At 42.9% G+C, this 121,896-nt stretch overlaps 4 protein-coding genes and 1 non-coding gene across 5 annotated transcripts in view; 4 read left to right on the top strand and 1 right to left on the bottom strand.

The window, feature by feature from the left end:
- Positions 1-7,867: 7,867 nt before the first annotated feature.
- LOC110522357 (nuclear receptor subfamily 2 group E member 1) lies at positions 7,868-19,896 on the top strand. Its single transcript, XM_021600698.2, has 9 exons — positions 7,868-8,571; positions 11,231-11,376; positions 13,315-13,402; positions 13,670-13,905; positions 14,304-14,450; positions 14,682-14,778; positions 14,952-15,101; positions 15,512-15,620; positions 18,781-19,896. Exons 1-9 carry the CDS (start codon positions 8,514-8,516, stop codon positions 18,941-18,943), a joined length of 1,194 nt encoding a protein of 397 aa, XP_021456373.1. The 5' UTR covers positions 7,868-8,513; the 3' UTR covers positions 18,944-19,896.
- Positions 19,897-22,035: 2,139 nt separating this feature from the next.
- On the bottom strand, positions 22,036-48,049 carry snx3 (sorting nexin 3). The gene is made up of 4 exons (XM_021600700.2): positions 47,572-48,049; positions 25,498-25,593; positions 25,221-25,345; positions 22,036-23,108 (listed from the first exon to the last, which is right to left on the bottom strand). The coding sequence occupies exons 1-4, from the start codon at positions 47,731-47,733 to the stop codon at positions 23,003-23,005; spliced, it is 489 nt and encodes a 162-aa protein (XP_021456375.1). The 5' UTR covers positions 47,734-48,049; the 3' UTR covers positions 22,036-23,002.
- A 907-nt stretch (positions 48,050-48,956) lies between these two features.
- Positions 48,957-89,670, top strand: afg1lb (AFG1 like ATPase b). The gene is made up of 13 exons (XM_021600699.2): positions 48,957-49,090; positions 49,463-49,791; positions 52,713-52,770; positions 53,368-53,469; positions 53,737-53,864; positions 56,813-56,912; positions 62,492-62,550; positions 68,105-68,187; positions 71,353-71,423; positions 71,718-71,818; positions 87,213-87,353; positions 87,764-87,871; positions 89,042-89,670. The coding sequence occupies exons 1-13, from the start codon at positions 48,988-48,990 to the stop codon at positions 89,192-89,194; spliced, it is 1,536 nt and encodes a 511-aa protein (XP_021456374.1). The 5' UTR covers positions 48,957-48,987; the 3' UTR covers positions 89,195-89,670.
- An 11,361-nt stretch (positions 89,671-101,031) lies between these two features.
- Positions 101,032-121,896, top strand: part of foxo3b (forkhead box O3b) — a 67,169-nt gene continuing 46,304 nt past the window's right edge. The window contains exon 1 of the mRNA XM_021600701.2: positions 101,032-102,596. Within this exon, the coding sequence (XP_021456376.1) occupies positions 102,039-102,596 (558 nt within the window). The 5' untranslated portion in view covers positions 101,032-102,038. The remainder of the gene's footprint in view (positions 102,597-121,896) is intronic.
- Positions 119,797-119,853, top strand: LOC118964508. Its single transcript, XR_005051569.1, has one exon. It is a non-coding gene; the product is annotated as a U7 small nuclear RNA (small nuclear RNA).

Here is a 121,896-nt window from a genome sequence, read left to right as displayed (position 1 = left end):
TAGGAACACCAAGAGTAGAAACGCCAGGAGTAGGAACACCAGGAGTAGGAACACCAAGAGTAGAAACACCAGGAGTAGAAACACCAGGAGTAGGAACACCAGGAGTAGAAACACCAGGAGTAGAAACACCAGGAGTAGGAACACCAAGAGTAGAAACACCAGGAGTAGGAACACCAAGAGTAGAAACACCAAGAGTAGAAACAGCAGTCTGCTCTGTATTAAGACACACTAAGTGACTGTGAGGGTATTGATGACAGCTTCAATGTCGTAGGGTTACATGGAGTTAAAGACAGGCAGGACCGTAACGCCAAGGTATGACCATTTAACCTAGGCAGTGTCCGAATGGCACCCAATTCACTTTATAATGCACTACTTTTGTCCAGAACACTATGGGTAGTGCACTATATACGAGTCCTCATAACTCGTTTTCCAACCACTCCACAAATGTCTTGTTAACAAACTATAGGTTTGGCAAGTAATTTTTCCAACAATTGTTTACAGACAGATTATTTCACTTATTATTCACTGTATCACAATTCCAGTGGGTCAGAAGTTTACGTACACTAAGCTGACTGTGTCTTTAAACAGCTTGGAAAATTCCAGAAAATGATGTCATGGCTTTAGTAGCTTCTGATAGGCTAATTGACATCATTTGAGTCAATTGGAGGTGTACATGTGGATGTATTTCAAGGCCTAGCTTCAAACTCAGGGCCTGTTTGCTTGACATCATGGGAAAATTCAAAGAAATCAGCCAATACCTCAGAAAACAATTGTAGACCTCCACAAGTCTGGTTTATCCTTGGGAGCAATTTCCAAACTCCTGAAGGTACCACGTTCATCTGTACAAACAATAGTACGCAAGTATAAACACCATGGGACCACGCAGCCGTCATACCGCTCAGGAAGGAGTGAGTTCTGTCTCCTAGAGATTAACGTACTTTGGTGCGAAAAAGTGCAAATCAATCCCAGAACAACAGTAAAGGACCTTGTGAAGATGCTGGAGGAAACAGGTACAAAAGTATCTATATCCACAGTAAAACAAGTCATATATCGACATAACCTGAAAGTCCGCTCAGGAAGGAAGAAGCCACTGCTCCAAAACCGCCATAAAAAAAGACAGACTATGGTTTACAACTGCACATGGCGACAAAGATCGTACTTCTTGGAGAAATGTCCTCTGATCTGATGAAAAAAAAATTGAACTGTTTGGCCATAAGGACCATCGTTATGTTTGGAGGAAAAAGGGGGGCGCTTGCAAGCCGAAGAACACCATCCCAACCGTGGAGCACGGGGGTGGCAGCATCATGTTGTGGGGGTGCTTTGCTGCAGGAGGGACTGGTGCACTTCACAAAATAGATGGCATCATGAGGTAGGAAAATTATGTGGATATATTGAAATAACGTCTGAAGACATCAGTCAGGAAGTTAAAGCTTGGTCACAAATGGGTCTTCCAAGCGGACAATGACCCCAAGCATACTTCCAAAGTTGTGGCAAAATGGCTTAAGGACAACAAAGTCAAGGTATTGGAGTGACCATCACAAAGCCCTGTCCTCAATCCCATAGAAAATGTGTGGGCAGAACTAAAAAAGCATGTGCGAGCAAGGAGGCCTAGAAACATGACTCAGTTACACCAGCTCTGTCAGGAGGAATGGGCAAAAATTCACCTAGCTTATTGTGGGACGCTTGTGGAAGGCTACCCGAAACATTTGACCCAAGTAAAACTATTTAAAAGTAATGCTACCAAATGCTAATACATCACATGACCCACGGGAATGTGATGAAAGACATAAAAGCTGAAATAAATAATTCTCTCTAATATTTTTCTGACTTTTCACATTCTTAAAATAAAGTGGTGATCCTAACTGACCTATGACAGGGAATTTTTACCAGGATTAAATGTCAGGAATTGTGAAAAACCGAGTTTAAATGTGGCACGCAGGCCTGGTGAGCTTTGCTGCACCTGAAGATCGAACGTGACATGACCGCGTCCACTGCCGTTTGAACTGATTGACTGAGGACCGCAGCCACTAGAAATGTACGGTTTGAGTATAATGACTCTCATTCTGCCATGATGACTGCAGTTGAACCCAGAGATGACCATGACAATAGTTGTGGTCAAACCCAGTGGCAACCATTGTTTAGCTATTTGACAGTCTTTACTGTAACCACAGATGGCTTGACCAGTGTTGGTGTTCACAGACATGATAGAACGGAGAGTGTGTGTGTGTGTGTGTGTGTGTGTGTGTGTGTGTGTGTGTGTGTGTGTGTGTGTGTGTGTGTGTGTGTGTGTGTGTGTGTGTGTGTGTGTGTGTGTGTGTGTCATTTATTTTGCACTTATCTTTAATGCTATTTTGTCTGACATAAATGTTGAGATACTGTGAATCTACTCAATATAGTTATTGTACTTCTTTAGAATACACTCTTTCATTCTGGTTGTATAAAGGGTTTTGAACCATGAACATCACATAAATAATATGGAATAGAAAATGTACTGTATAAGCCTCTGTTTATTGTAAATTCTACTTATCATAATCATAAACAAATGCCTCATTGTATAGTTTTGGCAGTCTCTGTGATTATGTGTTTACAGTAAACATTTTATTGTGTATACAGTAGATGCGTGAAAGGATGCATAGATAGATCAATGAAGTCATGCAGCAGCTATTAGCAGCCAGCCCAACAGTGTTCCCTGCTCTTCTACATTGCAGCCTGCTCTCCTGCCTCCTGGGCTCTAACCTGTTTATCTTTGCAGCGTGAACGGCTTAAGCCTCTCTACTCAGCTGTCATAATTTGTTAACGAGCCTTTTGAGAGAAAAAAAGAAAAAGAGAAAACAGGAAAAAAGAAAGAAAAAAAGAAGCTCTTCGCCAGTGTCTGAAAGCAGAGGTCGGTCCAGAGGGATACCAGGGGCGACATCAGACCGATTTCAGAGCGGCCCGTGATGGCATCTCTGTATATTTTAATATTAATGGGCCGTGGGCCGCAAAGCTGCAGGCTGCAGGCCTAAGCCTCCAACAGGTGCCGTACAGCTCCACTCCAGTCTGAAAACACCAGCCGAGCTTCCTTCAGATCAGGCAGGGGGTATAGCACCTTCCCACTACCCACCATGGACCTCAGATAGACACCCCAGAAGGAAGAAGAGAGAGAGCAAAAAGGGGCGAATGAGAAAAGTATAGGAAGTTAGTTAGTTAGTGGAGTTATTCATCCCTGGCAAAAAGTTTTTGGTCACTTTCCCGAGCAGAGCAGAGAGAACAACATGGCCCAGGTAGATATTTTTCCCCCCTTGAGAAAGAGATTGACTTTTGTTTGGAGTTTGTGAGAAGTGGGAATCAGAGGGTGGACAATGGGACTCCCCACGGTGAGGGCCCGAGAGGAGCCATCTCAAATCAGTCAGCCAGGGGACGGACTAATCCGCCCATTGTCCCTCCCTAGCCACCGGCCGCACATCAACACATTCAACCCCATTGTCCCCACCCTCATGCAGTGGGATTTGCTCTCCCCAACAGCCAGTTTTGTCCGAGGCAGTTCGAGCGGAAGTTTCTCACTGACAATTTGCCCCAAATAGATTTGTCAGAGCATCCTACCGCACCGACCGCACCAGACGGCATCGACTTGTGGCGGGTTTGGGTTCTGGCATGATGAGCTTTTGGGGGGTTTCTTTTAGGTACATTTCAATAACTGTAGCCTCGTGTATTTTATAGGTAGTGGGGGTGTAGGTGTGTCTGGGGTAGAGGATATGTGCCTGTAGGTGTGTGCTGTGTGCATGTGTGTTGGACCAGGGAGCTGACTGTGTGTTATTTCCCTGTTTGTACCAATCCCAAAGACCCAGACTGAGAGAGGGATGCCCTGTGTTGACCCCCTGCAAGGCAGGGTTTGGTGGAGGGAGGTGGGTGGGTTGTGGTGTGCCAGGGATGGTAATCTGGCCACCCATCATTCAACAAGTCAAGGGGGTGTTCCATTCCACTGGCTGTCTGGGAGGTAGTAAGGGAACTGGGACAGTGGGATGGTAGTGATAGGGGAATAGAAATAGAGACCGTTGTATGTCCAGACCAATCCACTCAAGTGTAATGACAGCTACAGGTAGTCAGTATGATGGAACCATCGATTGAGGCATGTCAGTGTGGGCCACAAACATGTGTGGGGCCAAAATGTGGGACCACAGGATTGTACATTTATGATGATGTATTGAGGTTGCTGTTAATTATTTTATTTGATTTATCATTCCAAGTGTGTTTTCCGGAAAGGATCCTTCAAAACCATGAACACAGAGTCCCCCACACATCACTAAACTGAAATTCTGAACACAGAGTCCCCCACACATCACTAAACTGAAATTCTGAACACAGTGCAAGGTTTGGGTGATTCCCCCCCACCCCTAGCCCTCATCCCCACTCCCCAGTCCGTCCTACACGCCAGGTATCTGTTTCTCCACTTTAGTCGACCCTTCCCTAGAGCTGTCCACGGTGCTGAAATGTAACCTGTCACTACTGTAGCCTATGCTAGCAATCTGTTATTGACTCTGATTTGTAATGTTGATTGTACAATTTGAGACATGCATATTTTAAAACTAGCAAATAAGAGCTTCAACTGTTTCAAAGGCCCATACCTTTTTCACAGACGAATGTTTCCTGTTCATAATTGATTTAATAATTTAAACACTGTAAAGGGGTTACCATGAATTTGACAGTAATTTACAGGCAGCGCGTGGCAAGAACAAATAATAAGTAATATTACAGTACACACCTACTGTAATATAAATACGGTATCAAAGCAAGTAGTGTGTAATGACACATAGTACAATTCCGTAAAATGTACTGTATTATACTGTAAAAAATCTATGCTACCGTAATCTGAATGAATTAATGACTGGATGAATTGAGGGGAGGGGTTTGAATTTAACAGTATTTTACTGTAATTACAAGGAATTGGTGCAAGCAGGTTGGCAGCATATTAATAATGAATATTAGATTTTTTTATATCACTTGCGCTTCTAGAGGCCTAAACAAAGGCTTCAAAACTGGCAGAAACTACAGGGCAAAACAAACCATAAGGACAGGGAAAAATGTGCAACCATTTAAGGTTGAAGATTTGCTGCCTCTCCAATCTGTCCCCTATACTTTATGAATTGATGGGACCTTATAACCATATACTAGTTAAATTGGTATAGCAACAAATATAGCCTCTTACAAGGCATGCTTTAAAATATGTCAATGAGCCAGAAACAACAACGCCATGCACCCACTAGTGGTCAAAAGGTTTTTGGTGCTCCAAAGATACGGTATGGTATTGTATTTTGTGGGGTGGAGGCTCAGATAACCCCTCAGCGTCAACCCCCCATTGAATTTTACCTTTTGAGATACAGACATTTTCCCACAATGCACCATAATTTACAGTGTACTGCAGTAAAAAGTTTTTTACTGTTGATAATACCTAAAATTACCTTATAAATTTCATTTTTCTGTTACAGTGTATGCCTATTTAGATTGGTTGAGATACAGTGCCTTCATAAAATATTCACGCCCCTTGACTAGTGTTACAGGCAGAATTACATTTTGTGTTACAATCTGAATTTAAAATGGTTTCAATTGCGATTGTTTGTCGCTGGCCTACATGCAATAACCCATAATGTCAAAGTGGAATTGCTTAAATAAGTTCAAGAGTAAAAAAATATTTGAGGCCATACTGCTATTAGCCCATACAAATGCATTGAATAACAGATTCACTGCATGGAACAACAGATGGTCTCAAAACAATATCAAAAGTAGGTTTATTCTGAAGTGTCTCTCCTCTATCTGAGGGCTATAAGAAATATTTGTTTTTTTTAACCTATATTTAACCCTTCTTTTTTGCCACTAGACAGTTTATGCCCTGTCTAGCGTATGAAATGTAATATATCATACTATATGTAGTGTCTTGGATTTACATACAGAATAATACGAAATGCTCTGAGACCAGGTTGCAGCACTAGGTCTTTGGTGGACTTGGATCTATTATGTTCGCTGTCTTTTTTTTGTAAGATTGTATTTGATTTTTCTTACAATACAAAAACATACATAGACAAAGACAGTAGACAACTTAACATGTATGTGCATTCATTTCTACAAACATTAATGACATCACACTTGCTCAGACCCACATATTTGTTCTCTATGGCGCTTGCTGACTTCTCTCCATGGGTTTACGCACATCTTGTTAGTGCTACCTTTCGATTGATTCGATATAAAAGAATGCAGCCTAGTTGATAGCCTTCATATGGTTTTCATTGCTAATAACGGTGGAAAATGTCATGGTGGTAATATCGGCTTTCTATAGCCTATAGGGTTATTCCAATAAATAAGTGGTGTGACACTTAGGCCTATGCCTCTCGAATATTTAAAGACTATTAAGTAGTTGCATACTGATGCTGTCAAGCCAAAAAACAGATACACAATCCACTGGTCCTTTGTTAACGATTTTTCATTGACTGCTGGAGAAGAAGGGAGTCACTAATACAAAAAGTGAAAGCAAGCAACCCAGGCAACCATGATGTTGGTTATATTTGTGTAAAGGCTATCAGTGATTGACGAGGATTAGAAAGAGTTAAGGAGATTATCTCGCACATTCAACTGCCCCCCCCCCCCCCAGCCCCCCCACTCACACCCTCACATATGCATTTCAAAATCAAGCCCCACCAAAAGTAGCAAACATAGAAAGAAGTGTGTGCAATAAAGCTCATTATACTAAATGTGGAATATCAATATTGTGAAGCAATTATTTCCATTTTAAGACACGTTTACTAAATAGTCAAAGTTTTAGTTTTGATAGGCCTGATGATATCCACCTGCATAGTTTGCTCTTTAACATATTCATTATATTTATATATAATGAACTTAGAGAAGTTGATACTTGGACCAGCTCGAGCATGCTCAAAACTGACTAAACAAGCGAGCCATGCTGAAGGCAGGTTTTGACGGGTGAAAGACTTGACAACGACTAATTGCAATTAACTACGACATTGTACCCCGCCCTTGTCCGTTTAAATCGACACTTTCAACGTCCATGTGTCCTCTAGGGTACCGTGGGAATGTTCATAATTAAAAAACAGAATTATGAATTTCTGGAGTTACTGGGCGAAAGCGCAGCAAGCTGTCAAGGTCAGGGTGTCACTGTCAATGATGCGGTCTACGGGTGCGATCGTCCCTTCGCCCCGGCACACCCTGCTCCTCAGACAGAGAGGAGAGGCTGCATCTTTCCGCCCCGGCGAGCGGGCACAGGGGGGCCAAGGGAGGAGACCACCACACTGTTCTAGTCTACATTAGCGTGTGCATCCCCGACCCAGAACCCCTGCTTCGTTCCCAACTACTAAAGGGCGATGGGAACCGCTGTCTCTGTCTGTCACACAGCCCTGATAGATGAGGGGGATGCCCAAACCGTCTACCGTTGACTCTCTCTCAATGATAATCGATCGACATTCGTTTTAGGCAATACTAGTAACAACACACGTGCACATTCATAAACTCAACAGGTGCACATTCAATTGTGCTCAAACTCTACCCAAAGAACACGTGGATAAGGCTATGTGGAGTTGACAAAAGCAGCTCAATTTAACCAAACCTATCAAACAATTTATAAATATGTTAAGTAGCCTATAAAGGGAAAGTTGCACCTATTGATACATGTCTATTAAAACACCAGAGACGCAGAAATCAGATAGAATGTAAAGAGATGTAGAGAGAATCGTTCAATAGCCATGCACAACACTTCTTATTAATTCACATAAATCTACAGCGCGGTGTTTTCTTTCCACTCCCAGTTACAACCTCTGCGCGAGCCTTCGGAACTCTTACTTCACTTGCCTCAGAGTGAGCCGCCTGAGTCGGGTGACGTCATCCTGGCACACAAGAGTTGGGAGTAGAAAGCAGGGACAAGCTAAGTGGGTGAAGGAAGTGGAGTTCTCCACCCTCCGCCTTCTCTGACACTTCTCATAAATATTACTAAGCTTTCATCTAACGACTCACAGCAGAAAGTCACCTCTGCTTCGGGTTTGAACAAGCATTATTTTACCAGTCGTTGTTTATCAGTTAAGAAGAGCATTGTTTTTTGTTGGTTTAGACTATTTGTGTTCCGTGGCTTCTGGACTCGCTTGGTAGACAGTCCGTCTGTTTTGGTGCGCCGCTACGGCAGTTTTCTACCCAACTTTGTGCGCCTTGTTGCGCTCTGCGCACCCGAGGAGTCGTTGCCTCTCGCATGGTGTAGACGGCTCTCTATCCGGCTGTCGCGCTGCTGTCCACACAGCCAGGACTTTGTGAAACTCAACGTCCAATACTTGCAGATACTCCAAAATCCATCTTGATAGCTGGAATTTTATAATCCTTGGAAAATATACAGTTGGCCGACTCAGGAGTCAGGACTTTACATAAATCTATTGGTTTCAGAGAAAACTGTAGATTTAATGTTTTGATATCGTTCAGCTGATGCTTTTGCACAGACAGAGGATTTTGATTCTGAAAATAGAAAATAAACGACAGTGTCCACGATGAGCAAACCCGCCGGTTCAACAAGTGGGTGTTTGGATATTCTGAATGTTAAATCAAGTAAGCATACTAAAGTTTATCTTTCTTCTTAAACTATAATTGGTTAGTAAGGTATTTATCATTGTTATAATGCAAACATGTATGAATCGAAAAGTAATAGGATATTATGTGAAAGGCGTTGAAACATTGCGAAATGAAGTCATCGACAATTTACGTTTACCTTGGAGTTGCGGTACGATACATCTGGTAACCCATTTTATAACTTAAACTATGACGTCGGTTTTGTACAATAATTGTGCATGTTCTCAGGCCTACTTAAAAAAAATGTTATTTTAATGTTACAATGTATTTCATAGGAATGGTACAGGGCCTAGCCTATCCATTAATCAAACTAAATTGAGCGCTGTAGGCCTATGCTTCTTCGTTTCCAGTTTAATTCCAGTTATTTGTTGTTGATAAGTACGGCATTATTCTCTCATAAAAACAACACGGCATATTTCTGCTTGTTTTGCGATGTTTATTTCTAAAAAGATTAGTAAAGGTAAAACATGTAGGACTAAATGTTCCTGAAATTTTGTGCGAAACACCCAAACTATCAAAACGATGAAAAAAATGTACGTGAAAGAGACACCAACTATATGGAGGTAGGCCAACGAGCCAATGGGCTATTATTGGCATGATAGCCCAAATGCTCATTTCTTGATAAACAATTGTGTTGATTATGTCTATTTGCCAATATGTGTGTGTGTGTGTGTGTGTGTGTGTGTGTGTGTTTGTTTGACATGACAAATATTTTTTACCATACTGATTTTTAAATGGCATACACAAATAATTGCCCTTGCATTTTGTTATAATGAATTATGTTCTATGGTTGAAAAATTTGCAGGACTTTATGGGACTTTGTACATCATAAATTAAAGAAAACATTAAAGTTCTGGATTTCGGGAAATTATAAGGAATGTTTACATGTGTGTGCAAATAACTGGAATAATGAGGCAACAACAATTAGCCTATATTCTATATACTGTAGCTTAATGCATGTATTTTTGGTTTGTTATTGTGTTAAGTGTTGTTAAACTGCATTACGTCCAAACGAAATATGCCTATAACGCATATAGGTTATTATTTGTTTCACCAATGCCTTGTTGGTTGCTATTTTGGCCTAGTCTCATAGGCCTTGGCAAATCTCAGAAAGCAATCTACAAGTATTCACATTCATGCAGCTTTTAAATGAGAATAATTCACAATTGTTGTAGCCCAATATTGCATTCTTTCCTCCAAGTTCATTGCACACATTGTGGGTGGTCACAAAAACATTTCTCTCAGTTAGTAAAACTCAGTCTAACTTCTTTCAGCAGGTTTTGGGGTTGATGGTAATTACGGTAATGGAATATGCCATATATCTTTAAGCAATTAAGGCACACAATGGCGACGACTGGAACCCCTATTGAGAGAAGTTACTGACGTGTTCCCCCACACACCAAAATCAAACGTCATTTTTATTTCATAAAATTTTCCTTCACCAGCTTTATGGGAAATGTGCCCGTTATTAGTCCGTAATTATAATTGTCTAACGAGGACATTGCGATACTGGATTCATTCCTTGTGTGATGCCTATACTTCTTGGCATATAAACTTTTCAGAGGCGCAGTTAGGCTATCGCCCAACGTTTATTGATCGTTTCGACGGTTTATACAGTTATTTATTTTAAACGAATAGTTTTGATTAACTTAGGCCAATTTATTCGTTTTTGTTGTAAGCCTGGCCATGGCACCAAATATTTTCTCAAAATCTTTGAAATGCATCCTGGATTTTCAATCCTTTATAAAACCACGTGATATAGAAATGTAATTGCCAACGACTTCTTTGGTACTCTTTGCATAATTGGTGTGCTGAAGTCCCAACTCCTCACCGAAGTCGATTGTTTTTGATGCTCTGTCGTTATGGGGTCGTATCCGAATTCCCATGCTACCCTTTTTGACGGGTCACTGCATGGTGAATCAATGAGCAGGTGGCAAAACGTCAGTGTAATTACATAGCCTTCTATTCCCTATATAAAAAAGACTCCCTCATATACATACAAATATACTTCTTTTAAATAGATTTGAATAAAAAATCTTTACAGAAATCACGTTTTTTCATTTACTCCGGGGTCGATTTACATACACTTCATTTGAGTTGGTGAAACGAGTTGGTGCGCATTATTCTCTGTGCCGTGTCACTCCCTAATCCGCAGGCCTACAGACCTGCGGGATAAAGCAGCTGTCGAGTCCCATTATGAGGGGGAGTTGGCAGCTTGTAGAGATCGGGGCAGTCAGACGAGGTTCAATGGGGAAAATCATTAAGTTAACACTTTCCCTAATGTCTCCATTGTATGCCCCCTGGAATTGTCTTTAGAGACCTCAGATATGACGCTTCCCACAACCGAACTCACAAGAAACTTGCGGGTGCATTCCCATGGCGGGGCGGTATATGAAGACACTGTACACTGTCTGTTGTCACGTTACTGTGTGTTTTGTTTTGTCCTCCTTCGTTAAAAGGGAGGGAGGGGTGATGAGGAGGAGGGGTACAGGGCATGAGTTTGGATGCAGAATTTATTCAGATGGGTGCTCTTTCCAAGTGCAAAACACCTTTCTGAATCTTGATCTTAAGGAACAACGTACATTAGCTTTCAAAATAAACAAATATAAATTAATTAATTTGTATTTATTCTTTCCAGGTCGTATCTTGGATATCCCGTGTAAAGTGTGTGGGGACCGGAGCTCTGGGAAACACTATGGCGTGTACGCGTGTGACGGCTGCTCTGGCTTCTTCAAGAGGAGCATCCGCAGAAACAGGACATACGTCTGTAAATCAGGTTCTCAGGTAATAGGCCTAACTACAGTGTTTTTCCAATTTAATGTTAAACCTATTTCAAGTGCAGGTGGGGACTTTATCCTAAATGTATCCAAACATGACGCACACATTGGGCATTTTACGCACGGTCATGCTGCGTCTTTATCGGCCAGTCTTGAGTCTCCAGGGTTAAATCTCTCCTAAGACCTGTCTCTGTGAGCGGCCAGCCACCCAGGGCACGACAGGGCCTAATTGCATCGCCACCCAAGGCCATTGACTGGCGCTAAACACAGTCCTGCTTTAATGTATCAGGTGTAATCCAATCTAATGTAATGACACTAACCCGAGGATTTAGCCAACAGTGGGCGGAATAGCCCTACTTATCCTCGGAGATGAGACTGCTGCTGAGCCGCGGGGGATCGAGTCAATAGCTGTGATAATAACACATCCTTCACCTGTAGAATGGCGTCCCAGGAAAATAACTGTTTAAAGGTCCAATGCAGCCGTTTTTATCTCAAAATCAAATCATTTCTGGGTAACAATGAAGTACCTTACTGCGAAACAAAAACAGCTTGTGAGGAAATAGCAAATCATCAAGCAAGAATTTGCGAGGACTGTCTGGGAGTGGTCTGGGTGGGGAGGGGAAACTAGCTATTTGGAACTCTCGTTGTCTATTAACTAATTTACTGGCTGGTGATATCACCAGGCAGGCCAAAACTCCATCCCACCAAAACAATACGATTTTCAAGCTCTTAGAGTAAAAGGGCATTATCATAGTTTTCACAATTTCACAGTCCAACCGCATGCCGTGGAATCCAACCGCATCCAACCGCATGCCGTGGAAATATATATAAAACGCATGAAATCACGTTTTTGACTGCACTGGGCCTTTAACAGCCATTCGCTTCTCCCCCAAACACAGCGTGTCATTCACTCACTGTGCCAGAGCCTTCATAGTGTTAAGAACATCGTTGGGGGGCAGGTATCCTAGTTGTTAAAGCGCTGGACTCGAAACCGTAAAGTTGCAAGGTCGAATCCCCGACCTGACAAGGTAAAAATCTGTAGTTCTGCCCCTGAACAAGGCAGTTAACCCACTGTTCCGAGGCCCATTATTAAAAATAGGAATTTGTTCTTAACTGACTTGCCTAGTTAAATAAAGTTTAAAAAAAAATCTCACTATGTATCTTCAACAGCCGATCTGTAACGTTGCTCTTAAAAACATTCCCAAATCTACGAGTGATCCAGACCACTCATAGAGCAGCATTAGATGTTTTTTGCCCTTCCGCATCACTTTATCTACAGAGGATCTCCGCTAAACATAGAATCAAGTCTGTCTGACTGTGACCGCCGATAAATTCAGAACAAAGTTGACTATAAATACAAAGTTGCCAAAGTACTTTCAATTTTTGCAAACAAGTGAAAGATAAAACGATGCTTCAAATTAAATCAGAGATCACGGCATTAAAAGATAAATAGGCAACATGGGCCTATATATTTAAATAAAATGTAAATCATACTCCGTTTTTTTTTGCGACTAGGCTACTGTCTGTAATTTTTGTTTCATGATGTGTGACAAGATGCATTATTATTGGGTAAGCATAATAAGCCGCTTCAATATTTGCAGACATAGATGGTAATATTTCTCTAGTCTAGGAGCCGATCCGTCGTCGGTATTGTGGAATAATTCTAATGTTTAAGTAAGATTTGAGTAGAGAAGGCTGATCCGAGAGCAGCGTTGCTTTTCTTTATATCCTATCAGTTTCGACACATGGTTGAACGACGCAATTAGCGAAAGTTCTCTCTACTTGCTTGAAAAGTTGCCTCGTAAACAACGATACAACTGGTAGGCTACGATCATCGTAATGGTTAATCTACATCCCAACAGGGAAACGAGGCCCAGAGCAATTACATGTAACCTCTCTCTCTCTCTCTCTCACTCTCTCTCTCACTCTCTCGTTTCCATTATAGGGAGGATGCCCCGTGGACAAAACGCACAGAAACCAATGCCGAGCGTGCCGTTTGAAAAAGTGCCTTGACGTGAACATGAATAAAGACGGTAATAGGCTTAATTTAATTATTATTTTGGCTACACGCCGGCAGTGACATTTCGGTTTGAGGCGGTCAAATCGGATGGAAAAGTGTATTTAACGTAATCAGCTGAGAGCGGGGTAAACAGAGGACGTATTCATAACATTCTCATAAGAGGCAAAGCCTTTTACCTCACCGAGCTTTGAACAAAATAAGAACTTTGATAAATAAGGCATTCACAGACGAGTAGGTCTAGTTTACTAAAGAGTATTGTCCCTGCTCTCCAATTTGACAGCCGTTCAGCACGAGAGGGGTCCCAGGACTTCCACCATACGCAAGCAGGTCGCCCTATATTTCCGGGGGCACAAAGAGGTGAACGGTTCATCGACCCACTTCCCGGGCTCGAGCCTACCGGGGCCGCCGTTTTTCACTACGGTCACGCAATTGGAGCCACATAACTTGGAAATGAGCACCGTAGCCAGCACGCCGGAGAGGCAGGCCATCGTTGGACTGGCCCAGCCCACCCCGAAGGTAAGCCCCTGTCCTCGGCTCACCCTTCACTCACCGAGCTGCGCTATGTGCCCAATGAGTCAATGAGTACAAACAAGCACTTTGGAAAAACACAACGTGCTTCTTTCTCAACTTTTAAGAGGTTTAGAAGTTGACATTCCGGTCCCGATTCAGCAGCTTCGAGTCACACAATATGTAATTCATATTTTCACCTCCATCCAACGCAGGCAACATGAGCTTATAATTAGACCCACAGTTTAATCTAGTGTTGGTGCTTTGTTTTATGAGATACACACATATTAGTCACAAATGTGGCACCGATGTATTTGATCACGCTATTTATTAGTCCTATAGCACATTATTTTATTCAAATGGCACCCCGAGGCCCTATTTGTTTATATTGACCTCTTGCATTGCAGTACCCTCACGAGGTCAGCGGCACGCCCATGTACCTCTACGAGGTCGCTACGGAGTCCGTGTGTGAGTCAGCTGCGCGCCTGCTCTTCATGAGCATCAAGTGGGCCAAGAGCGTTCCCGCCTTCTCCACGCTCCCCTTACCTGACCAGGTAAGCCACTATATTCAGTATGGATATTATAGGATAGATATTAGCCAATAAGTTACATTATTAGGCTATCCCTTTCCAAAAATAAAAGTTGCAATTGCATAGGCCTAAGTACAGTAATCAAATAATATAACTAATGTGTTCAAACCTTAATTCTCTATCAATATTTTCTTGGAAGTATATTAGGCATGCTCATTGTGTGGCGCTGACTGAGGTTTGTAATCTGTTTTACAGTTGATCCTGTTGGAGGACGCCTGGAGGGAACTGTTTGTTCTGGGCATAGCGCAGTGGGCCATTCCGGTGGACTCCAACACCCTGCTCGCTGTTTCCGGTATGTAACCCATATGACCAATCAACAGGTTAACTCTACTTAACCGATTACATTTAGGCTACTTACTATCATGTTACGTTTAGATTATTTTCGTTTCGATTCCATGGGATTTAAATGTGGCGTTGGAAGGAAAGCGAAAATAGAGACAGATTCTCTATTCCATTTATTTAAAGGTATGAACACAGACAACACAGAGTCCCAGCGGTTGAATAACATAATCTCAGAAATACAAGCCCTGCAGGAGGTCGTAACTCGCTTCAGACAGCTGCGTCTGGATGCAACCGAGTTCGCCTGTTTGAAGTGCATCGTCACGTTCAAAGCTGGTGAGTTGAAGAGGGCCGTCATAAAAAATTATATTAAAATAAATTATCCTCACTAAAATCACAAGAAGGCAGGGTTGGGGTTAATTTAATTTGAATTGCAGTCAATTCAGCAATTAATTGAAATTCCAATTCCCAATTCCAACTATATTCCATGCTTTTTAATAAGAAAAATGTGGAATTGGAATTTTATTTACTTTCTGAATTGAAATGGAATTGTCCCTGCAAGGTCACCAATAGTTTAGAAGAAATAATAATAATAGCCAAGGATGTTAATGGCAAAAACAAAATAGATATGTTTTTTTGAAACATTTCAATGCAGATGTCTGAAGTACTTTGACCATGCATTTGTCAGGTACATGTGAATATAATGGCAGTCAGTAACCATATTGTCTGTGCCTTTTCCCTTCAAGCTGTGCCAACGCATGGCGGGTCAGAGTTGAGGAGTTTTCGCAACGCCAGTGCCATCGCTGCACTACAGGATGAGGCACAGCTCACCCTAAACAGTTACATACACACCAGGTGAGACATTTGATACAAACTAACAGTTTATAAATTATTTATTTCTTAACAGATATGCAGACACTTGTTTATTTAAGCTATTTGTTCACTATACCAAAATACTTGGCACACAAGTGGCCAGCCAATATGGGCATATTTCTGTACAGTAGGCTATTATGCACAGCAAGATAGGCTACCCTGCAAACAAAAATTAGTTGTTAGAACATCCCCAGAACGTTACGAAATGGTCGCCTAATGCCATGGTCCTGTGGAGGTTTTGTCTAGTGCATTAAGAGAGGTGCATTAACCAAAATGTTTCTTTTTTTAAGTAGGCAAGTCAGTTAAGAATACATTCTTATTTTTGATGACAGCCAAGGAACTTCCTTATTCAGTGGCAGAAAGACAGATTTTTACCTTGTCAGCTCAGGGATTCGAACTTGCAACCTTTTGGTTCCTAGTCAAACGCTCTAATCACTAGGCTACCTACCGCCCCAATGTCAGTCATTTTTTTGTTAAATGCAAGTTATTTTTTGTTTTTTAAACAACTAATTGACAGACATTGGTTAAATTATTTGAATACCATTTCGTCCATTTCTGTGAGCTCAATGCGCACATTTCTCTACAGTTTCTCAGGAGATAAATCAGATCAAATCCCCGAACTATGCGATGTAGTAGGGAGTTGTAGTTTCCAACACGCCAATGCTCTACATAGTTTAGCACAGAAAACGTTATAATTAACTACAATGACCATAATCCATTGAGCGGTTTAACTTGTCCCTTATGTGTTTCTTTTACGCCTGCTACAAGTAAGACACAGAATGTGCGTAAGAGGGGATACATAGAGAACAGTTTCTTTACTAGCTATCTCCACCTGAAAATACATGATCTAAATGATTGATAGTTGGTATTCAGTAGTCATAAAAGTATGCTTTATTTAATTTGAAGAACTACTAAAATAGTGACAGCATAGACAGTAGCTCTATAGAGACGAAAGGAGTTGGATTGAAAGAATAAATCAAATCAAATCAAATCTTTGAATTGATTTTGATTTGATTTGATTTGAAAGAATAAAGTCATCAAATATAACAAATGTAATATACACAACAACTTAAATATTTTATTTGAGTAAAGTAATGTGAATAACTGATGATAAGCAGTAATGGACAGTCACTACCGTCATGGGACTTTTATTCATTGTTTTATTCTGTGTTGATACAGCATTCAACCCACATAATGCATAGTGCATTTAATGTTGAAAAAATAATCGAAACCAGAATCGTTACTTTTTTAAACCCGAACCGACCTCAAAAAGCACTAATCGCTCAGTGCTAATTGTGACAAGCATCACTACATCACACCTGCCCAGACCCACTAGCCCCACCCCTATCTCCATGCCCTTATCACTTTCTGCCACATGGCCTCAAACTGCATTATTTTGTTTCTCTCCATCGCCATGCTCTTAAAATCTTTAGATAATAAAGCATTTGAACTTTCCATTACCTGAACAACGAAGGATTGATTTACTTTTTAAAAGATACTTAATGAGAAGAGTATTGTCCAACCCATCGAGTATCTCATTGCACCTTCATATGTCAGGTCTTGAAATATACAGACAGACAAATGAAAATAACATTTGCACTGCAATTCTTCTGACATCTATCTTTCCAACTCCGCTCACAACGTTTGAAATTTGTAACATTCCCAGAAGGCATAAATTCAGCTTTGTGTCAGTATAATATTTATTTGATCAATTCTCAATCTTGAGCAAATGGCACCACTTTACAACTGAGTATGTAGGTTAATAATGTTTAGGGATGATGCACCCGCGGAGCCCCCATTCACAATGAACACATCAAGTAGCCTAGGCCTATAGACGCAACGTTTTTGTAGGACATTACATTTACTGATAGATTCATCAACAATCAACGCTAACTTGCATCAAAATCACATTTACAGTTAGCAATCTAGCTAATATGTTTTGAGTTCCCACTTCCTCAGGTAGTGTAGCATAGGCCTATAGCTTAGGCCAATATGCACAAAAGAGATATCTGTTGAGCAAAAATATAATATTTAGAGTTAGCTAGTTAATGTGATTTCAGTTCCCACTTCCTCAGGTGGTTCATTTTGTAGCATATAGGCTAGCCTAGGTCAATATGAACAAAAAATATGTTAATCACTTTAGAGCCCTAAAGAAATCGGATCATTCTGAATCCCAATTTGACAGGTGGCATTCTTTGGAAATGTTAGATGAACTAGCTAACTTATTTCTTGAATCATACAATCTCAGTTGAATAACATTTAGTCTAGAAATCTGGCACTAATGGAAAGTAATTGTGATATAACTTTTTGTCCATATCGCCCAGCTCTATGAGAGCATCCTAAAAACATACTTGATTACATCTCAATCCCCACAACTAACGGGGTAGGAACTAGAAAGACCCTTATTGGGGACCATGACACAATGTCTTGCCTAAGCAAACTAACACCTGTATGAAACATCCCTGTGTGGTCATTGAATGTCATGAGGACCTCCTGTCAGAGCCAAACGGGGGCGTTTATCTAATGATCATTAAAATAATTTATTGTAACCTTCTGTTGGTAGCAGACCAGGATCTGTACTGGATGTCCCCTTGAGTTTACTGAATGTCCTGGATATAATGTCCCATTGGAGCAACCTGGGGACCTTTTTGTAATGTACCTTAACGATCATGCTGCGACCTTATTGTAACGTTTTGTCTGTAATAATCCAGGACCTGTCTGAAACATTCCCTTGTAGTTATTGAATGTCCAGAGGATGATGTTCTGTCAAAACCAAATAGGAACCTATTTCTAACGCTTCCTGGTCATCAAAATACTTCATTATAACGTTATAGCGCGACCAAAGCAGGACCTGTACTGAACGTCATCTTATGGTTCCGAGGTTAACGTAATGTTTTGATGTTCCTATAATGTTCAAAGAACATCAGTGCGAAAACATCTTGCCGAAACCCTAAAAGGGACCTAATGGGAACGTTGCCTAATGTCCTTAAGATGTTCCGTTTGCTGGGTACTTGGTCAATTCATATAAACAGTTACATACAAGCAAAAATTTTCAGGGAGTCACTGTGCAATTAGAAAACAGTCACAAATGAAATTTAAAGACAAGGAAATAATTGCATCTTTCTTGTTTTTGTTATTGCAGATATCCAACTCAGCCCTGCCGCTTTGGGAAGCTGCTTCTGCTTCTACCAGCTCTGCGGTCAGTCAGCCCGTCCACCATAGAGGAAGTATTTTTCAAGAAGACCATCGGGAATGTGCCCATCACAAGGCTCCTGTCTGATATGTACAAATCAAGCGATATATGAGTTTATTTCCCCTGCTTTTGAGTGTCTGCAAATGCTCAGACACAAATGTTCTAATGGGCGCATGGCAAGTTGAACTTTAAGAACGGAGTAATTTGTAAATTACATGCATATTGAAGACAGTAAAAAAAGCTTGATTTTACCAAGTAGAACAATCATCTTTGGGTTAGGCTTAAGTTTTGAGGATGTAATTTCCCTAATAGAAATGCCTAGACAATTTAAGTAGGTTACAATTTCACAAAATACTGCAATCTCTGTTTTTTACAAAATAAGGATAATCTTTAATTGTAAAGACTTTAACAGTGGAATGAGCTGTCCATAATTGATGAACCTATAAAAATGTAGAGATGTTTTTGAGTGTCTCTAAGACCAATGAGCTTCACAACAAATGCCCTTTCAATCTTTTATTGCATCGTTCAATCTGAGTGAATGGAAGAAACCAAAAAAGATTACTCGCAACTCGAGCCACGGTCAAATGTGATATGGGTTGCACTTGACCCAGTGCTGAAACCAAAGGCCGTGGAGCGTCACAACTGCCGAAGAGGAGGCACCACCTCCTCAAGATGGGACAACACCGACTGTTCTCTACAAGCTCGTGTGATTATCCCATACACTCAGAGGATTGAGAGGAAAGATCCGATCAGGGCCCATTTTAATTTAAAAAAAAAATCTATCTGGATTTCGCCTATCGGACAGGATTAAATGTATAGAAATATAATTAATAGAACGGGAGACCCCATTCAAGTATATGATTAGTCTGTTCTATTAATTATATTTATATGCATTTAATCCTCCCTGATAGGGGAAAACTATATACAGTACCAGTCAAAAGTTTGGACACACCTACTCATTCAAGGTTTTTTCTTTAATTTTTACTAGTTTCTACATTGTAGAATAATAGTGAAGACATCAAAACTATGGAATAACACCTATGAAATCATGTAGTAACCAAAAAAGTGTTAAAATCAAAATATATTTTATATTTGAGATTCTTCAAAGTAGCCACCCTTTGCCTTGACAGTTTTGCACACTCTTGGCATTCGCTCAACCAGCTTCATGAGGTAGTCCCCTGGAATGCGTTTCAATTAACAGGTGTGCCTTGTTAAAAGTTAATTTGTGGAATTGGTCTCCTTAATGAGTTTGAGCCAATCAGTTGTGTTGTGACAAGGTAGGGATGGTATATAGAAGATAGCCCTATTTGGTAAAAGACCAAGTCCATATTATGGCAAGAACAGCTCAAATAAGCAAAGAGAAATGACAGTCCATCATTACTTTAAGACATGGTCAGTCAATTTGGAAAATGTCAAGAAATTTTAAAATCACAAAAAACATCAAGTGCCATGATGAAACTGGCTGTCATGAGGACTGCCACAGGAAAGGAAGACTCAGAGTTACCTCTGGTGCAGAGGATAAGTTCATTCGAGTTACCAGCCTCATAAATCGCAGCCCAAATAAATGCTTTGCAGAGTTCAAGTAACAGACACATCAAAACATCAACTGTTCAGAGACCGTGAATCAGGCCTTTATGGTCGAATTGCTGCAAAGAAACCACTACTAATGGACACCAATAATAAGAATATACTTGCTTGAGCCAAGAAACACAAGCAATGGACCTTAGACTGGTGGAAATCTGTCCAAATTTGAGATTTTTGGTTCCAACCATGTTCTCCGCATGTGTGGTTCCCACCGTGGAGGAGGAGGTGTGATGGTGCTTTGCTGGTGACACTGTCAGTGATTTATTTAGAATGCAAGGCACACTTAACCAGCATGGCTACCACAGCATTCTGCAGCAATACACCACCCAAACTGGTTTGCACTTAGTGGGACTATAATTAGTTTTTCATCAGGACAATGACCCAACACACCTCCAGGCTGTATAAGGGCTATTTTACCAAAAAGGAGAGTGATGGAGTGCTGCATCAGATGACCTGGCCTCCACAAATACTCAACCCAATTGAGATGGTTTGGGATGAGTTGGACCGCAGAGTGAAGGAAAAGCAGCCAACAAGCGCTCAGCATATGTGGGAACTCCGTCAAGACCGTTGGAAAAGCATTCCTCATGAAGCTGGTTGAGAGAATGCCAAGTGTGCAAAGCTGTCACCAAGGTAAAGGGTGGCTACTTTGAAGGATATAAAATATATTTTGATTTAAAAAAAAATTGGTTACGACATGATTCCATGTCTTCACTATAATTATACAATGTAGAAAATAGTGAATATAAAGAAACTCTTGGATAAGGTATTGAAACTTGACTGGTACTGTGTGTATATAACTGGCCCTGAGGACTTGACAAAAGCTGTTTTAAGCTCTCAAATTTAGAAATAAAACAAGTAATTGTAATGAGCAGGGTTCTACGTTCAAGGCTGAGTGAAATGTCACCTGTTTGTGTTGGTGTGTCAGTGTGTGGGGAAGAATTAAAAATGATTACTTTGTGAAGTTAGACACTAACACTGGAAAAAAATATTCAGCACTTGGATTTTTTAATTTTGCTGTTGGCTGTAAATATTTTTTCTCTGTTGTACAAAGTGGGAGTAATAATTTTGTGAGAGTTGTCCTGAAATATATTAGAAGAATAAATGATATTGAATTATAGGTGTCCCAAATATTCATTGAGTTATCCCTATGCCACACTGATTGCTAAATGCATTTTATTTTCACTAAATATGCTATCCAGCTTCTTCAGGTATAAGGGAGTTTTGGAATCCAAACCACGTGAATGTGAACCAGAAAGAAGGGTACAATTCCCTGAAACCCCAATGAGAACAAATGCCATGAGTTTTAAAGTTAGACTGCAGTAGAGTGCATATTGAGTCATGGCAAATACAATGTCCCAGATGAGACCTTGGGAGAAGCTGTAATAATAAGACATTGGCTCAGGGGTTTCAAGTGCTGTACAATGAATGAAGGGCTTTATCGTTATATTGGCTTTCATAATGATTTTTTAAAAAGTACCATTGACAACATCATTAGTAGCGATCAATGTCATTCAATCCAATTAAAGTGGAGAAAAACAGGGTTCATAGGGAGTTCGGTGTACAGCAGGTTGCCATGGCAGGGCAACTGTATATCAGAAGCAGCATGGACCAAAATGTGTGTGAATTCACTGAAATCTTTATTCAGGAAAACCACCACCTCATGCGTATGAGTGCGTTTGACCTGTTTTATTGAAAAACGTTCAAAATAAACAAAATGGCACAGCAGTGTACAAACGTCATAAACACACATGCACGGTCAGTCGGTAGAAAAACTCTGTGGGGTTCCCCTCTGGTGCATTTCTCATTAGAAAATCATTTACAGGCTAACTAACAGGGGAAGTGCTGGCCGGTAGTACACACTGACAGTGCGTACAAGACAACTCGGAAAGCTCCGATTTAAGTGCATTCATGACAACTGGGAATGCAAGTGCCAAATGGGATTTTTTTATTTGATAGATTTTTTATTTTTTTTAATAGTCATCCAACACAGAAATACCGGTCGGAATCTCTGGCACTAACCTAGAGCTCCGACCAGAATATCACTGACGTCATTATATTTCCCCCAGTCTGAGCTCGTTTTTTCAGGGATTGTTTTTTTCAGGGACTGTTTCAGAGTCAGGGGACCATCCACAAAGTGTGTGAAATCAAAGTTATGGCGGTGAGGACAATCATTCCAATTGGACATTGAGTGGAAACAGTGCTTAATGTATGGGGTTTAAACATGAGGTTTGCATACATGGAAAGGTATTTTTTTTAAATATTTCTTTAAAATATCCAAGACATACCCAACTGATAAATACAGATTAATGTAAAATACCAAAGTTAGTGGTATTTTGAGACAAAAAAAAAATCGATATATAAATTATTTTCAACCACAATTACGTCGGGACCATTTCTTAGTTTCATCCAATCGAGAGTTGAAAACGAGCATTACATGAGATCACTAATCAAACGGAAATAAAAAGACAGAAAGAAAGTGATTACAAATGAAAGAGTGAAGATCATAGAAGTGTTTTTGGTCAGAGCAGAGTAGGACCGTCAGCAGTAGAGAGAGCTTTGGGTTGTGGGCCGGGCAGTGGTCCTGCTCTTAGGCTTGTCGTATTTTGGAGGGGGTATAGGTCTTGTCCACAGACTCGTCCTGTAGAAACATGTGCAGGCAGCGCTCGTTCTGAGCCAAAGGGTGACCAGCCACTCTGAAACAAGACAGGGAGAGACAGGTTATGAATAGATGTTGTTACAGTCTGTCTGACATGGTTACAAAGTACATGCTAACAAACACATTCTGTTCATACATTTTATTTCTCGAAAAATTGTCAATACAATCCTTGACCATAATGACTTCCTTACTTATTCCTCTTTGTTCTCATAAGGAACATAAATAAGGCTTCCATGAGAGCGCACCGCGAGAGACATTGACCATAATTGGACAGTCAAGTACTACTCCAGTCTCCTTTTCACCTAATTTATAAAACTGAAAAGTTTTCAGGAGGGTAACAAAATGTGCCCACATTTTCAGCAGGTTTGTTTTCAATTTCTTTCAATGTCCAAACGGTCAGGTCAGGTGCATTTTGGAAGACCACTGACCTGTCTGATGGTCATTGAGAGGGAATAGGTGCATTTTGGAAGACCACTGACCTGTCTGATGGTCATTGAGAGGGAATAGGTGCATTTTGGAAGACCACTGACCTATGTCTGATGGTCATTGAGAGGGAATAGGTGCATTTTGGAAGACCACTGACCTGTCTGATGGTCATTGAGAGGGAATAGGTGCATTTTGGAAGACCACTGACCTGTCTGATGGTCATTGAGAGGGAATAGGTGCATTTTGGAAGACCACTGACCTGTCTGATGTCATTGAGAGGGAATAGGTGCATTTTGGAAGACCACTGACCTGTCTGATGGTCATTGAGAGGGAATAGGGAGCACCTTTACTAACTGTTATTTTAAATTGGCAGTTGATGAAGTCTCCATGTTACATCTGGAGCCAGAGAATTTGATTAAGAGCAAGAATTACCATTGAGGTCAGGTAGAGGGTAAGGGATAGAAGCAAAGTAAAAGGGAGAGAAAAGAAAATAAGGGGGAAAGAAAGAAAACATTGAAAGAAAGATAGACCCATTTTCCATGACTGAAGTACTCATCATCCTACGCACTCTCAGCTACAGTCTAAAATGAGAAATATTTCTGAAGGCCAAGCATGACCAAGGGTTCACGTACTGGTCAAACAGAAAAATGACAGAGGATTTGAGGAGGCTTCCATTTGCCATTAAATGAGCCCCACCCCTCCCAACACTCCCCGACTAAAATAAATAAAAATAAATCGATTGGCAGGGTTCAATTAAACTATATCTCACCTGGCCTCTAAATCACACCCGACCCTGTCCCCACTCCTCCATCCCAAGTCTGATGACAAATCTCACCTTTCGTTTTTGAACAACATGGCCGACTAACTTCCCTCCAAACTTCACTGTGCTGCTCTCTCCTCCTCTGCTGGGTTGTTTACAAATGATAATGGTGTTTACCTCCAGGAAAAGGGTTTTCCTCTCACAATGCACTCAATCACAGATTATAAAACAGCAGAGCGAACCAGCTCCATTCCACTGTGCAGCTATTAAGTCTAAACAATGCTATGATCAACAGTAGCATTTAATTGAAAGAAAAATACAAATAAAAAAATCTTAATTACCAACATATTCTCAGCTCCCTTGAAAAACCAATGTATGGTTTTACATACTTAATATTCTAACAGGTAGCATTCGCCACATTTGCACATGAAACAAAGATAATAGCCAAGTCTGCAATCAAAGCAAATAATTACAGTCCCACTCTAACTTTTATTGTTCTCTACATGGGGGTGAGAACACCTTGGGGTAAAAAATAAGCAGGGGTGCACACACCATGCCTCAGGAAACCACTTGCTGTAATTTGAGACACAATTATCATAAATTACACATCTAAAATAAAACAAATGTACGAAGGTAGGAAGTACTAAGGGACACACTTCTTGTTCGTTTACCAGGTAATTATGAAGGAGAATTAAGGAGGGGGGAGACGACATATCTGGCTGTGTGTGTTCAGTCTGTTAACAACACCGAGAGAGGGAATCTAATTGATCAACTGATTTATGTTAAGTGTTTCATAGACTCCTAAGGTTAAGATTGAGCTGAAAGTGTCTACATTGATATGTTTAACAAACACACATGCCTACATGCACGCTCTCACACGCCTGACATCAATCAAAAAGTAGTAATATCACAAAACAGCAGAGAAAGAAAGCAGAGGATCTAGGGATGACTGTGTAAACTCACTTGTTGAGGAACTGCTCCAGTCCAGCTCTCCGCTCCTCGATGAAGGAATCGTCAAATATCCCATCGTCCCCTCGGAACGGAAGCTGTCTGAACAGAGCCTTCCCGGGGAGAGGGGGGACCACCACCTGAGAGCAACACACACACACACACACATTAGTGGCATAAACCAAGTGAAAAACTTTTAGCGGTTTTACTGTTGTGTTTCTCTGTTTTTAGATTTCCCTTTTCCTGTTTAAAGTGTACCGAGACTGCTTTAAACCCCCCATAGATGGCTCACCTTGCTATCTCTCTCCAGCTCCCCTCTGAGCCACTCAAAGTCGCTGTACCTTCTCCGCACACGAGACTCCTTCAGCTTGAAGATGGGCAGGTTGGTCTAAAGGAGAAAACGGGGATAAAAAAAATTAAATACATAAGCCCCGTGCAAACCAACTGCGTTAAACTGTATGCGTTCCGGCAGAAGTCCTTTCATTTTAAATGGGAGGCAATCCGCACCATTGCGACTCAACTGCCGGACAAGGCTGCAGTATGTGCTGTGTTTCTCATGCATTGGATTTTTCAAACTTGTTTGTTGCTTTGCCATGCGGTCTCAGAAACAGAAGATAAACTGAAGATTTGGGTGATTCTGATTGGGGGCGGCAGGTAGCCTAGCAGTTAAGAACATTGGACCAGCAACCAAAATGTTGTTGATTCGAATGCCTGAGATGATTAGGTGAAGAAGAAGAAAATAATAATCTGTCAATGTGCCCTTGAGCAAGTCACTTAACCCCTAATTGCTCCTGTAAGTCGCTCTGGATAAGAGTGTCTGCTAAATGACTAAAACGTAAAAATGTGATTGCATAAGAATTACTGTAACACAATGCGTCTGTTTGCAAGAGTCAAGAGTCTGTTTGCACGCAGGGTTAAGGGGAACCAGAGCACTGTAGGGTAAACAGACTAAGGTCAGAGAGTTAAAGAGTTTAAATAACACTAGGGACAACTCCAGGGGAGTATTCATTACACCGATGCTGTTGAAAAACAATATACAACAGAAACTGTTTATTGCAAATGTAAAACATGAGTTTTTATTGGACAAATTCAGGTAGGTCCGTCCCTGTTCCGTTTGGTTCTTAAACGGTTTCCGTAACGAATACACCCCAGGAGAGTTTGAACTAAAGCATTGTAGATCGCGTGAAGTATAAGTCCGTGCTAAATGATGTAGGGTTCTCCCCAGGATTTTTAATATGGTAGTGCTGGGGAGGCATGGAGATTTTTGCATTTATTTAACACCCGTAACTGTCATTTCCTGCGATCTTAAGATTTTTTTTTTGCCTTACTGTGCCTTCAGAAAGTATTCATACCCCTTAGACTGAATTCAATATAGATACATTTTTTTTTAAAAAACTCTACACACCATCATTAAAAAGTGAAAACATTTGTATACATTTTTGCAAAATCAATAGAAAATGAAGCACAGAAATGTAATTTACATAAGTCTTCACACCTCTGAGTCAATACATGTTAGAATCACCTTTGGCAATGATCACAGCTGTGAGTCTTTCTGGGTAAGCCTAAGAGCTTTGCACACGTGTATAGTACAATATTTACACACTTTTTAAAAAAAACTCTTCAAGCTCTGTGAAGTTGTTTGTTGATCATTGCTAGACAGTCATTTTTAAGTCTTGACAGATTTTCAAGCCGATTTAAGTCAAAACTGGAGCTAGGCCACTCAGGAACATTCAATGTAGTCTTGGTAAACAACTACAGTGTGTGTGTGTGTGTATATATATATATAAAAAAATAAAGGGAACACTTAAAAAACACAATGTAACTCCAAGTCAATCACACTTCTGTGAAATCAAACTGTCCACTTAGGAAGCAACACTGATTGACAATACATTTCACATGCTGTTGTGCAAATGGAATAGACAACAGGTGGAAATTATAGGCATTTAGCAAGAGACCCCCAATAAAGGAGTGGTTCTGCAGGTGGTGACCACAGACCACTTCTCAGTTCCTATGCTTCCTGGCTGATGTTTTGGTCACTTTTGAATGCTGGCAGTGCTTTCACTCTAGTGGTAGCATGAGACGGAGTCTACAACCCACACAAGTGGCTCAGGTAGTGCAGCTCATCTAGGATGGCACATCAATGCGAGCTGTGGCAAGAAGGTTTGCTGTGACTGTCAGCGTAGTGTCCAGAGCATAGAGGTGCTCCCAGGAGACAGGCCAGTACATCAGGAGACGTGGAGGAGTCCGTAGGAGGGCAACAACCCAGCAGCAGGACCGCTACCTCCGCCTTTGTGCAAGGAGGAGCAGGAGGAGCACTGCCAGAGCCCTGCAAAATGACCTTCAGCAGGCCACAAATGTGCATGTGTCTGCTCAAACGGTCAGAAACAGACTCCATGAGGGTGGTATGAGGGCCCGACGTCCACAGGTGGGGGTTGTGCTTACAGCCCAACACCGGGCAGGACGTTTGGCATTTGCCAGAGAACACCAAGATTAGCAAATTCGCCACTGGCGCCCTGTGCTCTTCACAGATGAAAGCAGTTACACACTGAGCATATGTGACAGACGTGACAGTCTGGAGATGCCGTGGAGAACGTTCTGCTGCCTGCAACATCCTCCAGCATGTCCGGTTTGGCGGTGGGTCAGTCATGGTGTGGGGTCGCATTTCTTTGGGGGGCCGCACAGCCCTCCATGTGCTCGCCAGAGGTAGCCTGACTGCCATTAGGTACCGAGATGAGATCCTCAGACCACTTGTGAGACCATATGCTGGTGCGGTTGGCCCTGGGTTCCTCCTAATGCAAGACAATGCATGTGGCCGGAGTGTGTCAGCAGTTCCTGCAAGAGGAAGGCATTGATGCTATGGACTGGCCCGCCCATTCCCCAGACCTGAATCCAACTGAGCACATCTGGGACATCATGTGTCGCCCCATCCACCAACGCCACGTTGCACCACAGACTGTCCAGGAGTTGGCGGATGCTTTAGTCCAGGTCTGGGAGGAGATCCCTTAGGAGACCATCCGCCACCTCATCAGGAGCATGCCCAGGCGTTGTAGGAAGGTCATACAGGCACGTGGAGGCCACACACACTACTGAGCCTCATTTTGACTTGTTTTAAGGACATTACATCAAAGTTGGATCAGCCTGTAGTGTGGTTTTCCACTTTAATTTTGAGTGTGACTCCAAATCCAGATACATTTGATTTCCATTTCCACAATGATTTCCATTGATATGTGTGATTTTGTTGTCAGCACATTCAACTATGTAAAGAAAAAAGTATTTAATAAGAATATTTAATTCATTCAGATCTAGGATGTGTTATTTTAGTGTTCCCTTTATTTTTTTGAGCAGTGTATATATAGCCTTGTTTTAGGTTATTGTACTGCTGAAAGGTGAATGTCTCTCCCATCATCTGTTGGAAAGCAGACTGAACCAGGGTTTCCTCTAGGATTTTGCCTTGCATAGCTCTATTAAATTAATACAAATAAAAAACTCCCTAGTACTTGCCGATGATAAGCATACCCATAACATGATGCAGCCACCACCATGCTTGATAATATGAAGAGTGGTACTCAGTGATGTGTTGGATTAGCCCTAAACATAACACTGTGGATTCAGGACAAAATTCATTATTTTACACATTTTGTGCAGTTTTACTTTAGTGCCTTATTGATAACACAATGCATGTTTTTTAACATGTTTATTCTGTACAGGCTTCATTTTAACTCTGTCAATTAGGTAAGTATTGTGGCGCAACTACAATGTTGATCCATTCTCAGAGTTTAATGACTTTGATAGGAGAAAAGTCACCATTAGATTCATGGTGAAATCCCTGAGCGGTTTCCTTCCTCTCCGGCAACAGATAGGAAGGACACCTGTATCGTTGTAGGGATGGAGTGTAATTAAAACTTCACCTTGCTCAAAGGGATAGTCAGTCTGCTTTAAAAAAAAAAGTCAAAAGTTGACACCTACTATTTTTACTATTCTCCATACACTGTAGAAGAGTGAATACATCATAACTAATGAAATAACACATGGAATCATGTAGTAACCAAAAAAGTGTTAAAATCAAAATATATTTTATATTTGAGATTCTTCAAAGTAGCCACCCTTTGCCTTGACAGCTTGGCACACTTGGCATTCTCTCAACCAGCTTCATGAGGTAGTCACCTGGAATGCATTTAAATTAATAGGTGTGCCTTGTGGAATTTATTTCCTTCTTAATGCATTTGAGCCAATCAGTTGTGTTGTCAAGTCCCTATTATGGCAAGCAAAGAGAAATGACAGCCCATCGTTACTTTAACCTTTTGCGTGTAGGGGGCAGTATTTTCGTTTTTGGCAACAAAAAAAAAACATGCCCATTTGAAACGGCCTATTTCTCAGCCCCAGAAACGAGAATATGCATATAATTGTCAGATTAGGATAGAAAACACAAAAGTTTTGAAAGCTGTAAAAATATTGTCTGTGAGTATAACAGAACTGATATTGCAGGCGAAAGCCTGAGGAAAATCCAATCAGGAAGTGACTCTTATTTTGAAACCTCTCTGTTCCTATGCAAGCCTATCCTCCATTTAAAGGGATATCAACCAGACTCCTTTTTCTATGGATTCCCTAAGGTGTAAACAGTCTTAGTTGAAACATAGTTTCAGGCTTTTATTTTGAAAAATGAGTGTGAAGGATCACATTGCATAAGTGGATAGGTGGGGGCTCTCAGAGTGAGTTTTTGCGCAACTGAGTAAAGCGGCCATCGTTTCTCCCGCTGTTATTGAAAAAGCTACACACTCGGTTGATATATTAACGAATATACAGTGGGGCAAAAAAGTATTTAGTCAGCCACCAATTGTGCAAGTTCTCCCACTTAAAAAGATGAGGCCTGTAATTTTCATCATAGGTATACTTCAACTATGACAGACAAAATGAGGAAAACAATCCAGAAAATCACATTGTAGGATTTTTTATGAATTTATTTGCAAATTAGGGTGGAAAATAAGTATTTGGTCAATAACAAAAGTTTCTCAATAATTTGTTATATACCCTTTGTTGGCAATGACAGAGGTCAAACATTTTCTGTAAGTCTTAACAAGGTTTTCACACACTGTTGCTGGTATTTTGGCCCATTCTACCATGCAGATCTCCTCTAGAGCAGTGATGTTTTGGGGCTGTTGCTGGGCAACAGACTTTCAACTCCCTCCAAAGATTTTCTATGGGGTTGAGATCTGGAGACTGGCTAGGCCACTCCAGGACCTTGAAATGCTTCTTACGAAGCCACTCCTTCGTTGCCCGGGCGGTGTGTTTGGGATCATTGTCATGCTGAAAGACCCAGCCACGTTTCATCTTCAATGCCCTTGTTGATGGAAGGATGTTTTCACTCAAAATCCCATGATACATGGCCCCATTCATTCTTTCTTTTACACGGATCAGTCGTCCTGGTCCCTTTGCAGAAAAACAGCCCCAAAGCATGATGTTTCCACCCCCATGCTTCACAGCAGGTATGGTTTTCTTTTGATGCAACTCTTTGTCCTCCAAACACGACATATTGAGTTTTTACCAAAAAGTTATATTTTGATTTCATCTGACCATATGACATTCTCCCAATCTTCTTCTGGATCATCCAAATGCTCTTTGCAAACTTCAGACGGGCCTGGACATGTACTGGCTTAAGCAGGGGGACACGTCTGGCACTGCAGGATTTGAGTCCCTGGCGGCGTAGTGTTACTGATGGTAGGCTTTGTTACTTTAGTCCCAGCTCTCTGCAGGTCATTCACTAGGTCCCCCCGTGTGGTTCTGGGATTTTTGCTCACCGTTCTTGTGACCATTTTGACCCCACGGGGTGAGATCTTGCGTGGAGCCCCAGATCGGGGGAGATTATCAGTGGTCTTGTATGTCTTCCATTTCCTAATAATTGCTCCCACAGTTGATTTCTTCAAACCAAGCTGCTTACCTATTGCAGATTCAGTCTTCCCAGCCTGGTGCAGGTCTACAATTTTTTTTCTGGTGTCCTTTGACAGCTCTTTGGTCTTGGCCATAATGGAGTTTGGAGTGTGACTGTTTGAGGTTGTGGACAGGTGTCTTTCATACTGATAAGTTCAAACAGGTGTCATTAATACAGGTAACAAGTGGAGGACAGAGGAGCCTCTTAAAGAAGAAGTTACAGTGTGAGAGCCAGAAATCTTGCTTGTTTGTAGGTGACCAAATACTTATTTTACACCATAATTTGCAAATAAATCCATTAAAAATCCTACAATGTGATTTTCTGGATTTTTTCCCTCATTTTGTCTGTCATAGTTGAAGTGTACCTATGATGAAAATTAGAGGCCTCTCATCTTTTTAAGTGGGAGAACTTGCACAATTGGTGGCTGACTAAATACTTTTTGTGCCCCACTTGAGGATTGATTATAAAAAAAATGTTTGACATGTTTCTGTGGACGTTATGGATATTATTTGGAATATACGTTTGTGTTGTCGTGACCTCTCTTTCCTGTGGATTTCTGAACATAACGTGACAAACAAACGTTGGTATTTTGGGTATAAAAATAATCTTCATGGAACAAAAGGAACATTTGTTGTGTAGCTGGGAGTCTCGTGAGTGAAAACATCAGAAGATTTTGATTGCTTTTCGTGACTTAAGATATGAAGGTCAGTCAATACGGAAAACTTCAAGAACTTTGAAATTTCCCTCAAGTGCAGTCGCAAAAACCATCAAGAGCTATGATGAAACTGGCTCTCATGAGGACCACGACAGGAAAGGAAGACCCAGAGTTACCTCTGCTGAACAGGATACGTTCATTAGAGTTACAAGACTCAGAAATGGCAGCCCAAAGAAATGCATCAACTGTTCAGAGGAGACTGCGTTTATCAGGCCTTCATGGTCGAATTGCTGCAAAGAAACCACTACTAAAGGACGCCAATAATAGGAAGAGACTTGCATAGACCAAGAAACATGAGCAATGGACATTCGACCATGGAAATCTGTCAATTTTTTACTTTTGGTTCCAACCGCCATGTCTTTGTGAGAGTTGGTGAACAGATGATTTCTGCATGTGTGGTTCCCACCATGAAGCATGGAGGTGGTGGTGTGATGGTGCTTTAAATGGTGACACCGTCTGTGATTTATTTAGAATTCAAGACACACTTAACCAGCATGGCTACCACAGCATTCTGCAGCGATACACCATCCCATCTGGTTTGCGCTTAGTGGGATTATCATTTGTTTTTTCAACAGGACAATGACCCAACACACCTCCAGGCTGTGTAAAGGCTATTTGACCAAGAAGAAGAGTGATGGAATGCTGCATCAGATGACCTGGCCTCCACAATCACCCGACCTCAACCCAATTGTGATGGTTTGGGATGAGTTGGACCGCAGAGTGAAGGAAAAGCAGCCAACAAATGCTCAGCATATGTGGGAACTCCTTCAAGACCGTTGGAAAAGCATTCCAGGTGAAGCTGGTTGAGAGAACATCAAGGGTGTGCAAAACTGTCAAGGCAAAGGGTGGCTACGTTGAAGAATATAAATAAATGCATTTGTTAAACACTTTTGGTTACTACATGATTACGGTGTTATTTCATAGTTTTGATGTCTTCACTATTATTCTACAATGTAGACAATAGTAAAAATAAAGAAAAACCCTTGAATGACTTGTGTCCAAACTTGTAGGCCTCCTTGCTCGCACATACCTTTTCAGTTCTGCCCACAAATGTTCTATGGGATTGAGGTCAGGGCTTTGTGATGGTCACGCCAATACCTTGACTGTTGTCCTTAAGCCATTTTGCCACAACTTTGTAAGTACGCTTGGGGTCATTGTCCATTTGGAAGACCCTTTAAAGACCAAGCTTTAACTTCCTGACTGATGTCTTGAGATGTTGCTTCAATATATCCACATAATTTTTCCTACCTTATGAAGCCATCTATTTTGTGAAATTCACCAGTCCCTTCTGCAGCAAAGCACCCCACAACATGATGCTGCCACCCCCGTGCTTCAGTTGGGATGGTGTTCTTCAGCTTGCAAGCCTCCCCCGTTTTCCTCGAAACATAACGACGGCCAAACAGTTCTATTTTTGTTTCATCAGACCAAAGGACAATTCTCCAAAAAGTACGATATTTGTCCCCATGTGCAAACCGTAGTCTGGCTTTTTTATGGTGGTTTTTGAGCAGTGGCTTCTTCCTTGCTGAGTGGCCTTTCAGGTTATGTCGATATAGGACTCGTTTTACTGTGGATATAGATACTTTTATACCCGTTTCCTCCAGCATCTTTACAAGGTCCTTTGCTGTTGTTCTGGGATTGATTTGCACTTTTTGCACCAAAGTACATTTATCTCTAGGAGACAGAACACGTCTCCATCCTGAGCGGTATGACGGCTGCGTGGTCCCATGGTGCTTATACTTGTTCATCTGTACAATTAATAGTACACGTGGTACCTTCATGCGTTTGGTTCATCATTGGGAGCAATTCCCAGACTTGTGGAGGTCTACAATTTTTTCTGAGACCTTGGCTGATTTCTTTTGATTTTCTCATGATGTCAAGCAAAGAAGTACTGAGTTTGAAGGTAGGCCTTGAAATACAGCCACAGGGACACCACCAATTGACTCAAATTATGTCAATTAGCCTATCAGAAGCTTCTAAAGCCATGACAATTTTCTGGAATTTTCCAAGCTGTTTAAAGGCACAGTCAACTTACTGTATGTAAACTTCTGACCCACTGGAATTGTGATACAAGTTATAAGTGAAATAATCTGTCTGTAAACAATTGTTGGAAAAATTACTTGTGTCATGCAAAGTAGACTTGCCAAAATTATAGTTTATGGAGTGGTTGAAAAACAACTTTTAATGACTCCAACCTAAGTGTATGCAAACCTCCGACTTCAACTGTATATACATAGAGTGCATTCAGAGTATTCAGACCCCTTCCCCTTTTCCACATTTTGTTACATTACAGCCTTATTCTAAACCTACACACAATACTGCTCAGTTTGGCTGGGTGGCCAGCTCTAGGAAGAGTCTTGGTGGCTCCCAACTTCTTCCATTGAAGAATGATTGAGACCAATGTGTTCTTGGGGACCTTCAATGCTGCAGATATTCTGGTACTCTTTCCCAGATCTGTGTCTCGACACAATCCTGTCTCGGGTGCGCTACGGACAATTCCTTCGACCTCATGGCTTGGTTTTTGCTCTGACATGCACTGTCAACTGTGGGACCTCATATAGACAGCTGTGTGCCTTTCCAAATCATGTTCAATCAACTGAATTTACCACAGGTATACTCCAATCAAGTTGTAGAAACATCTCAAGGATGATCATTGGAAACAGGATGCACCCAAGCTCAATTTCGAGTCTCATAGCAAAGGTTCTGAATGCCTATGTAAATAATGTATGTTTTTTATTATTTAGAAATTTGCAACAATTTCTAAAAACCTGTTTTTGCTTTGTCATTATGGAGTAGTGTGTGTAGATTGCTGAGGATTTTTATTTGTTTATTTAATCCATTTTAGAATAAGGCTGTAAAATAACAAAATGTGGAAAAAGTCAAGGCGTCAGACACAGCACCTTCTTACATTCTTTGGGGAAAACCCGGTGATGATATTGATACTAGACTGGGGTTTACAAAATCTAATTTTCAATAGGTCTCACAACACACTATGGTACCATCAACCCTTCCACCACTAATGTGTAGTAAACCAAGTGCTACACAGCAGCCATTTTGTCCCAGAGACACGCACCACACACTGGCTATGAAGAGTAGATGCAGCGTGAATGACACAGGCTTGCCATTGTGCCGTTTGGGCCTAGCCTTGTGTTAGGTACTCTGTGGCAAATGACTTTGTTAAAAGAGCCATACAAATAGAAAATTCAATTGGAAATTGAAATCCTGTATTGAGGACTGAAGAATAAAAGTTTGCTCTTACAGGGCTCACCAAGGTCTGATGCACTTTGGACGAGCTGAGAGAAAGACAGAGAGAGAGTGCGTAGTGCTAGTTAATGAGCACTGGAGATTACATTTCATGAAATGTTTCGGCATTGACATACACCACTGAAGCGTACAGCAGCACATTAGAACACAATGCCAAAGCTCTTCACCTGTCATGACAGCAGCATCCTGCGGCCATCCCAGCCACAATACACAACCTGGAGAGAAAAAGAACATTTCCCCATAGACAGACAGCAATCGCAGAAGGTCAGAATTCATGGAGAGCCACAAGAGCAGAAACCATTGAGCTGTTGGATGGATGAATGCAGGGCGATGTGTGTGAGCAGTGGCAGACTGATCGATGAGCAGGAGAACGAAGGAGTGTGTCAGAGTGTGATAAAGAGATGGATAGGTAGCTGGCACGCTGAGTAAATAGATGAATAAATGGTTGGGATGGGGGGGGGGCTATATGGACTATGGGGGACTAATTAAGAAAGAAGAGCAGAAGTGGCCTTTTCGTTCTCATGGTCTCCCTCGCTCTCACTCCCCCCGTCCCCTCCTCTTCATATTTTCCCTCTCCTATAATAAGTCACTGTTTTGCCCTTGAGACCCCTCTTGAGTCTTTTCACTGGGAAAAACACAAACCGTACTCTCCTCTTGTCTTCTGTCCTCTCTTCTCTGCCTGCTCCTCTCTTTTTGCCCTACCTCTAAAATTATGGATTTTTCTACTCTACATTGATGAGGTAGAAGAGATAATTATTTTGGAAGGATTTGAAAATAATAAATTCAAGTTATTAAATAACAATTGCTATTTTTTTTTATTACCACAAAAAACTACAATGAAGTCATATGGTAATATCAGAACAAGTATTAAAAGTGGCTGAAAAATAAGATTTTGCCTCATGTTGGGGTTCTTCTGACAGTTGATAATGGAGGACAAAGAACAAGGTGAGGGAAAAAGGTATAGACCACTACACAGAGAACTGAAGGAATGTTTCTCTCTAGTTACACCTTTCTTTCCCATCCTTCACCTCTCCTTACCCCCTTTTTCTTTCTGTAGTTGTATGTCCTCTCTCGTTTGTCTACCCAGCCATTCTCTCTCCTCTTATTTCCTTCCCTTCTGTCTCCAGGTGAGGTTGTCAGCCACCCCCTCCTTCCTCTCAGGTCACAGAAGGGGATTAGCCTAGCTTTAAGAGCCCCTCAGCTGTAGCCACGGCCTTCCCTCTCAGTGGGCTGTCCCCCAGTGTTCTGGTACCTCACAGCACGGAACGCTTCACGGAACACTGGGAAGTTAATCCCCACGACAACAGATCATGGTTACAGGTAATCTGCCACCGCCGAGATGCTAATCCCATCAGGCCCAGTCCCGACGCTCCCACACAAAACACACACGAGCAGAACTATGTGTGTGGAGAAACAGGTGATAGATTTAGAAAACTCTCAAACAAGCTGCACAACACACACACACTTAACTTTTGGAGAATTCGGGTTCACTCAAACTACACTTTCCAAATGTTCAATCTTGGGCTTGCTGGTCCACACCCCTGCCTGGACCTCAATGCTCAGGACAAAAGAGAGAGAAAATGAAAGTCACCTGCGCTTTCAATCACCACCCCATCGCAACCTATGATTAAGAGATTGGCGTTAACGGTGAGAGGAGAGGAAGAGAGGACAAGTCAGGTGAAAGGTGAGTAGTCAGCTCGCCCACACTTTTCGGTCTCAAACAAACACTTCTAATTTCACACATACAAACACGAAGAACACCACTCCCCATGTAAAGAGGCAGTGCGTGGGAGCTCTACAAGTCAAAGATCAGGTTTCTGTCCTCTCCACACCTGGCTGTAGGTTGGGGCTGGGGGGTGTGGTTCGGGTGGGGGCTGAGGGCGTGGTGTGTGTATGACTCAGGTTACGGAATAAGGTATTGATTGAGACACCCTGGACCACCCCCAAACCCATAATGTCTTTAGTTCAATCGAAGCCTACCTTTATTTCTTTAGTTATTCAAAAAGCACACTTTGTTTCTCTCACTATCACAGATCAGTGGTGGGATAGGGGTGAGTAATAGGAGGGGGGGGGGGTGTCATAAGCCTTCTATAGGGTGCAAGAAAACAGAATGCAGACATTAAAAAGGAATACAACAATGTTCGAAAATGTATTGAACTTAGTAGGAAATCAAGTAAATGTATTGAACTTATTCTAAAAATTTATTTTGAAGCGGAAGGTAGCCTAGTGGTTAGAGCGTAACCGAAAGGTTGCAAGATCAAATCCCCGAGCTGACAAGGTAAAAATCCTACGTTCTGCCCCTGAACAAGGCAGTTAACTGACTTGCCTAGTTAAATAAAGGTTCAATTTATAAAGGTTTACAATTAATGTGCCCAAGTTAATAACAAAAGATGGACAAAATGCATTCCTGCAACTTTCTGAAACGGCACAGGAACGGCACAGGAACGCCCCCCACAGGAACGTTTGTGTGTGGTGCGCTCATATTTCCGGTCTCGTCTTCACTTTGTGTCGCCGTCAGCGATAATGCTAATGATAACCGTCTGCTGGCTTTCCCAAAAATCTTGTCAATTAAAATGCTAACTACAAAGTAACCTGGCAGAAGGATATCATGTTTATTTGCAACAATCCAGTGGCCAATTGTTTTGCAAACTCTGAAATCACATAAGCACTACAGAAACACCACTAACCAAATAATGTCTTTGGCTGGTGTTGCGTGCTCACTTGAATTAAAAAGCAACATATCCCGTTGAAAACTGCTTATGTGGCAACGATGTGAGTCATGAATAACTGATGAGTCAAAATGTGTATAATTGCTAGCTAGCATTAAAGGTAAATTGCTAGCTAGCATTAAACTTATCTTATAAAAAACAATCAATAATGTGTATAATGTGTATCATTTTGGTAATAAGTCAGTGTCGTCTACGACGGAGCTTGGAACAGCCATAAATTAAGGTTTTGATTTGACGATGTCCATTTACCCACTAACATGAGGTGAACATTTTTTAAATGTATTTAACCTTTAGGGGTCAGTTAGGGGCAAGTCAGTTGAGAACAAATTCTTATTTACAATGACGGCCTACACCGGCCAAACCCAGATGACCCTGGGCCAATTGTGTGCCGCCCTATGGGTCTCCCAATGACGGCAGGCTGCGATACAGCCTGGATTCGAACCAGGGTGTCTGTAGTGAAGCCTCTGGCACTGAGATGTAGTGCCATAGACCACAGCACCACTCAGGAGCCCATCTGCGGTGATTGCTCTTAATCCAATAGCATAGCCAGTGAGACACACCTGTCCAGCAGCTCTGACTTTGTTAACATATGACAACACGTTGCACATTTTTCTTTACTTGTGAAATACTGCACCAAAGACCTTTGATGTAAAATTATGAAACTAACACATTCTAGGGCAAAATTCATTACATATTTTGAGGAATTGAAATGGGCTTCTGCATCTAGTGTTGAGGACAAACATCATTCACCAAATGCGGAATCGTTGAGGAAACAAGACCGAAATCTAATTTTTAGAAACACACTAGCCAATAAGCATGCTCACTGGCTCTTTAAATGGTAACTCCAACCAAAATGCTAAATGTCTTAGATTTTTACCTCAAAACGTGGTCTCCTGATGTGGTTTAAACTAGAGGTCGACCGATTAAATCGGAATGGCCTGTATTTTTGGGCGCCGATTTCCGATAAAAAAAATAAAATGTTATTTTTTATACCTTTTATTTAACAAGGCAAGTCAGTTAAGAACACATTCTTATTTTCAACGACTGCCTAGGAACTGTGGGTTCAGGGGCAGCCTTGTTCAGGGGCAGAATGACAGATTTTCACCTTGTCAGCTCAGGGGTTTCAATCTTGCAACCGCACAGTTAACTAGTCCAACGCTCTAACCATTGCACTCCACGAGTAGCCTGCCTGTTACGCGAATGCAGTAGAAGCCAAGGTAAATTGCTAGCTAGCATTAAACTTATCTTATAAAAACCAATCAATCATAAATCACTAGTTATAACTACTAATCCAGTTTAGCAGACAATATTAACCAGGTGAAATTGTGTAATTTATCTTGCGTTCATTGCACGCAGAGTCAGGGTATATGCAACAGTTTGGGCTGCCTGGCTCATTGCAAACTAATTTGCCAGAACTTTACGTAATTATGAAATACATTGAAGGTTGTGCAATGTATCAAGAATATTTAGACTTAGGGATGCCACCCGTTAGATAAAATACCAAACGGTTCCGTATTTCACTGAAATAATAAACGTTTTGTTTTCAAAATTATAGTTTCCGGATTCGATCGTATTAATGACCAAAGGCTCTTATTTCTGTGTGTTATTATGTTATTATCAAGTCTGATTTGATAGAGCAGTCTGACTGAGCAGCAGCAGGCCCGTAATCATTCATTCAAACAGCACTTTCGTGTGTTTTGCCAGCAGTTCTTCGCAAGCACAGCACTGTTTATGACTTCAAGCTTATCAGCCTAATGGCTGGTGTAACCAATGTGAAATGGCTAGCTAGTTAGCTGAGTGTGGGCTAATACTGTTTCAAACGTCACTCGCTTTTCGATTTGGAGTAGTTATTCCCCGCGGCTTTTGTGGAGCGATGGGTAACGATGCTTCGAGTGTGGCTGTTGTCGATGTGTTCCTGGTTCGAGCCCAGGTAGGGGCGAGGAGGGGGACAGAAGCTATACTGTTACACTGGCAATACTATAGTGCCTATAAGAACATCCAATAGTCAAAGGTATATGAAATACAAATGGTATAAAGAGAAATAGTCCTATAATTCCTATAATAACTACAACCTAAAACTTCTTACCTGGGAATATTGAAGTCTCATGTTAAAAGGAACCACCAACTTCCATATGTTCTCATGTTCTGAGCAAGGAACTTAAATGTTAGTTTATTTACTTTTGCACATATTTTTATATGGCACACATTACTTTCTTCTCCAACACTTTGTTTTTGCATTATTTAAACCAAATTGAACATGTTTCATTATTTATTTGAGGCTCAATTTATTTTATTGATGTTTTATATTAAGTTAAAATAAGTGTTCATTCAGTATTGTTGTAATTGTCATTATTACAAATAAAACTTTTTTTTAAAAATCGTCCGATTAAATTCTTGACGCTACCCATCCCTGTCGCGGATAATTTGTCAGCAACCGCTGAATAGCATAGCGCAACAGTCAAATAATATTACTAAAAAAAATAGATATTCATGAAATCACAAGTGCAATATTACAAAACACAGCTTAGCCTTTTGTTAATCGATCTGTCTCAGATTTTGAAATGATGCTTTACAGCGAAAGCAATCCAAGCGTTTGTGTAAGTTTATCGATAGCCTAACATAGCATTATGTACACTTAGCATCAGGAAGCGTGGTCACGAAAATCAATCAAATTAACCGTTTACATTTGATGATCTTCGGGTGTTTTCACTCACGAGACTCCCAGCTACACAACAAATGTTCCTTTTGTTCCATAAATATTATTTTTATACCCAAAATACCGACGTTTGTTTGTCGCGTTATGTTCAGAAATCCACAGGAAAGAGTGGTCATGACAACGCAGACGGAAATTCCAAATAGTCTCCATAATGTCCACAGAAACATGTCAAACGTTTTTTATAATCATTCCTCAGGTAGATTTTAAAATATATATTCGATAATATATCAACCGAGTGTGTAGGTTTTTCAATAACAGCGGGAGGAACAATGGCCGCTTTACTCTGTAGCGCAAAAACTCACTCTGAGAGCCCCCACCTATCCACTTACGCAATGTGATTTTTCACGCTAATTTTTCAAAATAAAAGCCTGAAACTATGTCTAAAGACTGTTGACACCTTAGGGAAGCCATAGAAAAAGGAATCTGGTTGATATCTCTTTAAAAATGGAGGATAGGCATGCATAGGAACAGAAGGGTTTCAAAATAAGAGGCACTTCCTGATTGGATTTTCCTCAGGGTTTCGCCTGCAATATCAGTTGTGTTATACTCACAGACAATATTTTGACAGTTTTGGAAACTTTAGAGTGTTTTCTATCCTAATCTGTCAATTATATACATATTCTAGCATATGGTCCTGAGAAATAGGCCGTTTACTTTGGGAACGTAATTTTCCAAACATAAAAATAGTGCCCCCTAGCTTCAAGAGGTTATCGGTATCGGCTTTTTGGTCCTCCAATAATCGGTATCGGCGTTGGAAAATCATAATCGGTCGACCTCTAGTTTTAACACAGTTGCGGACTGAGAACACCCAATTTGGTTATTTTTCTATTTAAAAAATAAAAAAAAAAAAAAAAAATGTTTCTCAGAGCGAAAACCTGGAAAAACAAAACCAGGAGTTGTATTAACGCAGAATTCTGTTTTTCAGAGAAAAGAAAAATGCATAACAAATATGTTCCTGCGTTTTGTAAGCTCAGATCTAAAATGCTTCTTATTTAAAATTTCTGCTCAGCAGACAAACAAACTTTGTGCTTCAGCTGCACTTCTCCACTCGGATGAGAGTTCACGCATGGCGCTCTGACTGATGTGGCGCTACATTTCTCCGGTATGTTTCTCAGTGTAGCCTACTTTTCTCCAGTTAAATGCAAGATTAACTTCAAGCAAAACATTAGGAAATGTACCTGACTACATTTATATGATAAACATTCGAAATATGATGACCATGCATAGTTTGCCAGAAATACGTTGCTTTTTTATTGTAAACAAATGTATTTGTGTGTATGCTAGCCAAATAGCGTTGCATTTGTGTTGTCATCTGATAAAAAAAATTAAAGCTATTTTCTGCCGAATGTGTTGCACTAATGTATTTTCTATGAAGGAAAACTATAGCTACCTGACGACTCTATTGAAGCAAAAAAAACTTGACTTTCAATGTAAAACACAGGTGAAATGGTATAAAATGCAGATTTTTTGACGGTCTGCGTTTTGAAAATGCAGATTTCTGAACTCTAACGAAGCCCCTGAAAACTGAGAAAACAGAATATGGGAAGTCAACGTAAACCACATGGCCGTCTCAGTCACCAGAAATCAACCCAATTGAACACTTGTGGGAGATTCTGGAGCGGAACCACCAACAACAAAACGCCAAATGATGGAATTTCACATGGAAGAACGGTGCTGCATCCCTCCAATAGAATTAGACACTTGTAGAATCTATGCCAAGGTGCATTGAAGCTGTTCTGACTCGTGGTGTCCCAACGCCATATTAAGTTGGTGTTTACTTTATTTTGGCAGTTTCCTGTACCATGCTCATTTTGAATAATCACAATGACAATGCATTTTGAAATACAATACCTAGCTGGACCTGAGCAGTTAGACAAGATAAGAATGAATTACAACAGAAAGGATAATGTAACAAAGTGATTAAAGTTTGAGTTACTGCTATAACATCGTATAAGTAGTCTTTCCATGAACAGCCTAGACTATGGTGATTAGGTTATGCTTCATACAGACAGAGAGCGAGAAAGCGAGAGAGGGAAAGCGCGACAGACAAAGCGCGACAGACAAAGCAAGGCAGAGCGAGAGAAACGTAAGCCTAAGCAAGTGAGTGCACAGGGTCCATTTCATAAACAACACAAAAATACCCAACTTCCAACTACACTTCACTGAGCCAGTGGCCTACTAAAAGCTTTCACATCGCAGGAATAGAAACCCTTGAGTAACCCACCGCTGCATTAGAAATGCATGTGAAACATCATGTGTAGGAAGAGACAATACCATAGCTCATTAAAGACTTGGGGGAGAAAAGAGCCCAAACCCCTCAAGAGAAAGGTCACCCCTCTCCTGTGAAAATGGTTCAAGGCCGCCTATGCATTAGCTTTTAGCAGGATGGATTAAGTCAAGTTCGAGAGTGCCGCATCCCTAACCCCCCCTGCCCCCTTCTTACCCTCCCCTAGCTCTCCCTTTCAAAAATAAAAAGTATGAAAAATGGCAGCACAATACCATCTCATCGCATCATATTCTAAAAGGGAACGAGGAGAGAACAATGGCGTTGGGGCCGTGGGTCTCCCCCTCTCTGTCGTTTCCCCTGTGCACTTTCCCTCTCTCGCCCCTACAGCCTTCCCTCGACTCTCTCCAACTCGCCTAGCTGGCAGAAAGCTGCTTTGTTGCCATAGTATCAACTCCCACTTTTGATACTGTCATTTCAAGTAGGATATGGTAGCCTTGATACAATATGTTCCCCATTTCCATTAAAATAGTTGTCAGAGAGGATGGTGTAGAGTTTGGATTATACTTGACTGTGCCTGACAAGGCCCCTCCACCCCCACCCCTCCCTATTTTATTAATGACCAAATGTTTTTCCCCCCCAAATGGAAGAGAGAAAGAAAGTGGGGGAGGCTATGGGAGTGGAGAGGTGGAGGAATGGAAGAGAGAGAGAGCTGTAGTAAGAGGCCTTTTTATATGCTCCTGTCTGCCCATAAACAAAGTGAGATCCCAAAGTCCACGCTCTTCTGTGTGCTCTCTGAAGGGGGAGATGGAGGCTACCAAAGGCAAGGTCTAATGTTGGTGGTAAAGCTTTCCCCCCATTTTCCCGAGTTCAAAAACATACACTACTCTGTTGAGAGCGCGAGAGAAAAGTCCTCTCACCCTCACATCAAACTGAATCATTGAGAGACATTAGGACTGTGAAGAGAGCATCTCCTCAACATTCAAGACACGTAAAAAAATACCCTGAACTAAAGCCCATGAAAGTGAACTACCAATTAGGCTATCCAATATGTTAGCAATAGCCTTCTATTATCAGGGGGCTTATTTGAACAGTATATTATTAGCAGAAGACACAGTTTAAATATAACAAATGACAAACGGAAAGACCAAAGACAACATTCTATTATTTTACACAAGACCACATTTTCAGGTTTACAAGTCTGCACACGTGAATTCTAGGTTACCTTGAGGACATGATGCTGGTTTTAGCAGAGAAACTCACCATCTGCAACACACAACGCAGTTTCTGATATTCAATCAATTAGGCCTAAACAATTGACTGGTCACACTTTCTCTCACAGGGACCCTAACGTCACCTTTCACCATGAAATGTCACACGAGTGACCATAAAATGACCTCTGCACTGACCATGAAAATGTTTAATAGGACCATATCAGCTAACACCGTAATATCACAGAAATTAACATACTACCAAACCATTGCATGATTAAGGTATAATACTACTTGTCTGAAAGAGTTGTGCAACAGTTACTATAGATACTGAAGTGGGGACAGAAGGAGTAGTAGGAACCAAAGAAACAGGAACTCAAAGGGTGCGTTCCAAAATACACTCAGGCCATCTACTCTGATTTCAGAGCACTCTCATCTGAGTGTGCCAGAGCGCAGAATAACTGATGAATTTACGAACGCTCAACACCTGTTCAATATGGCAGGTGTCAGTAACCGTCGGTAAAAAAGCGTAATTAATTTGCTGCCAGCAGCACAGTTACAGTCACCAACGCTCTGGATAACATAAAACTGCCTAACTAGCTCTGCAGGGGCGAGTAAAATGAAGTGTATTCTCATTTGTGTCTGGAAGTAGCTAGCAAGCTAGCCAACGTTAGCCAGTTAGTTTGGGTGCTTGACTGCCGTTGTGAGGTCAGAACGCTCGGCTCAACCCTACTCGTTGGTCAGAGCGTCCAGTGTGCATTCTGAACCTCTCAGAGAGCGAAACGTTCTGAATTTACGAACGGACAATCTGACAATGCTCTGAATTTACAAATGCCCAGAGCACACTCTGGCACTCCAGATTGAATTTACAAACACACCCAAAGTATAGAAGGTAGCCTATAGGAGGCATAGCAGTGAAGAGGTGACAAAAGCAAAGCACACATTTCACCTGTTAAAGGTCAGGTGTCATATGAGTAGATTTGAGAGTCCTCGTGGACTAAGGTGACTACTCTCTGGACTAGGCTGGGCGAGGGACGTTGGAGATGCAGGGCTATGGTGGATGGAGAGCGAGGGGGTGCTTTTGTGGCCTCCCCAGGGGGGTGGGAGTAGGTGGGGGAGCCCATACGAGGACAGGGATGAAGCCTTCCCCTCTCCACAAACCAGCCTGATTCATTCTTCTCCCCTATCAATGAGGGGATTAAGAAGACTCTCAGTACGGCCGTACGGGCTCTCACTGCCATGGGATGGGGGAGGGGGGGATTTGGGATGACGAGAGGGACTGGGGGGGTTGATCTACTAACATTTCATTGCATAAATACAGGGGGGAAAATATTATAGCTAAGCGGTGAGAGAACCCGAAACACAAGCAACACTGCAAAGCATTCCAAGCTGGCCAAGGTACCAGGCAGACCTTTTGGTATAGTCTAAATGCCTTTAGAAACAGGAGTAAAACACTTCCAAAGAAAGGGAGAAGAAAGGAAAGAGGAGAGAAGCGAAGCAAAGTTGACACCACGTTTGTTGAGAAGTGAGGGATGCTCCTCTTATCCCTGGCTCTTATGCAAAGCAGGGTCACAGAGGGCCATGAGGCGCACAATAAATGCTGATTACACGCATATGCTAATTATTACACGCTAATCAAGTACAGTAGCCTTATATTCAGCTCTAATGCCCGCAGACGGGCTTCTCTAGGTAGGGGGAAGCTATAAATACTATAGGGCCATGCTGCGCTAAACCACCACGCTACTGAAAACAACGAGAGACAGCCCAGACAATCACAGGGTTGACAGTGGTACGGTGATAACATGCTTAGCTCTTGATGTACTGCTTCAAATGCAATAATTCTGGTAATTTGTTTTGTATAATGCACTCTGTGTTGGAAATAGTGGTGTGGAACAAATAGCACAAAAGTAGAGGATGAAAACTAGAGCCTTTTAAGCAGCCTTAAAAAGTGTTGTGTTGGTAACTGGTATTGAGTTGGTACCTTTTAGCTTTCATATAACATTTGAACAAGCTCCAGACAGGTTTTAAAATTGTGTTATACCCCATGCATTAAGTCTGTCAATCTTTATTGTCATGATGACACGTTGAGTAACTTTTTCCTTACAAGCAATCAATAGCAACTGATTTGAGGGTTAAACAGTTGTTGATAACTGACTTTCACTCTCCATAGTAGTTTATAAATATGGATGAGACCAGAGGTGAATCTCAAAGGTACTTCCTCGATTCCTCCCGTCCAATCCTCTCCCCACCAGAGGGAAGCAAGGAGGTCTAGCTTTGTGAGGACATGCATCTGTACTGTTTAACCCCCCAGCCCCCACCTCTCCACCCCAGCAGAGCAGAAAGGAAATGCATGGGTAAGTAGACTGTGGGGCTCGCTGATGCTGAGCCTGGCTCAACATCCTGTCTTCAATCCAGAGAAGCTGGCCAGTAGTTTCAGTACACCAAAAATGTCATAGAACTGCATTTTACACAGAGAGTCCCTTTACTGGAAAAGTATTGCTATGACTAATAAGAGAGGGGGAGAGAAAAACACTGGACTCATCTGTATTGCTCAATATCTGAGTAGAGGCATAGAGAGGCAACATTTCTTGAGTGAGGGAGCTGGTCTCCAAGCTCTGCTTTTGGGTAGAGACTTAGCATGAAATACCATTTTATTGTGTTAAAATACACCCTTGTTGAGCTCTCTGCTTCTGTTGGTGTGTGACAAATCGAGAGCTTGGGACTATAATGTTCTATCTGCAAAAAGATGATTCTAGGACAATTGGCTTTAAAGTTCAGGACCCTTATTGGTTTGAATGGTGTCAGCAATTTCTATATTATATTATTTTGAACTTAACATGAATTGGGGTAGTTCGAGTACTATTATATAGGTAAAGAACATTGAACAGAACAAAGCTATGCCAATTACTCAATTTAGACAAAAAAATGCAGATTGAACCTGGTAGTCCCAAACTCATTAATTTATCTACCATTTACACTCTATGACAGGGGTGTGGCTGGAACACAACAAGGATCTGTTAACGGTTTGTAAAACAATTAATTCGTTAAAGACAATACAAACTAGCTAGTTAGTTATATGGCTCCATGGCCATGAGGCTCTTGCAAACAGGACACCAAACAAGACCCACTGGCAACAACATATTTGTAACTTTCCATTGACTTCACATTCCTGAAGTCAGAGAAGCTAACAGTTAGCTAGCTACCTGGCTAGGCTATCGACCAAAACTGGAGGCCCATTTAAATAATATTGTATCAACAATGCTTTGATAACCTCGCCAGAAATAGTTTAATATTTTTAATACACAGCTGAATTGGTTAAATGCCAAGTATGTTAGTTAAAAAAAAACAACGAAATCCGCCGTCTAACTGTTATAGCTACTAACAAGCTAACTACCTACCTACTCCGTGGCTAAAAGCTAGTTAACCGATTTGACTGTTCGAATATTATCTACATCTGACTGGTCTCTTTCTTAGTGTAACCCTAATTAAACTCAATCCCCTTTATCAAGTTGACCAGGTCCACTGCCCTAAAGAGCAAGCTAATGGTTTGCCTATTTATTTTATTAGCTATCTTGTATGCTCACCTTCAGTCTTATTTCATACGTGGTAAACCTGGTCCTCCCGACACCGATCGTTTCAGGGTTGCTCACATCAATCTCTAGAAAGTTACTTGGGGGTCCATACGCGTCGTTCAAGTTCTGAGGCTTGGAGAATAGCCTCCTTGTATCAGCTATGGTATCAGCCATTTCTCCCCCACTAGCTTGGTTAGCCGCAATCGCCCTGCCGTTTGGGTCCGTGTTATTCTGGATCCTTGGGACGTCCCCTATAATAATAATAATTATTATATTAATAAATGGGTGGGTGCTTATATTTTTCCTATTTCAAACATGTACAAGTGTGTATTAATACGCATGTATGAATAGTATATTTAAAAAAAATGTTTTGCATATATCCTAACTCTTCCTGAGACACCCTCCGAGAGTGGGGTCACGGCAAGTGTCTACACATAGACATTAATACCAGGGTCTAGCACGTCCCTACCCCCATTGAAGTTGACATCATTTAAAGTGGTAATGGTAGTAGGGCTTAGTGTAGGAACGTCCCAAGGATTCCGGATAGCACTAACCCTTTCGTTTGGGGTTGCTCGCTCCACTTCCGATCAGCTGAGGATCAGCTGACACTTGGCAGCTTCCGTGTGTCTTTGGCGCTTAAAAAAACGGGGAACTCGGAAATCTCCGATTTCAAACTTCAGCGTACTCAGGACAACTGGGAGCTCGGGAAAAAAACTAGCTCCAGGGATAAAATTGTTTTGAATGGTCATCCAACTCGGAATTCCATGTTGAGAACTCGGGCATCTTTCTAGAGCTCCGACCTGATCACATTATGATTTGACCTCGATTTTTTCTTAGTTCCCAGTTGTCGTGAAAGCGCCATACATTTACAATAGAGGTGCGTCCAGTTCTCTTGAACTTTTGCTACGTTGCGGAACAGATTATACTGAACGACATGTTGCCACAAAACGTTATTGAATAAACGTTTGGTGGGTGCGCGAGGTGTGGCTTGAAGCAATAAGTTACGTATTTAAAGGGAAATGGCCATGCTGAGAGCGTTCCTCAACCCACAACCCAACCACTCTCCGTTTTTCAACTGGTTCTTTCCGCTCAATTGAACGCTCCAGAACGTAAAAACGTACTGAACGTAGTCCTGATGTCTCAGCGCATTCACATTTAATTGGCTGATAATTGTACTATACTATCAGAAATATTATCAAGTCAGAGTTAAATTAGCCGTGTAAAGTGTTGCATTTCCTTCCTCACAAATTCAACAAAATAGCTACGTATACAAAAATATACTTTACAAGACATAAAATGTTAAACATCTTGATTGGCTTTATAACGCGCCCATAACGTAGTTTATTACAAAGAAGAAAATGACTTGTGTCATAACTGTTCTGGTGATTATAGATGATTATAAATAAAGTTTCTCTCCATTGAATCAAGATGGCGGCCTACACGTCGTCTTTGGCGACAAGATGTTTAGGTAGATATTTAATAAAACACACTCAAAACAACATTTGGTTTTCCACGAGCAGCATTGCAAAAGGTGAGAGATTCTACATGTTGTCCAAATGTTTCAGTTGGGGATCATTCAGAGGATTGATACTGTTGTCCAAGCTTACAGTTAGATAACTTGCATAACATTAGCTAACGTAAATTGCTAGCTGTAGCCTGTTAGCACGTTGATTTGGTGTGCATTACAGTACATTAAGGGCTAACTAGCTAGCCTCTTAGTCTTTGATACACTCCCATTTACAAAAATCAATGTGATGAGACTTATTGGCATGATGATCAACTATTAATTCCTAACATGAACATACGGTATTATAGTTGTGTGTTGATAATAATCTGCTGTTGAATGTCGACTGTATGTGTTGATGGTACACTGTATCGTTGTCTTCATCCTCGTCTTTGCCAGGCTACACAACAAGCACATGTAATCCATCCACACCACCTTTGACCCCCTTGAACCAAGCCAGGTCAGACACCTCTGCGTCCACCAGAACTATTGAGCAGCACTATGACAGTCTCATCCGCTGTGGCTCGTTAGTGGAGGACACTCAACAAATAGATGCTCTACATCAGCTGGGGCAACTGCAGAAAACCCTGCGAGGGTATTCCAACAGCATCTACCTGACTCCACCCAAGTCTAAGGTGAAGGAGGCAAAAGACAGCAACGCAAAGCAACAGAAAGTAAACGATTACAAACTGAGCAAAACTGAAGGGGATGATGCTCCCACAGAAGAGGTATAGATCACATGACTGATGCACTAGCTAATGCAACAAATTGATGCAATACATCATTTCATGCTGAATGGTTGTCCTTTTTGTATTGCATGGTTAGTTGATATTATTTATTCCTGTATTGGATATGAATATTGCATCATGGTTATTACAACTTTCATAGAAGCTTTCTCCTTCCTATACTTTTAAGGTTGATGGAGAATGCTGGATTGTCATTGGATGACTCATCTGTCACTCACAGCATGCCTCTAACTAACTGGATCAGTATTCTCCAGTGTTTTCCCCCTACTGTGTCCCAGTTAGCAAACAGAAGTAATTAGTCACTTGATTATAATGTTCCTGACATTTGGCTTGCCCTCACCTAACATTATGGCCCTGTGTGCTTTCGAGAGAATGTTGATGAAACACTATCAAGACCCGATTCAGTGAGAAGGGATAGACTGCAGTACAATAAAACAACTACCAGTATGTACAGAGTTTTGCAAACCAAGCAATGCTCCGAAGCAAAATTCACTTTACCAGTTGTAGAGCGTTTGTGGAAAGCCACATTGTTCCTCAGTTCAATAGTAGTCTAGCTGATCCATAAGGTCTACATGTGACACAACACCATTATTAGGCCTAGTCATACACAGTTAGATTGCCATTGCCCAATCATTAAATAGCTTAATTCTGCTAGGTGAGCTTTATAAATTGAATGGTATCTGGACTGTTAGCCTTGCATGAAGCTCCATTGACATCAAACATTTTGGAGCAGGGCACCATGGGACATTACAGAGGATCTGCCTGCCACACTGACTTTCTCTGTACCCCTAATGTTTTTGGAGCCCTGGTCAGTGGGAGGGTAAGGGGTGTGCGTGTATTTGTGGGTGTGGCGGTTTTAGGTCTGTATGGGTGGCTGTTGTTTTTTTTTTAGGTCAGGGAACGGTGGAGATGTCTATGCTATGGGGTGGGGGTGTAAGGGTCTGGCAGGCACACTGACAGAGCGGGGTAGGATGAGATGTTTTGGATCGCAGGAAAGAGAGACCTCCTGCTGTGGTGGCCCTGGTTCTCCTCTCTCATCATCCCGGTGCAGTAATGAGGGCATCCCCATTGTCTAGTACATTCCGGACTGAAAATACTGATGTGTACCCCCTCTCCTCTTCATCCTTGTTTGTCCAGTCTGCCACACACATACACACACACACACCACATGAATAGAGTTCTTATGCAATTACACTGTTTTGAATCAGGTCATGTTGCTGCTGTCTGCTCTCTCTGTTGGCATTCATTCACCATTGTACTCTGACTGACTATGAGCAGACTACACTTGACTTAATATTGACCCAATGTGGCATGTTTTTGTAGTGGCTTACAATGGTACAGTGTTTATGAAGGATCCACCCCAATTCAAGTCAGATTGGTCATCCTGTCTACTAGGCCTTGGTCAGTTTGACCAGTTGTTAAGATACCCAAACATCATAAAAGTCCTCATTGACATTTCACCTTTCTTAGAAGTGGACTGATTGTTATGCTTACAGGATATAAAAATGGGGTCTATAACAAAGATCTCAACCTCTGACACTAACCTGTTGACACGTGAACTTTTTGCCCGTGAGCTATTCTACACTCGAGAGCCGGTGCAGGATGAGCGTGAGAGTGAAAATTGGCGACTGAGCTGTGTGGAGGGCCGACTGACTGAGGAGAGGCATTCCTTGTCCTTCTCCACTCTGCCGTAACATTAAAACATGGCTGCCGGCCACCACCGACAATTACTGCCCGCGTTTCCAGAGAGCAGCTTGGAAAGTCAGTGAGAAGTCACACACTGTCTTCCAGCATTTCACCTCAGTGGAGGACAGGACAGGGAAGGAGAGAGGCGGAGAAGACAGGACAGGGAGAGGACCTGACAGGGAGACGGGAGGGTGGGAAGAAGGGGAGGAATGTTTTTTTCCCGCCAATGAATCAGCCATTGTCGTGAGATATGAGAGTCTGGTGCTTCATGAAGGGCAGTGGACACTGACTAATGTTGCTGCTGAATTGTAGGCTAAATTAAATCCGCTCCAAAAACACATTATCTGTGAGGTAGTTTACGGAGGACAACAACTTATCTTTTTCCACAACAACCTGGTCAAGAAGTTGCAAACAGTGGGCCTATGATTATGTGATTGTAGGATAAAATCAGGACAATTCAGGAATGACTTAACACTGCCACCACCACACCACTTCAACACAGTATCTCAATCAGCCAGTCCAACCCGGTGGGTTTGTAGACGTCCACTAGACCAGTGTTTCCTATCTCCAGTCCTCCCAACGTAACATATTTTTGTTTTAGCCCTGGACAAACTCCCCTGATTCAATTGAGGGCCTGTTGATTAGTTGACAGGTTGAATCAGGTGTGCTTGTACGGAACTACAATAAAAATGGGTACTGTTTGGGGTACTGAAGGACTGGAGTTGGGAAACACTGCACTAGACCTCGGATGAACCTCTACAGTCCTCCCTATTTTGTCTGACAAATCCCCCCCATTGTTCTGCTGATTATGCTTTCTTCGTGGGAACCCTGTCTTGTTGATTAGATGTCCTTTGTCTTGCTCCACTGCAGTAGGCTAGTTTTCTAGAGAACTGGAATCATACTGTAGTACTCCAAGGCTTGATGCCCTGACTGTAATTCGGGATTTAAACAATGATATGGAAATGAATAGTCTGTTCCATAGGCCTATACTTTCTAGTGTAATTTGATTCAATGATAATTCATTAATATAGCTAGCTACTCAGTGATCCCCTTTCTCAATATGACCCTTCTCATTCCAATTCTCATAATAGCTGGATTGACATGCTTATTGTCAATGATGACAAGCGTCTGTGAAAGATGTGAAAAACAAGCATTGTTACATTTGACATTTTGGTGACAGTCATGACTGTTTATTTATGTTTATGTTTAATCCACAGGAGGAGTGCCTGCTTCCCCTACCACCACCCAGAGGGTTCTATATCCATGGTGATGTTGGTAAGACACATTATCTGCAGGTTGTAACACATTATCTTTCACCTCTGGACTTCTCCATCCAAGGACTACCACCTCTCGACTCCTTTAGTGTGTGTCACTTCCTAAAATACCATGCATCTTCACACTTCTATCACATTTATCACAATCACTCCTTTTCTCCTGTAATGCTAGTGTGTGTTGCAGCTGGCAATAAACCCGTCTCCTACTAAGCTGTCTCCCTCTAACCGGGGGCAGTTCCATCCACCTTTTACAAGCAACTCTATAGGTCCACCTCATACCGGGTGGCGCTCACTTTCAACACAAGTTATAACACAAGTTATAACACATAATCTGCTAGTTAAAACATTATCTACAAAGTATAACCCATTATCTGCTAAATATAATGCATTATCTGCCAGTTAAAACATTATCTATAGGTTATAACACATATGGTAGTTCTAACACTTACTTAGATTCAGTTTGTGGCTTACCCTGTTACTACTGAATAGGCATGGTATTGTCATGTTTAATGCTTTTCTGGGGGGATATTGTTAGCTATATTTTATGATGAATATATGTTTCGTTCTCTTGTCTGTCTTTTTTTTGGGGAAACTCCAGGCACAGGGAAGACCATGCTTATGGATATGTTTTACTCTCATGTGGATAACGGACGTAAGAAAAGGGTCCATTTTAACAGCTTCATGTTGGACATCCACAAAAGTTAGTACTCTCCTCCTAGTATGTCTCTTAATATACAGCTGCCAGAGGTTTGTTTGCTTGACTTTGAGTAAGTCTGACACCTCCATACATTCTGTATCGTATATTTACCTCACTCTCTGTTGATCCTGATGCCATAATTGTGTACCATTATGCATATAAGTGAAATTACTGCTGTTACTACTACTATGCATTGTTAGGGGGTTTGAATTTCAGATGCAGGTGTGCTTTAAGATGTTTGTGTCTGACGATTGTGTAACCTTGTTTAAGGGATCCACCGGAGGAAACAAAGCACTCCTCAACGGAGGCTGGGGAAAATGTTCACCTATGACCCCATCTCGCCGGTTGCCATGGAGATCAGCAATGAAACCTGTGTCTTGTGTTTTGACGAGTTTCAGGTGAGTGAGTGTGTGTGTGCGTGCGTGTGTGTGGAACAAGGAGGACATGAGGTGACTCAAGCAGGTGTTTTTGAACACAGAACAAACTATAGTTAAAAAACAGCATAACAAAAGGCACAAAACAACAAGCACTGTAATTCCCATTAACTCTCGACTGCACAAACTAATAAGACAGAACGCTGATTTTAGTCAGTGGAGTTTTATGTGCCAGCTAATGGGGATGATGACATGGACAGAATTAGCAGATCCTTCAAAACTTGAACATCTCATTTATACTGATGAACAGTAGGCTAGATCATAGGCAGGCTAATGACTAAAGTATTTCCCCATGTCCTACTCTTGCTTTTAGCCATCTGAGGGCAAGGTGCTAAGTCTCCTCACACTCACTTAAACAGGGCTGAAGCCACCTAGTGGTTGGTGTGAGTGTAGTAGCACTCTGAGACCCTACTAGAGGCACTGAAACAGATGTTTTACATGAAGGAAGCTGCATCCCCACACATTTGCTCTGAATCATAGGTACCTCTTATAAGCAGTCCAACAGCATTTAAAATAACTGTTGCCTTTCCGACAATCCTAACAGTAGTGATGTATCCACTGGGACAAATAAGACCAGTACTCTGCTTTTTAGCTGTTTTGTCATGTTGGCTAGTTGATATCTGCATTGAGAGGCATATAGCCTTGCTTCTCTGTGAGCGACAATAAGACGCATAGGTATTATCATTCATCCTTATGGGGGGGAGGGGTCAAAGATCACCCAAGACAATGTCTCTCTCTCTCTCGCTCTCTAATCACTCCCAGGGTGCGGAACAAGAGCCTCTCTTTTCATTCTCTATTTTCACATTTTAAACTGCTGCACACTCTCCTCTCACATCCTCATTGATTTGTTTTGTTTATGGTTGCCTTGCTGCTTTGCTTTCTTTGCTTCTCGACTGTTGCTACCGGCGAATATGGACAACACACGTGTGTTGTATGTGATGCATAAACAAGAGGACGAAGGGGAGGGAGGGAAGGAAGGAGTGGGGAACAGAGTGTGTGGGGGGGGGGGGAGAGTTGAGGGTCCATACCAATCAGCATCCTCCTCTACTCAGCCATGCAAATTAGGCTATGTGGGTATCAGTCGCACTCGCCTGCTTCCTTAAGTGAGTGGCGCTGGAAAGCGACTGGCGGCAGCAGCGGGTCAGATGGATCTTATCCTCTTAAATGCTAATGACATTTCTCCTTTCTCTTCATTAGCACTGTGCCATTATCAGTAATTTGTAGCCCCCCCCCTTTGTCCCCCTCCAAGTCTCTCTAATGAATACTGGGCATTGAGAAGGACGCCTGAGACAGAGAGAGGGATGGAGAGACTGAGGAAGAGAGACTGAGGACAGAGACAGAGTGGGAAGAAAGCGCTTCAGGCTTTCATTGTCTCAGAACCCCAGTCAGTGGGGCCTATCTGTGAAATTACTCAGGTTGTGTTGTTGTGTACGTAAAGGGGTGTAAGATCAAAAGAGGCCTAATTTGGCACCCAAGTGCGACGCCGCGGTAAACTGACTCCCCGCTAGAGTAATTGGATGCTCATTTGAATATCGACAGTGGTGGTGGCGGCAGTCGCACCGTTGTTTTTGTGTTACACAAGTGCAGTATATTAGCCCCCCTTCTCTGGGAAACCTTTCGTATCTATCTCTCCCCCCTCTCTTCGTATTCAGCAATCAATATCGGCCCTTGGAGTGTGTGGTGTGTTTAGGGCCCATGAATAAACAAATACGGGTTGGATAAAGGTCATAATTAAATGATTCTTTTGAAATTAAAATGAAAAATAACGGCTGGAGGAAATAGGGCCTATTCAGTGAGTATATAGGGCCCAGGCACCTTGGCTTGGCTTTATGTGGATGTGACACACACACACACACACACACACACACACACACACCTTCATTTGCTGAAGGAGAGTGCCTCTTGTTGCCTTGTTGCAAAATCAAGTCTTTAGCTCCGATGCTAATGTAGTATTGGCAGAGGGCATAGGGGTTAGCATGTGAAAGTAGAAGACACTCCAGGCTAAGAAAGGCAGCATATGCTGTGGGGATGGCAGTCATAAGTGTCTGTAAGGCAAGGAAAAGAGAGGGACGTTAAGGAGGGGGAGGGACCATTAGATAACAGGAACACCGTTCCTCTTATCCACAAGATGGACAACCCTACATGGACTACAGTCTGCTTGATTCCTAATGAAATACATTAGAGTGGATTTGACCAAGGAGATAGATTAGTGATCATAGAGATATTGGGGGCGGGGGAGAGAAGTACAGTACAGTTTTACTATTTGGCAAGATGGTCAGTCAATCAGTTGCTCATTATGTTTGCCAATGTCCTCTTCACATGTGTGGATTGATTCAACATAGTGCCGTGTAGTTGTCTGTTGGTGGAAAAGCCAGCGTTTCCATAGTGCTACTAGATAATGATTGTAGAGGCCAGCAGCAGCTCAGGGACAGTAACGCCGCCAGGGCCCTCTTCACAAAATGTCCTCCATCTCACACGCACACACAATCACACACACTTCACACCTTTTGTGCGGCCATCTGGGAGTCGCTTTGTGTGCCACTGTGGCCCCTGTTTGAATTCATATTGCTTTCATTTTTTTGTTATTCTTTTCTTTCTCTCGCTTTGTCTGTTTAGTTGATTAGCTCAGCCTCGCCGCATTGGCTTGGCTACTTGTCCATGACAGAAAGCTGCTTCGTGACCATTTGCAATGGGATGGCGGGTGTGACCATGACCAGGGTGAAAGAATAGAAATGACGTACACCTAAATGACTTTAATCAGCTCAGGAGATTGCGTGGTCATTCTCAGCTGCCATGTGTTGACATATATGCACTCACAACCATATGCTTGTCTGCCACAAGAGAAGGCACATTGTAGTCTGGCTGCCTTTAAATTCTCTCTCTCTCTCTCTCTCTCGCCCCCCTCCCTCCAGGTGACTGACATTGCTGATGCGATGATTCTGAAACAGCTGTTTCAGACGTTGTTCAGGACCGGGGTAGTGGTGGTGGCCACCTCCAACAGGCCCCCTGACGGTGAGGTCAAAGTAAATTCGCTCTCTGTACTGAGTCTCTTAAGGAGAGATACTACAGTCAGATACCTTTCTGATTCACATGACTCGTATGATTCACACGACTCGTATGATTCATAGGACTCGTATGATTCACACGACTCATGCGTCATTCATGCATAACTGTGGTATCGTTGAACTGTTATCTGATTTTGTAGCACAAACGCACAGTCACAGTCCTACACCATTGTCAGCTTGTATAACAATGCAGCTCTCACCTTTATCCTATTGTGCTGTTGAACATGCTTCTTTAACTCTACAGTACCTCTCCAAGTCACATCCAGTCCAACCTGTTCACTTCACATCGTGTCAAGCTCACCTTTCTCTTCCATATAGCTCACTCCATTGTTTTTCAATTATACTCACAATTTGGGCAAAAAAAAATGGGAAAGGGGGATACCTAGTCAGTTGTCCAACTGTCTTCCGCATTTAACCCAACCCATCTGAATCAGAGAGGTGCGGGGGGCTACCTTAATCGACATCCACGTCTTTGGCACCCGGGGAACAGGGCGGGGGCAGAACGACAGATTTTTACCTCGTCAGCTCGAGGATTCGATCCAGCTTCTGGTTACTGGCCCAACGCTCTAACCACAAGGCTACTTGCCGCCCTAAATGCTGTGTTCTTATGGGAGAAGTTCCTTCCTGTTTCACACCGTTCCAAAACATTTCTCCCTACTGAACACAGCCCTGATGATGATGCTGAAGGAACGAGCGAGGGGTAAATCGCAGACACACGTTTAAATATATGGCTCTGGGGTGAACTAGGCTTCTTTCTGTTTGTTGAACTGATGTTGAACATCTCCCTCCTTGTCTTTTTCTCCATAACACTGTATTATCTGAATCACCTGAAGTCCAGTGGTGTGTGTTGCCTGTCTGGATCAAAGACTGTTCAAAGCGTTATTTTTAATCATGAAAGAAGGAGAACATTATTTGATACACGTTCCATGAATCAAGCCATTTAAACTCTTTAATCTCTCCCTCTCTCTCTCTCTCTCTCTCTCGCTTCCTCCCTCCCTCTCTTTCTCTCTCATTCTCTCTTTGTTGATTCCACCGCTGTCGTTTTTGTCAAGGCTGTGATGTTACATTTAATGCTAAGTGAGCAAGGTGGTGAGGGAGAGTGAGAGAGGGAGTAAGAATGGAAGGAGAGCGAGAGATAAAGACGTGACGTTGGCTCTCTTCTCAGGGTTAACGTCATCAATGTCTCGTCGCTCAATGGGTTTCCAGTTGATGGCAACCGAGATCGCTCTCTCTTTCATATACAAAGACAAGCTTGTCTGACATTTACCAGCCATTAAGAACAAAGCGGCAGACCACGCAAACTTGATGGAGATGCTTGTTTGTTTTTTAATTAGAAGGCAAATGGAACACTAAGCCCTCAGAGACAGCCTGACATGAAAGTAAAGGAGGATTCCTTTATTGATCGCCACATGAGATTGTGCTAGCTAGGCTATCAAAAGCAGCTAAAGTGGGTTATGTGTTGAATAGATGGCGCTAGGCTATCAACAGCAGCTAAAGTGGGATATGTGGCATATAGATGGCGCTAGGCTATCAAAAGCAGCTAAAGTGGGTTATGTGATTGAAGGGGAACTTACTTAGAGACGATGTGTCACGCTCCCCAGCACACTCTTGTTTTTGTCTGTTGTTGTGTAGCTAGAGCAGAGCAGTTGTCGCCTTGTCGTCCTTTAGATGCACTTGTGTTAATGGATGTTTAGTAGAGACGACAGGCTGAATGCTTAATTTCAAGGTTTACACACTAGAGATTGTGGTGTATCTATCTGCTTGCCTCTCAGGCCCATTGTAGGTCAGGCCACCTTACATTTCAATTAGATCTAATGTTGCATCTCACACAACCTGAAAGGATGGATGTGGGCTGTATGATTAGGCTTGCCTTCTCCACCCACAGTAAAAAATGGACTTTTTCAATGTTATATTTGCTTCCTCCTTACTTTTTCTATTAAAGTTGCTGTAAACATGCTTATTTCCAACCATTACTACATTGATAGGAGCCTTCTCACAACACACATTGTTATGCGTAGTATACAGTGCATTCGGAAAGTATTCAGACCCCTTCCCTTTTCCACATTTTGTTACTTTACAGCCTTATTCTGAAATCGACTATATAAAAACAATTTCTAATCAATCTACACAACGTACCCTTATAATGACAAAGTTGAAATCCGGTTTTTAGAATTTTTTGCAAATGTATAAAAAATAAAGTATTCAGACCCTTTATGAGACTCGAAATTGAGTTCAGGTGCATCCTGTTTCCATTGATCATCCATGAGATGTTTCTACAACTTGATTGGAGTCCAACTGTGGTAAATTCATTTGATTGGACATGATTTGGAAAGGAAAACACCTGTCTATATTAGGTTCCACAGTTGACAGTGCATGTAAGAGCAAAAACCAAGCCATGAGGTAGAAGGAATTGTCCGTAGACCTCAAGAGACAGGATTTTCGAGGCACAGATTTTGGGAAGGGTACCAAAACATTTCTGCAGCATTGTAGGTCTCCAAGAACACAGTGGCCTCTATCATTCTTAAATGGAAAAAGTTTGGAACCACCAAGACTCTTCCTAGAGCAGGCCTCCTGGCCAAACTGAAATCTGGGGAGAAGGGCCTTGGTCAGGGAGGTGACCAAGATGGTTCTTCTGTGGAGATGGTTGTCCTTCTGGAAGGTTCTCCCATCTCTGCATCACGCCACCAATCAGGCCTTTATGGTAGAATGGCAGGACGGAAGCCACTCCTCAGTAAAAGGCACATGACAGCCCATTTGGAATTTGCCAAAATGCACTTAAAGGACTCTCAGACCATGAGAAACAAGATTCCCTGGTCTAATGAAACCAAAATGTAACTATTTGGCCTGAATGCCAAACGTCACGTCTGGAGGAAACCTGGCACCATCCCTACGGTGAAGCATGGTGGTGGCAGCATCATGCTGTGGGGATGTTTTTCAGCGGCAGGGACTGGGAGACTAGTTGGGATCGAGGGGGAAAGATGAACGTAGCAAAGTACAGAGAGATCCTTAATGAAAACCTGCTGCAGAGCGTTCAGGACCTCAGATTGAGGCGAAGGTTCACCTTCCAACATGACAACCCTAAGCACACAGCCAAGATAACGCAGGAGTGGCTTCGGGACAAGTCTCAATGTCCTTGAGTGGCTCTGGACTTGCACCCCTGAACGAACATCTCTGGAGAGACCTGAAAATAGCTGTGCAGCGACACTCCCCATCCAACCTGACAGAGTTTGAAAGGATCTGCAGAGAAGAATATGAAAAACTCCCCAAATACAGGTATGCCAAGCATGTAGCGTCATACCCAAGAAGTCTTGAGGCTGTAATCGCTGCCAAAGGTGCTTCAAAAAAGCACTGAGTAAAGGGTTTCGAATACTTATGTAAATGTGATATTAATATTTTCGATTTTTTTGCTTTGTCATTATGGGGTATGTGTGTGTAGATTGAGGTAAAAAAAAAAAAAAAACAGCAACAATTTAATCAATTTTAGAATAAGGCTGTAACGTAACAAAATGTTTTTAAAAGTCAAGGGGTCTGAATACTTTCCAAATGCACTATAGCTCCAACTGTTGTTCTCTCCACTAAAAAGGTACACTCTATATACAAAGTATGTGGACAAATGAGTGGATTCTGCTATTTCAGCCACACCCATTGCTGACAGGTGGATAAAATCGAGCACACAGCCATGCAATCGACATAGGGGCGGCAGGGTAGCCTAGTGGTTAGAGCGTTGGGCTAGTAACCGGAAGGTTGTGAGTTCAAACCCCCGAGCTGGCAAGGTACAAATCTGTCGTTCTGCCCCTGAACAGGCAGTTAACCCACTGTTCCCAGGCCGTCATTGAAAATAAGAATTTGTTCTTAACTGACTTGCCTGGTTAAATAAAGGTAAAATAAAAAATAAAATAAAAAAAAATAGACTAACATTGGCAGTAGAATGGCCTTACTGAAGAGCTCAGTTACTTTCAACGTGGCACCGTCATAGGATGCCACCTTCCCAGCAAGTCAGTTCGTCAAATTTCTGCCCTGCTAGAGCTGCCCCGGTCAACTGTAAGTGCTGTTATTGTGAAGTGGAAACGTCTAGGAGCAACATAGGCTCAGCCGTGAAGTGGTAAGCCACATAAGCTCACAGAACGGGACCGCCGAGTGCTGTAGCACGTAAAAATCGACACTCACTAATACTAAGTTCTAAACTGCCTCTGGATAGCAACATCAGCACAATAACTGTTCGTCGGGAGTTTCATGAAATGGGTTTCCATGGCCGAGCAGCCGCATACAAGCCTAAGAACCATGCACAATGCCAAGCATCGGCTGGAGAGTGTAAAGCTGGCCGCATTGGACTCTCTCTTCTCTCACTCTTCTCTGGAGTGATGAATCACACGTCACCATCTGGCAGTCCAACAGACAAATCTGAATTTGGATGATACCAGGAGAACGCTACCTGACGGAATGCATAGTGCCAACTGTAAAGTTTGGTGGATGAGGAATAATGGTCTGGGGCTGTTTCTCATGGTTTGGGCGAGGCCCTTTTGTTCCAGTGAAGGGAAATCTTAATGCTACAGCATACAATGACATTCTAGACGATTCTGTGCTTCCAAGTTTGTGGCAACAGTTTGGGGAAGGCAATTCCTGTTTCAGCATGACGATGCCCCCGTGCACAAAGTGAGGTCCATACCAAAATGGTTTGTTGAGATCGGTGTGGAAGAACTTGAGTGGCCTGCACAGAGCCCTGACCTCAACCCTATCGAACACCTTTGAGATGAATTGGAACTCCGACTGCGAGCCAGGCCTAACCGTCCAACATCAGTTCCAGACCTCACTAATGCTCTTGTGGCTGAATGGAAGCAAGTCCCTGCAGCAATGTTCTGACATCTAGTGGAAAGCCTTCCCAGAAGAGTGGAGGCTGTTGTGGCAGCAAAGGGGGACCAACTCAATATTAATGCCCATGATTTTGGAGTGAGATGGTGGATGAGCAGGTGTCCACATACTTTTGGTCATTTAGTGTACCTTAACAACGTTTAAACAGGTCTAACTTAATTGTCAGCTGCTACTCCTGTAAACTTAAACCCAAACATCAACAACACCTACTCATTTCCATCTTTCCAAGTAGTTTAAGGCTGTGTGTGTGTGTGTGTGTGTGTGTGTGTGTGTGTGTGTGTGTGTGTGTGTGTGTGTGTGTGTGTGTGTGTTTTATCTGTCTATCAGGGATGCTACTTCAGATGTAATTTGTTCCAGCAGAGCTAATTGGAAAGTCTATTCACGGGACTCTGTGGACAATGTCCGAGCTGAAAAAGCGAAAGTCCTTTCTCCCACCACCATTGTTTGGGAATGTATGAATTGTATGTTGCTGCTGCTAGCTGCTGCTACAGGTAGAGAAATCCATTTTTCTCCCTCTGCCCCCATCCCCTTTGTGCTGCCTCCCCACCCATCCTTTAGTTCATCAATAGCCACTTTATGTGCCAATCTGTGGTGGGAGAATTACATTATTAGGAGGCTAAACAGCAGCGCTAACATGGCGCCTCCCTCTCCTTTCAGATCTGTACAAAAATGGACTTCAGAGAGACGCCTTCCTGCCTTTCATCAACGTGTTGAAGGTAAAGACAGTCATCCCCTCTTCTCTCCTCTTTTTAATTTATTCATTCATTTCTCTCATCCACCTGACACCACACACACATGCACACCTCTGTTACTGTGTCTGTCTCTTTCCAATTTGCTATTGTGTGTTTTTGTGTGTGTGTTTTCTACCTGAGAAGCACGGTGTCACACACAATGTCACAAAACTGACTTTGATCATACCTGGAGATGGTGAAAGACTCAAAACGGACACAGAGAGCGAGGGGGATAGAAAGAGAGTGAACGCTCGCTGTGTGAATGGGAAATGGACAAGCGAGCGGAGGGAATGAACCAGCCTGCTTGCATTTCAAAGTGAGGAGAGAAAGGGGCGAGGGAGGGGGGGGGGGGGTCGGATGAGGAGGGGGGTGGGCTGTGAGGTAGCACCATGGATAGAAACTAGCAATGATCTGAGACTACTTTGCAATTTAATAGCATTATTATAAGCAGGTAGAACCATTATCCATTAACCATTATCCTGGCAGCACCAGAGATGATTACAAGGTGTTTATACTGACTATGATCATAAATAATTGCAGAATAATTTAACATGCATTTTGCAGGAGAGGAGGAAAACATTCTTCCACTTTTCACAACTAAATACTAAACACACACACACACACACACACAATGAGAGTTCTTCCACACACACACACGGACACACACACACACACACACATACAACAGGGGTACTGCTGAGTAATCATCAGAAGACGTACCAGAACATGCAAAACAGACATCCCAGGCATTTCCCAAAAGAGAGCGTCTGCTAATCCAAGAAGGACCTTTCTCATTGGCTAGATGATACCTTTTACCACTGGTGTATGTAGTTAACACTAACCTTTTTTTAAAGAGACTTAACTTACCGATTTTGCATGTTACTCATTAAAAAAAACGAGATTTCAGTCTTAGGGGTGTGGTTCGATGTGGAAGCTACTAATGTTTGTCACCCATGAGACACCATAGGAACAAAGTCAGTATCTCAATAAATCTGAACTCAATAAATCTGTAGTTAATTCTGATGTTTTAGTCACTCAATTTTATATTTTGCGAAGGTATTTGGTGCAGTCTTTCTCAAGTTATAATTTTTTTGCCACATGTTGTCTTATGTAAACATAGTCCGATCAGCTACAGTGCTGGGCAGGTTTGACTCACTGTCTGTGTCTTCTGCGGTAGAATTGGATAGAGCGCAATCACCACAGATGTGTATCCCTTGTTAGTGGGCAAATGAGCCTTTTGTGGAAAATCAAAACCCTAACCATCAAATAAGTCATGACAAACTCACTTACAAAAGTCTGTTTTGGACAAGACTGACTTTGGCCAAAATTATCCTATTTTCACTTAGTAATCCATTTTGACACTAGAATAAATGTTTCAGACTATTTTTGATGCCACAGGCCGTTTTTTTCTATCAGAGAAATTGTTTATTGGCTTCAGTTGCGCTTTTAAAGTCATAAAGCACTTGCACCCAAACTTCTATCTATCCATTGGTTGTGGAATGCACAGGTTCTCAGGGGATTAAGGTTTGGTTTGGGGGAGGGTTTAATGAAGAGCTTCAGGGTCACTGGAGCTTAACTGTGTGTCCCCCTCCATTTTGGTCTTTCACCAGGGCCTTAAAGTCACCCTACCCAAAAACCGCTCCCCTCTCCACCTCTTGCCCTCGTCCTAATCCCAGCCTCATAAGGAACTGTGAATGCCCCTGGTCCAATTCGGCCTCCTCTCTGTCCCCTGTCTTTCAGACTCCCATGTTCCCCTTTGTGAGGCCATCTGGTTTTGGGGTGGAGTGGAGAGTTTGGGGATGCTCCCCTCCCAACAGTGGACGTCCTGCCAAGTTAGCAAGGGGTGGTGGGGTTGTGATGGGGGTGGTTCCTCGCCCCCACTGGGTGACCCTTAATAGTTAGAATTAAAGCTGGGAGGGACCAATGATTCCATCCCTCTGACTCTTTGGATGTAGAGTCAGTGTGTTTTGGGGTGAAGCCCTGGTGTGAACTGGGAGGATGGGGGAGTAGTGAATGAGTGAGGGTGTGTAAATGGCCTCTTACCTCTCCTCCCTGTCACCTGAGCTGGAGTGTTTGGGGTTAATTCCTTCCTCTCCAGATTGGATGTCTTATATCTCTATTGACTTCTGATTAGATGAGACCCCAGGGACCTTCGAACCACCCTGCCCCACAAACCATCCTGCCTCTGCCCCCCACTAGCTACCTTGCCGAGTCTTCTGCTACCCTCCTGCCTAACCCCCTCCTACTGCTCCCAGCGCTCACAGGGGTAGTTACATATGAGATGAAAGCAAGAGAGGGAGATCACACTCGCTTCGATCTGTCCTCTCTCCCTCTATCACCCCCTTTCATTCTCTTCAGCATTTCTTTCTGCATTCTTTCGCTGTCCCTCCTCCAACTTTCTCTTCTTCACTCTTCTTTCTTTCTCGGTCTTTCCTTCTCTTTCCCTCGACCCCTCTTCTCCTTCTTCTCTCCCTCTGTTCTCCTTCTCTGCAGGCCCAAGGACAGGACTCTGTGTGTACTGAATATTTTTCCCTGCCCTCTTTTGATGCCGGAGAAACATGATAACTTGATTGTTGTTTTTTCTCCTCATCTATCCTTCCATTGTGGTGGCTAATTGCTTTGTATGGCAGCCATTTTCTTTTTTGAAAATATATTTTTTTATAAATAAGTCGACCAGTGCAGATTGCTCTGCTGCAAGGAAAAAATTGACTGAAATGGTTGTTCCTCTCTAGTAAAGGCCTTTCTGTCTGTTGAGGACCTACGTAGAGGGGTTTGAAGAGTTCCCAGTAAATGAAAATTGATGGCTGCTATTGTCCCCCTGGCATTTAGTTACATAACAATAATGCTCACTGTGCCTTGGGTTTTACTTTTTTCACAGCAGAGGGTTCAAGTCATGTATTTTCCAATGGAATATAAATAGCCTTGCATTTGTTGCTTCCATGGACATTCTATCGGTGAAATGTAATGGTGTTCTTATTTTTAATGCCTTTTCCTTTCAGGACTGGCATTCTGTCTTGCCCCTAGAATATTTGTTCTAAGTTTTTCTGTGAGTGAGTGCGTGTGGGTGTGACAGGCCTCGTCGGAGGTCCTTTGACAGGAGCTTTAATCTAATAATGTCTCAATTAGATCATGAAAGAGAGCAGGAGAGACTGGTGTTTTACACACTCCACATCTCTCTCCATCACTCACTCCCTATCTCTTTTTCCTTTTTCTCACATGTGCACCTACATTTATTTGTATTTCTCTCCTTCCATTCCCAGTGTTTCTTCATTCCAGTCTCCTGCTCTTGCTCGCTCTCTGACTGCCTCCCTCCTATAGGAGTACTGTTGTGATGGTCTGCTTCTCTCTGGAGCGCTAGTGGCCAGGTGCAGATGGGACACCCTCCTACCCATGCCGCTGCATGTCGTGGGGGGGGGGGGGGTGGGGGGGTACGGGAGGGAGGCTCCAGCTGGGGGTGGGGTGGGTGGGTCTGGAGGAGTGGAGCTGGGTGGTTCAGTGGGGTCCTGGATCACCTAAAGGCGGGCCCTGTGCTCAAAAGATGTTTCCTCAAGAGGAGCAGCCGAGGCAGGGGGAGGTTGTGAGAACGACCCCGTGGAACAAACCATCCAGGACCCAAGGCAGTCACACTTTAAGGGAATAGCTCATTAGGTGTAATTAGGGTGGTCACATTGTTATGTCCCCCCTGTAGCGTCACTTGGAGTGAATAAATTCACCACACACCCGCTTCCCTCCCCAGTTAGTGAAAACACTTTGATGTCAGAAGAGTCGTCCAGGACGGGCCAGCATAAAGGCACTGTTTTAGGCTTTCTCTTTCTCCCAACCCCTCTATCCCTCCCTCCCCTTTCTTCTCCCCCTTCACACAGGCTGTAAGACACACACGGATGAATGGATGACAACCTTTCCCCTCCAACTCCCGTCCCCACACACACACACAGACACACTCTCTCCCTGCCCTCCCCCCAACTCTTTTTCAGCCTTCCCACCCCATGTTCTTTGAGGCCTGGTCAATTCTTTGGGCCAAAAAAAAAAAAGAAGCATCAAATGTTTTCTGCAGTTGGTAATGAGGGAGTGGACCTCATCAGGCCGCAGTAGTCAGCTATCCTTGGCTTTTGTTGCCGCTCAATGGCACCGCGCTCTTTGAAAAACTCAAAAGCAACTTTTTGAGGAGTGAGGGACAGAGAAAAGCGAGGGGGGAGCCACTGTTTTTATGCTAAACGGCTGTCAAAGAGAGAGTGGTGGACAGCTTGGACAATGACATGACTGGAGCTACATGTTTTAGGATGACTTTTTCTAAAGAGACTGTCATGGCTGTGTGAGAGAACAAGATAAAGCAAGCAAGGGTGCTCTTTGACTGGTGGCGAGATGGAGAGAAGAGTAGAGTCATAGGTGAGTGAAATCTGCGAGGAAAGAGTGAGAACTTTCCAAACCCCTCAAGATAGTAATCATGTAATAACCCACAAGGCCTCCTGCTCATCTGATTAGAAATAACCAATGATGCCATCATCACTGATTGTGTTGCCTTCACGTCTCTGTCTATCTCGCTATCTCTTTCTTTCTCTCTCTCTCTCTCTCTCTCTCTCTCTCTCTCTCTCTCTCTCTCTCTTATTTTCCTTCAAGAGATGCTGTGAGTGACCCATCAGGCTTCTATAGGTAGACAAATCGAAGAGGGGAAAAAAAGACGGGAGAAGACAAGATTAGCGTTAGTTTTGTAATGCGACGTGGCGGTTGATGGCGTCGCCGAGGTGTTATTGCGGAGGGACTATTTACCTGTCGGCCGCGGCGCTGCTTAGCGAGGTCGCGGCTGGGTTGATGAAATGACATGTCCCTTTTGTGCGTAGGGGATGGAGAGTTTGTCAGGCTGTTATTAAGCCTGATTCAACCAATTGGCTCGGAGTGGGAACCCCGTTCGTGTGAGCGGGCGCAGAGATAAGAAGTTGACAGCGGAGGTAGAAGAATGGAGTATTTCCGTCTCCTTGCTTTGTGGTGATTGCTAATTATCCCACTGCTCAAGGAGGCCGGTGGCACAAATTCACTGATTTCATAATTTGCTCCGAGCTGTCACTGAATACTGATTCGCCTGGCACGGCGATCGTTTGATGATATACGTTTTTTTTCACTCTTCTTTTCTTTTTTTCTGAGAATAGAGGAGATAATGATTATAGTGTGCCCCGCTCGCTGACATGTATCGCGTTGCCGTTTTATACTTACTGGGAAAGTTTGAACTCTGCAGCAGAAGTTTGAACTTTGCTGTTCCACTTGACTTAAGAAAGGACTGCAGATCAGCTAGATAAATACAACAATGAAAACATGACAAAAACATGAAGTTAGTCAAGCTTTAAAATATTACAGGACACTTACTGCTATACTTCTGTCCATTGTCACCCTCCTGTGGAAATGCTATTATGCACCTTTCACTAATTCTCTCTTACACACAAACCTTAACCCTCTTACACACAAACCCACATTGGTTTTGGTGCTGAGGTTGTTTTGGCCACATTGCACATTGTTTTTCTTTGTGTGTGTGTGTTTGTGTGTGTAGGAATACTGCCAGCCCATGGGCGTAGACTCTGGAGTTGACTACAGAAGACTGGACCTGCCTTCAGCAGGGAAACTCTACTACCTGTAAGTGTGTGTGTGTTTGGGTCTGCGTGCATGAATGCCTGTACTGTACGTGTGTGTACCCATGCATACATGCATGTGTGTATTCTCTCACAATGTGAAGTAGGATTTATAGCCACAGTCCTAAATAAGAGTCAGTCTCTTGAGTTTAGCTCATCTTTGTGTTTGTTCCGTCTGTCTTTGCCCCTGTGTCCCCCCCCCCCCCCCTCACTCTGCACATCCATCTCTCTGTGTGGGGCAGTATGGAGGACAACACACACACACACCTCCTGTTTACACAATCCCTGAGTTATAACACAGTGATGGCAACTATAACAACTATAAGGTTATAGAAAACAGCAGAAGGTTTTTTAGTATTTCTCCAGTAGGTTTCCTCAAGGAGAAAGCCCCCATTTCTATGTCAAAGATAATACAACAAAAACACTTTAGTAAATACTACAGTAATATCCCAAAAAACACTGCAGTCCACAAAAACACTGCGGTAAATACTACAGTATTCACCAGTTTCCAAAAACACTACAGTAATTACTATAGTATATATACTACCATTTTTTGTTACTACAGTATTTATACTATAGTTGACTGTAAATACTACAGTAAATACAGTTTTTGCTAACTTTGGTCCGCAAAAACACTACAGTGAATACTACAGTGAAGTCTGCAAAAACACTACAGTGAATACTGTAGTACTTATACCATAGTATACTATAGTAATTATTTTCATGTGGGAACCTAACAAAACACACAAACTAACTGTTCTGTCAGTTTGCGTTACTGTCACTGTAGGTCAGTGTCCTTAAAACGTCTTACGACTGAAATCCCGTTAACGGGATCGATATGACAACAGCCAGTGAAAGTGCAGGGCGCCAAATTCAAACAACAGAAATCTCATAATTAAAATTTGTCCAACATACAAGTATTATACACCATTTTAAAGATAAACTTGTTGTTAATCCCACCACAGTGTCTGATTTCATAAAGGCTTTACGACGAATGCATACCATGCGATTATGTTAGGTCAGCACCTAGTCACAGAAAAACACAGCCATTTTTCCAGACAAAGAGGGGAGTCACAAAAAGCAGAAATAGAGATCAAATTAATCACTAACCTTTGATGATCTTCATCAGATGACACTCATAGGACTTAATGTTACACAATACATGTATGTTTTGTTCGATAAAGTTCATATTTATATCCAAAAATCTCAGTTTACATTGGCGTTTTATGTTCAGTAATGTTTTGCTTCCAAAACATCCAGTGATTTTGCAGAGAGCCACATCAATTTACAGAAATACTCATAATAAACATTGATAAAAGATACAAGTGTTATGGAATTATAGATATACTTCTCCGTAATGCAACCGCTGTGTCAGATTTCAAAAAAGCTTTACGGAAAAGGCACACCATGCAATAATCTGAGTACAGCGCTCAGACACAAAAACAAGCCATACAGATACCCGCCATGTTGTAGAGTCAACAGAAGTCCAAAATAGTATTATAAATATTTACTTACCTTTGATGATCTTCATCAGAATCCCAGTTCCACAATAAATGTTTGTTTTGTTCGATAAAGTTCATAATTTATGTCCAAATACCTCCTTTTTGTTTTGAGCGTTTAGTTCACAAATCCAAATTCATGAGGCGCGAGCACTAGGTCCAGACAAAATGTAAAACAGTTCCGTTACAGTTTGTAGAAACATGTCGCAAACGATGTATAGAATCAATCTTTAGGATGTTTTTAACAAAAATCTTCAATACTGTTCCAACTGGACAATTCCTGTGTCTTTAGAAATGCAATGGAATGCAGGTCACTCTCACGGCCGTGCGCGAGACCAGCTCATGGCCTTCTGCCAGACACCTGATTGAAACAGCCATCATTCGTTCCCCCTTCACAGTAGAAGCCTGAAACAAGGTTCTAAAGACTGTTGACATCTAGTGGAAGCCTTAGGAAGTGCAATCGGACCAAATTTACACTGTATCTTGGATAGGCAAAGAGTTAAAAAACTTCAAACCTCAGATTTCCCACTTCCTGGTTGGTTTTTGCCTGCCATATGAGTTCTGTTATACTCACAGACATTATTCCGTTTTAGAAACTTCAGAGTGTTTTCTATCCAAATCTACTAATAATATGCATATTTTAGCTTCTGGGCCTGAGTAGCAGGCAGTTTACTCTGGGCAACTTGTTCACCCAAGCTACTCAAAACCGCCCCCCCAGCCATAAGAAGTTAATGTCACTGCAGGTTAGTATCAGAGAGAGCGCAAGAGATGGACAGACCGAAAAAGGCAGAGGGAGTTAGGAGTAGGTAAGGACACTAACCTATATTGACAGTAAGGACACTAACCTACAGTGAGATCCCTAACCTACAGTGAGATGCCTAACCTACAGTGAGATGCCTAACCTACAGTGAGATGCCTAACCTACAGTGAGATGCCTAACCTACAGTGAGATCCCTAACCTACAGTGAGATCCCTAACCTAAAGTGAGATGCCTAACCTACAGTGAGATGCCTAACCTACAGTGAGATCCGTAACCTACAGTGAGATCCGTAACCTACAGTGAGATCCGTAACCTACAGTGAGGTCCCTAACCTACAGTGAGGTCCCTAACCTACAGTGAGATCTCTAACCTACAGTGAGATGCCTAACCTACAGTGACAGTAAGATCCCTAACCTACAGTGAGAGATAAAGGGACAGATGGAGGAGTAGAGAAATACAAAATGATTGAGTTTGAAAAGGCAGAGTACTTTTCTTCCAATTACCTGTACACACACACACACACACACACACACACACACACACACACACACACACACACACACAGAGTATGAATAACGTTGTCGTTGCTCATTGCGTAGCCAGAGATTTCAAGTGCTTTTCTCTTTCAGTGTATGCAAATAAAACACATTGCGCTCCTCTTTACCTGAGCGAGAGTTAAAACACATGCACAGACAGACCGATTCAATCTGCCACGCATTCACAGGGTAATGTTTGTGTTTACAGTCTAACATCTCGTTTTTTGGAGATGGAGTGAAAAGCTAAGTACCCCCCTTCCTTCCCCCTCCCCGCACCCGCTGTTTGATGTGGCCTCTTCAGCCTTATTAATTTCATATTCTATTATCCCCCTCTTTCTCTCTTCCCCGTTGTGTGTGTGTGTGTTTGTGTGCAGCACCAGAGAGCCTGATGCGGAGGCCTTCATGGATACGCTGTTTCACGAGCTGGCTGTGAGACAAAACAATGGTAGGAAGTTAATGTACCTCTTGTAGTAAGAGAAAGGGGGGAGAGAGAAAGTAAAAGGGTGAGAGAGTGGACTGGGGAGATTGAGAGACAAGGATGGGAGAAAAAGAGAGATGGGGAAAAATGGAGGCAAACAGAATATGTTCACTTACATTATTGGAACTTACATTACTATAGTAAACTGGTAGGGCCAGTGATATTGAGGCTAAAGTAGTGGCCATAGTTTTAGTATTGAGTTGTTTTCTGTGTATGATCAGCTCTATGTTGGGTCAATTAATCGTGTGTGCATTTCCATAGTAACGGGTCCCAGGGTCCTGACGGTGCAGGGCAGAGAGTTGAGACTGGAGAAGACCTGTGGAAACATCGCTGACTGTACCTTTAAAGAACTGTGTGATAGAGTGAGTTACTTCCACAACTATCTTCTCTATCACTCTCTTTATTTTTTTTGTATTTATCTCCCTCTCTCTTTCTCCCAACTCCGTCTCTCTCCTGCTTGTTATTGTATCTCTCTCTTCTCTGTGTTGACTATGCTCTGCTACTTTTTCTCTTCCAACCAGATCCCTCTATTCTTCCTTATTCTTTCGCTCTCTTTTTATCCTCACTCCCGCCTTCGCTCCATCGTTCCTGTTTTCTTAATTTATCCACTCGTACTTTTTCCTGATGTTTTTTTCTACCTCCTTCATTGTGTCCTTCCCCTTTGTTTCTGCCTCTTCTTCTTTTACAGTTTTTTGCTCATTCTCATTCTTTCTGCTCTCGTCCTTGCTCCCTCCTGTCCCCTCCAATTCTATATTCATTCATCTGTGCGCTGTTCAAGGTCAAAGACTACAGGCTATTTTTAACAGTTTTTGTTCAGCAGGGAATAGCATTGGCCTTTTTAGTGTTTCTAAACTGAACAAAAATATAAACGCAATATGTAATGTATTCAGACCCTTTCCGCAGTACTTTGTTGAAGCACCTTTGGCAGCGATTACAGGGTATGGTGCTACAAGCTTAGCAAACCTGTATTTGGGGAGTTTCTTCCATTCTTCTTTGCAAATCCTCTCAAGATCTGTCAGGTTGGAATGGGCGCGTCGCTGCACAGCTATTTTCAGGTCTTTCCAGAGATGTTCGATCGGGTTCAAGTCCGGGCTCTGGCTGGGCCACTCAAGGACTTTCAGAGACTTGTCCCGAAGCCGTCAAGAAGCCACTCCTGTGTTGTCTTGGCTGTGTGCTTAGGATCGTTGTCTTGTTGGAAGGTGAACCTTGCCCCAGTCTGAGGTCCTGAGTGCTCTGGAGCAGGTTTTCATCACTTTACCATAAAGGCCTGATTGGTGCAGTGCTGCAGAGATGGTTGTCCTTCTGGAAGGTTCTCCCATCTCTACAGAGGAACCATCAGGTTCTTGATCACCTCCCTGACCAAGGCCCTTCTCCCCTGATTGCTCAGTTTGGCTGGGTGGCTAGCTCTAGGAAGAGTCTTGGTGGTTCCAAACTTCTTCCATTTAAGAACGATGGAGGTGGGGGGGGGGGGGGGGGGTGACGCCGTAGAGAGAACACTGTGTTTCAGCGAGCTCCCGTGGCATTCGTAAATTTATATTTTTACATTAATCTCCTAGCTTGAAAAAGTGGTAGAATTGGCTAAATAAGTTATCCTGCAATGAGTCTTGGTGGCTATTTCTCAAAAATCTCTGACAACACGCCCAACAGAACTACTAAGAACTCGACCAAAACCACCATCCCTGTAGATGTGCAGGAGGAGCTAGCTAACGTTAGCGAAGCTAACACCATTGCGGATCCAGGCACAATGGACCAAAAGATGACTGATAACATTACTAAAGTGATCGATGTTAAGATAAGAACGGTCTTGGAAGCAATAGCAGGCCATTCAGCTGAACTACAGAGGGTTGTGAAACGTGTTTTAAAAAAAAAAAAATTTGTACCTTTATTTAACCAGGCAAGTCAGTTAAGAACAAATTCTTATTTTCAATGACGGCCTGGGAACAGTGGGTTAACTGCCTGTTCAGGGGCAGAACGACAGATTTGTACCATGTCAGCTCGGGGGTTTGAACTCGCAACCTTCCGGTTACTAGTCCAACACTCTAACCACTAGGCTACCCTGCCGCCCCTGCATGTGTTGATGAGGTGGAAGGAAGAATTGCTACAGTGGAAACATCAACTACATCTATGGACACTAATATAAAAGCACTTGAGAAACAGGTGTGCGAAATGGCGGAGCACATTGACGACTTGGATAATCGAGGACGCAGATGCAATATTCGTGTTGTGGGACTCCCGGAAAATTCTCGGAAAATTCTGATGGGACACGTTCAGTAAAATTCTTTGAGGAATGGATCCCTGGCTACCTACAAATGGACACTAAGGCTGGTCGTGTGAAGCTGGACAGAGCCCATCGCTCTCAAGCACCGATACCAGGTCCCAACCAGCGCCCACGGCCAGTGGTTATAAAGTTCCACAACTTCACCGACAAGCAGCGCGTCATGGATGCGGCTAGAAACATTGGCTCTGATGGTAGTCAACGTAAAGGTCCAAAGGTCTCATTCTTCAATGATTATTCCACAGCGGTTGTACGAAGACGCAAAGCGTTTGATGAGGCGAAGGCTCGACTCAAGAGAATGAAGATGGACTACGCACTGCTGTACCCGGCCACATTGAAGGTTATGGTCGACGGATCGCCTAAAAAATCTCTACACACCTGAAGAGGCTGCTGCGTTTATTGACTCTCTCGGGTAAAGAACTTTAAGCTGCACCTCCGCAGCATTGGATAACTTTTTTTTATTGTTAGTTGAATCTGATCATGAAACAGTGGTGTGAGTTCTCACGTAATCCGGTTCAGTAATATTCGTATCTTTATTATTTTTCTTGCTAAAGTAACTGCCACTATAGCCCAGGCTGAGATATGTGTGAATCCATATTGGTGCCCAGGCTTGGTTTTAGGTGGAAGAGCCTCAATCTTCTTCTATTGATTTTCATTTCCATATATATAAAGGATGAGGCTTTTGAGTGGCAATGCGGACTTAAGAGTCTACATTGGACAGTTGAAATCCCCTGCATGTTAGCTAGTGGGAAAACCCCCTTTTGGATCTTTACATGTTTCATTTTTGGGTTGAGTTTAGTTCGAGTTCAGGGTTCATGTCGTTTGTTTATGCTCGTGAGATAGAGGAGAGTTCAACACATGGAAAAAGGTACCACCCCACCTTTACAGTAGGATCCAGTCTGGATATTGAATGGTCAAGGCGCAATGGCAGGTAACAGACTGCGTGTATGTACATGGAACATTAGAGGGAGCCATAACCCCATTAAAAGGAAGAAGGTACTGTCTTTTTTGAAAGAATAAAATATTGATATTGCCCTGTTGCAAAAAACTAATTTGGATGATAAGGAGCATCTGAAATTACAACAAGGGGGTTTGGTCAAGTGTTTTTCTCATCATTTACATCCAGAAGTACAGGTGTAGCAATTCTTGTGAAAAATAACTTACCACTTAATAAGGTCTTGAATTGTGTGAAAGATAAATTTGGTCGCTTTGTTATAATTAATGGTACTTTACAAGGGCAGAACATTTCCATAATGAATATTTACTTCCCCCCTGCTCACCCCCCTGATTTCCTCACTAAGGTATTTCTAGACTTTTCAGAATTAAACTCGGACACTGCAGTGGTTGGAGGAGATTTTCATTGTTTGTTGAACCCCCTTATTGATAAGTTTTCCAGCGGTATAGCTTCACTCTCTCCTCAAGCTAAGTCACTTAAAGCTATTTGTGATGATCTGGGGTATGCGGATGTCTGGAGAACTTTTCATCCCTCCAACAGAGAGTTCACTTTTTTCTCTGCACCTCATGGATGTCAAACTAGAATAGATTCCTTTTTTTATGCCCAGGACGTCTTTGCAGTCTGTTTTATCCGCTAGGATAGGAAGCATAGTCATATCTGATCATGCTGAGGTGATCCTGGACATAAAACTCAACGGGGCATTCAATCGGTCAAGACATTGGAGGTTGAATACAACCATTCACATTATATTTTTATTACAGCGTTTAAAGCATTTTTCTCTATTAACTCTCAATCAACAGACAACCCCTCGCTCCTTTGGGAAACCTGTAAAGCGTACGCCAGGGGTCTGATATGTCATACACAGCCACTAAGAGACGGAAAAAGCGTGAAAAGCAAAAAACGCTAGAGGGTGAATTAGGAACTAAAGAGAAGGACTACATTAAAACTCCCACTCCTGCCCTATTCAAGGAAATATCAGTCCTTAGATCAACGTTGGACTCTCTCCTAACACAGGACGCAGAAAAGAAAATGAGATTTGGCAAAAGCTATATGAACATGGCGATAAGCCAGGGAAGTACTTGGCATACCTAGCTAAAAAGAGAGCTGACTCTCAGTCAATTGCTACTATTACTGATTCTGATGGCAAGCATTTATATGAAAATAAATTGATAAATGACTCATTTAAGACATTTTATACAAACCTTTATGCCACAGAACTGCCAAAGGATGCACCCAAATAATGGACAACTTATTTTCTAAGATTGAGCTCCCTACTATCTCAGAAGAACAGAGGTCTCTCCTTAATGCCCCTATTACCGAGGAAGAGATAATGTTCGCAATTAAGAATCTGCAAAATGGTAAGGCCCCAGGACCAGACGGGTTTGGTAGTGAGTTCTAAAAGAGTTCCATGGCCTGATCCTTGAGCCATTGCGTGATATGTTTAACCACTCATTTTCAAATGACCAGCTCCCTCAAACGCTGAGAGAAGCCAACATATCACTTATTCTCAAAAAGGGAAAATGTCCTGTTTTGTTCCTCGTACAGACCAATTTCCCTTCTGAATGTGGATAGAAAATTGCTTTCTAAAATTCTAGCCACAAGATTAGAGGACTCACTGCCACTAATTGTGAAAGGAGACCAAACTGGCTTCATTAAGGGCTGTAAAGTCATGCAACAATGTCATGCGGCTTCTTAATGTAATTCAAGCCTACCAACAAAGTGCTATGGATGGTCTTGTGCTCTCTCCCTAGATGCTGAGAAAGCATTTGATCGTGTGGAGTAGTCTTACCTATTCTTTGCTCTAAATAAATTTGGTCTAGGGGACAACTTTATAAAATGGGTGAAAGTTTTATATGATGATCCTCGGGCTGCTGTCCTTACTAATGGGCTAAGGTCAAATAGCTTCTCTATAAACAGAGGTACCAGACAGGGCTGTCCTTTGTCCCCTCTCCTATTTGCACTCGTTATGGAACCACTGGCCGAGGCCATCAGGGTAACGCCTGCTATACAGGGGCTGCTCATTGGTGATGTTAACCATAAAATAAGCTTGTATGCTGATGATGTCCTGATATTCATATCTAGTTCCGAGACTTCAATTACATCTCTTATTAATATTATTGAATTATTCAGCGAATTCTCAGGCTACAAGATTAACTTAACTAAATCAGAGGCTATGCCACTTGGTAACCTAGACTCTGTACCTAATACTTCTCCCCCCTTCCCTTTTAAATGGTCTCCCTCAGGTTTCATGTATCTGGGTATATTTGTAACTCCTAAATTCCAGCAAATGTTCAAAGCCAATTTTGTTCCCTTGTTTGATACAATAAGACAGGATCTGGAGCGCTGGAACTCTCTCCCGATTTCTTGGTTGGGTAGAATATCCCTTTTGAAAATGAACATTTTACCTAGACTACTTTACGCAATCCAAATGATCCCAGTATTACTCTCCAATAAGGTAATAAAGGATGTAAATGGATGGCTAAGTTCCTTTATGTGGAGTAAACGCAAGCCAAGACTTAAGACTTAATATTGCAGCTGCTAAGTTCTATGGGCAGCTTTGACCTGCCCAATATCAGGTTCTATCAGTGGTGTGCCCACCTATGTTATATTTCTGACTGGATCACAAATGATGACTCCTCTATTTGGTTAGACATTGAGGCTTCTCTTTCAAAATACCCCTTACAGGATCTTTTATTTTTCTGAAGTTTCAAGTCTGTAGAAGATCACTGCAATAATCCCATTACACTTAAAACACAAAGTATGGAGGTCAGTTCAACGCTTCCTGGGAAGGTCCAAACTAACCTCTGCTCGTACCCCAATTCTTAACAACCCAGATTTTAGTCCAGGATTGCTGGATGCTGGCTTTAACTTTTGGCTTAATAAGGGCATACGCAGACTAAATGACTTATTTGCTGATAAGATTTTATTGTCATTTGAGCAGATGGTCGAGAAATATCGACTCCAAAAGCAGGACTTTTCCCACTTCCTACAAGTAAAACATTATATTCTGAAGAGCACCACCTTAATTGGTAACCCTGATACAGTGGGGCAAAAAAGTATTTAGTCAGCCACCAATTGTGCAAGTTCTCCCACTTAAAAAGATTAGAGAGGCCTGTAATTTTCATCATAGGTACACTTCAACTATGACAGACAAAATGAGGGGAAAAAAATCCAGAAAATCACATTGTAGGATTTTTAATGCATTTATTTGCAAATTATGGTGGAAAATAAGTATTTGGTCAACAACAAAAGTTTATCTCAATACTTTGTTATATACCCTTTGTTGGCAATGACAGAGGTCAAACGTTTTCTGTAAGTCTTCACGAGGTTTTCACACACTGTTGCTGGTATTTTGGCCCATTCCTCCATGCAGATCTCCTCTAGAGCAGTGATGTTTTGTAGCTGTTGCTGGGCAACACGGACTTTCAACTCCCTCCAAAGATTTTCTATGGGGTTGAGATCTGGAGACTGGCTAGGCCACTCCAGGACCTTGAAATGCTTCTTACGAAGCCACTCCTTCGTTGCCCGGGCAGTGTGTTTGGGATCATTGTCATGCTGAAAGACCCAGCCACGTTTCATCTTCAATGCCCTTGTTGATGGAAGGATGTTTTCACTCAAAATCTCACGATACATGGCCCCATTCATTCTTTCTTTTACACGGATCAGTCGTCCTGGTCCCTTTGCAGAAAAACAGCCCCAAAGCATGATGTTTCCATCCCCATGCTTCACAGTAGGTATGGTGTTCTTTGGATGCAACTCTGCATTCTTTGTCCTCCAAACACGACGAGTTGAGTTTTTACCAAAAAGTTATATTTTGGTTTCATCTGACCATATGACATTCTCCCAATCTTCTTCTTGATCATCCAAATGCTCTCTAGCAAACTTCAGACGGGCCTGGACATGTACTGGCTTAAGAAGGGGGACACGTCTGGCACTGCATGATTTGAGTCCCTGGCGGCGTAGTGTGTTACTGATGGTAGGCTTTGTTACTTTGTTCCCAGCTCTCTGCAGGTCATTCACTAGGTCCCCCCGTGTGGTTCTGGGATTTTTGCTCACCGTTCTTGTGATTTTGACCCCACGGGGTGAGATCTTGCGTGGAGCCCCAGATCGAGGGAGATTATCAGTGGTCTTGTATATCTTCCATTTCCTAATAATTGCTCCCACAGTTGATTTCTTCAAACCAAGCTGCTTACCTATTGCAGATTCTGTCTTCCCAGCCTGGTGCAGGTCTACAATTTTGTTTCTGGTGTCCTTTGACAGCTCTTTGGTCTTGGCCATAGTGGAGTTTGGAGTGTGACTGTTTGAGGTTGTGGACAGTTGTAGGTGAACAAATACTTATTTTCCACCATATTTTGCAAATAAATTCATTAAAACTCCTACAATGTGATTTTCTGGATGTTTTTTCTCATTTTGTCTGTCATAGTTGAAGTGTACAGTGCCTTGCGAAAGTATTCGGCCCCCTTGAACTTTGCGACCTTTTGCCACATTTCAGGCTTCAAACATAAAGATATAAAACTGTATTTTTTTGTGAAGAATCAACAACAAGTGGGACACAATCATGAAGTGGAACGACATTTATTGGATATTTCAAACTTTTTTAACAAATCAAAAACTGAAATATTGGGCGTGCAAAATTATTCAGCCCCTTTACTTTCAGTGCAGCAAACTCTCTCCAGAAGTTCAGTGAGGATCTCTGAATGATCCAATGTTGACCTAAATGACTAATGATGATAAATACAATCCACCTGTGTGTAATCAAGTCTCCGTATAAATGCACCTGCACTGTGATAGTCTCAGAGGTCCGTTAAAAGCGCAGAGAGCATCATGAAGAACAAGGAACACACCAGGCAGGTCCGAGATACTGTTGTGAAGAAGTTTAAAGCCGGATTTGGATACAAAAAGATTTCCCAAGCTTTAAACATCCCAAGGAGCACTGTGCAAGCGCTAATATTGAAATGGAAGGAGTATCAGACCACTGCAAATCTACCAAGACCTGGCCGTCCCTCTAAACTTTCAGCTCATACAAGGAGAAGACTGATCAGAGATGCAGCCAAGAGGCCCATGATCACTCTGGATGAACTGCAGAGATCTACAGCTGAGGTGGGAGACTGTCCATAGGACAACAATCATTTCGTATATTGCACAAATCTGGCCTTTATGGAAGAGTGGCAAGAAGAAAGCCATTTCTTAAAGATATCCATAAAAAGTGTTGTTTAAAGTTTGCCACAAGCCACCTGGGAGACACACCAAACATGTGGAAGAAGGTGCTCTGGTCAGATGAAACCAAAATTGAACTTTTTGGCAACAATGCAAAACGTTATGTTTGGCGTAAAAGCAACACAGCTGAACACACCATCCCCACTGTCAAACATGGTGGTGGCAGCATCATGGTTTGGGCCTGCTTTTCTTCAGCAGGGACAGGGAAGATGGTTAAAATTGATGGGAAGATGGATGGAGCCAAATACAGGACCATTCTGGAAGAAAACCTGATGGAGTCTGCAAAAGACCTGAGACTGGGACGGAGATTTGTCTTCCAACAAGACAATGATCCAAAACATAAAGCAAAATCTACAATGGAATGGTTCAAAAATAAACATATCCAGGTGTTAGAATGGCCAAGTCAAAGTCCAGACCTGAATCCAATCGAGAATCTGTGGAAAGAACTGAAAACTGCTGTTCACAAATGCTCTCCATCCAACCTCACTGAGCTCGAGCTGTTTTGCAAGGAGGAATGGGAAAACATTTCAGTCTCTCGATGTGCAAAACTGATAGAGACATACCCCAAGCGACTTACAGCTGTAATCGCAGCAAAAGGTGGCGCTACAAAGTATTAACTGAAGGGGGCTGAATAATTTTGCACGCCCAATTTTTCAGTTTTTGATTTGTTAAAAAAGTTTGAAATATCCAATAAATGTCGTTCCACTTCATGATTGTGTCCCACTTGTTGTTGATTTTTCACAAAAAAATACAGTTTTATATCTTTATGTTTGAAGCCTGAAATGTGGCAAAAGGTCGCAAAGTTCAAGGGGGCCGAATACTTTCGCAAGGCACTGTACCTATGATGAAAATTTACAGGCCTCTCTCATCTTTTTAAGTGGGAGAACTTGCACAATTGGTGGCTGACTAAATACTTTTTTTGCCCCACTGTTTGTCTGTCATTGAAAGAATGCTTTTTTTCCTACAAAAAAACATTTCTGTAAGTCTGTTTTATGATGCTTTAAGGTCCTTTTCTGCTGTCAACACACAGAGAGTGAAACAAGTGTGGGAGAAAGAATTGTCTGTTACTATTGACGAAGAGATGTGGGAGGACATTTGGAGATATGCAAAAACAATATCTATATGTAACCGTACTAGAGCAATCCAATTAAGAATAATATACAGATTGCATATATCCCCAAATCGCAGACATGCTTTTAGCCCCACTTCCTCTTCTCCTCAGTGTCTTAAATGCAAAACGGATACAGGCACCCTAACACATTGTTTATGGTCATGTACCAAAATACAAAGATACTGGTCTGGTGTTCTGCAAGAAATTGAAAAGATCCTAGGGGTTGATCTAGAATTGGACCCAGTTTCTTTACTGTTAGGTCTCCCTAGTAGGCAGGTTACTTCTGTGGGTAAAAGGAGGCTTTACAACATCCATACCTTCGCAGCGAGGAAAAACATCCTTTTACAGTGGATTAGTGATAAGATTCCTTCTATTAAAGATTGGCATAAGATACTATTTGAATGGGTGCCTCTGGAATATCTGACATGTACATTGCATTCTAAAACAGACCAGTTCTACAAAGTACGGGAACCTTATCTAAGTTACCTAGAACCTGAGGTATCAGCTATTATGCTGCAAGGATTCTCTTAGAATGGTGGGGATCTATGTATTTCAGAACTACACTGTATGTTCCATGTGTGGAACCTAACTTCTTGGTTTAAACTGAGCTTTTTTGTTTAATTTCTGTTTGTAAGTTTGTTTAAAATGTATGTATTGAGAGACGCAATGATGGGGATGGGGTGAGAGAAGCACCGAGCGGGAAGAGGAAAATGGTGTACGTATGTATGTATGGGTGTGTGTGTGTGTATGTACATATGTATATGCATGTGTATATATATATATATATATATATATATATATATATATATATATATATATATATATATATATATATATATATATATATATATATATATATATATATATATATATATATATATATATATATATATAGAAAAACAGAAAAAAAACAGCACTCACTTACACATACCTGCGTATGTATGTATGTATGTATGTATATATATATATATATATATATACGCAGGTATGTGTAAGTGAGTGCTGTTTTTTTTCTGTTTTTTTGTTGCTTTGTCTCTGTTGTTGTATCTCTTAATATGGGTGAAAATGGTGAAATTCCAATAAAAAATACTGTTACAAAAAAAAGAATGATGGAGACCACTGTGTTCTCGGGGACCTTCAATGCTGCAGAAATGTTTTGGTACCCTTCCCCAGATCTATGCCGCAACACAATCCTGTCTCGAAGCTCTACGGACAATTCCTTCTACCTCATGGCTTTGTTTTTGCTCAGATATACACTCTCAACTGTGGGACTTTATATAGAGAGGTTTGTGCCTTTCCAAATCATATTCAATCAATTGAAATTACTACGGGTGGACTCCAATCAAGTTGTAGAAACATCTCGAGGATGATCAATGAAAACAGGATGTACAGTTGAAGTCGGAAGTTTACATACACTTAGGTTGGAGTCATTAAAACTTGTTTTTCAACCACTCAACAAGAAATTTGTGAACAAACTATAGTTTTGGCAAGTCGGTTAGGACATCTACTTTGTGCATGACACAAGTAATTTCTCCAACAATTGTTTACAGACAGATTATTTCACTTCTAGTTCACTATCACAATTCCAGTGGGTCAGAAGTTTACATACACTATGTTGACTGTGCCTTGAAATAGCTTGGAAAATTCCAGAAAATGATGTCATGGCTTTAGAAGCTTCTGATAGGCTAATTTACATAATTTGAGTCATTTGGAGGTGTACCTTTGGATGTATTTCAAGGCCTACCTTCAAACTCAGTGCCTCTTTGCTTGACATCATGGGAAAATCACAAGAAATCAGCCAAGACCTCAGAAAAGTCTGGTTCATCCTTGGGCGCAATTTCCAAACGCCTGAAGGTACCACATTCATCTGTACAAACAATAGTACGCAAGTATAAACACCATGGAACCTTGCAGCCATCATACCGCTCAGGAAGAAGATGCGTTCTGTCTCCTAGAGATACATGTACTTTGGTGTGAAAAGTGCAAATCAATCCCAGAACAACAGCAAAGGACCTTGTGAAGATACTGGAGGAAACCGGTACAAAAGTATCTATATCCACAGTAAAACGAGTTGTATATCGACATAACCGGAAAGGCCGCTCAGCAAGGAAGAAGCCACTGCTCCAAAACCGCCATAAAAAAAGCCAGACTACGGTTTGCAACTGCATATGGGGACAAAGATTGTACTTTTTGGAGAAATGTCCTCTGGTCTGATGAAACAAAAATAGATCTGTTTGGCCATAATGACCATCGTTATGTTTGGAGGAAGCCGAAGAACACCGTCCCAACCGTGAAGCATGGGGGTGGCAGCATCATGTTGTGGGGGTGCTTTGCTGGAGCAGGGACTGGTGCATTTCACAAAATAGATGGCATCATGATGGAGGAAAATTATGTGGCTATATTGAAGCAACATCTCAAAACATCAGTCAGGAAGTTAAAGCTTGGTCGCAAATGTCTTCACTTTCTAATAGTGAAGACATCAAAGCTATGAAATAAAACATATGGAATCATGTAGTAACCAAAAAAGTGTTAAACAAGTTGCCACCCTTTGCCTTGATGACAGCTTTGCACACGTTTTGGCATTCCCTCAACCAGCTTCATGATGTAGTCACCTGGAATGCATTTCAATTAACAGGTGTGCCTTGTTAAAATTACATTTGTGGAATTCCTTTCCTTCTTAATATGTTTGAGCCAATCAGTTGTGTTGTGACAAGGTAGCATGGTGCACAGAAGATAGTCCTATTTGTTAAAAGACCAAGTCCATATTCTGGCAAGAACAGCTCAAATAAGCAAAGAGAAACGACAGTTCATCATTACTGTAAGACATGAAGGTCAGTCAATGCGGAAAACTTCAAGAACCTTGAACGTTTCTTCAAGTGCAGTTGCAAAAACCATCAAGCACTATGATGAAACTGACTCTCATGAGGATCTCCACAGTAAAGTGAGACCCATAGTTACATTTGCTGTAGAGGATAAGGTAATTAGATTTGCCAGCCTCAGAAATTGCAACCCCAATAAATGCTTCACAGTTCAAGTAACAGACACATCTCAACAGCAACTGTTCAAAGAAGATGTGAATCAGGCCTTCATGGTCAAATTTCTGCAAAGAAACCACTACTAAAGGACACCAATAATAAAAAGAGACAGGCTTGGTCCAAGAAAATACGAGCAATGGACATTAGGCCGGTGGAAATCTGTCCTTTGGTCTCTTAGATTTTTGGTTCCAACCGCCGTGCCTTTGTGGGACGCAGAGCAGGTGGATGGAGGATGTCTGCATGTGTAGTTCCAACCGTGAAGCATGTAGGAGATGGTGTAATGGTGTGGGGGTGCTTTGCTGGTGACACTCAGTGATTTATTTAGAATTCAAGTCACACTTAACCAGCATGGCTACCACAGCATTCTGCAGCGATACGCCATCCCATCTGGTTTGCTCTTAGTGGGATTATCATTTGTTTTTCAACAGGACAATGACCCAACCCACCTTCAGTCTGGGTAATGGCTATTTTACCAAGAAGGAGAGTGATGGAGTGCTGCATCAGATGACCTGGCCTCCACAATCACCCGACATCAACCCAATTGAGATGGTTTGTGATGAGTTGGACCGCGGAGTGAAGGAAAAACACCCAACAAGTGCTGAGCATATGTGAGAACTCCTTCAAGAATGTTGTTAAAGCATTACAGGTGAAGCTGGTTGAGAGAATGCCAAGGGTGTGCAAAGCTGTCATCAAGGCAAAGGGTGGCTACTTTGAAGGATCTCAAATAAAATGGTTACTACATGATTCCATATGTGTTATATCATTGTTTTGATTTCTTCACTGTTATTATACAATGTAGAAAATAGTAAAAATAAAGAAAAACCCTTGTCTGGTCTGAAAACCCGTGTGTCCTAACTTTTGACTGGTACTGTATGCGTTATTATTTCATTGTGGAAAGGAATTTATATCCATCCATCTCCACGATTTTGTCTGTTGGGAAATGTTAATATTGGTGATCAATATTAGAGAAAGTGTTCTAATCTAGGTCTAATTCCTGCAAAAAATTGTATAGCCATCAATTGGAAACGCCTCATATTCACACTCAATAACAAACTGGAGGACTGAACTATCTAGTTACGTTCCACTAGGTTTCTATATACTATGAAGTCGAACAAAAACCAGACTTATATGACAGAGTTTGGAGGCCATATGTGGACCATTTCGGGGAGTGTGGTGCTTAAGTGGAAGTGACGGCTACTTGTGCCGCGCATGCTTGCCGGTCGGGGCTCGGGGGTTTCCAACTTTCTGACTGGTTGTGGTTGTGCACATGTCGCGTTTGTGTTTTTGTGTGTGATTGTGGGCAAGTGCGGGCATGTTTTTGTATGTTTTGTTTTTGCCTGTATTCTTTCTGTTTGTGAATGTCAGTTTATTTTGGATCCATTTTTTTACTTTAATATTACGGTTTAAGACTACGGTTTGCAACTGCACATGGGGACAAAGATTGTACTTTTTGGAGAAATGTCCTCTGGTCTGATGAAACAAAAATAGAACTGTTTGGCCATAATGACCATCATTATGTTTGGAGGAAAAAAGATGTGGATATATTGAAGCAACATCTCAAGACATCAGTCAGGAAGTTAAAGCTTGGTCGCAAATGGGTCTTCCAAATGGACAATGTACCCCAAGCATACTTCCAAAGTTGTGGAAAAATGGCTTAAGGACAACAAAGTCAAGGTATTGGAGTGGCCATCACAAGGCCCTGACCTCAATCCCACAGAAGGCCTCCAAAACCTGACTCAGTTACACCAGCTCTGTCACCCAACTTATTGTGGGAAGCTTGTGGAAGGCTACCCGAAACGTTTGACCCAAGTTAAACAATTTAAAGGCAATGCTACCAAATACTAATTGAGTGTATGTAAACTTCTGACCCACTGGGAATGTGATGAAAGAAATAAAAGCTGAAATAAATAATTCTCTCTACTATTGTTCTGACATTTCACATTCCCAAAATAAAGTGGTGATCCTAACTGACCCAAAACAGGGAATTTTTACTAGAATTAAATGTCAGGAATTGTGAAAAACTGAGTTTAAATTAATTTGGCTAAGGTGTATGTAAACTTCCGACTTCAACTGTACCTGAGCTCAATTTCGAGTCCTTGAGCGAAGGGTTTGAATACTGTATTTTTTTATAAATTTGCAAAAAAATCTAAAAACCTGTTTTCGCTTTGTCATTATGGGATATTGTGTGTGTGTGTGTGTAGATTGATGAGCAACATTTTTTATTTAATCTATTTTTAAATAAGATTGTAATATAACAATGTGGAAAAAGGGAAGGGGTCTGAATACTTGCTCTAGGACAGGATAATATTTTTCCTCATGCATCTCTGAATTGTTAACAGATTTCATCTCTGTGACAGAGATGCCTATGTAGTGAATTGTGCATAGGCCTAATACATTTGTGACTGTCTGAAGAGTCTCAAGGACTGCTCAAAGAGGTTATTTTATAGGCTATACTGTAGCGTTCAGTTCGCATGTGCAGTCTGTCGGTTTCAATTATACGTGTGTTTTGAATTTATGGTGACTTTTTGTGAAGTAAATACACTAGGCTAAAGGCTTACATGTGACAACCTGTTTGGATAATGTGCTATTGAATGTTTAGCTATCTTTGGCTGTGCGTGTTGTGTATTTTGTGGAATAGCTTTAGTGTGACTTTGGGGGAAAATGTTGTAATTTCCTGGGTTTTGTCATTAAAAAAAATCTGAAAATGTGAAGTGTTCCAGGGACAGTCCCAGGATTCTGGTTTGCCATATTAATCCCTACATTGTACTATGCAGATATAGGATCTCAATTTTATCAATCTTTTGTTGCTGAGAATTTTCCTGCACCGCAGGAAAGGGGATACCTAGTCAGTTGTACAACTGAAATGTGTCTTCCGCATTTAACCCAACCCCTCTGAATCAGAGGTGCGGGGGGATGCCATAATCGACATCCACGTCTTCGGCAGCTGAGCGTTGTGATTTACATAAATTAACTGAAAGCCCACTGTTAAATTAACAGTATTAACAGGACTAAACATTCAAGTCCTTTTGCTGCAGGATTATTTTGCCTGGACAATATAGGTCAAATTAAGATCCTACATCTGTACTTGTGTGATTGCGTTTAAACTCCTCCGTGTGTGTGCGTGTGTGTTTTTGCTTATTATCCCTGTCTCTGTATGTTCCAGCCAGTTGGTGCTAGTGACTACCTGGAGATGGCCCAGGCGTTTGACACAGTGTTTATCCGTCATGTCCCCATGCTTACCCTCACTCTGAAGGATCAGGCACGGCGCTTCATCACACTGATAGACAATTTCTATGACAACAAGGTCAGTGTCAGTCACACTGCATGGGGAAAACTTTATGTTTTACATTAACATTTTTAGTCATTTAGCAGACTCTTATGAGGAGCAACTTACAGGAGCAATTAGGTTTAAGTGCCTTACTCTGGGATTCAAACCAGCGACCTTTTGGTTACTGGCCCAACGCTCTTAACTACTAGGCTACCTGTGTTAGGTACTACTGCCTAGGTGCTTCCCAATCTGTACCTGTAACTCAAGTATTTTACATACTGCCATGGTCCGTAGCTGCAGGGTCTATACTGTAGTTTGTTGTAGGCGTTATTATGTGCAATAGCATCACCTGTAACCATCTATTCACACTCTATCTTACAGCAGGTGTCACTGTTTCACTTTAGTTGTTACAGAGTTGTTACCATTCCATTGTCCATCTGTCACAGGTGAGGGTGGTGCTGTTAGCTGATGCCCCTCTGGACAGGCTGTTTGTCCACTCTGGAGGGGAGGACGACCGCGACCGCATGCTACTGGACGACCTGGGCCTGAGCGGGGTGAGACCACACGGTCCAACCACAACAAGACCAGAACATAACCAAAAACACATTCTTAATGTCGGGTTGGAACCAAAAATTATTTTCCAATTATTCCTTTTTGAACAGAACCATCATTTTCTGACCAGCAAAATAATGTTCGGAAACCGGTTCGAACCCCAAAAAAGTAATGGTTTATATTGTTCCTTTTTTATTTTTCCACTTTTTTCTCTCCCCAATTTCGTGATATCCATTTGTCCCATCGCTGCAACTCCTGTACGGAGGCCCACCTGTTCCTTTTTAAAGCTCTGAAATCTTAATTTTTATTTTTGTTGTGTAGCTTAATATTAAATGACTTCATCAATCAGTGGGGATAGAGCAGTTTACTATGGAACGGGCAAGATATAGGCCTAGTTGTTTCCATGCAGTGGACAGACAAGAGTAGGGCGTGAGATGCTAATGAAATTTTGCAGGTGAGGAGAGCATGAGGAAGGGTGGAGGAGGAGGCTTGAAGCGCTGGGCATCTTGTTATGACATGCATTATCTGAATTAGTTCCACAGAATTATACCTAGGAGGAGCGGCTTCTATGAAGGAATAAATCCAATGTGAAACGTACTATAGTATCCTTAACTAGCATTGAAAAAGTTAATCCATTATTCTCTAATTAGAAATCTCTCTCCCTAATCTCTGAATCACGCTTGTAACATCACTAGGCTACAATAGCCTATGCTTCAGTGGGGGAGGTACCCTACACACACACACACTGGCAAAGAATTTCAGCAGTCAGGCCAGGCAGACACTGGAATATACGTTTTTGAGTGATAGTGAGAGCTTTGCATAGGCATTTTGTTGCTTTTTTTTGTGGGACTGGAAAAAAAATTCCCGGAACGTAAAATAATGTTATTAACCTGTTTCCATGCTTTTAAAAGAATGGTTCAGTTTCGGTTGAGTATAGATCACTTTCATTCCTTATTCTGATTCTGTTCTTCGCAAAACATTTTTTTTTACGGTTTTCGGTTCTATCTCCTGAACCGGTTCCAACCCCTGCTTGATATAAACATTTGTGTTTGTGATTTGTTAACGACTGTGTTCGTGTTAAATTATCTTTGTGGTCATGTTTGTGTCAACCCCATTGTTTTTGGTCATGGTTGTAGTTGAGTTAAACCCACTGTCTGCGGTCCTATTTGTAGGATGTGGGGGACCATCTGTCTCTGTTCACAGCGGAGGAGGAGATCTTTGCGTTCCAGAGGACCATCTCCAGACTGACCGAGATGCAGACAGAGATGTACTGGACTCAAGGGGACCGCAGTAACACTACACACACAAAGAGAGGATCACAGTAAAGTACCCCCAAAGACCTCACAACAAATGAAGGGGATGGGTAACCAACAGCAACTTCTCTTTTAGACTGAAGTATAATATAACCAGCAAAAACACCTCATAAAACACAAACAATTGGTACAGTAGGGCTCAATCAATTATATCCCTTTAGACTGGAGTATAACGTGACAAGCTAAAACACCTCGCAACAGACAGTCAGTCAGAGAGATAGAGGACTTTTGTGCCCAAAAGTCCATTTTAGCAAGTAGTCAACTGGGTGGGACTTCTTATGGGTTAGGGAAGGATCACATGATTCCATCCAGGTCACCAGGAGGGATCAGCCAATGAATTAGACTTGTGAGGAAACATTTCATAACTGCAGGTGGCAGTAAATCACCAACCTTGTATTTATACCTGTTCAAACAACCCACTCTAGGTGGCAGTAAATCACCAACCTTGTATTTATACCTGTTCAAACAACCCACTCTAGGTGGCAGTAAATCACCAACCTTGTATTTATACCTGTTCAAACAACCCACTCTAGGTGGCAGTAAATCACCAACCTTGTATTTATACCTGTTCAAACAACCCACTCTAGGTGGCAGTAAATCACCAACCTTGGATTTATACCTGTTCAAACAACCCACTCTAGGTGGCAGTAAATCACCAACCTTGTATTTATACCTGTTCAAACAACCCACTCTAGGTGGCAGTGTGCACCCTTTCAGTTTTTTTTGCCAACTCATAAAAGTAATAGAAGAAGATTGACTACTTAAAAATGGAGATGCCCTCAATGGCACTCCCCCTGCTGTCACAGATGCCATAATGGGACATACAACGATGCAAAGTCTATGGAACTAACCAATAAACACTCCAAATTTACTGACCTATCTCCCTCACATACTTTAAAGGGAACTGACGGGAACAAGAGAAACTCATTCATGTCCCATATTAGTCTTCCTAAAACATACATGGAGAACAGAGGGAGGCATAGCTACTTATAAACTGGGTGGTTCGAGCACTGAATGCTGATTTGGCTGACATATATCAGACCATATACCACGGGTATGACAAAACATGTATTTTTACTGCTCTAATTACGCTGGTAACCAGTTTATAATAGCAATGAGGCACCTCGGGGGTTTTGCCAATATATATTGCCAATATACCACAGCTGAGGCCGGTGTTCAGGCACTCCGTGTTGCATCGTACGTAAGAACAGTCCTTAGCCGTGGTATATTGGCCATATACCACACCCCCTCTGGCCTTATTGCTTAATTAGCTAATTAAGCAATAAGGGACGACACATCATCAGTATGCGCTGAAGGGATGGAAATATGAACTGAACAAATGTCCTTCTTGGTGGATAACTACCGCCCCCCTATGGTTGGGTTTGAACTGTGCCACTAAAAAATATAAAATGAAGTGCTGTACATGTAATTACAAAATACATAGATCAAGGAAGAAATAGCAGTGAGTATACATGAGGTATGTAGCCAGCCATCTGCCCTGTAAAAATGCTAAATGTAATGTATTTGTGCCTACTGTGTAATAAATCATGCAGTAGAATCTAAAGGTGAAGAGAAAGGTGTCTTGAGCCTTTTCAAGGATGAAACTGCAAAGAAAAACATACATTATTACTTAACTATTTGTCTTAGGAAATGTTAGATGTGTTGGATGATTTCAGAAAGCAAAAGCTGCACACTAGTAGCTCTAACAGTGTTGTGTTCGAGACCACCTAAAGCCCGATTCAAGACCGGGAGGGGGACAAGACCGGGAGGGGGACAAGGGGTCTGAGGCAAAAAGCCAGAGACCAGAAAAGTCAAATTCAAGACCATGATTGTAATTTTGTTAAATCACCACCATAATAAGAGTTCAAAATGTCCAGTATTTCTGGGTTCATATTTCAGAACAAGAAATTAATTCTTTAGACATTCAGAATAGTGAAAAAATGCATGCTAAAGGAGAAAATAAAGCCACTCTACAAATGTGTTACTAACCCAAACAGTGGGGAACAATGGGCTTTATATGCCTTCAGAGAAGGGCTAAGGATTTATAAAATAATGATTATAATAGTATAACAATAATAATTAAATTATTATTTTCAATTATGTTCTGATTTAATCTCTTAAATTTTTGTTGGAAAGGGTTGGAGTGACAGTGGAATCAACCAATTGCATTTTGACTTAATGAGTGGAACTGTATTTACAAAAAACATATGGAAACTTCTGCCTTCATGAAAGGCCAAAATATTACTGTGCAATAGCGAGCAGTAGTTTTCCCATGGTCTAACTAGCTAACTTTTGTTGTTGGCTAGTTTGCAGCAGGTGTTGTCGAAGAGGATGTTGTTGCTAATTTGTTAACTTCTTGTTGGAAGTTATTCTTGAAAAGGGAGAAGCTAAGTTTCAAATGATCATCTGGTGAGCGGAACTGTGTTTTTTTTATTGCAGTGGTGTTAGCCATCTCTTTGATGTGTGTGAAACATTGTTGCATTTAAAGTGGAACTGACAGCATTTTAGCAACATAAAATCTTTTCATATACACCCCCAGGAAGAATGTCACTTTTTAAAAACATTTTCTGACAAGCAACCACTTAGATGTGGTCATTTTCACGTTTTCATAAATTCTTTGAATGTTTGGGAATTACATATACTAATTTTATAGCAATCTAGATTGGGAAAGTGGTGGCGCGTTTGGACATTTAATAGACAGTGAATAAAACATCTGTCTCGTCCAGGACCACCTACACCGACCAGTGCGCTATAGCAAATCAGAGATAAAGTAGACCTTTATACAAACAAGTCATTTGCCACACGGGCCTGCCATCATTCACTTTGAACCTTACTGTGTGTTTAGAGGCAGTAGCAACAGCACGACTTTACACCATTGGAAACCATTCACCAAAAGACACTAAATTCATTTACATGATTTCTGCAAATATCTAAAGACCACGGGAGTCCTCTTACATTTGGGAACCTTACAGTTCTATTGATCAAACAACCATGGTAAGGTAGGCTATCTTTCCATCAGTTATGCACATCAACAACAACAATAACTAATGCTAGCCAGAGCAATATTCACTAAAATCTAAAAGACATTAGATAAATCCCCTCAAACTTTTTCAGCTAGTTGGCCATCAAAATTGCACTGATAAACGATAGAGATGTGTAGCCTCCTCATCCTTCTGCAGCTTGCCTGCCAATGCATGCTTATCCCAACCAAGCACCCAAGCTAACTAGCTAAAGTTGACTAGCTTCCTAGCTAGCTACTTCCAGACACAAATGAGAGAACACCTCACTCTAACCATTTTACTAGCCGTAACAGAGCTGGTTAGGTTGTTTACATGTTATCTAGAGCATTTTTGACAAACTATTACTTTTTTTGTCTACGTTTACTGACACCGGTTGTAATTCCGCAGGTGTTGCGTGTTCGTAAATTAATCAGTTGTTCTGGCACACTCAGATGAGAGTGCTCTGAAATTGGAGTAGAGAGCCAGAGTGAATTTGCGAACACAAGAGATATGCTAACTGGATAACAGTAGTTCAGGTCCTTGCTAACTAACCAAATGACACCTGAATCTCCAGATGTGTATAGCCACCGAATAACAATATGAGGGGAAAAAGTCAGTAATTCACCCACTCCTCCAATGGCATGACTTCTATCTAGCTAACGTTAGGTTCCTGTGTTTTTAGCTTGCTACATAAATAGATAAGCTAGCCTATTAGCCACGTTTTGACTGACTTGCGTTCATTTCCCTTGCTAGTTTGATTGTATTGACATTTCCAGCTTTAGTTACATTTGTTAGTTTTTGGAACAGTGCAACCCGAATGGAGGCAGCAAACAATGTAGCAGGCCAGCTGTGGTTTACAACCTGATAGTAATATTTTTTGGACTCCAAAGAAATGTATTGGTGAATTATATTAATCATGCATTGAACTGCATCCATCTATTTAGACAAAAATGTCTTTGTGTACATCATGGAACGTTGAGTCACATAGCACCTATGTTTAAAACCTCTCATAAAGTTGGTTTTGTAGCATAAACTGGGAATTTGATATTTTTGGCAGATATTATGATTGTTTGTTTTCAGTTATCACTGTCAGTTCCACCTTAAACTTTAGGTCGCTGGTTACTTTGCGTGCTAAATGTGAAATGTTTTTTGCACTGAGAAGTAATAGTTGTAAATTTCAATTGGGAAATACTGTTTTTGTATTCTTATGAATGGGACCTACTGGCTCATTATGTCAGAGTTTATAGACTGCTGATCCTTTAACATCATGCTGTGTGTCACTGCTGTCTTTCCATCGGCCCTATGCAGTGGTGTAGTGGTTGGTGCCTAGAGAAGTGGGTATACTGTAATTTTGCCAAAAAGTTCCCACCCAGCGAAGGCAAGGCACCCTGTGTGAAAAATCCAATGTTTTCCTATGGTTTGTATGAGTTTTCCTATAGATTTTTCAAATGTTCACTCTCAAAATCCCACTACAGAAATGTGATGGTCTAAGTCCACAACAATGCTTAAACCACATCTGTTGGGTGGATCTGTTAGGGCCTGGCTCCCCAGTGGGTGGGCCTCTGTCCACCCAGGCCCATCCATGTCTACGCCCCTGATGCAAACAGCACATGATGACAAATGCGCATCACAAATAGCCTACTAACCAACACTTCGGACTAAAGGGAAGGGATTAAGAAGCGGATATAGGCAATGCCCACTGAATAATGCCTACTGACAACAAAGTGGGTATATGGCGTATACCTGCGTATAGCCTCCACTACACCACTGGCCCTTTGTGTTTTACAAAAAGTGCACTGTCCTACATGAGTGCGCTGGTATTATGGTTGCTGTCCTTTCAGAATCACCAACCTGTCACACACTGAAGGCCTATTAGGTTCGCCACTGAAGGCCTAGGTCCAATAGGTTCACCACTGTACTAACCTGTCACACACTGAAGGCCTAGGTCCAATAGGTTTACCACTGAAGGCCTAGGTCCAATAGGTTCACCACTGTACTAACCTGTCACACACTGAAGGCCTAGGTCCAATAGGTTCACCACTGTACTAACCTGTCACACACTGAAGGCCTAGGTCCAATAGGTTCACCACTGAAGGCATAGGTCCAATAAGTTCACCACTGTACTAACCTGTCACACACTGAAGGCCTAGGTCTAATAGGTTCACCACTGAAGGCCTAGGTCCAATAGGTTCACCACTGTACTAACCTGTCACACACTGAGGGCCTAGGTCCAATAGGTTCACCACTGAAGACCTAGGTCCAATAGGTTCACCACTGAGGGCCTAGGTCCAATAGCTTCACCACTGAAGACCTAGGTCCAATAGGTTCACACACTGAGTGCCTAGGTCCAATATGTTCACCACTGAAGGCCTAGGTCCAATAGGTTCACCACTGAAGGCCTAGGTCCAATAGGTTCACCACTGAAGGCCTAGGTCCAATAGCTTCACCACTGAAGACCTAGGTCCAATAGGTTCACACACTGAGCGCCTAGGTCCAATATGTTCACCACTGAAGGCCTAGGTCCAATAGGTTCACCACTGAAGGCCTAGGTACAATAGGTTCACCACTGAAGGCCTGGGTCCAATAGGTTCACCACTGTACTAACCTGTCACACACTGAGGGCCTAGGCCCAATAGGTTCACCACTGAAGGCCTAGGTCCAATAAGTTCACCACTGAATGCCTAGGTCCAATGGGTTCACCACTGAAGTCCTAGGTCCAATAGGTTCACCACTGTACTAACCTGTCACACACTGAGGGCCTAGGTCCAATAGGTTCACCACTGAAGACCTAGGTCCAATAGGTTCACCACTGAGGGCCTAGGTCCAATAGCTTCACCACTGAAGACCTAGGTCCAATAGGTTCACACACTGAGGGCCTAGGTCCAATATGTTCACCACTGAAGGCCTAGGTCCAATAGGTTCACCACTGAAGGCCTAGGTCCAATAGCTTCACCACTGAAGGCCTAGGTCCAATAGCTTCACCACTGAAGACCTAGGTCCAATAGGTTCACACACTGAGCGCCTAGGTCCAATATGTTCACCACTGAAGGCCTAGGTCCAATAGGTTCACCACTGAAGGCCTAGGTACAATAGGTTCACCACTGAAGGCCTGGGTCCAATAGGTTCACCACTGTACTAACCTGTCACACACTGAGGGCCTAGGCCCAATAGGTTCACCACTGAAGGCCTAGGTCCAATAGGTTCACCACTGAATGCCTAGGTCCAATGGGTTCACCACTGAAGTCCTAGGTCCAATAGGTTCACCACTGAATGCCTAGGTTCAATAGGTTCCCCACTGAAGGCCTAGGTCCAATAGGTTCACCACTGAAGGCTTAGGTCCAATAGGTTCACCACTGAAGGCCTAGGTCCAATAGGTTCACCACTGAAGGCCTAGGTCCAATAGGTGCACCACTGTACTAACCTGTCACACTGAATGCCTATAGGTTGAATGCCCAGTCATACTCATATCTCAGACATAAATTACTGCCGTTTAAAACCATCCATAGAATGTACTACATGCCAGTTAAACTGAATATCATGCACTCAGAAATGTAATTATTCTGATGGCGGTGTAAAACACAAAAGGGAACATATTAGCATACGGTATGGTCTTGTGAAGGCTGGTTGAATTCTGGATAAGAGTATGTTATTTTATCTCAGCATGTCTACAGATTCTCCCTTCTCCCTGTTTTTGTCTGCTTGGAAATGTTGATACTGGAGACTGAAAACACTGACCAAGCATTTATAGCAGCTAAGAAATGCATTGCCATTAATTGGAAGGTTGGTTATCCTCCCACAATGTCAAGTTATGTATCACTAGATTTGATTTATTACAAGGTTAAGGGTATACTCTGCAACTTTCATAAGGTGTGTTATATGGAATACAGTACGACAAAAGGAGTCTGTATTGAAAACATGCTCACATCAGGGGAGATAACTATTTAGGCAATCCCTAGCTGCTGGGCTGCTCAGTCCTGGCCCCGGGGGTCTGCATCCTGTTGGTTGTCACTCTGGCCTTGGCTGAACACACCTGAAAACGATAATTAATGTTTCACTAGGATCCTAAAGCTGAGTGGGGTGTGATTTTTAATTGAACCCTTATTTTACGAAGTAAGTTGACTGAGAACACATTTTCATTTACAACCTGGGGAAAAGTTACAGGGGAGAGGAGGGGGATAATGAGTCAATTGTAAACTGGGGATGATTAGGTAACTGTGATGGCATTAGGGACAGATTGGGAATTTAGCCAGAACACCAGGGTTAACACCCCTACTCTTACAATAAGTGCCATGAGATATTTTAGTGACCACAGAGAGTCAGGACACCCATTTAATGTCCCATCCGAAAGACAGCACCCCACACAGGGCAATCTTCCCAATCACTGCCCTGGGGCATTGGGATATTTTTTTTGACTAGAGGAAAGGGTGCCTCCTACTGGCCCTCCAACACCACTTCCAGCAGCATCTGGTCTCCCATCTAGGGATTGACCAGGACCAACCCTGCTTAGCTTCAGAAACAAGCCAGCAGTGGGATATGCTGCTGGCCTAAGTGGCACCACTGACTACAACACTGAGCTCAGATGCAATATTTTATTCACCATTATGTGTTGGATATATATTGATTGTGTTAGATGCCACAGTCTATTCAAATGATCAAACAGGTTACTGCCGGTATGGCTTGAACACAGAGCTGAAGCAAAAAACCCGCTGAAACACTGAGCTGATGTTTAACGTTTTACCACAAGATGGCAACAGAGGGTAAGTGATGACCAAGAGGTTTGTTATTATTGCTTCTAATGACGTCATCCAGTTTTTTTTTTACATTTTATTTAACTAGGCAAGTCAGGTAAGAACAAATTCTTATTTACAATGACGGATTAACCCAGCCAAACCCTAACCCAGACGACACTGGGCCAATTCTGCACAGCCCTATGGGACTCCCAATCATGGCCAGTTGTAATACAGCCTGGAATCAAACCAGGGTCTGTAGTGACACCTCTAGCACTGAGATGCAGTGCCTTAGACTGCTGTGACATTCGAGAGCCCAAAATAATGTGACCGATACAATGACGTTATCTCTATCATTCTCCATGGTAGGCCTCTGCAGTAGACCTGTGACCCCTATAACACACTGCAACGAGAGCAAGCGAACGAACGGCTCCCTACTGTGCAGACAACTATCCTGTTGATGTGTTCGCTCTTTTAGGGACACTGAATGGAAGTCTTTGCTGAGCTGAAGTAACAGGACACATCACATAGATTAGATATACTATCTCTTATCAGCTCTCTGGTAAGTATCAAAATGCCACTGGACGTGTGTGTGTGTGTCAGTTTGTTAGCTGTAAGTTCCAGTCTATTCCACCCATAGAGATAGATATAGAGCTATAGTGTCCAAAAGCCTGTTTTAGCATGGACAGTGCCATTGAACACTTTCACCATTTTGAAATAGTCACCTGTGTGGGACTTCCTATGGGTTAGGGAAGGATCACATAATTCCATCCAGGTCACCAGGAGGGATCAGCCAATGAATTAGACTTGTGAGGAAACATTTCATAACTGCAGGTGGCAGTAAATCGCCAACCTTGTATTTATACCTGTTCAAACAACCCACTCTAGGTGGCAGTGTGCACCCTTTCAGTTTGTTTACGACTCAGAAGAAGTAGAAGAAGAGCATTTGACTACTTCAAAATGGAGATGGCGTCAATGGCACTGTCCATGCTGTCACAGACGACATAATGGGGCAGACACAATGATGTGATGTCTATCGAGGTCTATGATTCCACCATAACTCTCCATTAAGGGAAAATCAATCACGGTCTATTCCGAGGGCTCTAATCCAATCAGAGCATTACTCTGTTTGGGAAAACATCAGACACAAACAGAGATGGCCACCCTCTCTTGTGTACATCTTAATTGGATGATTCACGCTGGCACAGAGGGGTGGCTACAGTCCTCTGGTCCTGTGAGCAGGGATCCTGGCCAGTACACAACATTACACTAGCCACTGACTGGTTGTGGTAGTGGACATGATAAAGAGGTGGATGGCACATAGGGGTGGAGGTAGGGTTTGAGAGAGGGGGTTGGAGAGTGAAGTGATCAATATGTGAGGAAGGGGACAGTTTGGAAGCTTTGAGGGTCAGATTATGGGTAGTTACAACTGGATGGTTTTGTGGCCCGGCCCCTCTAATGGGAGCCTATTGGTTCAATAATAGAATTAGTGTCACAAGGAAGGTAATGATACAAACAATATTTCAGGTCATCATCGGCCTTTGAGGGGTAATGAAGTGTTAGGAACAGTGTGTTCTGGGTGGGGGTGGAGGAGAGAGAGTCACTAATATATCTGATTGAAGTACGTAGGACCCATAGAGTTAGAGGGTTCTAGATGGATAAAACCTGTTTTGGCATGGACATTGCCATTGAGGGTTCCCACCATTTTAAAGTAGTCAACTGGGTGGGACATACTATGGGTTAAGGAAGGATCACATGATTCCATCCAGGTCACCAGGAAGGATCAGCCAATGAATTATACCCGTGAGAAAACACTAGGTGGCAGTATGCACCCTTTCAGTTTGTTTGCCAACTCATAAAAGTAGTAAAATGAAATTGACTACTTCAGAATGGAGATTACACACACAGATGCCATTTTATTTTTACCTTTATTTAACTAGGCAAGTCAGTTAAGAACAAATTCTTACAATGACGGCCTACACCGGCCAAACCCGGACGACACTGGCCCAATTGTGCGCCGCCCTATGGGACTCCCAATCACGACTGGTTGTGATACAGCCTGAATTTGAACCAGTGTCTGTAGTGACGCCTCAAGCACTGAAATGCAGTGCCTTAGACCGCTGTACCACTCGGGAGCCCAAATAATGTGACGATACAATGATGTTATCTCTATCATTCTCCATGGTAGGCCTCTGCAGTAGACCTGTGACCCCTATAACACACTGCAACGAGAGCAAGCGAATGAACGGCTCCCTACTGTGCAGACAACTATCCTGTTGATGTGTTCGCTCTTTTAGGGACACTGAATGGAAGTCTTTGTTGAGCTGGTTCCTGTGATGTGGTGAGTGACATCAGAGTTCACAGCAGGTGGGTATAGATTAAAGTGACAGGAGCACTTCAAACAGCTATACATGTTCTTGGCCTGAAATGACACATCTGACAATGCTGTGATGTGATCATTATAAATATACCCCTGAAGGATGACACTGTTTTCAATTCAAGCAGCAAGACTACCTGTCACACCTTTTCTCTCGCTCACTGCTCTCTCTCTTTTACACTGTCCTCTTACAGAAGCATTCATTCATCCACCTCCTGTGTCCCTTTCCTCTCTCTGATGCCTAAACACATTGTGCCAAGTTAGGTCGGGCCGTTTCAGACTGTTAGGAGCTCCAGGTGATTGGTACAGCCTTAGGACCTAGGTGACATCACCCCGCAGTTAACCCTCCACTGCAGCAGCTATTCACAGGCACCTAACTGCTGGATCAGCCATTCCTCTTTATATAGTTGGGACAGGAGGAACAAAGAGGGACTGTGTGTGTGTGTCAGTGTGTTCTTGTGTTCGTTTTGTATGCATGTGTATCTATTTCCTTTGTGATCATAATAAATGAAATAGTGTGGATGTTTTCCATGTGAAATTCAAAGCCATAACTACACAAGTAATGCCTTGCAGGATGTGTGCGTGTTTTTTCTGAACTATTATATCGGATCGTTATTATCCAGTCATAATCAATACCAACCGTTCCAAGAATTCATTGATGAATACAGCGCAGTTCGCACAGGTGGAGCACGATAATTTCTGTACAGATTACAGAAATCGAGACCGCGTGTCCCTGCAAGGTGGACCGGCAATTTACACAACATCTTCTCTGGAACAAAGACGTATGTAGGCTGGCTACTGCTGATATTTTCGTACAGACAAGGAGGGAGGTGGTGGGGGAGGGAGATCACTCCGAAGTATCACTTTACAGAACGGAGAACTGTATAGGATTTTTCCCTTATCTCTTGATTATAACTGGAATGACGTCATATGTTTGAAGCGGTCGATCTGTTTTGAAAGGGGCGTGTTCTGCGAGCGCTGTCGAGATTGATTGGCACCCATGCTCACGGATTAAAGGGACAAGTGATAGACATTTTTAAAATTACTCAATTTGACTGAGAGACTTTCATTGACATATTTGATAGAATGCATGACATGTGCATGTCATGAACGAAGTGTAATACCCAATACAAGGAATATAAACACACCTGCTGGTATTTGCCTATGTTGTTACACATGTGTATGTCAGTTGTTACATTGTAATAGTGTGCTACAGAGGAAGTGGCAACAATAATATATGTCAACAATATGTATAAATGATTGTCCTAATGTAGCCTGTGTCATTAACTTATGAATTGTAAACATTTCCAGAAGGAGCAATACAATTATTTGGAATTAAATATGAATGTCCTCTGTCCAACTTTGAATATTCTTTGTGTTCTTATCAGTGTAAAAAAATATTTTGACGATCTGTCTGTCTATTTCTGTATCCTTCCACACACTGCTTGCCTTGACATGCCTGCGCGCCCCAACTGGAGGTTAGTGACGTCTTGATTGGGGAGAATGGGCTCGTGGTAATGGCTGGAGCGGAATTAGAATTGGTGGAATGGTATCAAATATCATACATGGTTTCCATGTGTTTGATGCCATTCCATTTGCTCCGTTCCAGCCGTTTTTATGAACCGTCCTCCCCTCAGCAGCATCCACTGCTTTAGTGCACACATGCTTAGGAGCAGTGTCTCTTTAAAGGGCGATCTCGTATACTGAATCCAGGGGGCTTGCCTTTTCAGTGGGGGTGGCAACGCTACTAGCCTATTGCTGCTGTTGCTGTATAACTTCGAGCTTGTTGAGGGCTGTCTTAAGACGGAATATGCTAAGCAGATAGGTTAGTGTTTATGTGTGCTGCTGGAGAGGTAGGCTACTGTAACTGAGAGTGAGGTGGCGTTTCGTTTTCCATACCAACTGTGCTGCGTGGTCAGTAGAGGCGACGTTGAACAGACAGATATAATTTTTGGTTATTCATTTCCTTTTCGTTTTTCTGTCGACACTGACAACAAACGCAGGTTTCCTGTCTGCAGTCTGGTAGTAGAAAGGACTTGGAAGCGAAAGGGAGTTTGTTCAAATGGCAGCAATGACAATTGGAATAGAACTATGCGGTAATTAATCGCTGGTGTTGCAGCCATCTAATTCACCATAGCGCGGTTATCCGTGGCAGCCCTGAAAGGGGGCTGCACTGTGTCCTGGCCACAGCTTCACTTTCACGGTGGCAATAGGTGTATTCAGTCATTTTGGATCAGTGCGGGATTTGATCTTGAACGTGCAAGGAAGGAACGCGTAACCGCTTATTGATGAACGAACCCGTGGTACACCGTTTATAATTTACTCGTGAACCGAACTGTACACACTATACTGTTATTATTACCATTGCTCCAGTCGAGGAGAAATACCATGAATATGCAGCAACCCGTTTTGAACTGTTGCGATTGTCAAACGTGAAGTAGCTGTGGCTTGTTTTTTGAGCCAAGGAGAATAGCCATAGTTTACCAGTTATGGTGTTAATACATTTATAATAGTCCACGACATTCTACGTTTTAAATCCACCCTGAACAGCATATTGATGCTCTTTTTTTAATACGGAGGATTTAATTTATAATTTCGCGCTGAGTTTGCAGTGACCCTTGGGGACTGCTGGTCTGGAATAGCAACAAAGGACGGGGGCGTGCTTTCATGGAATGCAACTTTGACAGCTCTCCACTACTTATCTACTGACTTTATCAGCGGGCAACGGGGACGAACTAGTAATTGAAGGAGAGATGGCCGAGATCCCAACTCCCAGTCCTTTCCATGAGTTGGACGTGGCCATAGACCCAGACTTCGAGCCACAAAAACGGCCAAGATCGTGCACCTGGCCGTTGCCCCGACCCGAGTCCAATGCGGGGAAACCAGAAAGCAACGACACTGACATTATACCCGAAGAAGAGGATGATGAAGAGGAACAACATGCCACTTCCATGGCCATCAACGTCAATGGCACCAGCTCCAGCGTGGGAGCAGACCACCAGAACAGCAACAGCCCTACGGCCGAAGGACTGCTGTCTGGACAGGAGAACGGAGGCTCCCCGCTCTCCTCCCACTCCCCCACGACCACTTCGGGCGCACTCGGCACCAGCGGCCCGGGTTCGCAGACTCCACGGAAGTCTTCGTCGCGCAGGAACGCGTGGGGGAATCTATCATATGCTGACCTGATAACCAAAGCCATAGAGAGCACGCCGGACAAGAGATTGACTCTGTCTCAGATTTATGACTGGATGGTGAGATGTGTGCCGTACTTCAAAGACAAAGGCGACAGCAACAGTTCGGCTGGGTGGAAGGTAAGCTACAAACGCTCTCCTCCTCTCTTCTACCCCACCCTCATTAAATCCCCCCACCTCCCACCCACTATAATCAAAACTACAACAATAACAAGAAACACATGGGTCTTGAGAATTTGTACTTCTGAATGTTCTCTTTGTTTATAAACACACACACACACACACACACACATACACACATTCTCTCCCTCTTTTGGAATTAGGCGTGACTCAACTTCGAGTGTAGCCTATCTATACTGTCACGTGGAGTGGGACACACACACACACAAATTGTCAACTTTGTAGCAGTCACTCTGTAGGCCTACTCTGTAACCTATTTAGAATGACTATGCCAAAATATTGATACAATTACATAAATCATAGAATGTACAGTCCTACAATTAATCCCAACTTCAGAGTAAAGAACAAACATTGCTGGTTGCCAGAAGTGATTCAACTGTCAGATCAGAATTAACTATTTATGCGCTCTATTGCCTCAACAAGTGAATGTAGGCCTATCAGGGCAGTCCCTGTGTAAAGTCCTATATTTGTTATGTAGGCCTAAACCTCAGGAATTAGCATATCTCTTGGGTCAGGTAGGATACTGTACTGCCAATGTTGTTCATAATGCAGTTGGGGAATTACATAACGACTTGGGATGCCGCCAGGTCGGGTGAACAGCCGGGAGTAAGACTACCTTCAAAGGGAATGTAACCCCTAACCCTTGCCAGGAACGAGGCATAGGACATATGGGCCCCAGGCCTGGGGAGAGAGTGATGGGGTGTGTGGGGCTAAAGAGCATAGGTCACAGATCGGATCTCACTGCGTCAGGGCCCCGGCCCCGCGGACTTGTCTCGTTATCAGGCGGGGATGAGTTATCTGTGCTCCTGTGGCGGTTGGGTGGGCTGCTGAAACATGCGCTGTAGGGGAGGGACCAGACAGGCTGTGTTCATTTGCCACCCTGCGGGGCTGATGCCCAAGGAATTTGGGGCATGGACGGTCAGGCGGGTGGGGTGCTCATGTTTCAGTGCCTGATAAAAAAATATGGAACAAGCAGGACGCCGGAACATAGATGTTGTTACCACATTCCCATGGCTATGCCTTTTATAGTTCTGTCATTACACGTTTTGATCACAGACTCCAGCTGTTGCAGCTTTTGAAATGTTTTGATGTGTCGATTAGTCTTTAAGGGGGGGGGGGGGGGGGGGGGATCTGTGATAATCTGCCCTGTTCATTTTAGAATAGCCTATAGTAGCCCACAGAAAACACAGCCAATGACAGCCACAATTTATGACAGAGAGCTCTTGGCCTGCTATAACCAGCGTTCGCTAAGCGCCACAAAGTCCCACAGGCGCGTTCCCGAGTTCTTAGGAGCAGGCAAGCTATATTAGGCCAATGCAATAAGACAACCAACGCCACCAGCTTTAAGGTATCAACATGGCATGGCTACTGACAACCAATGAAACCAGAGAAGAGCTTTAGTGGCAGGTGTTCACAAGGCCCTATAGCAACCGTGGTGTTCTCACAGACCTGCTTTCAGTTTGTGATTTCACTCTCAGAAACTCTTGGGTTTCAGGACAGGGTGGTTAGGTTATCAGCTTAGGTTTCATACATGTGCAGTGGGAAAGCTGGCTTTGTTGAGTAGATTTGCTCAGCAAATCCTAGTAATCCCTGTGGGTTCCTCTCCTCTCACTGACTGACCTCACCCAGGACGCTCTGGGTCACCTCTTATGACCTGCTCTTGACACATGCCTATGCCTAGCACCACAACACATAGCTGCATTATATAGATATCCAATCAATCACAATCATAATACATCTTCAGTTTAGTGCAATCAAGAGTGAGTGAAATGTATGCAAGAGTGCTGTTGAAATGTGTGCTAAGAGTAGCTGTGGTATGAGAGAGAGAGAGACCAAAATAGGACCTCTAGTGCAGTTAAGCTTGTGTGTGTGTGTACACCTTTCTCTGTGTGTGCGTATTCCTTTGTGTGTGTGGTTAAGTTGTCTGTGTGTACTTCTGTGCATGTTAGCACCTCAGTGTGTGGTTAGGGAGTGTGTGTTCCTGGGGCTGCTCCAGTGAACTTTGGGCCTCGGTGTTAATTAATCCTGATGCTACAGGCAGCTCAGCTCAGAGTCCAGCCCCCCTTGACAGCTGCAGAGCAGAACCCAAGTCTCAGGCTCAGTTATGTCACTGACGATGCAGGGATGTAAATACACACACACACACACACACACACACACACACACACACACACACACACACACACACACACACACACACACACACACACACACACACACACACACACACACACACACACACACACAGTGTTGTTTAATAAACACACGCATGAAGACTCACATATACACATAAATGTACATAAGGAAATCCTCCCAATCTTCCTGTTGTTACATGGGTACTGTGTAGAACATTCCAGAACACACAGACAGGCACAGACGCATCTGTTCATTATCTTTAACACACCTCACGCAAACTCACCCAGTCTCCCCTTTCAAGGATTAGTTTGTGTGTGTAGAGAATCATTATTTTATGAGAAATGTAACTATAATTAATTATTTCATTTGTTCAAAGTAATTTATTACTGTGTTATTACATTATATTAGACTGTTATTACACTATATTAGACTGTTATTACAGTACATTAGACTTCCCCAGGCCCCAAGTAGCAACGGTCTGCCTTTTGTCTCTGTTTAGCAATGTTTTAGATTTGTCCCTGTCTACCACCAGCACCTCCATCCCTCCCCTCCCTTGTCTGTCCTTGACCGCAGAACCTGCCCACCTCCAACTTGTCTGTCCTTGACCGCAGAACCTGCCCACCTCCAACACTCCCCTCCCTTGTCTGTCCTTGACCGCAGAACCTGCCCACCTCCAACACTCCCCTCCCTTGTCTGTCCTTGACCGCAGAACCTGCCCACCTCCAACACTCCCCCCCCTTGTCTGTCCTTGACCGCAGAACCTGCCCAACTCCAACACCCATTTGGTCCGAGGCCGTATATATGAAACTGTCACCTTATAAACCAGCAGAGATAGATTGTGATGATCATCTGCATGATGAATGTGTTGATTCACCAGTCCGACAATGATTAGTGGTCTTATCAAGACGGAGGAGGAGGAGGACACTGGGGGGAGAGCAGGATAGAGGGAGCGCGGGATAGAGGGAGGGAGATGAAGACAGAAGTGGGCGAACAAATCCATGAAATCAAATCAAATTTTATTTGTTACATGCTCCGTAAACAACGGGTGTAGAATAACAGAATAACTCTTACTTATGGGACCTTCCCAACAATGCAGAGAGAAAAATAAGATAAATAGTAGAAAAATAATAATGCAAGGAATAAATACACAATGAGTAACGGTAACTTGGCTATATACACGGGGTAACCGTACTGAGTCGATGTGCAGGGTAGATATCCACACTGGACTTTAAAAACTGGAAACCACATATCCTGAGGCCACATCTATTGTAGCTGGGGATTTTAACAGGGTAGATATCCACACTGGACTTTAAAAACTGGAAACCACATATCCTGATGCTGCATTTATTGTAACTGGGGATTTTCACAAAGCAAGTTTGAGGAAAACGCTACTGAAGTTCTATCAATACATTGACTGTAGTACTCGCGCTGGGAAAACACTCGACCACTGCTATTCTCTCTTCCAGGATGCCATCAATGCCCTCTCCCGCCCTCCCTTCGGCAAATCAGATCACAACTCCATTTTGCTCCTCCCTTCCTATAGGCAGAAACTCAAACAGGAAGTACCCGTGCTAAGGTCTATTCAATGCTGGTCTGACCAATCGGAATCCTTGCTTCAAGATTGTTTTGATCACGCGGACTGGGATATGTTCCGGGTTGTCTCGGATAACAACATTGATGTATACACGGACACGGTGACTGAGTTCATCAGGAAGTGTATAGGGGATGTTGTTCCCACCGTGACTATTAAAACCTACCCAAACAAGAAACAGTGGATAGATGGCAGCATTCACACAAAACTGAAAGCATGAACCACCGCATTTAACCATGGCAAAGTGACTGGGAATATGGTTGAATGCAAACATTGTAGTTATTCACTCTGTAAGGCGATCAAACAGGCAAAATGTCAGTATAGAGACAAAGTGGAGTTGCAATTCAACGGCTCAGACACAAGAAAATCACGAATTACAAAAGGAAACCAGCCACTGAACTAAATGACTATCGCCCCGTAGCACTCACTTCTGCCATGATGAAGTGCTTTGAGAGGCTACTTAAGGATCATATCACCTCTACCTTACCTGGCACCCTAGAACCACTTCAATTTGCTTACCGCCCCAATAGATCCACAGACGATGTAATCACCATTGCACTGCACACTGCACTGTCCCATCTGGACAAGAGGAATACCTATGTCAGAATGCTGTTCATTGACTATAGCTCAGCCTTCAACACCATAGTACCCTCCAAGCACATCATCAAACTCGGGGCCCTGGGTCTGACTAGGTCCTGGACTTCCTGACTGGCCGTCCCCAGGTGGTGAACATAGGAAATAACACCTCCACTTCACTGATCCTCAATACAGGGGCCCCACAAGGGTGCCACCCAGCCCCCTCCTGTACTCCCTGTTCACCCATGACTGCGTGGCTATGCACGCCTCCAATCCAATCATCAAGTTTGCAGATGATACAACAGTAGTAGTCTTGATTACCATCAATGACGAGACAGCCTACAGGGAGGATGTGAGGGCCCTGGCGGAGTGGTGCTAGGAAAATAACCAATAATCAACAAAACGAAAGAGCTGATCGTGGACTTCAGGAAAAGGCAGGGGGATCACGCCCCTATCCACATTGATGGGACACCAGTGGAGAAGGTGGAAAGCTTCAAGTTCCTCAGCGTGACCATCACTGACGATCTGAAATGTTCCACCCACACATACAGTGGGGTGAAGAAGGTGCAACAGCGCCTCTTCAACCTCAGGAGGCTGAAGAAATTTGTCTTGGCCCCTAATACTCTCACAAACTTTTGCAGATGCACAATTGACAGCATCCTGACGGGCTGTATCACAGCCTGGTACGGCAACTGCACCGCCCGCAACCGCAGGGCTCTCCAGAGGGTGGTGCGGTCTGCACAACGCATCACCGGGGGCACACTGCCTGCCCTCCAGGACACCTACAGCACCCAATGTCACAGGAAGGCCAAAAAGATCATCAATGACATCAACCACCCGAGCCACCGCCTGTTCACCCTGTTATCATCCAGAAGGCGATGTAAGTACAGGTGCATCAAAGCAGGGACAGAGAGACTAGAAAACATTTTTTATCTCAAGGTCATCAGACTGTTAAATAGCCATCACTAGCCGCCCGGTTACTCATCCCTGCACCTTAGAGGCTGCTGCCCTGTGTACATAGACATGGAATCACTGGCCAGTAACCACCCGGTTACTCATCCCTGCACCTTAGAGGCTGCTGCCCTGTGTACATAGACATGGAATCACTGGCCAGTAACCACCCGGTTACTCATCCCTGCACCTTAGAGGCTGCTGCCCTGTGTACATAGACATGGAATCACTGGTCAGTAACACTAGTCACTTTAATAATGTTTACTTACTGCTTTACTCATCTCATATGTATATACTGTATTTTATTCTACTGTATTTTAGTCAATGCCACTCCGACATCGCTCATCCTAATATTTATATATTTCTCAATTCCATAATTTTACTTTTAGATTTGTGTGTATTGTTGTGAATTGGTAGATATTACTGCACTGTTGGAGCTAGAAACACAAGTATTTCACTACACCTGCATTGACATCTGCTAAATATGAGTGTGACCAATAACATTTGATTTGACTGTATAGGTAGGGTTAAAGTAACTAGGCAACAGGATAGATATAAACAGTAGCATCGGCATATGTGATGAGTCAAAAGAGTTAGTGCAAAAAGGGCCAATGCAGATAGTCCGGGACAGGTAGCTAGCTATTGGTTAACTATTTAACTAAATATTTAGAAGTCTTTGGCTTGGGGGTCAAAGCTGTTCAGGGTCATGTTGGTTTCCAGACTGGATTAGGCCTTTATTGGATATCTCTCCGTGAAGACAGGTTTGGAAGTATGTTATTGTGCTGAGAACACCGCTCTGCTGTCAGTGTGTGTGTACACATTTCAGTCTGGAGTCATAGAGAGCCATTAACAATACATGTGTATTCTATAGAAAGGCATTGGAATTCAATGACACTGTGGTGATTTAGCAGTGTAACAGGTTGATAGCACATTGCCATGGCTTCTGTAAGACCAGCCGCATAGAACCACCAACAAAATGGAGTCTAGTATAAGTGAAAGTAAATTGTAACCAGTGTAATTTTAACCAGCCACTAGTTTGAAACACAGAGAGTTTGATTGCTAGTGAGAAACCTAGATGTGGTGTCTGTCTGTGTGTGGGTCTTTGTGTGTGTGTGTGTGTCTGTGTGCGTGGGAGCATGCGTTACCACCCTGACGGTGGGAGCACGATCCAGGAGACTCCTTAAAGACTTGGCGCTGTTCCAATCTGGAGGAATTGACGTGAACGCAGTTAAAAGGGGGGAAGAGGGAGTCAATGAACAAGCTTTGCTCCAAATTGGTGTATTACAGCTGCCCTTTGGCAATGACTCCCAATAGAGGGGACTGTGGGTGTTTTGGGGGCAAGGGGGGGTTGGGGCGCTAGGTTATGGGAACCCATTGCTCCAGGGCTTCTTTCTCTTTCTCCTCCTCTGATTAGTGCCACACTCTCTGAACAGTGAACCTGCAGCTATATCACAGTCCCACTGGGTTCACTTTCTATTTCACATGCCAATCAATGGAGCCCTTTAATTGGCTTCCCCAAGGACAAGCTGCATGTTGTCCATTTGACAGTTTACATCCATGTTAATGACTGTTGTTTCTGAAGCAGAGTAGGCCCATACCTTCACTGTGTTGTTGTGATGGTGTATGGCTGAAGTGTGGCGGGGACAATGACTTCACTGATGATGAGGTCATATTGACAGGTAAAGTAGGGGGAGGGCTTGGCAATTACAGAGCTGACCGTTTGATGCCCCTCTCTCTCCCTCCCCTCTCTCTCTCTTCTCTCCCTCCCTCCCTCCCTCCCTCCCTCCCTCCCTCCCTCCCTCCCTCTCTCTCTCTCTCTCTCTCTCTCTCTCTCTCTCTCTCTCTCTTCCTCTCTCTCTCTCTTCTCTCTCTTTCTTCTCTCTCCTCTCCCCTCTCTCTCTCCTCTCTCTCACTCCCTTCTCTCTCTCTCCTCTCTCTCTCCTCTCTCTCTCTGCTCTCCCTCCCTCCTCTCTCTCTTCTTTCCATCTCTCTCTCTTCTCTTCTCTCTCTCTTCTCTTCTCTCTCTCTCTCTCTCTCTCTCTCTCTCTCTCTCTCTCTCTCTCTCTCTCTCCTATAGCTGGTTATAAAGTCCGCTCATCTTTTATATTAAACAGGACATGGGCAGTGCTGAAAATGAAGTGTTACTGGGCAGGAGCATGGAAGAGACCATGGCCAACCGTGAGGACAACCACAGGCTCTTCTAATGAACCTCAAATTACTACCTTCCCCTCTGAGCCTGCCAGTGTGTGTGTGTGTGTGTGTGTGTGTGTGTGTGTTCGTGCGTGCGTGTGTGTGTGTGTGTACACTACTGGTCAAAAGTTTTAGAACACCTCATTCAAGTTGGTTTTTTTTAAGTAAAAAAAAAACTATTTTCTATATTGTAGAATAATAGTGAAGACATCAAAACTATGAAATAACACATATGGAATCATGTAGTAACCTGTCCCGTAGTAACCATATAGCCCTTCGTACATCAGCTGATATCTCAAAGTGCTGTACAGAAACCCAGCCTAAAACCCCAAACAGCAAGCAATGCAGGTATAGAAGCACGGTGGCTAGGAAAAACTCCCTAGAAAGGCCAAAACCTAGGAAGAAACCTAGAGAGGAACCAGGCTATGTGGGGTCTACTCCACAGTCCTCCTCCTCTGTAATCTACTCCATGGTCCTCCCCCCTGTAATCTACTCCACCCCCCCCCCCCCCCCCCCCCCCTCACGTTTTGTAACACATTTTGTACATAATGTTGTCCATACCGTTAAATGACTGTTTTGCTAATACAGGCTAGAATATGTTCCGGGATTCATCCAATGGAATTGAGGAGTATACCACATCAGTCACTGGCTTCATCAATAAGTGCGTCAATGACGTCGTCCCCACAGTGACCGTACGTACATTTCCCAACCAGAAGCCATGGATTACAGGCAACATCTGCGCCGAGCTAAAGGCTAGAGCTTACGCTTCCAAGGAGCGGGACACTAATCTGGACGCTTATATGAAATCCCGCTATGCCCTCTGACGAACCATCAAAAAGGCAAAGCGTCAATACAAGACTAAGATTGAATCATACTACACTGGCTCTGTCGCTTGTCGGATGTGGTAGGGCTTGTAAACTTTTACGGACTACAAAGGGAAACCCAGTAGCGAGCTGCCTATTGACGCGAGCCTACCAGGCGAGCTAAATGCCTTTCATGCTTGCTTTGAGGCAAGCAACACTTAAGCATGCATGAGAACACCAGCGTTCCGGACGACTATGTGATCACACTCTCCGCAGCCAATGGGAGCAAGATCTTTAAACAGGTCAACATTCACAAGGCCGCAGGGACAGACAGATTACCACGACATGTACTCAAAGCATGCGTGGACCAACTGGCAAGTGTCTTCACTGACATTTTCAACCTCTCCCTGGCCGAGTCTATAATACCTACATGTTTCAAATAGACTACCATAGTCCCTGTGTCCAAGATAGCGAAGGTAACCTGCCTAAATGATTACCGTCCTGTAACACTCACGTCGGTAGCCATGAAGTGCTTTGAAAGGCTGGTCATGGCTCACATCAACACCACCATGCCAGAAACCCTAGACCCACTCCAATTCGCATGCCGCACCAACAGAACACAGATGACGCAATCTCAATCGCACTCCCCACTGCCCTTTCCCACCTGGACAAAACTAACACCTATGTGAGAATGCTGTTCATTGACTACAGCTCAGCGTTCAACACCAGAGTGCCCTCAAAGCTCATCACTGAGCTAAGGACACTGGGAATAAACACCTCCCTCTGCAACTGGATTCTGGACTTCCTGACGGGCCGCCCCCAGGTGGTAAGTGTAGGCAACAACACATCTACCACACTGATCCTCAACACTGGGGCCCCTCAGGTTTGCGTGCTTTGTCCCCTCCTGTACTCCCTGTTCACCCACGACTGCATGGCAAGCACAACTCCAACACCATCATTAAGTTTGCTGATGACACAACAGTGATAGGCCTGAACACCTACAATGATGAGACAGCCTATAGGGAGGAGGTCAGAGACCTGGCCGTGTGGTGCCAGGACAACAACCTATAGGGGGGAGGGTCTGGGTAGGCGTATGTCCGCGGTGGCAGCTCTGGCGCGGGACGTGGACCCCACTTCACCACAGTTTTTGTCCGCATCATTGTCCGCCTCCTTGGCCTCTTACGAGCAGCGACCCTCGCCGCCGACCTCGGACTGGGGACCCTAGAAATGGGCAGCTCCTGGCTGGCTGGCGGCTCTTGCAGCTCCTGGCAGACTGGCAGCTCTGGCGGCTCAGGACAGACTGGCGGCTCTGGCAACTCAGGACAGACGGGAGACTCTGGCGGCTCAGGACAGATGGAAGACTCTGGCGGCTCAGGACAGACGGGAGACTCTGGCGGCTCAGGACAGACGGGAGACTCTGGCGGCTCAGGACAGACGGGAGACTCTGGCGGCTCAGGACAGACGGGAGACTCTGGCGGCTCAGGACAGACGGGAGACTCTGGCAGCGCTGGAGAGGAGGAAGGCTCTAGCAGCACTGGACAGGCGGGAACACCTGTAGGCAGAAGACGGAGAGACAGCCTGGTGCGGGGGGATGCCACCGGAGGGCTGGTGCGTGGAGGTGGCACTGGGTAGACCGGACCATGCAGGCGCACTGGAGCTCTTGAGCACCGAGCCTGCCCAACCTTACCTGGTTGAATGCTCCCCGTAGCCAGGCCAGTGCGGTGAGGTGGAATAGCCCGCACTGGGCTGTGCTGGCAAACCGGGGACACCATGCGTAAGGCTGGTGCCATGTACGCCGGCCCGAGGAGACGCACTGGAGACCAGATGCTTAGAGCCGGCTTCATGGCACCTGGCTCGATGCACACTCTAGCCCGGCCAATACGAGGAGCTGGAATGTACCGCACCGGGCTATGCACATGCACCGGGGACACCGTGCGCTCCACCACATAACACGGTGCCTGCCCGGTCCATCTCGCTCTCCGGTAAGCACGGGAAGTTGGCGCAGGTCTCCTACCTGAACTTGGAAATAAAGGTCAGAACGTGACACTATTGCTGTCTTTAATTGTATTACTATTGTTTATATAGTAAATATTTTATTAACTCTATTTCTTGAACTGCATTGGCTTGTAAGTAAGCATTTCACGGTAAGGTTGTGTTCGGCGCATGTGACAAATAGAAACATGATTTGATTTGGGGTAGAATAAATAGTATGGATATAGAGGCTTAAAATCTAGGTGGAGGGTAACCCAATAGTGGCACTTATAGTTGGGCCCCAAATTCCCCTGTGGCACACACACACACACACACACACACACACACACACACACACACACACACACACACACACACACACACACACGCTCTAGCAATCTCTTGCCCTTGAGTAAATTTAAGTTCATTTTAGAATCTGTCTTGCCACTTGACCCTGGGTTTTTAAACTTGAATTTGTTTTCGGAGCCTGTCTCTTCCAATTACGCCACTCCCCCTAGCCGCCATCACCCAGCCGAGGAAGGGAAAGGGGAGGGAGGGGGAGTTAAATTGTTTTTGATTAACAGTTAATTGACTACAATAAAGCTATCTTTCTGTGTCAGAAAATGTGAAAGAGAGAGAGAGAGAGAGAAAGAAAAAGGGGACATTTTACTTTAATGAATGAGACATGACTTTGTGCTGCCATCATATCACAGAGAGAAAAAATATATTTTTGTTGTCGAAAAAATGGGTTTCTCTCTCTCTCTCTCTCTCTCTCTCTCTCTCTCACTCTCTTCCCTCCCACCCTTTTTGCTCTCTGACAGCAGCGTGTGTGTTATCTGATGGGGGGTATCTGTTCCCAAGTGCTGCCGTGACTCATGTGGGACACCCTCCTGCGTCCCTCCCTCATTCGCTCATCCATCCCAAGTGCAGGTTTTTCGAGATTGATTAAACCAGATTAAAATGAGATTATGCTAGATTAACAGTTTGGGCCCTTCCTGCGGGAAGCCATGGCCTAAGCTAAATGTGTGTGTGTGTGTGTGTGTGTGTGTGTGTGTGTGTGTGTGTGTGTGTGTGTGTGTGTGTGTGTGTGTGTGTGTGTGTGTGTGTGTGTGTGTGTGTGTGTGTGTGTGTGTGTGTGTGTGGGGGTGGGTGGGTGGGTGGGTGGGTGCGTGGGTGTGTGTGGGTGTGTGTGCGTGCGTGCGTGGGTGTGGGGGTGTGTGCTCGCCAAAGTCTGTATCTATATGGATTTGTCTCTGACCATATAGATTCATGATTGAGAGTTAACCAGAGTGGCCACGCTCCCAGATTTGTTATGCAAAAATAGGACAGAGTTCTGTATCATGGTCCAAGGTTAGAATAGTTCATATCTGTTCTTAAAATGCTAGAATGTTGATGTGTATAATTATCTGCCTGTTAGAGAGTTCCAGGTTTACAGGAATGAGTTTGTTTCCCTCAGACCCACAGAGTGTTTCTCTGGTTTGGTGGGAGTCAGGGGGTCAGGGCCAGGGTTAGGGTCAGGGTTAGCTACAGACTGACTGGGCCTGCTCTGTAGCCATTGTTTTACGGCTGGCCCAGGGTCTGCTATACACCAGGCTCTCACCACTAATCCCCTCTCTTTATGAAGTCACCACTGTGTCCCAGGACATTGGGCTGGGCTGAGGGGCGGAGGTGGGGAGGCTCAGGGGATGAAGGAGGGCCATTGTGAAACCGTGCTCAGCCACTGAACACTAAGACAGAAAGAGGAGGCTTATGGCAATGGATTTAGTTCTATCAAAGATATGTGTAGCTGTGTGTGTGTGTGTGTGTGTGTGTGTGTGTGTGTGTGTGTGTGTGTGTGTGTGTGTGTGTGGAGTATGAAAGTAATGCAGTGGAAAGATAAAGCAAAGTCTTTATTTTGTTCTTCATGGGTAATTTGCAAGTGTTTAACATGTACTCCGCATGGGAAAATGCTTGGGGTTAGTTTAGTGTATTCCATGTATTGCGCTGTGGTTCAATGTAAACACAAAGAAAATGAGATCCAGACAAAAGCTGAAAGAATACCAATCAAGTTCCAGCACTCCTTCCCACATCACTTCTACTACCTTAGCGCACAGTATTATCAACCGACAGAATCTTTCTTTCACTTTGCAGTATTGGCTCCAACCTCTGGCTACGGAGTCATGATTTTTCAAATTTTACCAAAACGTGTAGGCCAGTCCTTATTTCTGCACCCTTCAGCTGAGGAACAGGGTTGTCGTGCTTAATCCTCTGGTTCCTTCGTCCCTCTCCGCTTCTCTTATCACTCAGTGTTTATGAGCCCTAAGTGCATCAGAGTTGGCCTCAATTCTAATTGAAGGCAGTCAATAATCGAAAAAAAGGCATTTATTTTCAATGACTTCTCAATAAACTGAAAAGTAGAAACTAATTAATAAAAATAAATGTACATTTCAGAATTCTAAATTCAAACCACTTCTTGAATTCAATTCAAATTGAGCCCGACCCTGGAGCACACCTCTGGGTTTTCACACCTGCCTGCTATGTGAGTGTCAGGTATGGTCATTTAAGTGATAATATCAGAGAAGCCGGTGTTTGAAGGATATATTTGCACGGGTGTTGTTAGGCCCGAGACAAAGTCGAGGGGTGGCAAACCGTTCCTATATATCCTCCAAACACCGGCTTCAAGGGCATTGTCACTTTTATAGAACAGGTTACCAACATAAGCAAATAATGATTGACATATTTTAATTTAAAATGTTATTTTGATGAATTTATTAATAATATTTCATCCTTCCACAAGATATAGTCCCGACACAAATCGAGGGTTACTACCCAAGCCGGCTGGTCGAACGTACTATCGGTTCGGTTGCCAGAGACACGATCCAGTTGCTCAGTCTTTTTGTTCTGTGTCTATGTACGCGACCCAGTCGTTCATTCTAAATGTTCCATTGCCATACTGGCTGGAAACATTCTTATCCCTTGCTTGCTAGCTAGCCAACTACGGCTAGCTTACAGTCACGTAAAAATGTACAGCCAGAATAAGTACAGTGCCTTGCGAAAGTATTCGGCCCCCTTGAACTTTGCGACCTTTTGCCACATTTCAGGCTTCAAACATAAAGATATAAAACTGTATTTTTTTGTGAAGAATCAACAACAAGTGGGACACAATCATGAAGTGGAACGACATTTATTGGATATTTCAAACTTTTTTAACAATTATTCAATTATTCAATTATTCAGCCCCTTTACTTTCAGTGCAGCAAACTCTCTCCAGAAGTTCAGTGAGGATCTCTGAATGATCCAATGTTGACCTAAATGACTAATGATGATAAATACAATCCACCTGTGTGTAATCAAGTCTCCGTATAAATGCACCTGCACTGTGATAGTCTCAGAGGTCCGTTAAAAGCGCAGAGAGCATCATGAAGAACAAGGAACACACAAGGCAGGTCCGAGATACTGTTGTGAAGAAGTTTAAAGCCGGATTTGGATACAAAAAGATTTCCCAAGCTTGAAACATCCCAAGGAGCACTGTGCAAGCGATAATATTGAAATGGAAGGAGTATCAGACCACTGCAAATCTACCAAGACCTGGCCGTCCCTCTAAACTTTCAGCTCATACAAGGAGAAGACTGATCAGAGATGCAGCCAAGAGGCCCATGATCACTCTGGATGAACTGCAGAGATCTACAGCTGAGGTGGGAGACTCTGTCCATAGGACAACAATCAGTCGTATATTGCACAAATCTGGCCTTTATGGAAGAGTGGCAAGAAGAAAGCCATTTCTTAAAGATATCCATAAAAAGTGTTGTTTAAAGTTTGCCACAAGCCACCTGGGAGACACACCAAACATGTGGACGAAGGTGCTCTGGTCAGATGAAACCAAAATTGAACTTTTTGGCAACAATGCAAAACGTTATGTTTGGCGTAAAAGCAACACAGCTGAACACACCATCCCCACTGTCAAACATGGTGGTGGCAGCATCATGGTTTGGGCCTGCTTTTCTTCAGCAGGGACAGGGAAGATGGTTAAAATTGATGGGAAGATGGATGGAGCCAAATACAGGACCATTCTGGAAGAAAACCTGATGGGAGTCTGCAAAAGACCTGAGACTGGGACGGAGATTTGTCTTCCAACAAGACAATGATCCAAAACATAAAGCAAAATCTACAATGGAATGGTTCAAAAATAAACATATCCAGGTGTTAGAATGGCCAAGTCAAAGTCCAGACCTGAATCCAATCGGGAATCTGTGGAAAGAACTGAAAACTGCTGTTCACAAATGCTCTCCATCCAACCTCACTGAGCTCGAGCTGTTTTGCAAGGAGGAATGGGAAAAAATTTCAGTCTCTCGATGTGCAAAACTGATAGAGACATACCCCAAGCGACTTACAGCTGTAATCGCAGCAAAAGGTGGCGCTACAAAGTATTAACTTAAGGGGGCTAAATAATTTTGCACACCCAATTATTTGATTTGTTAAAAAAGTTTGAAATATCCAATAAATGTCGTTCCACTTCATGATTGTGTCCCACTTGTTGTTGATTCTTCACAAAAAAATACAGTTTTATATCTTTATGTTTGAAGCCTGAAATGTGGCAAAAGGTCGCAAAGTTCAAGGGGGCCGAATACTTTCGCAAGGCACTGTAACTTTGCTAGTGTAGCATGTAGGCTAACATAACGTTAAATCAATGAGCCTCCACACAGTCAGCCAGTGCGGGAACGTGATCATTGCACCAAAGATTGAGACCAGGCAAGATTGTGCTACTGCCCCGCTCAATTATTTTTTAGATGCTTACAGATTTGAACAATACCAGATGAACAAAAGTGTCACAAGTGAACCACAACAGTCTCTGTAGTGGTTCCATGGTTTGGCTTGGAAAAGTTTTTTCGCCTGGTCACATACAGCTGATGTGTTGTGCATTGAAGTCCACAAGCAAAGGGAAGAGGTGAGAGGAGGAGAGTGCGTAGATGCGAGAAGGAATACAACGTGGCTACAATGAAAGTGAATTGTGTTTACACGTCATCAGGGGTGTATTCATTTAGCCGATTCTGTTGAAAAGCGTTTCTTAAACAGAAGCAAACATACCTCAATTTGTCCAATAGAAATTCTTGTTTGCAACTGTTGGACTAATGATTACACCCAAGTCAGCTATTGTATATGCAAGAGTGTGCAAGGCGGTACTGAATGTACCTGTCGGTCACTTTAAATAATTATCTTGAACTGTGTGCACCTACGTTGTAAACTTTAATTCATATGCTAGGTTGTAGCAACCTCGTGATGGGTATAGGGAAATTTGAGTATCATGTAGTAGCCTAAACCTATCGATGTTACATTAATAGATTTGATGAATTAGAGAGTGGTTAATTCTCTAATATTGAGGGAACGGTTGACCTAGGTCTGCAGTGTTCTAGGCCGGAGACCATGAATAGACTGTAATATTGTGAATAGTACAAGGTTTCTCAAATGCAGATTATAGTTGAGTTTTAATACTCTCTCTATACTTTTCTCTTTCTACTTCTCTCTCGCTCTACTTTTTCTTACAAGCTATGATGTTTTTCATCTGACACGGGTGGCTGGACAGGGAGAGAGGAAAGCTCTGTAGAGCGTGTGTGTATTGATGTGTGTGTGTGTGGTTCATTGCTTATGGGGGCATGAAATCGCTCCACAGCCCCAAGGCACATTGGGAGCTGCTCTACCCAGACACAGAGCCTTCCACTCTATCTAGCTGCTCTACCCAGACACAGAGCCTTCCACTCTATCTAGCTGCTCTACCCAGACACAGAGCCTTCCACTCTATCTAGCTACTCTACCCAGACACAGAGCCTTCCACTCTATCTAGCTGCTCTACCCAGACACAGAGCCTTCCACTCTATCTGTTTTATGCACACACATACACACACACGCACACACGCGCACGCACACGCACATGCACACACGCGCACACACACACACGCATGCACACACCCTGCATCTCTATCTTTCTCTCTCTCTCTTTCTCTCTCTTTCTCGCTCTCTCTTTCTCTCTCTCTGTCTCTCTCTCTCTCTTTCTCCCTCTCCACTCGTCTGTCTTCATAATTCTATGGGTTTATGTTATTGTCCAGTTGCAGTGGGACATTTGAGTGTGTACTCATTGTCATTTACTATCCCAGGACCACTATCCCTACAAGGAAGTAATTTGTCAATCAAACAGGCACTGCTGGAGAGGATCATTTTACTCTCTCCCTTCTCCCTTTTTTCTATTCCTTTCTTTTGATGTGTGGAGGACCAGTTCTCTGTGACATGGGGTGACACTCACTCCCCCTGTTCTCTCTCTTACTCCCCCGTTCTCTCACTCGCTGTGATCTTATGAGCTGAGTGTCCAGACTCCAGGGAGACCAGCATACATGTCCTCTCCTACAGAGCAAAGCAGAGCAGGGCAGGGGGGAGCAGCAGGGAGGGAGGACAGATCAGGGGAGAGAAGAGGAGAAGAAAAGATTGGGGGTAGGGAAAAAACAGAGTAGGGTCTACAGGAAGAACAGCAGACTGTGGTTAGGCCAGCTTGTCTACTGTACCAGTAATACCAATGCTTCTCTAGTGGACACAGATGGGACCATCTGTTGCTATCTATCGCTCTATCTATTTGCTACACTGGAACAAACTGTTTTATAGTAGTGATGTTTTTTTTTTTACCATGATACAGAAGCTTGCGTTAACATTTATATTTTAGTCATTTAGCAGAAGCTCTTATCCAGAAATGAGATTGCCACTGTGTTCGACAGGGCCTTCCCACAGAAAAAAACACTACTGTTTACTATAGAACACTATAGTACTTACTATAGAATTATGTAGTGAACTATAGTATGCTGTAGAACACTGCAGTTTCCTTCGATCATGTGTAGTATTTGATATATAATTTCTTAGTGTTTCTTAGAGCAGAAGCTCAGTCCTACCTACTTACAGGTTATAGAAAATGTGCTCTTTTATTATTTCTCCAGTAGGTTTCCTCAAGGAGAAAGCCTCCACTTCTATGTCAAAGATAATAAAACAAAAACACTTTAGTAAATACTACAGTAATGTCCCCAAAAACACTCCATTAAATACAACAGTATACTACAGTCTGCAAAAACACTACAGTAAATACTACAGTATACAGTACTACAGTCTGCAAAAGCACTACAATAATTACTATAGTATATACTACTATTTTTTACTACATTATTTATACTATAGTAAGCTATACATACTACAGTATACTACAGTAAATAGTCCGCAAAAACACTACAGTGAATACTACAGTATAGTATTCCTACCATAGTATACACTATAGTCTTTTTTATTGTGGGCCTCCTCACACAGAGATTAGATTTACCATAGTGTTCTATAGGGCCCTCCAAACACAGAGACGAGGTGTTCTGTAGGGCCCTCCACACACAGAGACGAGGTGTTCTGTAGGGCCCTCCACACACAGAGACGAGGTGTTCTGTAGGGCCCTCCACACACAGAGACGAGGTGTTCTGTAGGGCCCTCCACACACAGAGACGAGGTGTTCTGTTGGGCCCTCCACACACAGAGACGAGGTGTTCTGTAGGGCCCTCCACACACAGAGACGAGGTGTTCTGTAGGGCCCTCCACACACAGAGACGAGGTGTTCTGTAGGGCCCTCCACACACAGAGACGAGGTGTTCTGTAGGGCCCTCCAAACACAGAGACTTGTCCATGACCGCGTCACTCGAACACTGCCGTCGACCGTAGTAGGCCCTCTCAGTCTCCAGAGTGGTCTTATAGCAGTCAGGTTTTGACAGGGTAACAAGGGGCACTCCACTCTCCACCCCGTGTCTCTGTCATAATAAAGTGACTGGGATCCCACAAGACCTGAGAGAGAGCTTATTGTTGCTGGGGTTTTTTCCAAGTAAACGGGTCAATATGGGTCAGGATCCATTTTCATATGAGCACTTCAGTTAAACTCTGCATAATTCATGGTCCCCCATCAAAAGATTTAGCCATCTACTAATACGCCTGCAGAGAGAGAGGGAAGAGAGAGAGAGAGGTAGAGGGAGAGAGGGATGGAGTGAGAGAAAGAGGGAAGGAGCGAAAGGAGAGAGAACCTTTGTAGCATGGGTGTCCTGAGGGAGTGGACTGTTGATTATCGTAGTGCGATGACATCACTGCACCTCTGAAAGGCTTTTAGTCTGATTAATGCACACTGTGTGTGTGTGTGTGTGTGTTTTTGTGTGTGTTTGTGCACGCTTGTGCACCGCACGTGTGGACCACTGTGTTTGTGTGAATGCGTGTGTGTGTATATCAGTGAGAGAGATCAGGTGTGTTTTGTGTGTGTTCATATGGGTAAGCGGGGGGAGGGTGTGTGTGAATGTGTGTGTTTCTTGATGTACTCCAAATCCACCTCTTCCCTCTGCACTGCAGAGCCCTTTGTGTCTTCTCTCTCCTACCCACAATCTCATCACTCTTACTGATAGCATATCTGTGTGGACGCTGGATGGGCGGCCGTCTCTTTATATATGGTTAGTGTGCCTCCCTCTCTCTTTTCCTCATTCCCTTCCCTTGCTTCTGTTTGTTTTTCTTTCCGTTTTCTTCTCCGACTTTTGTTCTTTTTTTCCCATCCTTTTTTTTGCAGCCGCTGCAGAAAGATGCATGGTTTTTCTTTGTAAATACAAAGAGGGAACAGACAGAATAGCGTGCCACAGCAGCCCCTTCCCTGCCTAGCCCGATGAAACCTCACCTATTCAACTAGCAGCATACTGGCTCCATCAACAAACTGTTGGTCCTGTCTGTCACTCTGTGTCATTGATGCTTCTATTTATTTATCTACAATCTCCTTCAGCTTCAATTACAGAATGCGTCTGCTTAAAGGGAGGTTGGGTTTAGTGGTATTATAGGATGCGTCTGCTTAAAGGGAGGTTGGGTTTAGTGGTATTACAGGATGTCATACTTGGTGGAGAGTGTGCAAGGAATGAGGGAGATGGTGAGAGAGAGGTTTTGAAGTGATGCTATTGGGTGATAGTGCCACCACTGACACCTCTGATGGGCCCCAGTGTGACATTTTAGT

Source organism: Oncorhynchus mykiss, chromosome 4 (genome assembly GCF_013265735.2).
Source record: "Oncorhynchus mykiss isolate Arlee chromosome 4, USDA_OmykA_1.1, whole genome shotgun sequence".
NCBI classification, from domain to species: Eukaryota; Metazoa; Chordata; class Actinopteri; order Salmoniformes; family Salmonidae; genus Oncorhynchus; species Oncorhynchus mykiss.
This window is presented reverse-complemented; position numbering and strand designations above follow the sequence as displayed.

Excerpts from the sequence above, each read along its gene's own strand:
- LOC110522357 (XM_021600698.2), top strand. The coding sequence starts at position 8,514 with ATGAGCAAACCCGCCGGTTCAACAAGTGGGTGTTTGGATATTCTGAAT. Across the intron at positions 14,451-14,681 it reads CGCTCCCCTTACCTGACCAG|TTGATCCTGTTGGAGGACGC; the intron begins GTAAGCCACTAT and ends TCTGTTTTACAG. Across the intron at positions 15,102-15,511 it reads CATCGTCACGTTCAAAGCTG|CTGTGCCAACGCATGGCGGG; the intron begins GTGAGTTGAAGA and ends TTTCCCTTCAAG.
- snx3 (XM_021600700.2), bottom strand. The coding sequence starts at position 47,733 with ATGGCTGATACCATAGCTGATACAAGGAGGCTATTCTCCAAGCCTCAG. Across the intron at positions 25,594-47,571 it reads CGTATGAAATAAGACTGAAG|ACCAACCTGCCCATCTTCAA; the intron begins GTGAGCATACAA and ends TTTCTCCTTTAG. Across the intron at positions 25,346-25,497 it reads AGCTGGAGAGAGATAGCAAG|GTGGTGGTCCCCCCTCTCCC; the intron begins GTGAGCCATCTA and ends TGTTGCTCTCAG.
- afg1lb (XM_021600699.2), top strand. The coding sequence starts at position 48,988 with ATGGCGGCCTACACGTCGTCTTTGGCGACAAGATGTTTAGGTAGATAT. Across the intron at positions 52,771-53,367 it reads CTATATCCATGGTGATGTTG|GCACAGGGAAGACCATGCTT; the intron begins GTAAGACACATT and ends GGGAAACTCCAG. Across the intron at positions 71,819-87,212 it reads TTAAAGAACTGTGTGATAGA|CCAGTTGGTGCTAGTGACTA; the intron begins GTGAGTTACTTC and ends TGTATGTTCCAG.